The sequence below is a fragment of the Plectropomus leopardus genome, chromosome 21, assembly GCF_008729295.1.
Source record: "Plectropomus leopardus isolate mb chromosome 21, YSFRI_Pleo_2.0, whole genome shotgun sequence".
Lineage (NCBI taxonomy): Eukaryota > Metazoa > Chordata > Actinopteri > Perciformes > Serranidae > Plectropomus > Plectropomus leopardus.
The window spans coordinates 6,726,919-6,848,814 of NC_056483.1; the positions used below are offsets into that span (position 1 = coordinate 6,726,919).

The 121,896-nt window shown below is 39.1% G+C and overlaps 4 protein-coding genes and 1 long non-coding RNA gene across 6 annotated transcripts; 1 reads left to right on the forward strand and 4 right to left on the reverse strand.

Moving 5' to 3' along the window:
• Window positions 1-30,479: 30,479 nt before the first annotated feature.
• On the reverse strand, window positions 30,480-64,603 carry LOC121960356. The gene is made up of 3 exons (XR_006106971.1): window positions 64,513-64,603; window positions 32,954-33,056; window positions 30,480-30,535 (listed from the first exon to the last, which is right to left on the reverse strand). It is a non-coding gene; the product is annotated as an uncharacterized LOC121960356 (long non-coding RNA).
• A 1,157-nt stretch (window positions 64,604-65,760) lies between these two features.
• On the reverse strand, window positions 65,761-69,048 carry LOC121960607 (transcriptional regulator Myc-like). 2 transcript variants are annotated; one of them, XM_042510391.1, is made up of 3 exons: window positions 68,891-69,048; window positions 67,049-67,729; window positions 65,761-66,760 (listed from the first exon to the last, which is right to left on the reverse strand). In XM_042510391.1, exons 2-3 carry the CDS (start codon window positions 67,701-67,703, stop codon window positions 66,114-66,116), a joined length of 1,302 nt encoding a protein of 433 aa, XP_042366325.1. In that variant the 5' UTR covers window positions 67,704-67,729; window positions 68,891-69,048; the 3' UTR covers window positions 65,761-66,113. The 2 variants fall into 2 exon arrangements, with proteins under 2 accessions (XP_042366325.1, XP_042366324.1); XM_042510390.1 differs by lacking the exon at window positions 68,891-69,048 and adding an exon at window positions 68,037-68,277 and having other exon boundaries at window positions 65,762-66,760.
• A 7,922-nt stretch (window positions 69,049-76,970) lies between these two features.
• Window positions 76,971-91,390, forward strand: LOC121960759 (progressive ankylosis protein homolog). Its single transcript, XM_042510610.1, has 12 exons — window positions 76,971-77,530; window positions 79,283-79,499; window positions 79,696-79,814; window positions 80,091-80,174; window positions 80,270-80,440; window positions 81,333-81,467; window positions 82,150-82,242; window positions 82,330-82,422; window positions 88,252-88,381; window positions 88,513-88,636; window positions 88,850-88,949; window positions 90,494-91,390. Exons 1-12 carry the CDS (start codon window positions 77,435-77,437, stop codon window positions 90,620-90,622), a joined length of 1,491 nt encoding a protein of 496 aa, XP_042366544.1. The 5' UTR covers window positions 76,971-77,434; the 3' UTR covers window positions 90,623-91,390.
• Window positions 91,391-94,020: 2,630 nt separating this feature from the next.
• LOC121960537 lies at window positions 94,021-111,551 on the reverse strand. Its single transcript, XM_042510299.1, has 11 exons — window positions 111,256-111,551; window positions 108,888-109,223; window positions 106,280-106,906; window positions 104,221-104,418; window positions 103,098-103,442; window positions 100,967-101,034; window positions 100,722-100,828; window positions 100,460-100,603; window positions 98,352-98,483; window positions 96,879-97,148; window positions 94,021-96,310 (listed from the first exon to the last, which is right to left on the reverse strand). The coding sequence occupies exons 2-11, from the start codon at window positions 109,034-109,036 to the stop codon at window positions 96,101-96,103; spliced, it is 2,250 nt and encodes a 749-aa protein (XP_042366233.1). The 5' UTR covers window positions 109,037-109,223; window positions 111,256-111,551; the 3' UTR covers window positions 94,021-96,100.
• Window positions 111,552-112,814: 1,263 nt separating this feature from the next.
• On the reverse strand, window positions 112,815-116,839 carry otulina (OTU deubiquitinase with linear linkage specificity a). Its single transcript, XM_042510720.1, is given in 4 exon segments — window positions 112,815-113,374; window positions 113,376-113,490; window positions 115,460-115,581; window positions 116,624-116,839. Coding segments are annotated over 4 exon segments (660 nt in total). The 5' UTR covers window positions 116,735-116,839; the 3' UTR covers window positions 112,815-113,062.
• Window positions 116,840-121,896: the final 5,057 nt, after the last annotated feature.

Below are 121,896 nucleotides of genomic sequence, written 5' to 3' on the forward strand. Positions count from 1 at the left end.
TATTTTTACAAATTAAAAGAGATATAAGCTTTGTTTTATAATTACAAAGAATCAGAAATATGTGAAAGGTGAAATGGGGGTGAATGATAACTGATTTGTATTAAAAAAAACTTTAAAACATCATCGTGTAGTAAATTCAACACTGGTGCTTTCTCTTTCACCTGTAAAACCATCTCAATAGATTTATGGGAAGACTTTCAGAGTGATTAGACTTCTGAAGAGTTCAATGAGGTTATAAAAAAACAGAGAAGAAGAGTGGCGTTTCAGCATTGTCAGCGATGATTTAACAGCGGCATCACAGCACCTACGTGCTCTGCTTAGTCATGACTTCAACACCCATCACAGACACTTACTGGATGTTTTGAATTCAGTGAAAGTGATTGAGGTGTAATTTTGGCTGAAGATGATTGTAATAAATCAGTAGGAAATTCCTGCTGAGGTCCGTCTGTGCATCACGAAGGAACATATTTGTGATGGTATAGAAAATTACAAGGTCAGTGTGGGCTTTCTCAATAAAAGTGGGAATATTTCTGCTGCAGTTTTGAATAAAAGAGGTCTAAAGGCAATCTAAAGTTTTTTGTATTTGCTTTAGTCTTAAGTGAGAGAAGGTCATGCCCTCTTTAGTTTTAAAACTTTGTGACCTCTATTATCACTCCTTGTATGACGTCAAAAAAGCTAAAACTAAGACAGGCAGGTAAAAAAAGTCTGCTCTTTCACTGTGAGACACTTTGTCTGAAATCATCATCTCAGTCCCTTAAAAATCTGCGACTGTGCCGCCCTTTGTGCCGCCGTCAGGTCATATCGACCATTTGATCAATCGTGCTTGCGGGTGCTGTCTGGAGGATACATCGCCGTGGTAACAGAGTCGGCCATGCTGGACAGTAGAAGGGAAAGAGTGACTCATCACGCTCAATAAAACAAAGAGCAAACAACAAGTGCGTCAGGGACGGATGTACTGCAGCTATAAATGTCAAAAGCATCATTTCCCAGGGAGCGAGGCGGTCGGATCACAACAGAGCTCTCCAGGCGGGATGTTATGACAGAGAATATGTTACAGCCGGCTGACCTCATGATCATTTTCCATACCTGAAAAAAAACGTATATTGACGTGACAAGAGGGAGATGGAGAAACGATTTTATTAACCAAAAGCCTGTTTTAACTTATGACAACACATTAAGTCCCCAGTATTGTCAGGATTTATACCTAGACAATTTGTGGGATGAGACTAACTTCTCGACCCTTGAAAACAATCTCACAACACTTAGTAGCTGTTGTGGAGCTTTTTATCACATCACACCAACTTCCTCAGCAGAGGACAAAACTGTCAGCAGTTTAGTTGAACTGAGGGTAATGTAGTTTTACAGAAACAAAAGTAACTTGGAGCAGGTGCTACACCAAACATGGGTGACGAGTAAAAAGTCAAAAGATGGCTTGCACATTGCACGGCTCCAGTTATCACTTATTTTATGCAAAAAAGTGACGTTTCAAGCAAAACCTCACATCAGATGAAGACCAGAATTACACTGCGAGACGTCATCTTAAATGTGAACAGTCATGTGACCAATCACGTGAAGATGCATTACAATAAATAAACACCAATAATAATGTAGGTACCAGGAATTAACAGGAAAGAAACTTCCACTGAAGTCTAGATACATTGTTTTATACATGAATTTCTTTAGTTTACTTATCTTTATCACTCTTTTATGTGTTACCTGTCTTTTGTTGTGAAACAATTTATTGTGTTTGATCTAGAAAGGTGCTGCATAATTAAACTTTCATTTTTTACCTCTAAACCTTTAGAGGTTTAGAAAGTCAGAAATGTTAACACAAGCTCATTTTTTCAAAAACTAAATTGCGTCATTTCCTGGAAGCTGCCCACAGTCAACCTCACACTTAAGTTTCGTTATCAGGGAAATTTACAGTTTTAAGGATGCACTGAGAATTAAAATTCAGTCTTTTTGAAAACAGTGAAAGTGCCTGTGGGAGGTTGCTGCACGTGGGTGGAAAAAATCCCTTGTTTGTTTTGAAAAACAGGATGTTTTAAGAATCAAATGCTATTATAGTGTGTCAAAAGTGAGGAAAACCATAAACAATGCCTATTCCAAGAGACTGTTGTTGTTTAATTCAAAGGAAACAAGCAAAGCGCATGTGTTTGGATGTGCTGCCTGTTTGATTGTCTGTTTGTCAAACTGTTGCAACTGCTTTAAACAGACTGCACTGTATTTGGAAAAAGAGTGAAAGTACATCACTGCAGCGGCTTTTAAAACCCCAATTCATTTCATGACTGCAGCTCTATTACTTGTAGGGTTACTGTTAGTGGTAGACCTGCCCTAACTTCTTCATCTCTGATTGCTGGAATGCATAAAATATTACAATATTATCTGAATTCCTGTTCTTATTTTGATACTTAGGATGCTGATGAGCAGCATTTTAATTAAATTCAACATAACTTTATTTATTTAGAGCAACTGTATGCATCTTGAGATACACACACAGTATAGGAAAAAAACAAAGAACACAATCACAAAGCTAAACCTTTATGCATTTTATTGCTGGAAAGATGGTATTTTTAAAAAAAATTGGCTGACTGTGCAGTTGATAGATGCAGTTATTTTTAAATTGGTGCTACATGACAGTGAAACAAAGGAACGAAGGCTGTGGTATTTGCTTTTGCTTAAGAGGTAGAAAACCTACAACTACCAGAATGCACTGTGCCGCACCTGACCAATTAACGCATTCTTGGCTGTTTTTCCACAGGAAATGATATGGTGACCGACAACGTATCTTAATTCACAGTTAAACAGTAAATTGAAATATGTTTTTGAAAACATTTCTGGCGAGAAATGAAGAAATAGGCGACACAGTCACAGAATCATGTTATATTTGGTCAGAGCTGCCTAGTTGCCTCAGTATTTTCAGCCTCGGTTTTTACCACTCAGGAAACAGAAATGTGCTTTTTTTTTTTTTTTACATCAAAGTAACAGCATCCAGGAGCATGAACACGTGACGCAGAAGGATACCTAAAACGTCGTCTGACAGAGCGGCACCGCGTGATGAGTTGGGATGAGAGCATGTTTGGTATGATTGAAATTTGGTCTGAGTTTGAGAAAGCGAGAGGGGCATCTTTGTGTCTATATGGTGGCGGGCATACGAAAATGTGGAAAAACTACAATATTTAGTTCGAGCAACAGTGGAAAGCGTCATGCAGTGGATTTGAGCTGAGAGTTGAGCAGGGAGATCTGGGCTCTTTCTGATCAATAATTTCGCCCAATTATATTCTAAATATTCTACTTTTCCTGCAGGCTGATTACTTATTATTACATGTACACGATGCAAAGTTAACTACATACTTTGTCAGGAGCAGTAGTGTGAGTTATGGATGTGTCTATTTTGGGGTAAGGGTGGGAGGGGGACATTGCTGTCTGTTGTCAGGTCTCCCACTTGTTGATGACTAAAAGTACATAATGAGGACACTCATGTAAACTGCCAGCTGATGAATAATATTATGTTCTGTGTTTAAACACAAGCATGAGTGTGAGAGTTTGGTTTCTCTTTTTTTGGTTTTGGTAGATAGAGGGAGCTACTCTCCTGTAGTTACTGACTCTCAACCTCTGACAGCAGGGTGACATTTCATAAAACAGCCTCTTCTCATTGAGGGTCAGTGTGTGTCCCAGGCACAGTTTCCATCCTTTCACCGTAATATGCAGCTCTATCAGTGAAAAATATCTTTTTTTTTTAACATCATTAATTTCACACTGTATTGGTTTTAGGATGAATCATTTTATCCCGGCTCCTACGCTGACCTTCCTCCTGTTCCATTTTTAATGAGAGGAGATTGGACGGTCAGCTCTTCTGCGTCCTTTCCTGTTTCTACAAGTATTGGGCTTTATTTGATTTGAGGACAGTTCAAACGAATGCTCCGTACTCCGAATGGCCATCTGCTCTAACCTTGTTTCATCGACCATAAACAGGCCGGCTCCATCAGAGAAAAAAAAAGTCTTGGCCAAATATTTGCTGCTCTTCGACCCCATTTGGTTTAGTGTGTTCTCTGTTTGCATTTCAATGACCCACGGTCAGTGTCAGAACGATGGCACGTGTGTCCCTGACGAGCTGTCTCCTGATAAGACGCCAGCAGAAGAGAAAAGGGACCAAGGCCTTGTGGGATAAGAGCAGGGTGAAGGATGGAGCAAACGCAGGCCGGCTGCTGGTTCACACACACATATTACGCACACATACACACTCCAGCTCTGGTATCAATCTCCTCACACACATCACACACCCTGCCGCACTGCCAACAGCTCTCTGATAGCTGCTGAAGTCTTCTTGTCTTGTGTTTCCTACCTCTAACAGCTCGTGTAATATCCGCACTGAAGTGTCAGGAAAAAAGCATCGGGGAGCAATTGTTATTCATTGCTTTATTATCTGAACGGCACTTGTCAATGAAGTAACACCTCCCACCGCGCGCCTACTCCGTCAAGCATGCCTTTAATCCCCAAGCCTCCTAATTATTGCTCATGCAAATCACAGATCAGAGCTCACCAAATATTTTTCTGTGAAAGCGGGAGAAAAGAAAGAGTGTGGGTGTGAGAGGATGCAAGAGTGCGCCTGTGCATGCACGGGTGTGTAAGTGTGAGGCATCTCTTTTTTTTTTTTTTTTTTTGAATTGCAGCAGATTTGGAATTAGCTGAGGAGGACGGGATTGTGCGGATTAGGCGTAGAGATTTTACCAAATGCAGACTCCCTATGTGTAATTCATTTTGGCGTCCTTGAAATTGCTACTGTGAGAAATTCAGCAGCTGCAACAGCAGCACTCAGAGTCCTCAAATAGGCAGAATCCAGCCCCCCTACCACCACCCACAACACCCACACCGCCACCACTCCCACGTTTCTCTGAAGCGCGATTGCTTGAAAGCCGTTGGGGGTGTGAATGTAGTGGTTTGGGTTTTTGTGAATTTTTGCAGCTCCTAAAAATGTTTGAGCCCTTTGTGGAGAATGGTTGACATATCTCACAGTTTGATGCCTCTTAATATGTGCACCCCTAATCCTGTGAGAGTGTGTTAAAGGGCTGGTCTGCACAAATCACTAAAAAACATACACTCCCACTAAAATTTGGTGATAAGTAATACTTCATACCTTCCTAAAATTGCGGTATATGACGGTATAAGTCTGCGATGCTAGCCCCTCAGACTAATAAATCCACAATAGAAACCAACAAAAAAGCCATATGTGGTCCAGACAGGGACTTGAACCAGCAACCCTCCGCCTCCCAAGTCCCGACTGCCGCCCCTCACAAAGTTAAAAAAATGACAACTAAATTGCTACCACGAACCGCAACGTCCCCACTTTGCGTGCAGCTGGGGACCTTTATTGCATGTCAATCCCCACCTCTCTCTCCTCTCATTTCCTGCTCTCCACTGTCAATATCCAATAAAGAAAAGTTTTTCTTCCCAGAAACAATAACTTGGTAACCCTCAATGATCCACACACCTGCATTCATCTGGAACCATTTTCTACCAAAGACCCAGATTATCTCAAGTAACCAGGACACTGTTTTTGGTCTTTTATTATCATTTTCAAAACTTGGGAAGCACCACAAACACAGTAAAATTCACGTCTTTGCCATTAACAATCTCCACCGGCATCTGAAATTTTCAGACAAAAATACAAAGCAGATAAAGCTGACAAATCGTAGTTTTCATGTTTTTATGTGCTATGTCCATAGCTGCTGCAGCCGACGTGCACCTCCAGTCACTAATACCCTCAAAACGTTGTAACCTCTTATCACAGAAGTCTTCTTAAAGGGAATTTTGAAAAATGTGCTTATCAACTTTTTTATGGAGTTAGATGAGAAGACAATAATTCAGTGCTGTCATAAAGACATGTTTTCTAAAAATGTCAAACTATTCCTTTAAGAGGAATATTTGGGTGAACTGACCCTTTAAAGGGCTGTTGGACCCCATAAGTCTGTGTGTCTTCAGAGTGCATATAAGAGCGCCAGAAGCAGCATCTGAATTATAGAAGACAGTGTGCAACATAAAGGTTAGCAGCACAGGCAGCACTGATACACAGCGCAGGGAGTCAGGTGTTCATAAAACTCTAACACGCACTCATAAAACATCATTGCACTGCAGTTGCAAGATAAACACTGTTATGCTCCCTGCCAAAGCCACTTAGTGAAAAATTACAGCTTTTTTCTCTCTCTCCTGAAACAGCATCAGAGAACGACGCTGCCACTGTTACATCTTTAAAAACACATAGATGGATGATGAAGTGCAGCATTTCATCAAGCGTAACTCGTCGGCAACATGGCCTCCACCACCGCACCTGTGAGGGGGGATCATAAAGTTCCCAGCTGCTTCCATCTATTCAATAAAAATAAAGCTGAGAACAAAGCGTCTCCACCTGTGTGATGTGTAAATTCAGAGCTACCTGTCATGTTTCTCTCTATCCGCTGTGGCTCTGCGGGCCGGCGAGCCCTCAGAGGTCCACTCCAAGTTTACTCAACCCATTACAGCATACAGCGTACAGTAAGAGGATTATATCACCAATCCCCTGATGTCACTGTAAAGCCACAGAGGCCTTAGCTCAGGGTGAGCCCTCCTCTGCAGCCCCTCCTCACCCTCCACTGTCAGTGTGGCAATCAGTTCACAGGTTCAAACTATTTCCCCCTCAGGCCGCCGATGACAGGAGCGCCTGCACATGCTCAGATGCATTCTTTGGCTGTTTGAGTGGCAGAACAACTGATGCACAGGAAACAAAGAGCCATATGTTGTGAGCAAAGGTGCCATTTAAAGCCATCAAACCATTTGTTCTTTCAGAAGGAGGTGCTCCTGGATAAGGTCATTTTGTCACAACCACCAACCACAAGTCGAAGTTCACAAACCAAAATTTAGCCGCTATGATTGTTTTCTTCCCAAATTATGATGCAAAATCTGCTCTATGCCACAGCCTGCCATGCAGAGGAAGATACAGAAGATAGGAAATGACTGCAAGAGTTATTTTAAAGCTTGAGGGTATACTACGCCAAAATTGTTGTTTACTGTCTGTAAACACAATCACCAGCGACAGTGAAAACGAATGCCTGACAAACTTTGAACGAGCTTTGTTCAAATTTCACCTCGCTATATTTTAGGGCCGTCAGCATTAACACATTAATCGCAATGTGGTCTGTACATTATGCTTTTTTAAAAATCGCGTTAATTGGACAAATGCAAAATTAGAGAATCGAAAAGATGCGGTTAACAATACAATTAATCATAATAAACTATTAAAATTCTGCAATTTGTGTTTTTTTTCTGCATCATTTAAAGGCAAACGAAATGTCCCGAAAACTATATTTATAATAATAGTTCTTATAACTATTACTAACCTATCTATATGTTTAGCTTTTCTGTTTTTTCACTTTTTTTAAATGATCATTTTTTTAATGCTCCTGTGTCCTGTAGAGCAGGCACCTCATATACAAAGACACAGTCCTTTCTGCAGCGCTTTGCTGCATGCCACCCCCTCTCTCTTCTCCCCCTTTCCTAAAACCTAAAAAAAAATCTTAAAAAGAAAATACATGTATATATGGGGAAAAACTGATGTACCAAGAGGAAGTTTTAGCAACATGTCAACACACATAAAGCCCCAGCTGACAGAGAGCACCAGCAGCCTCACACAGTACAGTCACATTACCGATCGCTGCAGAACAGTTGTACAAAGACCCAGAGCTGCAGGACAGAGAGAAGGCTCAGTGCAAATGCTTAAACAGTACGTACATTAACAATGTGTCAGACGAGTGGCTATCTTTGCATACACAACATGAATGAATGCAAGCCACTGCCATCAGTAAGTAGAGTTCAAAGTGCAAAGCAAAATGCTTAAAGCTATTGTTTGTACCAGCCTCCATCAACCTGCTGACCTCTGATGCTAAATCCTAGAAATACACAAGCATTTTAGCACCAACCATATTGCCATTTTATTCTCACAAGTTCCCTTTTAAGCAGCTGTGTACTCAAATTTATGGTCAAATTCATCTTATGTTTAATGTGTTTTATGGTGTTTTTTTATGTTAAAGCCACAGGCTGTAGCATTGTGCCAAAGACAAATTTCCCTCTGGGACAGTAAAGTTTACTGTACGCTACTAAAAGAGCCAATAACATCCAATAATATCAAATCCAACACTGCCTAACCCTCATTACAATTATGTTACAATTCAGAACTTCCTAAAGGAAAGCACACATAACAGGCCTCAGCTCAGAGCGGAAACAAACAGTGACTTACCTGCAGCTACAGGGCCTCCACATGGTCTTCTGGGGCTGAGTTGAAGAGGTTAAGTTGTGTGACCATAATCCAAATTAGTTCTCTTTCAAATCAATATGGATGCTGTCAGGCCTGTCAATATATTCAATCCACATCCCATAAAACTGCTGCTGAATCAGGTGATCTCCTGCCTCTGCCAGTGGCTGCGACTGTGACCAGTTTTTGTTGAGTGGCTGGTTCCTCCAGGAGTGACAGATCCGATGGTGTCCGTGCACCAAAAACAGTCAAAAAACCCAGAAGTCCTCTTGTCCGCAGATTTATTGACAATGCACAGACAGGTGAAACTAAAACATACAAAAAGTATAATCAACACTGTGCGTGATTTAAACATGTAAGTTACAGACATAAACGATATTAACATCCAAGCTGAATTTTTAATATGAATTAAATCACATGGGGTGTTTTTTTTTCTGTTTATGAGTTTATGATTTATTTACCTTTCAGTCAAAAGTTTTATTTGGACTTTTACAATCCTACCACCACAGTAGTCATTATTGTGGTAGCTAATTTTGCAGATTTCCTGCATCAGAGTTCACAGATCTTATGAATGCATCAATCAATACATACCCAATGTGCAACCAAACATGTTTGCAGATGTTGCAGGATTAGCTAAGACACATTCAAACAGCAGCTGTTTGAGTCACACTCACTCACTTCCTGATTAGTGGTCACGTGACATAACTTCCTGGCACTGACGTCATGTTATTCTTAAAGTGACCACAACAAAATACAAAAAGAAGGAAACAAACAAAACAACACATAAACGTTACTTCAGAAAACAGACACTAAACTTCTGACTTTACATTACATCACATTAGTTTATTTTATTTCACAAAATGTAAACAACACATTAAAAAACAAAAAAATAAAAAAATTTGCAAGAATGAAAGAAAAAATGATGATGTTTCCAAACCTGACAATCGGGATTCACCCAAAGGGTCTCAAGATAAATCTGAGGGGTCATGCGATGACAGTCAGGATAAGAAGACAGAAAAACACAGAAAAGTAATGGAAAATATTTCCTAGTAAGGTGCTGGCTCGCAGGCAGACACCAAAGAAAGAACAGGAAAACTGCACACTCATAACTCATTTACTTCACTGACTTATGAAGATTGACGTTTCAGCAAGCGTCGGGATTCTTTAGTGAGACACAGGGGCGTGCTCAGGGTCTGGCCCTAGCCACAGGTCTTTTTAAAAATATTTAATATAATTATGAGCTCATACATCCAATGAATTCCCTTCACTTTCACGTGGCATACACACATATACAGTGTTGCCAACCTGGCAACTTTCCCACTGGATTTAGTGAGAAAGTTGCAAGTTGTGAATTATAGACCTTTATAGGAAAAGCAGGGAATGTATATAACCTCTATTAATATGTGCCCCCCATAAATGTTAAAATCAAGCCTTTGTCCATGCTACATCCTCAATTTAAATTAAATAAATAACATAACATAACAATGAAAATTCTTTGAGTGTCAACAAAAACTGAACATTATACTCTTCCTACATGCAGAATTTGTGGCAGATATGTTGTATTGGATGCATTAAAATTGGATAGTGTTAAAATGGAGGCAAGAGGGTGTTTAAATCTATCAAAAAATATTGAGAAAAAGAAAAGTCAGACTTCTTCATAGGTTTTAGAACATCTTAAAAAACAAAAGCAAACATTGACCAAAGTGCTTTACAAAAAAATTCAAATAAATCAAATAAAAACAGTCAAAAATAACAGAATATAAGTAAATTAATAAAGGCATACAATGTCTTCATAAAATCACAACACAAAAATGGCATTGTACAAACAACAAATTTAAAATAAGTCATAATAATAATAATAATAATAATAAAGAAAAGAAATGTTTCAAAAACAGGCAAACAATAATTCTGCTGAAAATATTTTTTAGACATTTTTCCAATCTTTGTTTTTTTATCATCATCCCTCTAAAAATTGTTAATAGTGTGAGAAGAAAAAATCACCTCAGTGGCTGAACTGGTCACACTTATTAAAAAAGGGTCGCAAGTAGACTATGATAATAGGGGTGACAACACAAAAAAATAAATATCATATTATGTTGTATTAAAAATAATATTTCAAGAATGAGGCTGGGGTTATTTTATGTTTGGGCATTAAAAAACTAAATCAAGGCATGTGCTTTTCCGTCAAATTGGATACTGACCTTGACCGACCCACATTAATACAGTTTCTCTATCAATGTCATTATAAAAATTCAGATTTTGTGCAGTTCCAGCCACATTCATTCACTCAAGGACGCCCACTGTTTTAGGTTTTAGTCCCTCAGCGGCCTCTGGCCTTATTTGAATGAATTATTCCACTGAGTTCCCTGCAGTGAGGGACACTGATTTTAAATTTGGGGGGATAAAGACCACTGATATTGGACTGGTATCATATATTGGCTGATATTCTGGGTTTCAGTGGTAGATCATCGTGTAAGTGAAAAAAAAAGAAAGAAGACAACAAAATTCGTAAATTTGCACTTATATTCTTTAATTGTTTGTTGATTATTATTATTCTTTGTTGGGTTGCTTTTTTGTGTAATTAGTGTTTCTCGACAGTTCTTGTTTTTGTTTGTAACACACAACATAATAATAAGCTTGCCTTGGGCGCTGAACATGTTTGGCTGGGCGCTGCTGGGACTAACCCGTGTTTGGGAAGAAAGAGTTCAATTACAGCATCTTTTACTGAAACCAACATTTATTCTTTTCCAGAGAAAACCATCATCATCCCAAAACAATTAAAAACACATTAAAAAAGTCATACTGTTGCACTTGGGTGACATGACAACGAAGACAGCGAGTACACGTCTGCACATGTATTATCTCTTCTCATGTAAATTGGTATATGTGCCATTTCTTGATTTTGGAGAGCATTTTATCAATTAATTTATATCATTTATAGCAATAACTCTGTGTTACATTTTATTTGTGTAGAAAAATTTGTTTTTCTTGCATGCTGTAGTGAAAATGATCTAAAATCCAAAATCATAATCCAGGTCAATTTATTCACACCAAACACATGCATTTCCACTAAAACACAAACTAACTAATCTATGAAATCAGTGGTAGACCAGCAGCTCCTGTGTTCAGCGAGGTAAAATTACACATCACTCATTACAGATTACTCAGTATGGTGTCAGTATTACTCACATTTTTTCTGTTTATGGCAAGACAAACACATACACCAAGCAGGAAATATGCAGGCAGAACTATTTGTGTTTTTATAAAGACACCAAAAAACAAGAAAACAAAGAAAGAAAGAAGTGTAACACTGACAACAGTGAGTAACAGCATTATACGGATCAGTAAAAGTAACCCGTATAATGCGAGAAGCATTTTTTTCACATTATCTAATCCATATATAAACTTTGGACACCTCAGTTTTAGTTCAATTCACTGACAATTTTCTCAGTTTGGCATGCAAGTAAAACAAAGCTTTCTTACAAAAGGTCACTAGTGGGGTCAAGTATTCCTTTAATGTTCCTGTTTTCACTCTTGAGTGTGTTTTGATCTTTGGGGCCACCGTAGTTTGCTACATCTGGTCGTGTTATCATTCATCTGTCAGACTGGTGGAAACAAAAGGCAAATCCAAATCCAAGTGCAGCTCTCTGTCGCTGTCAATGTCAAACCCAACAAGGATCACGGCAGTCACTCTAATTGGCTAACCTTGGCCGTGGATCGTCCTGTTCTCAGAGCAGCTGTACTTTCCCGTCCACTCCTCTCCTCTTCAGCACAGATGGCCCTCAAGAATGACGTCTGCCAGGTGACGGAGGTTTGCAACTCAGCATTTTGGCTGAGGTTAAGTGAAGGCTGCTCATTGTGCTCTGGGCCCCGGCATCTGACTCTTACCTGGGATTGAGTCTCTCCATTAGTTAATCACCCCCACACTAAACCTCCTAAGCCTGGCGCTGGAACAATAGAAAACATCTCACACACAATCAATCAGCTTTTTTACAGCGCTGCTGCTCAGTGAGATCACCGCGCCGGGCGTCGTATTATTCATATGGCCGATAAAATTGGTCGTCTCTGCTGTGACATCTGCTGAGTTTTAGCTCTTCCATCTTGCATCCACATGGCACACATTTTAAGCAAATTACTAAACACATCTCCCGCCGGCGTGATCACTTTATTGTCATTGAAGAGATTTTGTTGCTTTGATGTGTGACGCTGTGACACTTGGCAGGCAGTAAATGTTCAAACGTGGAGGGAACACTGTTACGTAGGTCTGGATAAGACTTTCCGTTCTCTTTAGATAACAGTTTGTATCACTCAACTGTGCTTGACCGATTGCTAAATGTACCTGGAGTTCAAGCAGTGGGTCACTCCGACCAGAGCTGGCGGACACACAAAGTAAGAGGAAGGACATTTGTAAAAAACCATCACAACAGCATGAGCTCATCGAATTTGGTAATGATTAATGGACGTTCTCCTGATGTCACGTCATCCTGGAGGTTCATTTGAGCCTTTTCTCACTTTTGACATAGAAAACATATAATCAGTGCTTTCAGAAATGATGATTCAGCAATTTCTGAAGAAAGAAACGATAAAAAGTGGAAAAAAAGTGCCAATTTTCTGCAGCGTTTCCTGACAGTAAGCTTCACAGTTTAACCCTTTAGAACGTGGATCGACATCAGTTTTGTTGTCCTTCAATCAGATGCATTTCACAAGCATTTAAACCTGAGGGAACTGGTGCAACTTCTTTGAGAACATGGGGACAAGGCAATGTGGGACTTGGCAAGAAATGTCCATAAAATTGCAAAAAAGACAACAAAATAAAAAACAGTAAAAGGTGACAAGATTATTATTGTTATTATTATTATTATTATTATTTTTGCTATTTCCAGAGAATTTTATCAGTCTCATAATTATATAAATACAATTATTTTATGGAAAGAAAAATATTTTATTATCATACTTTTTAAGGTAATTTTCTTGTCTCTCTTTTTATTTTCTTGAGCTTATTTTTAGGCAATTTTCTTGTAATCTTTAACTAATTTTTTGCACATTTTTCAGCTGCTTGTAAAGATTTTATTGAATTTTTTGCACTTAAGGTCATTTTCGTTTTCATTTTTTTCTTCTTTTTTTTGCTTGTTTTCTTGTAACATTTTACTAATTTCTTGCTCATTTTTGGGGCAAATTCTTGTTAAATACACTGTGTTTTTGTTGTTGAAACACTGTTTTTGAAGGAAATCATGCCAATTTGCTCAGGTTTCAAAGGGTTAATAACCCCTGCTTTATTCCTGCTGTGCTTTTTCCAAGGTGAGAGGGAAAAAAAAGCAGAGAAGGCATGGGAGAGTGTTAACTGTCTTCTGTAGGGCCATTCATAGTCTCTCTGCCACTGGAAACGCTGGTGAGGAATTCGGGGAATGTGACTTCTCGGCAGAGATCAAAAGGGTTGAACATTAACTGTTCTGAACTCTTCAGCGCTTCGGTGCTGCTCCCAGAGACTGCCTCTCAAGTTCAAGGGTCCCGCAGGAGCCCTGTTGAATGCTCAGTGTCAATAACAGGTACGTCACATGGCGCGGTTACACGTGAAGCCGCGGGCCATCCCCGTCCTCGGGCCCCCTACACACACATATATACTGGGAAATATACAAACCATTAGGGCGCTCATACAGTATGCACCTGCTGCTGCCACTATGAGGCAGAGTGAGGGTGACTTCCAGAGTGATACGGAAGGAGGCACATATGTCCGAGGAAAGTTAGGAGCCCGAAGTGATTTTCTGCGAAGGACAGAACACGACATTCCTCTGCAGCCGTTTTTCCACTTGTCTAAACTTTTGCAATAACTGCCTTTTGCAAGAGCTGCCAGGTCTTAACCTGAGGTGACAACTGTTCTCCAGATGAGCTCTGAACGCCGCTCTAACACCTGCAGTGTTTGAAGCCTGCAGGGTTTTGTCTTCGTCGGACACTTTGAATAAACCCGACTGGGTGCCCTCCGTATCGCAGAACTGTCAGAGCAGGCTGCAAATGAGTGAGCCTAAAGATAAATCATCCAGATTAGCGACCATAAATAAGTGATCTTTGCACTGAGATGCCCCCTGGTCCTCTCAGTCCACCTGCTGACGGCTGTTAAAAGCAGTCTGATTAGTTAATGAGCTAAATTCGATTCAGTTGGGTAAATTCATTTCAGGTCACATATGGAGAAAATTAAAGAAACCAGTTGATTGATCAGAGGAAAAATACACACATCCAGTGTGCACAGACACACACATAATACAGCTGGGGAGGGATTAGTGTCAAACGCTACAACTATTGTACATACAGTATCTCTTTGCGGAGGCCTTGGCAGCGTTCCCAGGTAGTAAGCAGCTACTACCGAACAGGGCTTTGGGTGGGTGCCATGTTTTGACAGTGAGGGATGGGGACGTCCATGCGGCAGCTGTGGGTCTCTGTCACAGGGCAGGAATGGGAGGTAAGAGGGTTCACTGGGTGACGCTGCAATGGAGGCGCCCTCTCTTGTAATAGTCTCAACCCGCTTCCTGCTGGGGGCCCGGACAGATTTATGATCCAGCAAATGAAATGTTAAAGCAGGATGTTCTGAGGAGCCGGAAACTTGGGCGTGGACTGATCTGCATGTGTCTGCCATTATAACAGCTTGTGCATATACTGAACTGTCACCCTGTTTTTAGTGAGAATTTTGTCAACCGCTCGCTGCGCAGATTTAAAGCAGGAATCTGGGAGAGTCGAGTGGTGTCAGCGCATGCCACATAATGTCCTGCTTCAGTTCCATCCATGGCAACCTCTGTTGTTTTCATACCCCCGTCTATCTCTCTGTCCCCGCTTTCCATTTTGTCTCGTCTGCCAGTTAAAGTTGAAAACAGCAAAATAGTCCTTTACAAAAAAAGCAGAAATCTAGTCGTCATATATTGCCGCTTTTGTAGCGAAAGAACCCGACGCAAAGAACCACTTTTCATGTCCACGTGATGCACCGCTGGACGCCGTCACGTGAGAACGCAGATGGACAGAACCATACCCAGTGTTATTATACACCGCCAGACGCAGCACGATACACGGACTGTCGGCATCAGTTGAGAACGCGGCTGGACGGAACCCGTCATGTTCCCATGATACGCCACAGGATGGTGTCAGGTTGAAACGCTGCCAGTATCAACAGCAGGGGGGGTGGTGGATGGATCCAACACCCCAAGCCTTCATGCCGGTGTTTAATTCCTGTCTGAATGTGATATTTTCTTTCCACACCTTACCAGATTTCTCTTGCCTGATCCTCATCATCCGTGCCAGCATGTGCTTTTGTTGACATCGCAGCATTGGCTGCCATGTGCTTGTGTTGTCTAAACATAACCACATGCAGCGTAATCCTACCATGACCATCAGTAAGGGTCAAAATCCACTGTTTTCTGGCAGAGAACGTCGGCCTCAGACCTGACGGTGTTGACTCTCATCACGAGCGCTCCCCGCTTGGCTGCAAACCGCCCCAGTGCAAGCTGGAGCTCACTGTTGACAAACAAAAACACATCATCTGCAAAGAGCAGCTCTTAAGTCACCAACATTTTCAATAACATATCTGTAAATTTAGGGTACACTGAGGACACGTTTGAATTACATATTAAAAACTGTTTTCTTGTGTGTACAACTAATTCAATGTCAATATCAATCAATTGATGATTGATATTGACAGATCAGAGCAGATTTTAGCCCATGTTTTGCCTTTTGGTGGAGGGGCCATGCTTGTTTGCATTTCTTTTGCAGGCTAATATTGGTAAATATTAGATTAAGGATTCAGAAAGAAATTTGTTTCAATACAATGTGATCACAGACAAGCAATGCCTTTGTTCACAGTTTTATTTTCCATTTTATATTTTTTTATGCGCAATGATGACCAGAAAGCATTTCTTTTTATATTGTAAAGCAGTTTGGAGGGGAAACTAATCGAACATGACACAATATATTGTAAGTTAATACCCAACACACTATTTATATCACTATGATTTGTATGCATTTTAACATAATATAATGTTGGATAAATAGACGATGTCAGTCAGAATCAGAGCCTGCTGCCTCACTCTGCTCACTCAGTTGGTTTCTGATCAAAAGCTCCTGACAACACCTTCAGTGGCCCATGGGGGACAGCAGTTGCACTCTCACATGAATATTTGACAACCCATCAAAGACATGTAAAGAGAGTAAAATGCAAAAGAGGCTACTCATAATTATCAGGGGCGCTTTTTGCCCCCTCATTTACTGGCTTTTTATGAACCTTCAAGGGCACTTTTGCCCTGAGCCCTTGTTAATTACTGACCCTGGTTACTGGTCGTGTGTCTGTATGTATATGTGTGAGTGTGTGTAAATGTTTTTTGTCTGATTTCTTCACTTATCATGCAGTGGAGTTATCAGATATGTATCTTAAAGCGCTGAAATCTCTCGGACAGGCGGTGGCTGTGGTTGTTTTGTGTCTCTTTCTTTTTATTTTGTGTCTCTTTGAAGTTGCTTTGCAGCTTTACAGTTTTCTCTTTGTGGTAGTTTAGGTCTCCTTCAAGATGTCCTGTGTCGCTTTGTGGTTGTTTTGTGTCTCTTTTTGCTTGTTTTGCATTTCATTGTGGAGTTGTTTTGCAGCTTTTGGGGATAATTTTGCATCTCTTTGTGGTTGTTTTGTGTTTCTTTTGCAGCTCGGCATAGCCATTTTGTATCTCTCTGTGTAACATTGTCGCTGTTAAATGTTTCTTTGTGGTCATTCATTTTGAATCTTCTTTGTTGGCATTTTGAGTATTTTTTGTAGTTGTTAGAGCAACTTTTTCAACAAGGAACAACAGTCACTTCATACAGAGCTTCTTGACTCGGGGCCCCGTCAGGCAGGCCAATTCAGTAATCCATGATACTACAATCAGCCAGCTACCTATCACCTTCTGACTTGTACTTGTACTCACAGAGGAGAGAACACGAATGACGTCGGAGGGTCAAATTTGTGGACAGTGCAGGTCAGAGCTCAGCTGAGGTGGCCTTTAGCCCAAAACCCCGAGCCGTGGAGTTATTTCAGCCCAAAGTTAGTAATGAGATGCATACTTGTGTGCACGGCAGAGACACAGAGGGCCCTTCATGTACACAGCATCCCGGAGTCTCCTCCTCTGTGAGCTAACACAGCCAGCCATTCACTGTCTGTCACACTGCAGCACATGATCCTCACACCCACAGCCGTCCTAATCAGCCTATTTATGAACGTGGTGGCACATAAAAAAGACACTTCGTCTCGCGGTTGTGACTGCGCACAAAGACGATAATTGATTTATTCAGTTTAAATAATAGAAGCTTTTTCATGAGGTCAAGGGCGTTATTCCCCCAGAGTCATCACTGTGGACGCAGACATTTACTGAGTGTTGAATCATCAAATGTTCTCTCTTGCTTGACCTTTTCCTGCTGCTGCATTCGATCACTTGATAGTAAAAGAGGTGAATTAATTTCAGACGTCGTGGAGTTGCACTCTGTGAACTCTGTCTTTTTTAGGCTGAGCTGTCATTTGTGGACGCACATGATTTTATGGTGCTTCGCCAGAACTATACTCATCTCGAACAACAGGCGCTACATTAGATGGGAGATGCCTAAACGCCACTGTGCCGAAAATTACAAGCTTTGATCCAATTGTGGTTTCTGTGTGTGAGTCGTCACATGATCTCTGCCCATCGGATCACTAACTATCACAGTGGGTGGATCGAGCAGCTGCTTTTCTGTGTTCCCGTTGTCTCCATGATGTCTGAGACTCCACACGTTGATTCCTTATTGAATAAAATGTACGGATTAATGCGGCTGTACATAGTATTAAATCAGGAAGTCATGTGATGTTATATTCATGCATCTCCAAATCTGTGATTTTGTTATCAGCATTGTCTATCTGTACATTACGTGCTGTCTGAATCAGAGCATCCTGCTCAGACAAGATGTGCCACTGACATTGCTCGAGAGGAATCTGCATGTGTGACCTGAAGCAGGCCAGGCATAAAATAAAGTCACTTGATTAATCATGCAGTAGCCTCAGAAAGTCTAAAAAACAGCCACATGTTCTGTCTGTCTGTCTGTCTCTTCCAACATCAGCACTATGCATTGTTAAGAAAAAAAAGATAAGCAAAACTGCAATACGATCTCATCCCAAGTCACATCATGTGCGGTTTAACACTAGAGCAAACATTTGTTTAGCGGTCACCATGTTAAAAAATACAACAAAAGATCAGAGGTGTATATTTACAGTGCAGCCAAACAAACTCACATTGTTTTCATAGAAATAGAGAAAAAAACTCTGCATTTTCGTGTGCTGTTTCACAATAAAAGCCTCCTTAAAATATTAGGAGAGTAAACAGTAAACAGTGAGGCTAATATCAGAAAGAAAATTTAAAACAGTTATTTTGAATTACATCCTGCATTATTTCCTGTGTATCATTTGTCCACTGACAATGAAAACTACTATATAAAGAGGTAATCAGTGAATGTAAATAGATTATATGTCTGTGGCAGAAAAAGTATGGGTCATAAAAAGTGTCAAACATGGAGTTTAATTTTATGAAAATCTTAAGGTTTATAAAGTAATATTTCACTAATAGTTAAAAAGTATGATTCATATTAAAATGCTGCTGTCATATTGTCACTCATACAGCAGTTATAGATGCTCCACGGGAAAGAAATGTTCTCATATTTACATAAAACTACTATTATTGTCATTATTTGTTTTTATTTACTGCTTATAGGTGCTGAATAGGAGGGGTTAAAACAAAGTGTTACCAGGTCTCAAGTATGTTGTCCAACCTGCCCACACGTGGCAACAAAGTCTACAAAGCTGAGTACTTTCCTGCTTGACTCTGAAGTGAATCCTCACAGAGTAAACTTCAAAAGGCTTAGTCATTAATAATTCTGATTTAGGAGCTGATCCGCTCAGTATTTGCAATTCTGATAACCGATGCTTGAACTGAAGGAGAGGACTGAACGTGGAAACAGGGAGACGGGTTTGGGGGAGGTGGGAGGTGACTACCACTGCTGCTTTTCCTAAATTATACCTCAAAATGCTGACACCCTCCAGGGCGCGGCAGCCACATGGGAGTTCATGAAATACTCCTACAAATAAATTATTCTTTAACAAATTGCTCTGTGTGTTTTGTTGATGCATATTTCATGCACCTTTCTTAATTTATTAAGGTTAATAAAGGCCCAGCTCCAGAAAAAAATGACTTGAGGTGCACTGTAAATTAGTGGGGGTGCACGAGTAGTGCTGACCAGCAACAACAAAAGAAAATACTGTAGAATATTTGACAAGACATAAGTGGGTAAGTCTATATTCTAAATAAATTCAACACAGTAGGAAAGGTAGACTCAAACATAACAGGCTAGCAATGAAGCTAACTCAGTCTTTGCTTTTTTTGGTCAAGTTAACATTAAAACATTAGCTTCACAAGCTTAAACTAAAGCAACTTGAACTATATTATTTACAAAGTATGGCTTCATCACATATACTGAACATTGGGCCAAACTTTTTGAAATAATGTTGTTGTCAGTGAGGTTACCTGTTGGCGAACCAATGCTAAAAACAAACCCAACACTATTTAATTTAATGGGCACTCTCACACTCACAAATGTCAAGGTATTAACACCATAACTTCCTGCAGAAGAAACAAGAATGATGCATAAAAATTCATCAGTGAAGTAAATTAAGTGTTTGAAGATCAAAATTTTTCTGGGGGAAAACCCTAAAACCGCAATTTTTTTTTTGCCTGACATGATGCCTGCCATGACGTAGGTACATTATAGTTTTATTACATGTTTTGATTTAGATGTTTATCATTTATTTATTTATAGTTAATTATTATTCAAATTTCAACTGAGGCTGCAAAATATAAAACTGGGGTGCAATTCATGCTTTTGCGCCTTTGTAGAAGCGCTCCTCGGCTAATCCTGTACATATATTACTGGTGCATTATATTAGCCTGTGGAATATATAAAAGCTAGAAATGCACATGCATTTGAAGCAAAGAGGAAACTGCAGTTTTATTTTAGGTCCATGCCACAAAGAGCATGCTCTACATTCTGCGAAGACGTGGCAACCATCGTTCCTAGAAGTGTCAGTGAGGTGATAAACATACAAGGACTGTGGCAAAGTCAAAACACACGCAAAACATGGCCTCCATTCAAGACACCGATTTTTTTAAAGTTGCAGAGTAAAGTAGTTTACCACATTAAATTCAGAGTATGCGCGCCAACTTCCTTTTGAAGCGTCAGTGATGCAATTTCCTATACTGTTGTGCAATGTAAATGTTAAAGTTTGAGTATCTTTAAGCAGTAAAGATAAGTAGTATGTTTAGGCCTCGTAAAGCTGCCTTTTTCTGATTTGAAATGTGTTTTCCTGCATTTCAAACTCCAATCAGCTGTAAAACTGGTGTCAGAGAGCAGCTCTGAGTGATATTAATTTGCTTAACCAACATTCACACAACCTCACCGGCTGACTCATTCCCAGGGAGAGACCCAGGAGGGGGCAAAGAGCAACTGTGACACCCCCCAACACAAACCCAGCAGGTAAACAGATGAGCGAGATGTGCCATCCTCTCACTGGCCGTAACAACACGCTCTACTATAAACATTCAGGCGAGCAAAATGATTCACTGCCTGCAACCTGATCACTCTGCCTTTCCTCTTTCTCATGGCCCTGTCTAAATGTCAGCATCTGTGTAAACGCTAAGGCAATTCACTTGTTGGTTCCCTGCTGTTAGCATGGAAAGAGCGGAGAATCACTCTCAGCGTGTCCCTTTTGGATCAGCCGCCTCTGATGTTAATTATTGTCTAAAGATAATGAGCCATATTCAAAGTTTGTAGTTTCTGAGGAGACTGCAGCTGATGTTTGAATATACATTTCTGGTATGTGCACTGCATAATTTGAAAAAAGAGTCGGATGTGACCATATTTCCCCCACAGAGCAACGCATAAGTTCATTGAGGTTAATGGAGCGATGTGTGAGTGGATCCTCACTTTGCTGAGCAGAAGTGAGAACCAAACTGACCAGGGGGAGGCCCCATCGCAGACACTATGATTTCTAAATGGCACCTTTATTTAAAGCTAGTTTTCACAAGCAGAACATATGCATAAAGAGAGCGCCAACTTCCCCTAACCATGACTCAGAGTGAAGATGCTGAACAAAATAGATTAAGCAAAGATGAATTTTTCAATACCTATATCACTGTACATTTTCCACAGACATAAACGGCAGCAGCTTACTGTTTTCTCTGGAATAAAAAAAAACCTTGTTGATTTTTATGTGGCCCTTGTGTGAGAGTGAAGTGACTGTCTTCATGTGATAGTGTGAAATGAGTTTGACATCTTGTCAGAATGCAACCAGTGTCAGTTTTTGATAAATAAAAAGATACATGCAGCTTGAGAGTCAAAACCAGGTGACCTGAACAGTCATAAATTTGTCAGAAAGTCAATGCAATGCTAAAAGTTAGTTTACTGGCTTCAGTTTACAATAACAATACAACTTACAACTGATACGACAGATGTGACGTGACGCAACGTGACGCGAGGTGACACGACGTGACGTGACGTGACGTGACGCGATGTGACGTGATGCAAAAACAACATGCAAAGACACAAATAGATTGAAAATCTTTGAATTTCAGTAGTACTTTTTACTCTGCTACATTTATGTGAGAACTTTGGTAATAAGTTACTTTTCAAATTTACATTCAGCCAAGTCACCAGAATGAAATGTTGTTTTGATGTGATATGTACTTTTCATACATATCACATCAATGTTTCTAAAGTGACGTGGTGCGTGAGCTGACTTCGTCATCCCAGGGTGGAGGGGATGGTGTGACACCCAAAAATGGGTGGTTTTTGAGCAACTGGTTTTGCTTGGTTCTGCTTGGATAGTGCCATGAATTATTTTTTTTTACCGAGACGTAAATGGTGTTGGATGGCTTGTCACCTCGGCAAGATGCCTGTCAAGTTGCAGGCGACAGTTTAACCCCCTTCTCACCAAAATTAGTTCGTGCATGCTGGTTTTTAACGGATAAACTTGCTGAATATAGGCGATTTAAATCTCTGGCGGTGGGTAGTACACTTAAACACATCATCAAAACATCACACGCCCATGGTCATGTCTTTTCGGTTTTACACAGACCTCTTTTTAGGGCTCCATTCCCGGCTCAGAGGCGAAATTTCTCTGTCCCCCTTTTTCCGCAATTGGACGTTAAATACAGAACAGCGAGGAGGCTTAAAGGCATGATATTCCTGCCTTAAACAGGCAGTGTGAATGCGGCTTTTGCCTTTTTCACCACTGATAGCCCTTTAGCTTTGCTGACATTCAGGACTACAGTACATGAGTAAACGTACTTAGTTTCCACACTAACCCTATATACAAGTACATTTTGATGCTAATACGTTTTCCCCTAAACCCTGACCCTTTGTACTAAACCCCAACCCTACTTAAGTAAGAGGATGAATGCAGGACTTTAACGCAGTATTTTTACACTGTATGAGATAAAGAGCTGAATACTTCTCCCAGCACTGAGGGTTTGGCTGCAGCGAGCTGACAGTTATTTTAATGTTATAGTTTACTCTATTATCATCTGTGTCAGCACTGATATGATCACATGCAAATCAAGCCAAATCTTCATCCTATGTGGGACTCTGCCATGTTTTCCCTCTCAGCACTAAAGCATGTGCTGATGGAAAAACACACATTACAAACGTCAGGAGTCTTGTGGAAAGTCTTATTTGAATGTTTGATAGCCAACAGAGTCACACTGTACATATAGCGCTGACTGACTGACTGACAGTGTTCTGGGAGAAATTCCAATCACGGCTCCGTCATACATCCACATTAAAATGCAAGTGAAAAGCTCAGCAGTCATGGCCGTGACAGAGCCTGTATTTCAGCGCCAGGAATGAGCAGGGCTCACTAACACAGTCTTTTGATATAGTGCGTTGGAAATGCAGAGCGGTTTAAGTCTATACAACGTGTGACAGCTCTGTATACTGTGGCCCGCTCAGCAGTATAGGGTGCTCTTGCTGCGTTAAATTCACTTTCAGTTGTATCATCGTTATTTGTGACTCCGAGCCAAGCCTTTGATTAAAGACCGCTGTTTAAATTTACGTTGGAACTTTATAGCCTTTTACTGTGCTTTACTGTACTGAATGTTATTTTAAGAAATCTTTTTAACCCAAACAAAGTGATGGGTTTAAATGAAATAAAAGTGCCTGGCTGGGTATGGAGATCGGTGGAGCGTGATTCCTGGAAAGTGCTTTCCCATGTGTGGGCGGGCAGATCAGTTGGACAGGAGCAAGTAGCAGCCTGCGCTGGTGTTTGACTTAGGAGAGGGCATACTTTTGAACACACTCCTGCCAAGTTACAGGCACTCAGAGACCTCCCACAGCTGTCTGACTATTTTTTTCACACCGAGCCTGGGAACGCAGGGTTGAACGCTCACCTGCAGCATGTCTGGACACTTTTAATCTACAGACTCTCTGCTCCGGGGAGTTATGGGAAGTATTGTACCTGTGAGATCTGAGCAAAATGGAAAAGATAAATGAGATAATCTGCAGTGAGGGCGGCAGTATAATATTACTAGATGGCGGAGATAAGGAAATGCAGTCATATACAAACATAACAGTGCACGTGTACATGCACATTAGTGTAGTCAACATGGACCAGATCCTTTAGATAAAGGGATTAAATGACTGGCCGTCTGAGCAATTATTTTAATTGAAGATTTGCTGATGAAGACATACTAAAGCTTAATGGGCCTTTGCTATTTTTATCCCACCCCACCCTTTACTGACCTTTAGTAGTAAAAATACTAGGCCACAGAGTCACAGCAAACCTCTTACTGACTTTAAAACCATAAATAAGTACGTTTTATTCTCTAAAATCTGATCTATGGAGCCACAAGTAATGGAAAATACTGGTACGTGGTTACGCTATCTTTCAACTCAGAATACGATGAATGAAAAGCTAAACTTTTGCAGCATTTTTGCATGCATTTTGACAAAAACTATGATGAAAAACTATGTTTTTAGAAAATATTTGCATGTACATGAGCTGTATTTGCATTTTTTCCAAAATTTTTCAAAAAAAAAGTGAAATATAGTGCTCTATTTTGCTTCTGTGTTCATGCATGTGCACTTTGCAGGCTGCAAGTCACCCGCAGGTCTCAGTATCGGAGGTGGCACCGGGTGTTGTCATGGGTTCACAGGGTGCAAATTTGTGAATGAAGTTCCTTCCATTTATGGTGCTGGTGGAGTGTTAAGACAAGAGGAACTTAACGTGATACTTCGATGGTTTCCTCTCCTCAGTTTCAGCTGTTGTTTCTTCATGTCAATGAATTGTAAAACCACTGAGTTCACTAGCGGTGTATTCATGATTCAGCTGCTCAGTGTGATAAAGCAAACTAATGTTTCGTAAATGTAAATATTGACATACCTGTGTTTCGGTTAAGTTGTTGCCTTGCAGTCTGGAATATTCAAACTGTGTTTATATTTCATATTTCCTGGTAGTGATTCATAAAGTTTTTGTCTTCCTCAAAATTATCCTGTTAACAAATAAACTTTTGCTTGTCTAACTCTTTAGACTGTAGAGGGATGCTGCCCTGAAAACTGTTACCACGACCGTTTTTCACCATTTCCTGCTTAATATAATAAGTGGAGGTATGTATCATCAGCGAATGAATCATGGTTCCAGTTAGCTTGTGCTTTTCATATAATCATTGTTTGACATCTGAGTCAGACAGCCAACCTTTCTTCAGTGAACACAAAACCCTGTAGGCTGTTTGACAACACAGAGTCGTCAGACATTAGGACAAGAACGGCCCTACAAAAAACGGATTTTTTTTCCCTTTGCGGTTTAAAAAAAATCTGCACTCATATGATGACGTGAAAATCCTCGGTGTAACTTTGTGATGAAACACCACAGAGGAACACTATGCGCATGTGCAACATGCAGCTGTGACATCACCGTTTTCACGGGATCCACGCGTTTCCAGTTTACATGTCGGCTGAGGGGACTGCATTTTAAGATAACACTCTGGAACTCGGTTTCAGAAATTTGCATTTTCAGGCTACCAAAATGAGGTTGTCGTGTGAACAAAAGGCCAACCACAACAAAAGTTTTACATTTAATGAAAGAACTGTTGCCATGTAAATGGCCTCTCTGTCTATCCAACTGGAACCAAAATGTTTCTAACAAATTTTGCAACCAATCTTCCACATTGTGACACTAACAAAACCATATAAAGTCATACTACGTTCACTCCTCACTCATCATTTAGAGTAAAATGTGTATAGTACATTTTACAGTCAGGTAATCTATATAAATCTTATTTTATCACACATTAAAAATCACTGGGTTAAAAAGTGAGGGGTTAACTTCACACAGTACCAATGGGGTGTTTTGACTGGATCAAAACAGGGTGGTTTTCTCCACATGGGTACAGGATCAAATTAACTCAGTATTGCATTGCTGCTGTATCAGGTCACTTTTAACCCCGTGATCTTTAGTGTGGGGGTCAAAATAACTAGTAAACAATAAACAGAAATACAAAAATAGCACTGAGGCCCTATTTGGATGGGACCAGTATTACCTGGGGACCTCATGTGATTTAGAAATTGTGTAGAAATCAGAATTTAAGAAATTTGAGCTTGCTCTCACTGCGAATGGGTCTCCTTTGTATGCCGAGATGAGCCTCCCACATTCAAATTCTCAACCAGGAAAGAGGCAGAAACAATGCGGAGAGAATACAGAAAACCTAAGTACGACCCCAAATCAAAAAGACGATTGGCACAGGACTGATATTATCACATGACCTCTGTGTTTGGTGAAATATGTTAGGCATGTGGAGTTATTTTTACTTGACAAATTACCAAAATGACAGGTTACAATCATAAACGAATGCTGCAATAATTACAAATCACTCAAGGTCACCAAGTAATACTGGTCCTGTGCAAATATGACTGGGTACACAAAATGACAATTTTTTTTGTCTAATTTATGACTATAAAGATTAAGAATACAATTGCACCGTTAAAAGTAACCACTCTTTTTAGTTAAGTTCATGACCTAACAGATATGTAAAGATGATACTTTTAATGGGCCAAATAAACACATAGTGGTATGGCTGAATAATCCAATGGAAATAATAAAAATAACACTAAAACTGGGGCAAAATAACAATATATTTTGAGTGTGATAGTAGTTTTAATGCCCACAATTACTGAGTAAAAGTTACCAGCGCTACCAAAATTGAGTCAGATTGCCCCAGTATCGTTTTTAGTGTGTATGAAATGAATTAACTTTCATGCACACTATGAAAAGTCCATTTTCAGTGTGTGTGTTCAGGTTTCAAGTTGCATAATCACACCATGATTGGCTCGTTGAGATGTCACAAATAATCCTCACATGCATTCGTGTTCAACTCAGATTAAAGGTGAGCACAAAGAAACTTTCTCCCTCCAGCAAATAAATGTCAAACTTAATTCATGTTTAAAGTTCATAATTCATAATTCTTTTTGCTCCTGCCAACTAAAGAAAACCTGAGAGTCACATACTGAGGCCAAAGGTGTCTTCTGAAGTAGTGACGACACCAGGGCCCACGCTGGATTTGAATGCAGGTGAGAAGTCACACCTGATTTGGGCTGGAGAGGCTGAAGAGGTGTGAATGAGACCGCATGTTTCTCACCTCCTGGTGTAAAACGCAAACAATGCAGCCGCCGCCCAGTCAGAGTGAGGGATTTAGCAAGTGGCAGATTGTTGAATGGGAGCGAGCAGACCGCTGGCGCTGGTGAACAAACAGAGCAGCCACATCAAAAGGCGGAGGGCGTGAACCGAGGCGGGACCACTGACGGTCAGGTCAGACAGTCGGGACATTTTCCTACACTGAAAAACTCTGGATGATGACGATACTAAAAGAACTTATTATGGCACAAATCAGCCTAAAACTTATTATTTTATGGAAAATTTATCATCCACTGGTTGGATATTTGCAGGGATCTAAACTGAGGATATAAGAAGATTAAGATAACCTCAGAAATGAATTCAGTAGAGCACATAGTTCATTTTAAATTATATATATTTTCACATTTTTGATTTATTTATAGATCTTTTGATCTACAACAGTGGATCCCAATGGATTCTAAGATATTAAACAGGAATGCAGAGTAAAAACACACACTGTACCCAAAATTACATTACTCTTTAAGACATTCCTCTAATCTTTGGGGGTTTTCTCCTATAAAATAATCTAGTTTTCTCTCTCAGAACTCTGGACAATAGTGCTAGGACAAAGCATTGTTTTTAAAGGTTTTTAAAAATGCCCTATTGGCACCAGTTGCAAAGGTCAACCAAATAAATGCTTGAATATTTTTGAGAGGCCTGAAAAATAGACTTTGTTTCAAGAGGTCAGTAGACATGGGTTTTTGTCGCCTCCAGCTCCAATTGCCATTCATTGGAACTCAACACCTTGGTGGACACGCTAATATCAGATCCTTAATTGATGCGCGATACAATTATGCATCCACAGTAATTACTCTCCTTTTCCTTCTAAGCTGCATTAACACATTATTCCAAGTTAGTCTGCACCAAGTTTGAAAGAAAGGCTGAATAAGTCAGACATAGAAAGAGAAGAAACCACTAAAGATTTCAAAGACCTCTGGTCCTACTTCTGTCTACTGTTACCTGTTCTTCTGCCTGTCCATGACGTCGCACGGGCACACCACCAAACCAAAACAAAACAACACAACACACACAAAGCTAACAGAAAGGTAAAATCGCCTGCTGCAGAGGTGTGTTCACAGAAAATGGGAACGCAGTCTATCATCTATATTTAATGGGTTTACCATTTTTTAAAAACCTGCATGCATGCACTAATTTTGGTGGGAAAGGGGTATTAGTTAGTAAGTATCAGCTTTTTCATTAAAACAAATGCGGCATTCAATAGTACTTTGCAGTGTACATTCAAGCAAGATTGAGTATCATGTTTACAAACAGTTGGTGAATATTCCTGCTTCCTATTTCCAGTTTGACATTCTGAAAACAAGGCTATGCTTATTTCTTATTGTTAGAGGATTGATACCACTCACTACACTTTGTTTTTTGTCTAAATCTGAGGTTTTCGTGATGAATACCTTTTGTAACTTTCTACTTTAAACTCCTCTGTCTTGTCTTTCACTTCACCTTGCTCCCTTTTGTGAGCCAGTAAAAACAAAGAATGACATGTGAAGCTCAGTTAAATTGACATTTAAACAGGTTTACTGGGCCGTAAAGAATTGCAGCACATTGTGAGCACAAGACAACTCCACAGGTACGCTTCATAAACTTCATTTTGTTACACAACAGAGTATTCGATTCCCTCAGATCTTACACTAAAGCCCCACAGCACTTGGTATCTCAGTTTTTTTAAAATACGGTTTTTATATCATAGTTTTCTGATGTAGTCAAATATAAAAATTCAAATTTAACTTTTCTTAAATATTTTTTTAAATATTTACATAATAGTACTACTTGTTTTATTATTACTATATTTATGTTTTATATTTTTAAATACTTTGTGCTGGTCCTCGTTTCTACTTTCTATAATTCTCTGTGCATGGCATCAGAGCGACTGTAACAAACCACAATTTTCCCCCAGTGATCGGTAAAGTAAAGTAAATTCTTTAAAATCAATGAGAAAAGACAGGACATCTTGACAATTATGAACATTTTGTCATATGAATTAGTCCCTTAACAGGCATTGTAGCGGTACGGTAGACATTTTTAGTGATCAAACTGCTTCACTTTTTCTACCCTGTATTTTTAAACAGATTTTGTTACTACATTCATTATCATGTGTATTTATTTTTATATATTTATTTTTATGTATTTGTTTTTTTTGTAGTTAATTTTATTTTCTGATTTGTATTATATAACACTGACAATTTGTTGTTTTCTCTCCATAAATTCTAAACAGATTTTTGTGTTTGTTTATTTTTTTTATTTAATTTTATATATTTATTGTATGACATCACTTCGTTAGATTTCTATTATATTACATTGACTTATGCACTTTTTTACAAAGCATTACATTAGGAAAATGTTGCTTTCTTAATAAATTGATGCATTTCATATTCTACGATCCATAATGTTGTATAATTTTTCGCAAAGGTATTTCTTAGTGTGACTGTTAAAGGTTCAAACTTTCGGTAAAAACTGTGTGTTTATGTAGGACTCCATCACTCCTAGTAAGAAGCAAAATTAGATTTTTTTTTTTTTGAAGTATCACAGTTCACCTAGTGTGTGTGATGCATAATAAAAAAAATAAAATTATGTGATAAACAGTTTCTCTTTCTAGTGTGTGCAGACAGTACACATCTTGGGTCACAGAAAAAATCCCTAAAATGAGCACCACTGTGCAAAGATGAATGATGATTGCATTAATTACGTGTACATATGCTGAGCGCGTGTTTGTGTGCATTAAACCGTTGTGTACGATGAGGTGGCGAAGTGGTGGGAAACTCAGTCATGCTTTACCAATCTGGGAGTGAGCATTTGTGTAGTTTTGCTCTGTTTCCTGGTTGCTGGGTGGGCATCCCCGGTTTATTCATTACCTGAAGTCTCGTAGTAATTTGTGTGGGACGTGAAGCACGACAGCGCAGAAAAAAAGGGAGTGGGAGTTTTATTTCAGTGAGGTTTGTTGTTTGTTTAACCCCCGCGCTTTTCTTCCAGACACAACCCCGACTTCACATGAAAGCGAGCGAAAGAGAAATTCAGACAGCCTGACCTGGTAAACGTACAACATAGTTGTCCTCTGAGTGTTTGAGTGTGAAGGAGGTTAGAGAGATAAAAAGTGACACGGCAGAAGGAGATTCAGTCCAGTGAGCATGACTAACCACTCAGCTGACCTCATCCAAAGGTTTGCGCTGGGCCGGCAGAAGTGAGAGGGATGCAGTGTGGAATCCATCACATGAACCAACACCTGCTGTGGTCAAACCCGGAGACTGAACTGGAGGTGGCAGACAGACAAATGATTAGTCAGCTGCCCTTGAGCAAGGCGCTGTAGCTGCTGCCAGAATACTGTCCTGTGTGTTTAAAGGTACAGTTACACAAATACTTTAGTTACTTTCTCTACTAAGATGGGCACATAGTGACACTGCCCTGATAGCTCACCTGGAGTGTGTGAATACTGTTAAGGCTGAGTCCAGTCTGGGCTGTTTGCTACATTTTGTCCCCTGCCTTTCCTGTCCTCACTGCACTCACTATAAAAAAGCCACAAAAGACAAACAAATAAGCAGTAAAACCATCAGACAGGTTGTAAACAAGTCAACAGTTTAGATTTCTGTCACTGTAACAGGGAGCGTACCTGTAATGTCGGTAACAATAACTCACTCGGTAAACTGTGAGGACTGTTTAAACAGTTTGTGTCCCAATTACTGTCCACTTTTGCTTTTTGGTTTTACTCTAATTGGCTGGAGAAGATGAGTATTTGTTATTTTTTTCCCACTGTTATTTGGACCATGGTAAACATTAATCCTGGGAGGTTGTTTAAAAGCTGTCCTATTTGGTTTCTTACCACCTCAGACTTCTTTTTAAAATGTCACTTCCTTTCCCAGATCCCAGAAATGACTCTGGCAAATAAAAATATTATTATAACCAAATAAAAATGAATGCCAAAACTATGAAAATAAGATCTGAGTTGTAACTGGAAATTCTGCAGGACAACACCTTATTCATAAAGAAATACCCCTGTGTTGTGGTTGAGACTTCATAGTAAGAGCACATTTTTTGTGCTTAACTGACCCTTGTGCGAAGTGTGAGGAGCTCATGTACAGATTAAACGCTTTCACTCTCTGCAGCTGTAAACAGGAGGTAACGATGCAGAAAACCCTGGACCGGCTTCAGTGTAATGAGTACGCTTCAGCCGCTTGTTGGACTCTAAGAAAAACACACGTTCAGTAAACATCTGCCAGAGTGAGAGATTTATTCAGACAAGTGTGCAGCTTTTTCAAAACATACAACAGTGTAAAGTGCCAGAAAAGACATACAGCATGCACGCTGAAAACGCAAGTAAAATTGTATGTGGTTTTATAAACTTGCGAAACAAATTCCGTTCCCGTTTCACCTCACTGTGGTCAGACTTCATTTACACATTATCACGGATTCTCAGTGTATTTTGGCACAATGTTTTCATGACCTCAGCTATTTAAAATTAGTCAAGCTGGGAAAATTTGAGCAGACTTCTCTGTTTCTTTTTAAAGAGCATGAATATGGAGATATTTAAACCTATTTAATTGATGTTTTTATTAACCCTTTGAACTCCCTTTGCAATAGAAATGGTCCACCAGTGCCTACATTGGTACTTGTGCTTTTTGTGATGTCATTTTTTGGAGTATCTTCAAATGCTTCATATCCCCAAAATCTGTACAACCTAAGCTAAAAGGCTATGTATGTTGGTAAATCACAGGTCCGTTATCAACGATTTAACATTGTGGGGGACGCAACCTTCAGGGGAAGTCTAGAGAGAAATTTTTAGAAACTCAGTAGTTAAACTGACCATTTTAGAGCACTTTTAAACAAAAATCATAGATCAGAAGTTCTCAAAGTTTTGATGACTAAGTTCTGTCTAGGGGGATTCAGCATCTGACTGTTGAGAAAAAGTGCACACATATCTTTGTGCACACAAAGATATTTTTGTGAAATACTAAGACTTTACAAAAGCTATAAAAAGCGACAGTGATATAGCCTACATAGTATTCATATTGCACTCTAGGTGTCCACTTTTTAATGCATTACAGTGTTTAAAGCTGATTAAACAGCAATGGTCAAGCAACGATAAACTGCAGTAAACCATAACACCAGAACCAGTAATGATAATTATGGTTATTTGTTGCACATGTGCATCTCACGTAAGCTAAGTTAAGCTAAGGTAATGTAATGTTAGGTCATGACATCATGACGTGGAAGACAGAAGATAAATATATATATTCATATACAGGATTTCCTGTGGCGATTATGGAAATGTGATGACAGGAAAAAGAGAAGTTTTAGCTTTCTGCTACAAAAAGAATAAATGTTCTAGTTATGTTTTTTTAAAAAAAAATTTGATTGAAACAAGACTATGCAATGATCTACTGCAGCTATTATGGCAAAATACCATGTTTGCACTGCATGTCAGGAAAGGTAACTGACACAGAAGACAGGATCCTCAGCTGCAATGCAGTGAATCTATTTTGGTTCGTATTTTAGGTTTAAATAGGATCATGCATACAACAGTCTCCCACAGAGATCCGCTAGACACGTCTATTTAAACTGTCATATTAAAAAAAAAAGGCAACATCCTTTTCCTTTGTCTCTTTCTGCATTTCAAGTGAGCCAATTTGACTTCCTGATCATGGACAAACTGTGCCATAAAAAACAGAAAAAAACCTCATTTGACTCCTGAACTTACTGCACATTAACGTGATCGGCACTGGCCCTTTAAGCAGACCAGCATGACAGTTGTAACATTAGGTACTTCCCAACCACAATGTAGATCACCACAGGGGCCCATTCAGGGTGTATCTGTGTCCTCTCAATGAAAGGGGGAAGTAGATAGTATTAAAAGCAATGCATGTGTGTTTGTGTGTGTGTATTAAGACGCAGTGAAACCGAATCCAACACTGACTGACTGCTTCCACCTTTGCATCCTTCCCATTCAGATCAGTATCTTCGGTCGTCTCTGTGCACAGCAGCTGCAAGTGAAATCTCTGGACTGCATGAGAGTCTGTAACACCACCCACCCTGCAAAACAGAGACAGGAGATGTTTAAGTACTGATATGACATGTTTGTGAGTCGACTTTCATTTCATAATGCAAGTAAAACTTTCAGCTCTGCAGATGAGCCGCTCCTTTCATTATGAGTTGTGGGGCCGTTCGTTGTAAATTTGCTGTGAAATTCAGATTTAAAAAAAAAGAAAAAAGCACTCATCCTTTCCCACGTTCAGAGTAAAAACACAAATTTACATGAAAAGTCCGTGAATCAGATCAACAAGTCAGGAGTCCGAGAGGATGCATAAAGAAACTTGAATTACCGACTCACGATCGTATGCCTCTGCAAATCAGCCAAGTTGCATTTGCATCCACATCTGTCCAGACTCATGTGTAACCATGACAACAGACAACGCTTCAAATGCTGCAAAGAAGCTACATATTCTAAAACATGGATACTTCAAACACATCTCCAACACAGCAGCATAGAAAAGCACACTTTTAAGATAAGTGAATAAGTGAAGTTGAACTTTGATCTCTCATCACTTCATCATTTTATCCTAGTAGACATTTGTGTGAATGTCTACGTCATAATTAGCACAGGAATTATTGAGTTTGAGCTAAAAACGTGTTTTGAAGCATCAGTGACCTTTGACCACCAAAATATATTCCCTCGAGCCATCCTTGAGGTATCCTGCTCACGAGAATGGGAAAACATCAAGCCTCCAGCCAATGGCTAGAAGCGAAAAAAAGGGACAAAAAAATATTAAAGCCGGCTTTCAGGCTGTGAACCATATGACGGTTCAGAGTAGCTTCTGGTTGTAAAGCCACAGGCAACATGTCAGAGAAGTGTCGCTAAGGTCGTAATGGACAGTTCTGCTTTTTACTGGAGTCTCTCTGTGACGCCTGAAATTCTCCTCTACTCCCTGTCGCTGCACCTAAAGCTGTCTGTGTGTGTGTGTGTGTGTGTGTGTGTGTGTGTGTGTGTGTGTGTGTGTGTGCAAGCGCCTGTTGGGGAAAGCCACTCTGGAATGTGTGAATGCAAAACATGTCATACACTGAATGTGTTGAGTCGCCTCACTTTCAGTCACCTTGTTTGGCTGGAAGTGGAAAAACCATAATCATGTTATTAAGTGCATGTCCTGAAATGATGCCAAAGCAAAACAAGGTATTTTTGAATGAAGGGGCCTTTAAATGCAACGCTAGAAATGTGTCACACACAAGGACACTCTTAAAAAGAGACAAATGGCTGTTACCCTTTTTTGGCCTAAAATCAGGACTAAGATTCGTCTCATTTAACAATGATGCAACATTAAAGACCAAAGTTTGGTTTGGGGTTTTTCACACATTAATATATTTGTGGCCGCCACAATATCAACCTTGTCCACATATTGCTTCTTATTCTTCCTCTCTCTCCCTCCCTCTCACACACACACACACACACACACATTGGGTGCATTCATAAATAGTCACTCCGAGCACCAGCATGCACTTTGGCACAAACTGGACCATTAATTCAGAGCACTGTAGGAATGTACCGTTCAGTTATTCTGAGCATCAAACTCTTGGAGCGACAGAGTGTACTCTGGGCCACAGAGCGCCAAGTGCAGTGAAAGTTAACCGTTAATTCATATCGTAACAGAACGCTGTACTTCTTCGATGACGGCGCGCCCTTTGACAATATGGCTGCAACTAGGAATTGTTTTCATTGTTCAGTAATCCATTAATCGTTTTTTTTTTTCGATTAACTGAATACTGTTTTAGTCTACAAAATGCCTGAAAATGGTTGAAAAAGGCAATCATTGTTTCTACGTGCCATAGTTGACGTCCTCAAATGTCTTGCGTTGCCAACAAGCCAAAGGTATTCAATTTATCTTTTAATTGTGATTATTCACATTCAAGAAAATGGAAATTCTGTTTTCTCTTTTTTTCTTCCAAAAAATTACCCAAACCAGTTCATGGATTATTAAATTATTTGGCCAATAACTGAGGTTGAACTAAACCAACATACATCTCACTAAACTCTTTGGTAAAGGTATGTTACGATGAAAATGAATACATATAGTATACCAGTATTTAAAAAGGTCATGCATTTTGCTGCTGACATATTTGGCGCTTCCGTCACTGTCCCATTATAGGAGCATTACATGACTCCCACAGAGGGTGACTTCTTGGGCAGCTGAGTGGCTTTAAAAAAAAAAAAAAAACACCACATGTCAGAGAAAATGTATTTCCAAGGGGGCTGACAGAAAATGAAAAGGAATGTGGGCGAGGTTGTAACCAACACGACCCGCCTGGCACCGTGCCCCGCTGCCTCCTCACGTGATCCCTCACTATTTGTGGAGGTTTGGTATCTGAGCGTGGCCCTGCTAAAACCGGCACTGAGATCACATGCATCTTTTCAGTGTGCAGCAGCTCTTATGGACAGACGGCCGCTGCACACTCATATCTGCTCTGCACTTTCATTTATGCACCACTGCTATTTATACATGATAAGCAGTAACCAAACTGGCTGCTGCTGAAGCACAGAGGCATGCAGGAGAGCTTTTATGACATTTCCCCTTATGACTTTGCTTCGCTGTGGGAAATCCCATTTCATCTGATGTTGATTAAACCAGGTCACTTGATAACAATGGCGCTCGAGGGATAGTCTCGTCTACAATAGGTCACTGGCTGGCTGCCATCCATAAAAACTCTAATACCATGATACCAGCAGGTTCTCAGTAATACAAGCAACACATTAGAGTGGAATCACCGCCTAACATCGAATTTAACTTTATCATCTGACGGAAGAATCAGTCAGAAGTTCAGAGGATGTGAAAAAGCAAAAGTACAAAAGATAAAGAGAGAAACAAAACCAGACGAGCGCTGTCTCACAATGCTGTGTTTCCACATGCTGGCTTCTACCCAACAACCCGTCCAAGTGAAGCAGAATTTTATGACTCTTGTGTCCGGCACACAGCCAGTCACTCTGCAGAGTGACAGCCTGTTCACACCTCCGTTCAGGCCCCTCCTGCTCTCTGTAGTCACCGCTACTGTGTTTTAAAGCAGCTGAATTTAAACACAGTTTGTCACCTTAGAACAATAAGGTTCTATGTGACATTTCTGTCAGAACTGAGTTACTCTCATTATGTGAGGTTTTTCTTTAAAGTTATGTGCATTTTTGGACTTTTTACTGAGGAAACAAAAGATTTATATGCAATATGCAAAACTTTGAAGTTCAATATCTCAAAACTGCTCAAAACTTAGATAAAACCTTTTAATTCTAAGGAGGCGAGTTGTCGGAGGATTTCGCCGAGTCCGCACGTACACCGGTATTTTTTAAAACAGGGGTTTTATCTCCTTCGTTCTCAATGAAAATCATGCACAACACATCACGAAACTGTGTGTGAAGGAGAAGATGGTCAAGAAGATGTATTCAAAAACATGTTACCAAAACGCTTCCCGACTACGATAGTGCATCCTACCGAATTATGACGCCTCAGTTCCTCAGTATTGCTGTAGAGTATCTGCACATTTTATGTGAAAATATGTTAAAAACCCTGTTATTGTGATACGGTTAACGCCAGCTCTGTTTTGGTCACATCCACACCTCATATTTGATGCCTCATGAAGGAGAAAACTGATATCTCAAACCAAAAAATGTTCTCTTGTCTATAATTCAACATTAAAAACTAAAGTTTTTGAGGCCTTTTTTTAGCTACCTAAAACACAGTTTGCACAAAAAGGTTATCTTTCCTTTTAGAGTATCAATACCCGCAAAACTTGGTAAACATGAAGGCACATATGGATGAGATGAGGCTATGTATGTATGATTTATTACTATACTCTGCACAAAGCTAAATAAAAATTTGATCACACAAAAAAGAAAACCTATTAGTGTGATTGTGGCCTTAATCGCAGCCCATTAGCAAGACATGTTTACCAGCAACAAAGCAACAAAGCTGCTGCTGATAAAATCCTTATTTTCTCGATTGTGACATCGTCTGACAAAGTCAACATCAACGTTAATTCTTTGCCTTATTTTTTAAAGATTTATCCCCCTGGAGGCCATTATGTAAAAGCAGCATTTTGGGGTGCGAAAAATGCAGTTTTAGTCTTCATTTACAATAAAACGAAGTCACAAAACCCATTAAGTACTTCTTCACCTCAATGAATCCGCTCATTGGTCACTGCGTCACGGAAGATAGGACAGGACATGCGATCTGCAACGAGCTGCTTCCAACTTGCTAAATAAAAGCCCAGTCAGCCCCTTTGAGTCACCAGTAACTAAACTCGTTGAACTCCAGCTGCTTCATATCTCCGCTGTAACGTGAACCGGCAGGAATGTGCAGCAGTGCCGATGCTAACCGCGGCTGCTCCGACGAAGATTTGCGACCCGTCTTTCATCGACAACAAGCTCGTTACCTGGGAACCTCTTGACTGGACTGACAAACATGAAGGCGACAGTCGCCAGAGACAATCCTGGAGGGTGGTTAAAGGTCTGACCTGGACTGTCCCGAGTTCAAGAGACCACCCAGAGCTTACCGATCACCAGCAGGAAATCTCAAGACCTCGTTCACTTAGAAAAGATTGCTAGAAAGAAGCAAAGCCAGACACGCGCGCACAGATTTATGGGAATATTCAGTCTGAAACTAAAGCAGGGGAGCCTCGTCACTCCACACTGCGTGATGCCGAGTTCAGGGCCAGGCCTTCCTCAAGAGCTCCAGCCTCATTAGCAATACGAATTTCAGAGATTTACCCACTGACACGCTGACCGACAGCTGCTCCAGAGGAAAGCCAGCAGGCAAAAGAGGAGCTGCTCTGTAATGGGGCACTTCCTAAAATCATCCTTTTACAAAGCGGAGATTTCTCCTCATACTGAGACTCTGTTATCCAGTGGAAGTGTGCTCATTTCTCTCTGCCAAACCAGAAATAAATTGGCTCAGACTTCTCAGCTACTCTTTGTAATGAGTCAGCATTGCTAATGTTTCTCTTTACACAGCTGCTGGCTTCATAAAAAAGTCCATTTTTTGTTGCCAAGGACCACACATATGAAAAAATGGGGGGGCATTTTAGTGGTCTCTTCCTGCCTCGCTTTCAGTCACATGAATAGATACAAATGAGACCACAAGGAGAAATGAATACACCTTTTTACTTCTTTGAATCAATCGGATAGAAACCAACAGCTGACGGGAGGCGGCGTGTCAAATCAGGCTGCTATCAGGTTCAAGGTGCAGAGAGAGCCCTCCCCATCCTCGACGTCTTTTTACACGAGGAGCCAGTGAAGTCATCACAGCTGCTGCGGCTCTCCCATAGAGGCCGAGTGAAAGGTCGTCCCTCCAGCTGAGGGCTGTAAATCCAAGACGTAAAACAGGGAAGACGTACGCTCCATTCAACAGGTGCAAATCCAGAGTGAATGCACACACGTTTTTGTTTTTTTCTTCCTCCTGAAGGAGCGAGGACAAAGAGGAGCGAGATGGGAGCATTAAGCCTGGAGGACTTACGATTAAACGGCCTTAATAAAAAACAAAGATGGTCTTTCATGAAACTGCTGCACATTAAAGCAGACGGACAGAAACTTGGCTCATTTTCAAAGTTTGTTTTGTGAATGCAACACATGAGGAATGTAAACAATCAGACACATACATCTGACACACAACTACCATGTGAAACTAGCTGAGAGATGTTTCCGCACGTCCGTTTGAGCACTTCTCAACTTCCTCTTCATAAAAGATCTGTCATAAGCTGCATCTATTGAAAGTGAAATAGTCACTGTGGTTGCATATTATACATCCGCACAAACAACAGGACATGAAAAATGGATTAATGCTTATTCTCTAACATGAATCTTTTTGCTAATACACTAAAACACACAGTATGAAGTTTGCTTTTCTGTGCTATGGAAACCCATTTTTGCAAAGTCAGAGGGGAAAAAAAATGTCATTAGTATGAAAAGCTTACCCAAAATAACTTCTTAGTACCTTTAAATAATGAATTTGTATCATTTCTCATTATTTTGAAATAACTAACTCATTATTTTGAGATCCAAACACATTATTTTGAGATCCAAACACATTATTTTAATATACAATTACATTATTTTGAGATACTTAGTCTTTTTTTGAGATACAATTTCATTATTTTGACATACTAACTCATTACTTTTGAGAAACTAACCAACTAATTTTTCTGAGATACTATTTATTTGGACAAACTCATTATTTTGTCACACTTTAAGAATTATTTTAATTAAGTATTTAAGTATTTTTTTGAGGTACTGTGACATTATTTGTGATACTGTCTCATTATTTTTTTAGTTGCTATTTAATTATCTAATATACTATGCCGTTATTATGACATACTGAGTCATTTTTAAGATATTATAACATTATTTTACGATACTCACTATTCTGAAATACTAAGTCATTATTTTGAGATATTTTTTGAGATAATATCTAAATTTTTTGTGATACTATGTCATTATTTTGAGATACTATCTAATTATTTTGAGATACTATGACATTATTTTAAGACACTACGTCATTATCTTGAAATACTAAGGTACTAAGTCATTTTGAGACACTAGGTCATTATTTCGAGAGGCTTTTTTTATTTAAAATGACTTACAAAATCATCTTTTTTTCATCACAGTGGTACAAATGGGCTTCTTTATGGTCTCTCATTAAGCGGGGCATTAAAAATCAGCAGAAATACGATTAAAACTGCAAACCTTCCCTTTAGCAGCATTCAGTTCTTAGCCTTATACTCACTATGTTTCACATACCAGTCAGCGTAACATTTGACTTTCACTGGTGTAAACCGCTCTCTCCTGGCTCACTGGAATCTCAGTCAAACTAGTTTTCCTAATAGCTTCCCGGGCATGACTCCTCTTCATATTAGTGACTTCCTCAATAATCTTTTGTTCCCATCACATGTGGAGGAAGAGAGGAAGAGATGGGAAAGATTTATGACTTCCGAGCGTTTGTGTCAAAGCAGAACTGGAGATGGCTGTGCTAATGCAGAGTTCATCATGTGAGTGTGCATTGACAGTAAAGTAGGGTCGACTAATCAATTAGTCAAGATTAACCAGTAAGCTTAAGTCATTTTTCAAGCAGAAATAGCAAATATTTGTTGGTTCCTGTTTCTCGGATGTAAGAATTTTCTGCTTATCCTCGTCTCACATGCTTTCAACTTAAAGATCTTTGCGTAAAGATAAATGGTCAAACAAAAAAGCAAAATGAAGATGTCACATAAGGCTGTGGGAAATGTTACTTTACCATTTTTTAAACCTCTAACAACTAAACAACCAACATATGTATTTTTTTTTTCAGCCCTACAGTATTAACAGTAACAGTATAAATGTGGGTTTAATTACCTCAGACAAGAGGCTTTGGATGACTTGTGATATCCATATTTGTTAGCTCTTTAACCCCCCTTGTACACAGCAAACAACACAAAGCTGGAATTGGATCAAAAACTGGCTCAAATCGTACACTGTATGCCAATTTTAAACTAGGTACATGCATATAAATGTGCTCAATGGGGTCTTCAAAAACGGTGTTCTTGTGCTACTTAAACTTATAAAGTCTCTTATTAGATTTAAATATAAATGGAGCCTACAGCACATTTTATTTTATAATTTGAACATTAATAAACAATTTGTCGAGAACCTTTCTGAATTACAGAACAGTAACACAACTAATTTGTGAAATGTTTTTGGTGAAAGTAACTTTTACTTTGGTTACACTCAAGTCAAACCAAATCACTGACCTGTCTGACTTCACAGGGTCAAAGGTCAAAACATAGACTGATAATGGTTTACAAAATCATAAATAACTGATTTTAGGTCACATCAAGGTCACATTGGGTCACAAGCTAACTTGATAAACCACCAGCAGTTTCCGCACTGTGCATTGTTTCCCTGACTTCCTCTGAAAACAGTACATTTGTGTGAAATTGGCGTACAACATGGAAACAGAGGAGAGAGCATATGATTCCTATAGACGGATCGTCACGCTGACATAAGACAGTCTGTTCCCAACGACATTCGCCGAGTTTCAACCCGTTCATTCTTCTTTCATCTTCACTTCCAGTCACTGAGGAACATCCCACACAAATCCAATAAATGAACAACCGGGCCTCACATTAGCATTCTGATGGCACTGTGTTTATTTCCTGCTGCAAGAATGACACCATTATCATTCCCAGAAAAAAAGAAAAGAAAAAAAAACGGGAAAGAAATTTAATTTGGGTCTTTCCACTTTATTAGCTCCTAATTTGCTTTATAGCAGAAGCAGCGAAATGAAGCAAAACTCCTCATTTCAAGCCAAAAAGCTGTTCCAGTGATGCAATACCAAAAAAGTACAATTACTAAAGTACAATTTTAAGGAACTTCTTCTTAACGTGAGTATTTTCATTTCACTTTACACTGCATACATTTCAGAGCCAAAACTTGTACTTTTGTTCAACTAAATTTGTCAGCTTGATTTAAATGATTAATACCACATACGATCAAATAATAAATAATGATGTATTAATAAAAATTAAGAGACCCAGTGATATATCACGTAGTTAAAATAAGCTCCAACTTTACCAGCTGCAAGATTAAAATGATGAACAAATACATGCATCAATAATTTTAATCCTGTATTATAATATTTAGGATTCTGAAATGTGCATTTAGCCTATTGGGTACTTTTACTTGTGGTATTTTATAGATATTTTGATGCTAATACTTTTACTTAATAAGATTTGAATGCAGAACCTTTACTTGTTACAGAGTATTTTTACACTGTGGTATTGTTACTTTAAGTTAAAGGGACAATTCACCCCAAAATCAAAATTGCATGTTTACCTAGTTTACCCGCTTACCTAGTGTTGTATTTTGGATTTTGAGGTGAACAGTCTCTAAGTAAAACTTCCTCCACCACTTTAAATCTTTAAACATCTTTATGTAAACGTTCTTGGTCTTTTAAGTTCATTTCTGTTTCATTGACAGCTTTGACATTTTCCATGCTGTCAGTTCATCTGGTCGACCCCACTGTGAACCATCCGACGCTGTAGATAATAAAGATATATCTGATTTATCTAAATGTCACAAGGAATTTCGTGTAGTTTTTGTGCCCAGGGGGCAGCAGCTGAAGCTCCGAATCCCGAGGAAAAAACAGAAACAGTCGAGGCATGTACTTTAAAGATACCAAAGTGACACGTGACAAATGTATTCTCTGACGATGAAAAACCTTAACTGGATGACTACAGCTCATCTGAGGTAAAAAAATGACAAAAGTTACATAAAATATGAATGAAAAAATAAATAAAATCATGTCATCATTTCACCTGAGAAGTTACTTTATAAGGAATCAAAATGAGGAAGTGTAATTACCTCACATTAACTGTTCCTCTCCCACACCTAAAAAAAAAGGTCATGACCTTTTTGACCAGTCTAGACAGTGGAAACCAGCCTATGTTTTCCAGTTACAGTGGCCAAACTCGAGCCTAAAATGACCTCTCATGCCGTGACCTTTCACCCTCATGACCCTTTCTCTCACACGTCCCAGCATGCCTGTCACTTTGAGGAATACCGAATAGCTAACCTAGCTTTACAGGACAGTGGAGTTTAAATCTGAGGCACATTAATCAACAACTGGTGGTGGGAAACTCAGGGGACAAACTGGAAGCTGTGGTGTCCTACATTAAAGACGGCTCTGTGATTAATCGCTGCCCTTTCACAATGAAACTGTAAGTTTAGCTGTGAAGTTTCTTTATGGACGTTTAAATCCAGTTTCTTTTATCTGGGTTGAAGCTGGAGCCGCCCCCCCCACTCATTCATTTCTGCCGCCGTCTTTGAACTCGCTCAAACATGGTAGGCTAAATATTTACACGTCGGCTCTTGCTTGTTTAATGTTAAAGGCGCACTCACACAGCAGAGTAAATGAATGAAAAAAAAAAGCTTTAGACAAAACACCTCCAGCGGCTGATGAGTACCAGGCCACTTCGCAGCGCCGGTCCCACAGGTTCAACCTCCTTTTCAGGGCATGGCAGGCAGGGACCCGGGGGTCTGCGCGAGGGGGCTCAGCGGAGAAGCGCAGCCCTGCTGACATTGCTGTCTCTGTGAAAAGAGACGATCTGTGCATTTAGAGTTGGCTCAGGCCCAAAGAGATTAAACGGAGGTGGGCTGGAATACCATGTGAGGGTATTACGGACAAAGAGCCGTCTGATCAGCTGCGAGCGCCATTCACGATCACAAAAGAAGGAGGTATACAAAAGGCGTGAACTCGTTTTATTCATTTTTTCTTAATTGACCGTTTTCTAATCCCTCCTCCAAAACAGTGGTTATCCAATCATAGCTTAGCAACCATAACTAGGTTCATCAAACATTGGATTTCTCTGAATTTCTCCAAAAAGCAATAACAAAAGAGTGAAAATGTAAGGAATTAATCAAACTGTGTATTGTCCACTCTGTTAACGGAGTCTGTTAGCATGTTTGTTGCTATAGCAACCTAACCAGACATTACATCCAAGGTAGGAGTATTTAATACGTGTTGAATTACAAATTACATGAAAAAAAAGCTACACTCACAAAAGCAATAGTCCTGGATGTGACAATATCAATATGCAGTTTAGAAAATAGGAAAAATAATGCCAAAATCTAGATTCTGTCTTTTTTTTTCCAAGTTTGTAAACTTAGCAGTCAAACTGGTCTATGTTTAAAATATGAAAATAAGAATCTGATTTTGTATTTTCACTGTTTCAATAATAAAACAACTAACAAGATCTACACTGCAAAATAAAAATTGCAGTTTTTCAACTGGTGATGATGTTGACTTTTAGCCTTCCACATGTCAGCTTTAAAGGAATACTACAAAGCTTAATTTTTTGGGCATGCCTCAGTGGTTATTGAAAAATGCAAAATTGGGGAAAATTCTTGATTGATTTAAGAAAACAACATCCGTTTAAAAACTTTCAATACAACTCATGCAGTGTAATGAAAGTGTCATTTATCCGGTTGTGTGCTCCATATTTCCTAAACACACACTCTATCTGACAGGGAACTGAACGGAAAGTAAAACTTATCTGTGCTCTCCTTCAAAGCCAGACTCCATTGACAAAAAACAGAATTTTAGCTCGCTGAACACTGGAGCTGCTGTCTTCCACTGCCTCAATATTATTATTTTTATTATGTTATTGTGCTGTTGTGTGACTTTGATGAACTAACCCTCAAAAACACCAAAGTCACACAATAATCTAAACAAACTGGTTGAGGCAGGGGTAGACCAGCAGCTCCAGTGTTCAGTGAGGTAAAATGACTGTTTTTTTAAGTGGACGCTGGCTCTGAAGTGCATATAAGTTTCACATTCTTGGTCAATATTTTGCACATTCCTAAAAGAACTGTACAGCTACTTCAATTTAAAAACAAACATATTGTACATTTGACATGTTTTTAAAATATATTGTCATATTTTTGTTGTGGATTTTTCTATCTTAAATGTATGTTTGATGACTTTTGCAGTATTTGTTTTCATGCACCAAACTAAATACCAAGGCAAACTCCTTGTATATAAAAGTCTACTGCATCAAGGGCCTGTTTAAGACTCCTTGTTTCAAAACAAGTCAGCAGGAGATGCTGAAAAGTAAACAACAGTAGTTGAACTAAGTCATGAAGGTATTATCTTTATTGGTTGACTAGTAAAAGCTAATCAATATCAAATTAACATTTACCAACTAGAGATGTGAAGTCAGCTTCTGTCTCCGTCTGTGAAAACAAGGAGGTACTTTTTTTTTAATTACTCAGAAATTCAAGTGGTAAATCTTCCTCTGTTATCTGTGTAAACTGCCCATGTGCTGCAAGAACAAAGCACTAAGAACAGCAACAACAATTAACCCTTTCACCTGTATTTAGTGCTTGCCAAATGGTGTCAGAGGTGTTAAAATCTCTTGGATTTTAAGCTTTAAGCTTCTCTCTGAAGCACTGCAATCAAAACTGCCCCTATGACATTTTTTTCCAGCCAGTTTAAAGCTTCGCTGAGCCAAAAATGGGGTGCAAAGAGATTTTTTAGTGATACTTAAGATGTGAAAAAAGTGAGACAGGACTGAAAGAGTGAGGATTGACTCCACTCTCTTACTCCTAATCCTTAATCAGTTTACATTAAGAGACCTGGCTAATTCTCACAAATGAAGCATCTGTTTTACTCCACACTGAGTAGAAAAAAAGGGTTCAACTTGCAGGGAAAATAATGAGGGGAAGGAAGCTGGTAGTAAGTTCAATCGGCTAAATTTGTCACAAATGCTTTGGACACAGCCTTGAATCAATGTAAGGACACTTTATAAGACATAAAATAGCCTTTTATGTAAATTCTGCAGTCAAAACACTCATGTATAAAGTCTTTACGATAAACGGCTCATGTAATGTAAGAGAGTGAAACTGAGCAATCTCACGCTTGCGGACAGCAATCTAATCTGTGGTGAATCAGCAGCAACTGAAAAAGTCCCGTCCTGCTTCTCCCTGATAGTGAAAAGAAACAACAGCCATCAGCAGGAAGTCGGAAACAATGTCCAATGTCACCACAGAGGAGAGCGGGGGATAAGACATGTTCAATTCTCAAAAAAAAAAAAAAAAAATCTGAGGGTTAAAACAAAAGGATTCCTACATTTGTAACAATTAACAGGCAGTTTCAAAACTGTCTCCTCGGTCCAAGATGTAGAATTCATCATGAATCTGAGACAAACAAAGACAATCTGCTGTGTGAATGAAAGGCTCAGGAGACTCGGCGGAGCACAGACGCTTCTAGGACGGAGCTTTTTTTTTCAGTCTGGTGCTGCAGTTGTCTCATTTGGCAGAAGCCGGTGATTAGATTTACAAGTACAAGTGCATAATGTTATGCAGACATGGAAAAAAAAACCATTCTGGCACAAAAACACCAGAAAATGTTTAATTGGCTGTTTTACCTCTACTTTAACATGCTAGTCATATCCAAAAGAGAGTTTCTTGACCCTAAGCTGTGACTGTCTGAGACGCTCTTCAATCTTAATCCTCTTGAGAGGCGTCAATTAAATGTATCATATCTACATATGGTGGAGAGGACTGGGAGGTTTGCAGAATAGCAGAACAGAAACTGTTTCGCTTATCAATTTATCGTTTGAGTCATTTTTTTTAAAACGAAAAAAAAATCAAAAACTTGCTGATTTCAGTTTCTTAGATATGAATATTTACTGGCTTTCTCAATTTTCTGTGATATATAAATGGATGTCTTCGGGAAATTCTAACAGACGTTTTAATAACAATTTCCAGATGTTTCACGGTCTAAATGATTCATCAATCAGCTGAGAAAAATTGAAAAAATAAAAATAATTCATGATTGCAGCCCTGGTTTTCTTGATCAATTTTTTAAGGATGCAGCTTAAAGGTACTGGGTACTGATAAAATATCCTTTTTTCCGAAATGAATACGGTGTATATACCTCTGAGTGGGGCCCTGACACACAAAGCTTGTTTCTACGTCAGTTCAGCGACACTGAAAGTGTCGGAGATGTCTGTGAGTGAAATCACTCTTATTCGCGGTTCAGCTCAGTGCACGAGAAGAAATGGAAATGAAGAAAGCAAACAAACGACTTAAGTGAAGACTGAAACAAATTTTTAATATCAAGTTGGCTGTAGTCTTTGGGGTGTGTTCATCATGTGCAACTTTTTGGCTGAGACACAGGTAACATGAGGCACCATACCAGTTGGCCTTGGTCGCCGCTCGTTCTCTGATGTCGGTTTGGTGTGTCTGGGCCCGAAGGCAACATTTCTGTGGCATTTCAAATTGAGTTAACTGATTTCAGTATGACCTTCATGACAAATTTGTATTCAATGTGGATCAGTCACATCAAGGTCAAAACCAGTGCAGCATATCAGATCTGTGTTTACCAGTACAATTGAATCGGACTCATCATTTAGTCCATATAATGTAAAAAATAGCAAAAGTGCACATGACCAATTCCCAGAGACCAAATGACACTTTTAAACAATTCCTTGCCAACTGTCAAAAGCCAAAACTAGCCAAGGAGGTGACCTCAGTTTGGTTTTATTTTCAAAAATGCACGCATGCTTTCTATTTCCCGCACCAGTTTTATAAATTGCACATGCGTTTAATAACTTCCACATGAGTCTTTATTTAAAAAGCATGTGTGGTTTAGTGATCACAAGTGCGTGAAACAGAAGCGTTTTAAAGAATAAAAACCATATTAATGTCACCTCCCAGGCTCCGAACAAAAGATAATCAGGTCACAATTAAAAGAAAAAGACAAGATAAATCACTTGACTCCTCACAAGACACAGTCCCTAAATATGTCCATGTTGCTCTTTAGGGTGAACATGAATTGGGATTGTAACACTACAGAGAAGTGCTGCTTATTATATGGAAGACAAACTGTATGTATGACAGCAGAATAAATATAACTTCTGCACAAACAAACATGTGACTAACATCTGAATGCCTGAGCATCACACTACAGTCGGATCCTGCAGGACGGCAGCATTAGATCTGTCATTGTGCCGGTGTGTCGTCCTCCTGCACAGCGAGGACACAAAAGGAAGAGAGACAATAAACCCTAGGATAGCGAAGTAATGAGCTGTTGTGTTTGAGAGTAACTTTGTGAAGGTGGACGAGCCGCAGAGGTCACCTGTAGGTCAGGTGGCTCCTGCTCAAGAACCTGTTCACTGATTAAGATGAAGGATGCTGAGCCCATGAGGTGCAAACGAGCCAGGGGCCCCAGGGGGCCCATCTGTTGTGGGCAAATAAACGGGGGCTTCAGTGAATGGGAACCAGCCCTGCTCTTCCCCTGCGAGGCCCCCGCAGACAGCTCCATTAATCAGGAGCAGGATGAGCCTGCTGGGCTCGCAGTGACAAGTCAGCAGTGCCACAAACTCTCCTTCTCCTCCTCCTCCTCCTCCTCCTCCTCACACTGTATCTCCATTAGAGGCTGGAGGTGTCAGCTGGCTGCAGCTTCTGTTCCCCTGTTGTCGCTATCGATGTTTTCACAACTGTCATCCAAGAATAACTTTAAAAAAGTGACACAGGAGGAGCAGGGGAATAATTTACAGGCTGTCATTAATCCCACCAATAAACAAACATTTGTTTTAAAGCTGCTTTAGTACCGAGTGACCAAAACACCGCAGCTTGAATCAGCTTTCTGAAACAGCTAACCCTTAACTAAGATTTGAGTTTGACTGTAAGAATTATTCAGCGCTGACTGACTGAAAACTAAAAATCAGTCACACTTCACTGACAATAACTTTCCTGAGACGGTTTCGCAATGATCATTAGAAATCATTCGAAAATATCCAAAGCTACGGGTACAGACCCCTAAAAGAGACTGAGAGATAAATCTGAGGGGTCACGATATACTTAAAAGGAGAGGAACCGTTTCATATACCTGTTACACAGAATAACATCTAGACTTTCCTCTAATATTTCATCATTTTTCTAGTGAATCAAAGGATAATTTGGTCTATTTTGCCTGAATGATGAGGATTCTCCCCATTTTAATGTTAAATTGGTCAAAAGCCAGCAAGGGCAAACTGTCATGAGTGGCAAACCAGGCAAGTGTTTGGAGCCCCCAAAAAACTGTAAAAAAGGGGCACCTGTTGTCTCGGGTAGGGCTGTACCTGACTCAGACTTGTCGAAGAGGATTTGTCAGTTTAATGTGAATATTCAACGATTTTTCAGTACAAGTGGTGGTTGTTTTGTTGTTTTGACAGCGTGCTAATGCTCTGTAACTTACTCATTTTATGTCACGTTGGACAAAGTGTTGCGTGACCATCCATCATTTGCCCAATGCAAGGACGTGTTAAATTCTGCTGACAGCGAAACCTCCAGCTGTACTGACACAACCACTAACGTGATTAGCAAGCATGCTACACAGCAGCCAGCAAAAGTGTGGACGTAATAACTGTGCGCGGGGCAGTAACGACATCTGAACACAAGCTGGAGAAGCACGATAGGCACAGGTGTGAACAATGATGGGCGTCGGCTGTCCTCATGCATTCAGATCACTGAAACACATACTAATACTAAGTCTGAACAGGCTCACATTGACACATTTTGAATGATAACTATAAACCCCCTTAAAGGCATTACACAGAGCACCGGTGCTGCCCCTAAACCTCTGAAGTGAAGCACCTTCTGGCTTTCATTTGACAGCTGGATAACATTTGTGGGACAGTTAGCTAGCTACCTGTAACTGTCATACATACACCATTAGGTGTAACCGTCAGTGCAACCGTCAGAGCCGAGAAGGGCCTCTTTGCCTGGGGCCCCGAGGGGCTGGGGTTGCCACTGGAAACCAGTCAGTTTACTGCCTAAAAGGACAAAGGGTCTGACAAAAATAATCTACTAACATATTAGAGATTTTTGGGTTTGGGCTTCTTGTCTTGATTAATCCTTTTAAACCTGATCAAATTGGCTTGATTTCTTTCGAAAACATGGTGAAAAGGCAATAGGCAACTTAACAAGAAATGGCCCAAAAACTAGCAGGAAATTAGACTAGTTACAAGAAGAAATACCTGAATATAAGCCAAAAAGGCAAGAAAATGACCTGAAGGAAGCCCAAAAATAAAGTAAAATAATTTTGATTTTTTTTTGTAACATAATTTTCCATTTACAAACATCATAAATGTAGTTCTCTGGCGATTTGCCCCCTTTTTGGAATAATATCTATTAATCTCCTCACAGCTAATTTTCAAGTCATTTCCTTGTCACCTTTCATTTTTTGGCCATTTCTTGCCAAGTTGCTCATCCCCTTTTTCCCATGTTTCAAGAAATCGGCTTGGTTGGTTTGATTTCCAAAGAAATCAAACCATTTGATTTCTTTCCCGAGAAATCAAACCCACTTTCTCAGGCTTCAGAGGTTTAAACGCATGTGAAAGATAAATGCAGCACAGAAAAACCGATGTCTATCCTGGTTCTTAAGGGTTAATTTGTCTATAAAATTACTTAAAACTATGAAAACTGCCAGTATCATTTCCCACAGCCCAAGGTAAAATCCTAAAATTTCTCATTTTGTCCAAAACACAAAAATATTTAGTTTACTATCATATGTGACTAGACAAATCACATGTGAGATACTGTAATTTTCTTTTGAGAAATGACCACAAAAAAAATTGATAAATGAAATAATTGCGACAGTTTCTTTTTAAAATTGATTAAGTGACTCATTTTTTCAGCCCTACAGTTTGGGCACGCTAGAAAAACCTTTGCAACTCATCATACTGTTGAGGTATATTTATATGAAGATATATGATTTGCCTCAGGATTAACTTCCCAGCGTCGTACTATCCTGCCTCACAGCACTCTAACCTCTGTGGCATGTGTGATCTAATAAGCATTAAAACGCATGTGTGCATAATTAAAAATGGACTATGACGTTCGTATCTCATCTTCTCACCGGCATCGAAAACTTTTTTGTAATGCGGTGGTCTATTTTCAGTCTGAACGCGGCCTTAGCCCCAATTGGCAGACGCATCTCCTGCATAGCAGTAAGATAAGACATGTCCCCTCAGAAAGAGAGAGACGAGGGAGGGAGGAGAGAGAGGGGTGAGAGGGTGCGGGCAGAAACAGTGGAAAGGAAGATGGAGGAGCACTTTAATAGTATGATTCAGCAGAGGTATCAATTCCCACAGATGGCAAGCTGGCTCCTATTGACTTACATAGGAGGGGAGTAAAGAGGCAATCAAAACCACCCCGGGGACAGACAGTCAGCACATCAAAAGGGAGCGGGATCAGTGTGTTCAAGGCTCCCCATCAGATCCGAGTGGGGAAAAAACGAAGGCTGATCTCTGTGAAGTGTGACGTGAATGCACTTTAAAATAATCCCAAACCGAGTCAATTCATTTGAAGGCATCGCACAAAACCTTTAAATGTCACCGTAAACACAAACCTGTATATCTTTATCTTTCCTGCAGACTCACTATTGCCTCAAACTCTCTGCCGCCTGCCTATATTCATCCAAACAGACAACTGAGTGACAACCCGAGGCTGTCTGAACGAACACCGGGCTGAAGTCCATGTGTCAAAGGATGTCCCGTGACACCTATACACACCGTACGACAGCCGCAGACGTCGCCGGCCGGTGGTTTCTGTTGTAGGCCGGCGGCTTTCACACTTTCTCACCACCAGCACACTTTGAATAACACAACAAGACAGAGGAAAGGTGAGAAAGTCCCCACTTCCAGCTCAAAACGGGACAACCTACAACCCGAGGATTTCACCTTTGCACTTAAACGGTTCCTCATTTGGCAAATATGAAGTGGAAGCTACATTGAACCTTTTTGCAGAGACTTTTAATCAGACTGATGAATTCTGCCAGACAGACAGCAGCCTGACCTCCAACCCCTGATGAGTGACGGAGAGAGTTGGCACTGACAAGACACCATTAATGATTCATTAACGGTGCTTTAATGATCATTAAACTGCACTGTGAACTCTGCTGGTAACATGTGATACTATGTGTCGTTGTCTGCTTGTCTTTGTAATAAATAAGGATGATTGGCCTGTAATTATAGACAAAAAAACTGGTATTGACACCAAAAATACTGCAAATAAAGCTCAATAAATACAAGTGAGACTGCAATCTTACAAAGTTATGGCTCTGTAACATTTCCAGCAAAGCTCAGGTCTGATTTGAATGCATTACATTCATGTAAAAGGCTGCAGCAACATGATATAATGAAAAAAAAGTGACCAACACAAAATGTCTGTAATTGATGACTTGGGAATGAGACTAAATAATCAACTAAAAGCTGCACAATGATGTTTTAATAAACCAATTAATTCTGTGGATGAGCTTTCAGTTAATTTGGACATTCCTGTCGTGTTGGGTCAGTCAATAAAAATGTGTTCTCATTATTTTTTCCACATGCAACATGTGGTAAAAGAGGGAAATAAAACTAATTTTCAGCTTCATGCCAACAGTTTATAGTGGGAATATAGCAAACAGAACTTTCAACGATTCATTGATTAATTGATTAGTCCACTGAAGGAAATTTAATTGCCAACTATACTGACAATTGATTAATCCATTTCAGCAAAAAATGTCAAACATTTGCTGATTGTAGCATCATAAAAGTGAAAATCTGCTGCTTTCCTTTGATGTAGTAAATTAATGACAGACTTTAGGTTTTGGAGTTTTTTGGACCAAAAAATGCTATTTGAAGACATTTCTTTGGCCTCTGGGAAAGTGTGACCAGAATTTTTACATCGACATTTTATAGAATAAATGATTCATAATGAAAATAATTGCTAGTTGGAGCACTAGTTGCAAAAATGCTCTACATAATGAAGACAATTCATTGATTAGTTTTTAACTATTTAATTCATCGACAACTTATTTGATAGTCAATTAATTGGTTTGATTCTTTTTTTGTTTTTTTTAAAGTAGAAAATTCTCAGATTCCAGCTTCTTAAATGTGAATATGTTCTGGTTTATTTCCTCCTCTATGACAGCAAATTGGATATCTTTGGGTTGTGGAAAAAAAACAGACATTTGAGGACTTCAACTTGGGTTTTGGGAATCAGTGATCAACCTTTCTGACAATTTTATAGACCAAACAAACAAGTAAGCTATTGAGAAAATAAGCAACAAGGAATGAAATCGCTGGTTGCTGCCCTAATAAGAATGCTTGGACACTGTTGGGTTTGTAGGCTAATAAGCAGCTGAAATCTCTGTTGAATAAATCACGCTCAGACTGTATCGCCACTTTGTTTTGCTTCATTCATTAGTCTTAGCACTGTCATAAGTTTCATTCATTTGTTTTGTTTTGCCCTCAAAAACAAGTACAATATTTGTCTCGCTGCCCTCATTTTTAGTCGGCGTGAAAGCTAAAAAGGAGCTGCAGGTGATATTTTTTATGTTGGTACAAAAATGTGCAGATTTAAGAGTTATTATCTCCTCAAGTCGACTCACACCAACCTGTACTGCTGCATCTGTCTTTATTTGTTGCCGTTTTTCATGGTGATTTATCTGTTGCCTTTTTTGGGGGCCCTGGCACACGAAGATAACGTCCCTAATCTTAATACCACCTACTGTACAAAGCCCTGATTGGCTTGGTTGTTTGACAATGGCACTGCGTCAGAACATGCAGCTTCCACATTCATGTCAGGGCTGCGGATGCAAAAGTCTTATGTAAGTAGATACAAGATCATCCAGCAAAACAGTGAACCTGGCTCATCTTATGCAATGCAGTTAAATTTAGGAATAGACCAATCAAATACTTATGTGGAGGAGCACACGTTCTAAGTAAACATTAATTTAAACACTGCATTGGTACCAGGTTTTAAATAGCATTGAGACAGAGGGGATACTAACAAGATAAACAACAGTCAATGAGGGGCAGCAACACAGAAGTCTACATTTAGACTAATAAATGACATTATTGGAGAAATTTATTAGGGGATCTCTGTGTTGGTTGGACTCGTGATGCGCAGGGCTCAAGCATCCCTTTTGCCTCATGATGAATTAAGCCACAGAGGTTCACAGGCTTTTAACTGAAAACTAAAATCCATCACTAATACGTGAGTACTCACATCAACAGGTAAAAAAAAACCTCAAAGAATCACAAAAGGGGCAAAAGAACCTCAAAGTGGCATCAAATTGGCAAAACAACCACAAAGAGACAAAAAAGACTAAATACAAAATTACCCCAAAGAGACATATAACAACCACAAGGAGATACAAAATGACTATGAAGTGTCACAAAACATCAAATGAACAAAATTACCTAAAAGACACATAAAATGGGGAAAGCAACTATAAAGAGAATCAAAATGACTACAAAAAGACACAAAACAACCACAAGGAGTAACAAAATGACAAAAAAAACTACCAAAAAAAGACACAACAACTGCAAAGAGACAAAAAAAAAATCACAAGGAGACACGAATTGATTACAAAGCAACACAAAATGACCAGAAAAGACACTGAAGTACCTTGATAAGCCACAAAATTACCTAAATAAGACAGAGACTAACCTCAAACAGACCACAACAAAAACAGAAAGGCTAAAAACAACCTCAAGAAGACACAAAATGTTAATTCAGCCCGTAAGCGTACTCGGGGGGACAATTTTATTACCACATGTCAATATTGTCCAACTCATCGCTGTTTCCACTAGTGCCATCGCTACCTGTACCTCATCAGGTGCCAAATACTGTGCATGTACTGCAGCTCTTTCCATAACAGTTCTGTAATGTTTGAATAATGTTAATAATGTTTAGCAACCCAGTTGCCAAATGAAAATGTTGCATTGCACATCTCTGGAAACTCCAAATATGTTACCTCTGAACATATGTCAACGTCTCCAAAGTGACAGTATAAAAGCTGACTTTGTTTTCTGGACGTGGAGGTCATGGTGGATGTCGTGACACAGACATGCCTGCCGAGCTGCAGACCACTGTTTGAGACCAACAAATATCAAAACCAGCTGTGATTTAATGAGTTATTGCTGTGTTTTCAGCAACTTTTTAGGCACAAAACACACGTGTTGTGTTTCGGCTGTGGAGACGTTGCTGCTTTTCCAGCAGTTTCTAACCATAACTAAGTCGTTTTTGTGCCTAAAACTAACCACACATTAAACACTGTTTATCTTAATATCAAAAATGAACAATTTGTTCATGTTTCAGATGAACTATCCTTATTCACAACACATTGTATAGTCGATATGTTTCTATGTATGTATACGTGTGTGTGTGTGTGTGTGTGTGTGTGTGTGTGTGTGTGTGTGTGTGTAACTACTCTACTATATTTTGCTGGTCAAATATTTGATCATGGCCTCTTTGTGTCCCTAAAGGAGTTGTGTACATTTATTTTTATCTCCGATGATTTTGTGTTGACATTGTTCTGTGTTGGTTAAAATGTTGATTTTTGTTGTGTTTTGTCTTTTCATTTCCGTAAAGTCTTTGTTTTCTTGTTATTCATTTTGTTTGTATGCATAATAGGACCCCTTGGACTTAAACTAACATAATTACAGAAATGTTTTTTAGAGGCCTGAAGAGGTACATGATATTTCACAAAGCACGCAGAGATGACTGTATAGAATACAGAAAATGTAATTTGTGTAGCAAATTGTGTTTCTTTCTTATTTTCTGCCCCGGTAACCATTTCATGACCCTTCAGATTCATCCCATATTGGGAAGCACTGATAAGAGTCATTACAAAACCTTTGTGGTATTGCCAAAAAGCTGGCAGCATTACAGATATGTGTGAAAAGGGTTTAAGTGGTAATTCTGGTAAAATGTTAGATTATTCTTTGTCTTTGCAAAGAGTTGGCACGCATCAGCATCATCTCAACGTATGTGGGCTTTACCTTTCACTGCCACGGACTAACAAAAGGTGTCTATCCATCTCCTCCTCTGCTCTGTCAGCTCAACAATGATTATTAAATTGTGTGGGCATGTTTCCTTTCAAACTCAAAGTCCTTCCACTTGCACAGCGGCAGGACACATAAACACAGTATGTAGGTCAGTCAAACAGTTTGTGTCTGTTCTCTCCTCTCTCTCCATGGCTGAGGTAAACTGACAGCAAAATCAAACACATTGTTTGCCGAGTGTGACTCATCTCACCCGGAGAACCTGGGAAGTGGGGCAGAGTTTGATGTTGCCCTCCACGCCGCTGTTTGTTTGGAGCGAGCGACCAAACAACTACCTGCCGGGCTGCACAGGCTGACTGTCAGACAGCAGCTGAGGATCACGTTTCCTCGCTCTCTTATGATTGATTGTTAACTCAGACCTCCTGTGTGTTTATAGCAGTGTGTCACTCGGTGGCATAAACTGCGCCGGGCTACTTGAAGTGAGCAGAGGAAGCAAGAAGCTGTCATGCGATGAATTACATTAGATCCTTTCACTGAATTACACGGATAAAACGCATGGTATGTACAATTTTCCATTAGATATAACAGTACAGCCATAAATGTGGCACCATCGGTTTGTGCATTACGCCTGATGTAAGTGTGACAAAACTTCAGTGAAACAGAATATGAAGGATCATTCACATTTTCTAACTTTGAAGTGACTTAAAATGGAAACTGGGGGAATTCACATGAGATTCCAGAGGTTAAATATGAAGTGATTCTTAGCGGGAAGATGTTATTCAAATCAATGCTGACCAAGAGGAGACTCAAAATGACCACAGAGAGATCCAAAGGAACAGCAAAAAGTAACAAAATAACTATACAGATGAGCAAAGAACAACAAAAATGACTAAAGAGATACAAAATGACTAGAAAGCAACACAAAATGAAAAAGAAAAACACAAAATTACTTCAAGGAGACACGAAAACAGGTAAAACAACCTCAAAGAACCACAAAATCTGCAAAACAACCTCAAAGAGACACAAAACAACAACAGAGAGACAAAGAAGACCACAAAATTACTACAAAATGTCACAAAACGGTAAAGAAACAAACAAGACATAAAACAACCAAAAACCAACACAAAATCTCCTTAAAGAGACACAAAATTACCTAAATAAGACACAAATGGCCTCAAAGAGACACAAACGACTACAAACAGACACAAAACAACCAAAAAAAGACATAAAATAACTATAAAAATGCAAAAAAATGGCCATAAGGGGACACAAAATGACTACAAAGCAACACAAACTGCCCAAAAAAGACAAAAAATACCTAAACAGATTAAAAAGACCCAAAGAAAAACAGAGAGACACAAAACAACCTCAAGAAGACACAAAAGTCTGTGTGTCTGACTCCTATGTGGGAGACGTTATGGGGCCCTTTGCATATCTGTTCCCAGGGGCCCATTTTATCATAATATTCCCATGAACTACTTGTCCCTGCAGGCAGCGTAGAGGGCTAAAGCTAATAGAAATTAAAAGTTTTTAAAGACACATATGATGCAGACTAATTACTGCGAGCCAACTAATTCTTTCACAGCGAAGAAAAGTATTTTTATTTGACAATAATTCTTTTTTTTTAAAAAAAGCACACGCCAGACTGCACTTTCTTAGTAAAAACAGATGCGGACAAGTTTATTTAAACCACAAAAAAAACAATAAATCCTAACAAGGTTTTACTAGAAATGTTGGTGCTTGTTGTAGTTCTGTGAGGGACGTCTCAGATGTCGAGAGGTGGAAAGCAGCGTTGGTTGATGGAAACAAGTTTTTCTTTTCCATGACATGCTTAAGCTTAACATCTTTCCTGCCCCAAATGAGGGAGAGGCAGCTCTTTTATGCTTCCAGATAAGTTGTTTTTTTGAGGAACAGTGAAGCTTTGTTTAGCGGTGATGTTCATCATGTTCACCAGCTTATTTTAGCATGTGCATGCTTCCATAACACTAAAGGCAGAGTGCAACTGAGACTGAAGTTCATTAGTTTTGCAGGTATTTAACTTTCATATTTGGCAAATTGTAATTAAAATGGTGATCCCTTAAGTTAGTTCAGCGGGGATACTGTTTAAGCGAATTCATCCACTAGCTGTGGAAACATTTCCCCCCCAAAAAAATGTCAATCTGCTGGTGTTGCCAGAGGAAAATCTTGGGGATCATTAAACTCTCAATCATCTGTGCACTCTAGGCACCATAAATGTCTATAAATAGCAACCAATCCAGTAGTTGTTGACATATTTCAGTCTGGACCGAAACAAATCTCAGATCCCATTGTATAACATCTGATGTCAACAACGCCTCTGGGGGGTAAGGATCGATACATCAAGCCAACACTTTCTCTTCCATGCAACAGCCATTTCGGCTAATCACTGTACACAGATACCTGCAGATTTTTTTGAAAAAAGCTCATATAAAGCTAAATCATCATCAAACAAGAGCTAATGGGTTCCAAAATTGCATTTCGGCCAGTGCGTTCTGCCGCAGGTCAGGCGGGAAATAAATGAAATCAAGATACAAAGAGCAGAGCCAGTGGAATGAAAATACAAATCAGATGGATAAAGGAGCTAAAAAACAAAAAGGGGGAGCAGACAATAAGAGAAAGCACTCCAGACGCAGGCTGATACCAGCGGAGTAACATTAAGCCAGAGGCAGGAAGAGGAGGGCGCTGCACACTGCTGAGGACGAGTGACATCGCAGCTTTTCGGCAGGTGATAGCACTCGTGCAGGGCTCATGTAGTGACAGTTAACGGAGGTAGCCAGTTATCAGCAAACTGCCAGTGATAACGCTGTACCACTTATGTCTTATTTGGCTATAACTGAGTGACTCTGCGCTGTAAATCCTGATTTTAATATGGTCTGTTGTCTGGGAGTACAGGACCATTGCTATGAACGCAGATCTGATCATAGAGGCTGGTAGCATCTCAGAGCGGGGGCTGGTCCCGAGGAAAACTGCCCGGGCCAACCCGCTACCAGTCTGACCCTGCTTCTTGGACTACAAGTGAACTACAAACAGAAACCATAACGCTTCTGATACCAAAATCTTCTCTCTGCATACATCTGCAGATATCTGTTTATAGACAGTGGGACCAAAGTGGTGGACTGACTCACAGCTGGTGTGTCTGGAGAGGCAGGAAAGCATGATAAGTCCCTCAACTAACTGCTTTTGTAGATGCAACTTGAAAATTTCTAACAGAAAAAAGTGATCTGACAATATCAGTATATTTCATATATTCAATTTTAAAATTGCCAGAACATTGAGCTCTGTCTGGATCACATGACATCAATTTTATTCACTCGTATGGAGCGACTCAAAGCTGGACATCAGTGTGACTGATTGAAATAAAGTAATTTCCTTTTCTGAATGGTTTTAACGTGATTAAACACTGACACTACTGCTCTGTATGACTTGTAAACATAAGAAAAAGACATATATGTTTAGTCCCAAATTGCAAACCTGGTATTCATGGTATTTTCAAAATGCAAAATGCAAGTCACCTGACTGAAGCTAGAGCAATTAATCGAAACTATGACGCCAAACGAGGGTATCTTCAGGAATGCATTAACACAAGAGATAACATTGTTTGACAGTAGTGAGTACAGCTGCAGCTAATGATTATTCTCTCTCTTATTTATTGATTATTTAGTGTATAAAATGTCCAATTATAGTGAAAAATTCCCATCAAAAACTTTACCAAAGCACAAGGTGGCATCTTCAGATTGCTGGCAACAGTCAGTAAACAGAAGATTTTCTCTATACAAGAGAAAAGCAGGAAATCTCATCTTTGTCCTACAGTTGGACATTATTATTATGTACAAATCTAACATTTGCCACATGTCACAGATTCCTTGCTTTATATACATATACGCCAATCTGTCATGTGACATGAATAAGCAACAGGAATAAAATCAGCCACAGCTAAATACCACAGATAATTACGTCAACATTTGAACTTCCTTCAATAAACAACTGTATCTTCTGTATACTGCAGCATTCCTCTCCCTCACCACGACTTGGCATCCAAACCCTGCCCTCCTCCTGGCCTCCGGTGTGGAGGTCTGCACACACCACGCTGACGGGAAACTCCTGTGGGAGAATGAACTCTAATTCATCTGGAGCGTCCTGCTTTGATGAGGATCGTTGGTACAATATAGCACTTGACAATGCACTCTGCTATGCACCAACGTCCTCTGCATGCAAATTAAAAAAAAGGGCTTACCAGCTACACTATTCAGCATCTTTTTTCCATCAGTGCTGCATCTAAAAGCTGATATGTGATTTTAAAAAGGCTTGTCAAAAAGACTTTCTGCGAGGTTACGCTGGTTCAATGTGAACACTACACCTTAAGAGGGGAGGGAATAGAGTGGTGTGACAGCATGCTGCTAATCTGGAAGAAACATCAAGCCAAAAAAAGTTTTAAATTAGTTTTTAAAGTGGAGTTTAGAATTTATACATTTTTTCATATATTGGTTTTCTTTATCAAACTGTATTTAAAAAGCATGAGGTTAGCCGATGACATCATTTACCAGAGGGACCAATACTGTTACATAACAGCCAGACACGGCTGTGAGCGCCCCACACTACTGCTCCAAACGCTCTCCGAGGCTCCATACAGTACAACGATCTACAACACATGAGACAAATTCTAATCTCAAGCACATTTTTTGTAAATAACAGTGAAGTTATGAAAAAGACAACAACTTAGGCCTATCTGTGAAGGGTAGAAATGTGACGATTTGTAGCCTTAACCCTTTGAAACCTCAATCTACATTCAGACCCCTTTAACGAGTTTAAACCTTTAAAATCGGGCAAATTGGTTTGATCTCTTTCAGAAATATGGAAAAAAAGGCAATGTGCATGTTGGCAAGAAATGGCACAAAATTAGCAAGAAATAAGTAAAAGTTACAGGAAAAACATCCTAAAAAATATAAAGAGAAAATTTTGGAAACTGTTAAAAATAAAAATATAAAATAGGGAAAATGTAAAGAAAACTGCATAAATAATTATCATAATTATATATTTAATAATATGTTACAGAAATAAATTTAAATATTATTTTAGCACTTTTTTTTGGGGTAATTCCCTTGATTTTTTTTAACTTTTCTTTTTTGCCAATTTTCAGCAAATTTTCTTTTTTTCCTCAAACTTTTGCATTTTTTTTTTTTAATCATTTCTTGCAAAGCTGCTTATTGCCTTCTTATGTTCTTGATATAAATCACACCAATTTGTTGAAGTCTTAAAAAGGTTAACTTGTATGACAAAAAATTAGGGGGTATAGAATGAATTTCAGAGGTCAAACTGAAGGTAATTTTTGCAAGGAATGATTATCAGATGGACAGAATCAATAATGTTGCACTAACATTTCACATTTAAAGACACATGGTTAAACATGGTGGTTAATGTTTAGCAGGGAATTAGTGCTAATGATAGCAAGCGAGGCTAACCAACTTCCACTTTCCAAGCAGAAGCTAGTTAGCTTAGCCCGCTAGCCTCCACTTTCTTCACTTTTTTTACGCCAGCCCGCACGGAGCTTCTGCAGTTGCTAGGGAACCACAGAACTTGACATTGTGTCTCCTAGCAACACCGGAACACAAATGTCAACAGTTTGAAGCTACACGCTAATTCCAAACATATGTTCAAGAAAGGTTTGAAAAATGGCTGCATTATCATCATAGTTTAGATTTACTGGCACCGAAAAACGAGAATTCAAACTTCAGTTCCACTTTAAGTATGAGGTGGCATTGCATTCAACAGCACACGTGTCACATTCCTGAGCAGCATATTCCTAGATACTCTTGCGTGGTTAAATGAAAACACTGTGCAGCCGAGACATTGGCAGTCAAACACAGGTCGTCACCGCCAATAAAAACACACTGACAACTCAGAGACAGAAACAGAGCATGCAAATGAGGCAGCGTACTCCCAAAGAGGAAAGTGATGTCATGTGATAATAATGATGCTGTAAAATGAGACGCAGCCAGACAGAAAAGTCTAGCTGGCGAGTGGCTGCAGTTCTGACTTCAGGAGTATGAACTGCTTTAATCTATTCCAGCTCTGGAAAAGATTACATAACAGCAGACCTCCATGTATTCCTGGGCCTCTAAAGTATCTGAAAAGTATGTGTGCAGTCGTTGTGGCGAGGCAGTGAAGTTTGGCTCGGTCGAAGTCTGACTGGAAAACACACAGATCTCTAAGATACGACGTACACAACATTTACTGCAAAGCCACTGCAGTGAGGAGTACAAGGTCGAGAGCTGATGTAATCACAGCAATGCAGAAAGTGAAAATTCCCTCCTTACTCTAGTAATAAGAAATAACTGTGGATGTGACTCAACTGTGTTCGTCAATATCTTTCTCAAAATACTGTCATTTTCAACTGTGTATGTTTTTATGTTGTTGTTTTTTTTACATGAAATAAGTGAATTCAGAGCCCTAAACAATTTGAATTTTTAGAAAATGCCAAATATTTGCTGTTTTCAGCATCTCAGATGTGCAGATCTGCTTTTCTTCTCAGTTTTACATCACTGTAACTTCAATGTCTTTGTGTTTTGTACTGTTGGTCAAACAAAACAAGACATTTGTGATAGTGTTGATCTTTGTTACAGACCAAATGATAAGTTGGATTCATGTTCAGATTAATGAATAATGAAAACAATTGTTAGCAGTGGTTATATGTTGTTAAACCACTGTCTGGGTTTGCATCTATGCCTATTTATTTAACTCCTTCAACTGCAGAAGATGTAGCAGGATCAAGAATGTGATATTTTTAAACTATGTATCATGAGGAAAATGTACATTAAAGGGTATACTATGCAGGATTTTAGGGGGAAAAATATAGACAGAAGTAATCCCTCTCAGTCGTCACTTATGACCCACTGTGTTCTGGACATTTATGGGCGTGTACCCCCACAGTGCTCAGGTGAGGTCGGTGCTTTATAAAAAGGTAGCACCCAGGTATCAGACCGTAAGCAGAAGGCATCCATTACCACTTTATCACCAAAATTAGTATGTGTGTGCAGGTGTTTTAAACATTGCAAAAAATCACTAAAAACAGCTGGGTTTCATTTTCCATTGCCAGTAGACCAAAGATATGTACACTGGTTAGTAAAAACAGGAAAGCAGCATGGAGGCCAGTGAAAATGTTACGGTGGTTACTTCTTTGACTATATCTCTTACTTATTTAGTCTCTCTTTGAAACTGGGTGCTGACTAATTTGGAGCAGTGTTCAGGTGCTGCTTGGGCCAAGACATATGCATTTTCTGCCATTGCCATTGCATTGCGCTGACAAATGGGCTAAAAGTCACGCATCCATAAAATAAAAAAGCTAGATCTTATTAGGAGTTACTAGGTAATTTGTGCAGTGGTACAGGTGCTCAAGAGACACAGAGCCACCACTCCACCACCCCCCAAAAAACAAAGCCAAACACCAAAAGAGAGTGAACCTGGGGTTGCATTTTAATTTTACTTTCCCTGGTAAGTGTCTTTACAAACAACAAACTAGCTAGTATACCTATAAAGAGATAAAAAAAACTCCCATTTGTAAAACTGGAAACATAATTGGATGAAAAACGACTCAAACAATTATCCAAATAGTTAAACTAATTTATTAATCAACTTACTGTTCCAGCTGTACTAGTATACACTGTCTTTATATGTAGAAGCTCTTTGTGCATTTTGTTTGCAGAAATCCTAATTTGTAAAGTAACTAAAGCTGTCAGATAAATGTAGAGAAGTAAAAAATACAGTATATCCCTCTGAAAGTAGTAGAGTATAAGTAGAAAGCGGTGTGAAAAGAAAATAATCAAGTAGCCTAATACAAGTGCGCCAAATTTGCATTTAAGTTAATGTAATTTTTCACATCCAAACACTGATCAAGGGCCAAATTGGGGTTAGTTTTAGCATCAGTTTCAGGTACACTAGTTATTTTGCATGATGCTGAGCCAGTTTGGATTTTAAATGTTGAACTCAATTCATAAAGCCTAACTAAGTGGAAAATATTAACAAGACGTTGACAATAGATCTAGGCAAGCATTTTAAATACTTTGGGTCATTTTGTAAAAATAGAAAGGCACTCCAGTTGCTTTCGGGACAGGAAGCAAGGTTTCTGTCAGGGTTTTGCAGGTGTAAAGACATTTAAATGACTGAGTAAAAATTGGGGTAACCTCAAATGTACTGTATCCACAAAAATGTGGTTTAAAAGCAGCTGTTATCTGTAACCAAGACACGTACAAAGCATTCACTTTTCACCCAAATGGAGCCCAGTTTTAGTATAAAATGCTTCTCTGTGGACGTCTCTTTTCTTTTGCCAAAATTACATCATCTCCTCACAGGGATTCAGTGCTTTCCTGGACAAAAACTCCAGCAGGGTGGATGTACGTTGTCATGGAGGCTTGAACCCAGGTCAGCCACTTACAGCACACTTTCTCCCTGCTCACAATACACCGTCCTGCCCACCCAGAAAGTGCACACAAAGAATCCACACTAATCCCATCTTTTGTGGTCCTCCCATGTCTCGGCGTGGCTGTACCTCACCATCAACTGCTTTTACATGCACTTACAGGTCAAGAAAATAAAAATATATAGTTTAGAAATCTCCCTTTGTTGCACGCAAACAACCTCCACATAAAATCACTCATAAATGCAGGATAAGAGAGCCTTCAGGAGAACCTGATGCTATCACTGATGCCTTTTATCATCTTTTGTTATGATCTGTACTATCACACTGACAGCAGAGATAAAACAATGCTTCAAGCAGCTCTAGACTTTGTGCTCCAAGGAGAATAAAGGCTTAGAAAGTATACAGTAATAAATAAAGTAAGCATCCACAATAGGCTGAACAGAGCATGCATAAACATCTCCAGCAGTATTAACAGGAGTTGGACAGACAATAGAGAAGCCAGACGAAAATAACACTTGTCCTGAGAACAATAGTTTCACATCCCATTAAACCTCTGCAAAGTCGTTCACATCCCTACAATCACATTTACTCCTCTAAATGAAGTTTACGTAAGGCACATTTCAAGATAAAGAGCATTTACTTTGTCACATTATCACGTGTATTAATCAGTTTAATTAAACAATTAGTTTAAAAATGATTAAGGCAGCCGATAGAAGACACATAAAGAGCTCTTACCGCTTGAATATTAGTGTTTCTTGTCGCTTTATCGCATTTATATTCCCTTTTTCCTGATGATCACTCGCGCGTCTCACAGACACAAATCTCGACCTCACTTCCATGTGCTCGCGACCAGGACCACGCGCTCAGGGGAGCGCTCGGGATACGGCGCGTGACGTCACGACGAGGCTGGAAAGCCGGTCGAAAAGTCGGCTCTTTATAAACAGTAATACAGGTAAGTTTTAATTATATACGACAAAATATACAATGTGGAGACATCAATACACGTGGTACTCAACTGGGGTATTAACAAAGAGTTTTTATCGGCTAATATTGATTATTTTCTTGTAACATTCACACTAAAATTTGTTTTTTATGTCTAATATCTTAATTTAAAAAAGCAAAGATAGTTTCTTGTTGAAAAACACACTTCCAGACTATGTGAATAGTCTGCAGAGGCATGAATGTAAGAGTTTGCAACTGTAAACCAATTTGTTTTGTTTTCAGACATCAATAATTTGACTGAAATCTGATCTGAGACATGAAATTAAGTGATTATTTGATCATAATAAAAATCAGCTTCATTCCAAGTATGTTTAAGCAACCAAGGACTTTGAAGTAGCTTTTAATGTGCTTAAATCAAGCAGAAAACCATGTAGGAAATAAAGTCTGTGTGCATCAATTGATGTTTATTTTAAGTGTTTCTGGTGCAAATTAGAATCAAAATAGGTCAAATTCAAATACTGGATCCCCATATTTGCCCGCAGAATAGATATAGGAGTGATTGTGACACTTTTTGTGTCATTTGTCAGTTTGATAGCATCAGTGCTGTTAGAATATTGTCAATAACAAACTCTCACTTTGGTTCAAGTGTGCCATTTCACCCTAAAAGATGCTGCAATGTGTAATTAGGTACCAAAGTCTGAGCTTACCTGGTCGTCTTTATGGTCAAGCACAAGAAAAGCGTTGATAATTGCATCTTCAAGTGAAGATATTTGTCATCTTTACCCTTGATATACTTCATATTCTACCTATAGTAGCCTGAGGGAGAGGAGTGACTTTGAGCCTTATTACATCTCAACATGCGCATCTTATGTCCCTTTATTCAAATCATGCAATCATCTGTGGTTTATCTCCCTCTGTTGAACCCACTCAGTATGTACCTCCAGCGCATGTTAATGTGTCTGTGATGAAATATGTGATGTGTGTTTTTGCAAGAACAAGGACACAAATTCAAGAAGAAACATTTTTTTATATTTCAAAAAGAATCTAGGAACATAATGGAAAAAACCAAACACTGGGTCTGAACATCCAGACAATTGAGATCCAAAAATACATTTTCTTAGGAAATATTAATTATATACAAAACATAAAAATTTATATTTTAGTTTGGGCCCTCAACAGGGTAGCCCCATTTTTTAATATTTTATTAATAAAAATAAACTTTTAAATATTTAATCCACCCATAACTTCAATTGAGGCAGTTTTAACATTGAAATCAAACAAGATTCCAAACAACTTAATCCGCTTTGCATTTGCATGCAACAACAACTGTACACCCCAAGTCTTGAACTTGCATAAAAAACAAAAGGCCAAAAAGTCTATTTTGATTCAAACTTTTAAGCGCGAACGCTCTGCAGCTGTGCGAGTCTCTGCTTTAGAAGTTCACTTTTCCTCCTCAGCTGTTCTTTGAGCAAGAGGAGTCTCTGTTCGTCTGTCTGCATGCTGTAAATGCACTCTGTGGCCTTCTTCAGGATCACCACTTTGGCCGCCTTCTCGTTGTTGGCCACCTCTGGGATCTCATCCCGCAGGGCGAAGAAGCTCAACTTGAGCTCGTTCCTCCTCTGGCGCTCCAGTACATTATGAGTCCTTCTCTTGTCATAGTCCTCTGTGTCGGACGTCCGCGGGCTTGAGCACTTGCGGTTGCTGCTGATCTGTTTGAGGACCCTGCTGTGGCCACCGCTGCCTCCATGAGTACTGCTGCTGCTGCTGCTGCTGCTGCTGCTCTCCAGCTTCAGCCTCTTGACAGCCGGCTGCTCGTGCCTCATGGATGGATGGGCGGCGTAATTGTGCTGGTGGGTGGAGACGTGGCACCTCTTCAGCACGAGAGGGCTCGGGTGCCTGGTTTCTGCCGGGCTGGGGTCGCACCGCTTCACCGCTTGCCTCTTCTCCACTGTCACCACATCGATCTCTTCCTCTTCCTCCTGGTCCTCCTCCTCCTCCTCCTCCTCCTCCTCTTCGTCATCATCATCTCCATCCTCATCTTCTGCAACAGAAAAAATCAAAACACTCAGCATCAGCAGTCCATTCACACCACATGCCAAACAGAGAAGGAGGGGTACAATCTCTCCTTCCAGTTGGCTGCTTAACATTACAGCCTCCAGCTAATCTCACAGCAGTCTACAACATGACATGCAGCATGTCTCTGCCTCCTGCCTACAAACCTGACTGCAAATCACATTCATTAAAGCCTCCTTTTAGACAAAATAGTGGATGCACACTCAGCAGAAGGAAATTCCTAATTGCACAGAGGGGCGTGACTGCATCATCTTACCTGAGTCACTACAACTGCTGCTGCTGCTCCCGCTGTTTGGCGGTGTGTCCAGCCCCAAATCCTTACTAGGCAGCGTCCCAGCGCTCTGCTTGGGCGTCTCTGCAATCGGGTAAGGGAAAACCACGGATGGATCAATGCACTCAGACGCGGACGTGTTCAGGTCTTGCAGGTAGCTGCTGTTCAGCCTCCACGCGGCTGCACCGGCGGGCTCCGCGCACTCGCCGGCTGCCGCGGACTCCTTCCTGGCGGCGTGCAGGGAGGCGAGCCGCTCCGAGACCACCTTCTCCAGCTTGGCGGCGGCGGAGAAGCCGCTCCACATGCAGTCCTGGATGATGATGGACTTGAGGAAGGTCTGGGAGTAGTCCGCGTCGCAGATGATGCTCTGGTTGACCACGTCGTCGCCCAGGAACTCGGTCACCATCTCCAGCTGATCCGCCGTGGAGGGGAAGAGACTTGACAGAGACGGCCGGCGGCTCGGGGAGAGGGGAGGGGTCGGTAGCAGTTCAAATTTCTTCCAGATGTCTTCGCTCGGTGCCGGAGGCTGAAGCTGCTGAGGGTAGAAATCCTCCTCCTCGTTGTCATAGTAGAAATACGGTTGAAGGGAGTCGTAGTCGTAGTCATAGTTTTTACTCCCCAAACTTGAATTCAGCGGCATTTTGTCTCTTTTTCCTTATCGTGACGCTGTGTAAAAGAAAGAAAAAATGTTTGATTAGATGATTGTGCAGGTTCAAAGCTTGGCACTGATCCTGCTCTGCAACACCAAGTGTAAGCAACATCACATGGTCACTCCAAAACATCGACCCTCTTTTGCACGCCTTGCATGCATGCACCAGTGCTGCAGCAGCAGGTGCTCAAGTAAGAAACTGATCAATTCAGTGCATGAAGGGGAAACCCCAGTTACACCTTAACTGCTGCTGACGACAAACGAACACATTTTTTGACTAAAGTGGTGGAAAGGTGACGTGCAACCTCCCACTCCCTCTCTTACCTTTTAGATTTCAAACTCTTGGCGGAAGACGACGGGGCGAAATCGACCCAAAAGGCGCAAAAAAGGGCAGGAGAGTTATTCCAGTGCGAAAGTAACATTAAATCCTTTCCACGGAGGTGTTGCAGGCGGTTTCAGTGTGCGAAGCATGCATTGGGATCTGAAAGGCTGCACTAGCGACCCGGTGAAGACGATGCACAGTCTGTCATCGGCAGCGTGAGAATCACAGCTGAGAGCTTCGCCGGCTGCAATAAACCAGCCGCAGCACTGCCCCCTCTCCTCCGCTGTGTCCTTCCGCTCCGTTTCCCGCGAAACAGTCGTCGGCCTTGAAAATCTCACACAAGTCAAATTAAATTCGCCTTTTTATCGCGGAAAAAAAATCCACACACGACATAAAGGTCGATTTAAACTCAAAACACGCGCTTTTGTCGGTCTATTTAGTCTAAATGATGTAGTTTTTCTGCAGAGGGCCTATTTCGGGGAAAGAGAAGTGGGAGGGGTCATAGTAGAGTAGAGCTTCCATTGACGGGAGACATGCAAAAAATACTAATGCATGTAGTAGTAGGAGATAATTAGGATGAGTTGTGTTACTACTGTCCCGCCCTAATCATCACCAAACATCTCAAACTGCCTCGTAAAATCTGCTGCACGTTTTGATCTCATCGCAGTTCATCAATAAATTCAGATTTGCATATTTAAAAAGTAGATTAATTCACTTGATTTTGCACACCCAACAACTTTGCGTGTAAAGCGACTTTCTGCAGGAATTATATTCATAAAAGGTGATGTCTGGTTTGCACAATTTCTGCAGCAACATCTCGATATTGCACACAGAGCTCACAGGTGCAGCAGCTTACCTCGATCTGTCTGCAGCCACTGACAGCTCCCAATTGGCTGAAACAGGTGAATCCAACAAACACAGTAATTTCACTTTGTGGGATAATGTGTAAATTAGCATGCACCAACAACAACTAGAGTGTGCGTGTCTGAGATCTTGACAATATAATGCAGCTCGGGTTTTGAGGCTGGACAGATTGGCACCAATTAACTACAGGAAGGAAGCAATTAAAGAAATCAGATGGGTACCGCAGTTGGATGGAGGTGTCCTCCTCTTGCTGTGGTGGGGAGGAACGGTTTGGACGGGCTCGGAGCGCCCTCTGCTGGTCACAGTGATCCGGGACTGGATAGCAGCCAGTTAGGTGCAAGGTCAAACCATGGAGGTGAATATAAAATCCACAAAGCAACCATGAACTGGGGATTATTGATTGAAAGTAGATTAAACTAAGATTGCCTTGTGTAAAACTATGGATGGTTTAGTAACATATTAACGGTGTGTAGTGGGTTAGTAGAGCTTTTTATTGGGGTTATTGGGTCACTTCATTAAAAATTAGAGTTCTGGAGAAGCAATGAATAAATGTTACCAAAAATACACCTTTTTGAAGTAGTAGACTGGGCTATTAATAGATCGTTAAAAATATCACAATGATGCTGATCTATAATTTTGAGAAAGTTAATTTGTAAAATGACAATAAAATGACAAGTTTCTTTTTTGTTTTTGTTTTAGAAGGCACTTTAGGGCTACTACCTCTGTAAAGCAGTTTGAATTGCCCTGTTGTATGAAATGTGCTACACAAATAAAGCTGCCTTGACTTGCCTAACTCTGCCTGAATAACTAAAACAATAATTTTGAAGCATAGGATTATTTTATTTTATTTGTATTATTTTTTTGCTACTCTGTCTTAAATAAAAAAAGACTAACTATTATAATTAATAATAACAACCATAAATATTTATATAGCACCTTGAAAGACAGAGTTTACACAGTGCTTTGACAAATAAGGCAAAGCTGAAGCAACAAGAGTTTCTTGCAGAGGCAACATAACAATAAAAGGCAAACAGTGATGTCGAACTGCAACCAGACAAAATTTAAAATAGAACAATAGAGAAACAATTAAAAAACAAAAACAACAATAACAGCCCATACCAATAAGAATAAATACAAAGCAAATTGGCAGTAAATACAGAAATAATAGTACTTATAACAGAGTTAAACACTACTGAGACAGAATGAAATAATAAATTGAAGGCAAACTAATGACAAAACACTACCAGTAGTAATGGTAGCAGCAACAGTAGTAGCAATAGTAGAAGTAGTAGTAGTAGTATTAGTAGTAGTAGTAGTAGTAGTAGTAGTAGTAGTAGTAGTAGTAGGAGTTCCCCCCTGCTCACTGATGGCGTGGATGGATCACTGGGCCCACCGACACAGGCCCAGGGGCCCAAAGCCCCCCAGGCCTTCACCTGCAAAATGTCTCTCAATTTAACACATACCAACAAGGAAGAGACCCCAAATTACCCAAAATGACACAAAACAATCCCAAAGAGATGCAAACAGCAACAAAAGTGGCAAAACCAGCACAAAGTTTATGTGTCTTGCCCCCATGTACAAGGTGGTGGGGCCTTTTACAAAAATGTGCCCTGGGGCCCGTTGTCTATTATTTCGCCCATGACTGAAGGATATGGTTCACTAATGCTTGTGGGCACATAAATGTTCACTTCTCGAGGCGTCAGAGGAAAAAATAAATCAATAGTTGAGTGGGTAAATGGAGGAGAGCAGAAAGGAGACAAGAGGTTAGAAAAGGAGAGAGGAAAACGTTTCTGTTGTTATCGGACGTGAAAAAAAAACCCCAAAGTGAAATAACACCCTCTCTCCTCTCCTCTGTGCTCATTCCTTCCTCCTTTCCCTCCGTTCTCTCCTTTCCTCACTTTAGGATGCTGTGTGGAGGATAGCGATCATAACCACCAGACTCCTGTGCGGTGGTCATTGTGTTTATCGGCTCCGGATGTTTCTTGTGTTACTGTGTTTTCCGAGCGTCTGGAGACACAGAGGGAAGCTTTGAGACCGGCTGGCATCATTTCCTCTGATAAGTGGAGACTGAAGGTGCCTGGGAGAAGTTTGATTTTTTTCTCTCTCTCAGTAAAACTGGTGCTACCACTTTTGATTGACACAATCTAGAGGTTACATTCACAAAAATATTCACTATTTTCTATCAAGGGCAGATTTTTCCACAGGAATAAAGTGCTCAGTAATATGTGCTGTAAAAACATCTATATTATCAGGTCAACCATTAAGGTGGATTTACAGTGTTAATCCTTAAACACATGGATCAACATCATTTCTCATCTGCTGCATTCAGACACCTTCCACAATCATTTTAACAAACCTAAGAAAATTTGTTTGGTCAAAACACAAAAAACAAAAACACAGAAAAAAACATAATAAGCAACTTCGCAAGAAATGTCCTGCAAACTGCAATTTGCAATCCCCACCACTGGATGTCACTATTTCTCCTGAAATCTTACACACTGTTCTTTTAACTGCTTGAAACCTGAGCAAATATTATTATCACTTTTAATCTACCAATATCCTGCCATTTGCAGGACATTTCTTGTCAAGTTGCTCATTGACTTTTTTCCATGTTTTGTATCGAAAATTAATCCAATTGGTTGAGAGTTCAAAGGTTTAACTACTTGTGAAAGGTGTCTTAATGCAGCACAAGAAAAGTGATGTTGATCCTGGTTTCAAATTGTTGTTTGTCTCAAAAGCCTGGAAAAAAAGGCAAGACAGATTTTTAATATAGTATCTATGCTGATATTTCCAAAACTACATGTATCAGTTAGATATAAAATTGTTAAATGATTCATGGGGGAGATTTACACAACTGCTACTCTTCCTTTTGACTCCTTTCTGCACTTCCCTAATTTCTGACCACAAAATCCAACGTCCTGTGTCCTGTGTCCTGTGTCCTATTTTATACATACAGCATATTCAGCACACTACGAGTTCTGCTATATCAGTCATTTCCTCTGCTGTGTGTGTTACCATGCAACAGATGAAGTGATGCTGCTGTTGCATCAGTCAGTTACATGCACTTAAATTCATTTATACATTGAAACCTAACACATCGGCAGGCACATATGGATGGACAGACGACGTGCTGTCAGGACCCGGTTCAGCACAATGCCTCCACATGAGGCAGGAAATCAATAACTGCTCAGCTTAGTCGCTGGAGAGGAGGTTGCCAACTAAGCAGTCAACAATGAGGGCATGGCAGATCTGTCAGACTACTCAAGAGCTAATTGTGTCATTAATTATTGACAGTGACAACGGACAGTTATCGACAAACCCTGTATCATCTACACAACCTAACCTGCGGGGCACTGATAGAAACACACTCACAGTCTTGTTTAGTTGTTAATATTTGATTTGTCTCTTCATGTGCACAAGTGATCACATTAAAAGACACTACAGATAAATATGAAATGTATTCTGCTCCCTCTACTAGTAGGAATTCAGCCAACTGTCCTCTTTATGATCAATTTTTTATTGCTTTTATTATCTTTACACTGTGCAGGTGCAGCAAGACAAGAGCCCAGTCCTGCCCTGGTGATCTTTATCTCACCTGTCATGGAAAATTATTCAATATGAAAGTATTTGAATGGCATCATGTATAACTGTATAAATGCATGATTCATACATGGTCATGGTTTAGGTACTTTTCCTCAGAGTCGCTCACTATCTTAACCTTCAGACACCCTGCAGCCTCCTCACAAGTCTGCATGAAGACAGTGAAAGACCCCCCAAAAGTACCTAAACCATGTACAAATCATACATTCATTCAGTTACTATCATACATGATGACATTCAAATACTTTCATACTGAATAATTTTCCATGACATCACCCCACCCTATAACATCAAAGTGAAATAAAGAATACCTGGAGAAGTTAAATCACAATCTAAATAGAAAAATAGATAACATAAAGTGGAAATAAAATAACTGTTATATATTTTATAACAGCACTGAAGTTAAAAATAAAAAAGATAAGATAGATAGTATGCCGCTGCTGGTGTATCAATAGGAACAGTGACTAACGTGGCATTTATATCTATATGGGAAGACATCAGTAAATAAGGTCAGAAATTGGGGTCAACAACGTACATTTGATGACCGTGATGTTTGTGCAGTGGTGTGATATGTAAGGAAAAGCAGAACTCTTTCTCAGGTGACTAAGAAGTTCACTGTATATTAAAATGTTTCGGCCAAAGAAGATAAATAAATGCAGAGGAGCTGGTGTCTCAGGTGGTTGTCAGGGCTGTATGCATCGTGACAAAAACACCTGTGGACACGACTCAGCACAACAAGACGAAACAAGAAGAGTTTCAGGAGCACCTATCATGAGCTCTGCAGCCGCACATGTGATGCAACATAAATCACTGTGAGGAAAGTGAAGAGGTGATTGATATACTGCAAAAGCAGAGACAACATCCAGATTGTTTACCAAGCTCTCTGCGTTGTTTGACATCTAGTTCCTCTCCGGAGTTTATGACTAACATGCAATGATACACTCCTTCAGTGCCAACTCAGAATCAGCTGCTTTTTTGTGCTAGAGTTGAATATTTCTGCTGAAGTTGGAAAATTTTGTCTAAAGATGGAGTTCAAGTGGAGCTTTCTACTCTCTGACATGCAGCTCTTCTGTTTAAAGCACGCTCACAAATGACCACCAGAGGGCAGATTGTATCACCCAAAACAAAAAAGCTTCAATATCTAATATATAAACTGTGCTGTTCTTATGTGCACTTGATTTGCAGGTTTTTCATTGCTGCACTTTTAATTCCTTAGTTGAATTTGAGGCAACTCATCACTGCACTGTAAATGCATTTCTGGTAGGTTCGATTGTTAAAATTTAATTTAATTTAATTTTATTTTATTTTTAAAGCTATATCTTATTCTGTCTTTATTTATTTTATCCTGTTTTTTGTTGTTTATTGTGTTCAAATTTAATTCTAATGCTGTCCTTCATCTGATTAAAGCACTTTAAATTGTCTCAGTGTTTAAAAGAGGCTCCCTTGCCTACATTTGTCATTCATTAACAGTTTGTGATTATAAATCCTAATTGTACATCACAACAGTACACTGCACAGTTACCTGAAAATCCAACTAATGTGTACTACCATGTTTTTATTTGAAAAGCTTAATAATAATAATCTCAATGGCCGATATTGCAAACACTTGGCAACTCAGACCAAAAAAATCTAGGCTGATAAATAGCACTAAAAGGAAAAATATCTGATTTGTGGGTGAACTGTCCCTTTAACAACTCCCTGCATCTAGATTTTTTTAATACGATCACTGGAATGTATCTTATGCCTGTTTAATGTTTGGCAGCCAGATGTGTTCAGACTTCCTGGAGTCAGAGAACCGAAAAATCACAAAATGTCTTCATTATTGTAAATGTTAAACGCAAATAGGTGTTTAGATTAGTGTGATAAGAGACATCTACTACCCTGCAAACCCATGAAAAGAGTTTCCTACTCCTTAAAAGACACACATACAACAGAATAAATGTTGCGGGGGGGTTTATAATCTGGGGAACTTGGATTTCCAAGTCATGAAAAATGAATGCTAAAATAAAAATGCATGCCAATATCAATAATATCCAAAGTCGCCACCTCCTACAGCAAAAAACAAAAACAACACTGCTAAGCTATGACATTATTATTGATACACACAGATATGCATTAACTGACGAGGAGTCCTGACTGTTGCAACCACTCAGACACATTTATACAAGAATACCTGGGCACAACTCATACTATGTTATCCAAAATCAAACCCACAAAGCAAGTAGTAGTGCACGCAGTTGCACAAAACACACTTCTGGACATAAAACTCAACTTGTAAAAGTCAATGGTTTATTTTCAAAAGAAAATCACAAAGTCCTGCGGTGTTATCAGTAAACAGTTATCAGTAAACGTAATAAAAAAGCTGACATTATGAAGGAATTATACTGTAGCTTTTGGATTTAACACACAACTCGCAGGTACGAGCTCTTTAGTAAACATCTGACTTTGGTTACAGCTGCAGGGGAAAGGCATGTCTGCTAGTAAAAGGCGGTCTGTGTCAACTGGTAAAATTGCTACAGAAGCTGAGTTTCCCTCAGGCAGCCAGCAGACGCACAAACAACTGTGTGTTTTGACTGAAAATTAGGTTGCAGACTTTACTCACAGCACTCAACAGTAGCATTCTTCCATATCACATTAACTCTAAACAGACGATGATAGCATATCTCTGTGTGTGAAAGGGAAACTGTAGGACATTGTGCATTAGTTTGACATTGAGCATCATTTAGCATTTCTGCAGACTGAAAACTTCAGCTAGTAAGTATAGCTGAAAAATTTGTATTTTTTAGTCAAATGACTGTTTCCAATGTAAAAAAAAAAGAACATTTGTACTTGATATGCATATGCAATTTGATATTCAAATAGCCTATATCTTTCAGAATAACATCCATTTCTGAAAAGTTTACAGAATTTTCTTTTTCTACTGAGCATCAGAATCAGGTTTATTGCCAAGTAGGTTTTCACATATGAGGAATTTGCCTTGGTTTACTGCGTTTATCGCAGAACAAGAAACATAACAGGAGAGAAGAAACCCCCTCCCAACTGAAAAATTACCAACAGTCCTTAAATAAGGTAGAAATATAAACTGATGAGAATCAAATAGGCTCAACCATTTCGCTCATGTACACACACTTACTTGATATGAGACATTTTACAACAAAGGGAATGTTACAGATAAGCTCACACATCAATATATACAGTGCAAGATACTGAAGTGAAATAACAAAACAACTTTCAGTCTATTTAAGAGATTTTAGGGTTTTTCTTGTTTGTCTACTTGACTCTAATCTCCAAAATACTCTCAGTCCAGTGTAAAAAAACATCATATCACAGAATTTGGTCAAATGCATCTGTGACAGAAAGATACTTTTGTGTCAGGGGACATTTCATTTTACTGTGTGCAGATGTTTATGCTTTTCTACATGTTTGGCTGCTTTCTGTCAAATTTGGTGCTCTATCCACCAGGGGTCAGCATTTCACTAGCTATTGCTACCAGGGCTTATTTGTTTCAAAGAAGAGGTACAGTGTAAACATTAAAAAATAAAAAAAAGTTAAAACTTACATGTGCCCAAGCTATCCTTCTTATGTGATTGTATTATAACATTTAGGTATAAGGGGGTTTGCCACCATCTAAATCCAGTTAAGATAAAAGCACACTTAAAGCACACTTGCTTTTTCCCCCAAATTCTGATGACTTGTGCATATAGAAATTATAAATCCCCTAAAAATAAATGTGCTGTAAACACATATTATAAGCTGTTGACAAAGTATTCAGTTCTTTTACTTAAGTAAAAGTAGTAATACCACACTCTGAAAAAACTGTTACAAGTAAAAGTCGTGCATTGAAAATGTTACTAAGTAAATGTAAGTATGATACCCCCCAAAACACAAAATGATTAAAAAAAAAACCTTACAATTATTTTTTTTAAAAAGATAATAAAAATACAATGTATTTAAATTAAAAAAAATATATATATAGAAAAATGCCCCAAAAAACACATTATTTTTTTTAAAATAGGAAAAAAAATCTTTAAAATTCAAAAAATATATAAAAAAAACCTTATATTAAAAAAACAACCTAAAAATTAATTAATAAATAAAATAAATTTTCTGTGAATTGACTGACTGATCAACTAACAATTGCAGCTGTACTTGTATAAACAGTTTGGTAATTTAATTAATAAACTCTTCATATGTTTTTCATCCAAAAATCTTAATTTTCAAAGTAATTAAAGCTGCAGATAAATATAGTGAAGTAAAAACTACATAGTTTCCCTCTGAGATGTAGTGGAGTGCGAGTATAAAGTGGCATGAAAAGTACAAGTACCTCAAATTCCCTCTTAATTACACTACTTGAGTATATATAGTAGTTATATTCCATCACTGCATGATATGCGGTGCAGTGCGTTCAGGCAGTAATAATAAAAGCCAGGTTTAGACTTGCTGATGATGTCACGGCCGGGATGCCTGGCCCACGTGCGGGCAGCAGTGTGTTCCAGCCTCGCGGAGGGAGGGTCGACAACAACCGGACTGCGCAGCACAGGCGCAGTCAAACGCGGAGCCAGAGAAACTAATCCAACCAGTGTCGGATTATCGTTTTCATCCAAATCGCCGCTGTGAGAAGCCTCCTCGCTCAAATTCGGCGCTGTTTTTGATGTCACCTTGCGTCTCCCCCCACCCCCTTGATGATGATTTGCGAGGAAGATGCGCCGGTCTGAAATTTCCGTTGACCTTCGCCTCCGCTCAGCAGCATCGGATCATTGTGAAGCGCCGCCGCCACAGGAGCGCCCCGGCTCCTGCCGCTGCCCCACTTAACCTCCCTTTTCTCTAGAAATACAGGTGCTCTGACTTCCCCCCCAAGCCAGCTCAGCTTTGATTTTCTTTTTAATCAATCAAGACCGAGGCAGATGCCCCTCGCTGTCTCCTCCCGGCTTGTACTATGGTGGAGTTTCCATCTCTCAGTCCTTACTGGCCTCTCATCCGCTTTCTGGTGCCTTTGGCGATCACCAATGTTGCCATCGACCTCGGGGAACAGGTAACGTTTCTGTTTTGCTAACCTAAAAATAAGCTATAGCGTTGCGTTTTTGCTAGCAGCTAACGGGTTTTAACGCTTTCCTCTCCCTCGCTGTGGGTGTTTCAGTGTGTCCCCCGCTGCTGTTTCACAGCATTAATTTTTTAACACACACACCGTTTGTCCAACACTGACACCGGATATTTTGACAGTTTCTCCCGTTAAACGCGGCTGCTTGTGTTGTAGCTCGAGCTAGCTTAGCTTTGAGGCACTGTGAAGATATCCGTTAGGTTTTTTTTATATACATTATTTAGGAGGAGGGAAGACAGAGGGAGGCCCTTGTTTATTCTGAGATGTTTTTGTCGCTAAATTGTGTCAGCAAAAAAAATGCGGATTTTGTATTGTTCACCCAGCCTGTGCTGGATAAGCAACGCACCACAAACCTCAACCACCTGACTGTGATTTGTTTGACATTTGATTAATCAGTAAATCAGGGCCTGTTTGTGGATCATGGCGGATCATGTGCACACATTAAACCGGCGTTTTTCTTTTAATTGTCATATATTCCTGCTTGGTCATTTCCTGTCCTATCTCAGCCATAAACAGCACTGTGCAGTCTTAAGCCACCATGGATTTGGTATTTTAGCAAGTTTATAATGATCATACATATTTATTTCTCAGTAGTGTCTTTAGTAAAATACATCTATAACATACAGGACATATGTATACAGTATTAAAACAGCAAATATTTCAGAATAAAACAACTTCAACAGGCCAAAGTTGCAATTAGTGTGCCTTAAACTATCTTGGACAGACAATGTGAGATTCATAATGCTAATTTTACATAAGCCATGTCTAAAGCTCAGTCTTGATTGATTACATACACACATTACATGACATATTTCCTGTATGTTCTGGTTGTATATTAGTAAAGAGACTACTTAGAAATAAATTATTATAAATTAAACTATTATTAGTATATTTATTTCTCAGTCTCTTTATTAAGATACATAGAATACATGGGACATGTACAATGCATTAAAATACAAAAAAGGGTCAGATCAAAATGACTTCGACAGACTGAAGTCAGTATTTAGTGTAAAACATTGAATCGCACAACCATAACAAAAAAAGGTAGCTCACACAATCTATACTGAGCTTTGGACATGTCTTGTAAAAACACCAGACGATTGGTTTTGTAAATCTTATATTGCAACTTTAGCCTGTTGAAGTTGTTTTATTCTGAAATATTTGTGTGTTTCCTGTATGTTCTGGTTGTATTTTAGTAAAGAGACTATTGGGAAGTAAACATGCATGATCATTATATCATCTCAAAAATAACAAAGTTTAAGACTTTTGCACAGAACGGTATGATCTGCCCTCTCCCAAGGGGAGCAGATAGTGTGAGGAAAAAAACGCATTGTAGCCAGGAGATGTGAGGATTAAGCTTATGTAATGTCTCTGTTAGCTGGTATAAATAGCACGCAGTTCTGCAAAGGGAAAAGGGCAGCTGTAGTAGTAGTTGTGAATGGAAATAATTCTTGGATGAGGAGTTGTGGGTGTTTCCTGTCCAGACATTTTGATGCACTCGTTGCACTAGTCAAAGGTCTTTTTTTTATTGTCATTGTAAAGCGGGTATTCATTTTTAATGCAGGGCAGTGGTGGAGCACCATCTGGTCAGAGATAAAGTTAGGCTAAGTCATGGTCATGTGGGCTAGTCATGCTGCCATACTGAACTTCTCCCTGTCACCTCTCCCCCTGTAATGTCTTTTCCAGGCCCTCAACAGGGGCATAGCCACCGTTAAAGAGGATGCAATTGAAATGCTGGCCAGCTACGGCTTGGCCTACTCCCTGATGAAGTTCTTCACCGGACCCATGAGCGACTTCAAGAATGTGGGTTTGGTGTTTGTCAACAGCAAGAGGGACCGGAGGAAGGCTGTGTTCTGCATGGTGACGGCCGGGGCCATCGCGTTCATCCTTCACATCTTGATAGGTGTGTGTTTAAAGGTTGTTTGTGCATCCGTGATGAGACGCTGCGCTTAAACCACGTCCTGTAAAAGTGAAGTTTTGGGTATTTGTGGCAAACCCTAAGTTTTATTGTTGTGTAGCGCCTTATTCTGCAGCTCAAAACAACGTGTAGAGATGAGCTCCTTAACCTCTATACACACGTTTTCTCTTCTTCTCTCTAGCTTACACAGATTTAGGATACTACATCATTAATAAGCTCCACCATGTGGATGAATCTGTGGGGCATAAGACAAGAAAGGCCTTCTTATACCTGGCTGCGTTCCCCTTGTTGGATGCGATGGTGAGTGTGCAGCATCGCAGGATTATTCTACATGAGAAGTTATATCGTGCAAGCATGGATTTAAACACACCTGACCTAGAAATAGCTGGTTTTTAATCCTCTGTCCATGCTGGCGTCAAAGTGATAGTATATTCCCTGCTTTTGAGGCTCATGTCCTTTTGTATAAAGCCAGTCATCCAGCTTGTGGTTGAGGAAATTGCCAAAATAGAGCTTTTGTTTTGAGTTTAAAGCGTGGTGTCTCGGGATAACATCTCTGTCCATTGTTTTCCTCTGAAGGCGTGGATTCATGCAGGGATTCTTCTCAAGCACAAGTACAGCGTCATAGTAGGCTCAGCCTCAATCTCTGATGTTGTGGCCCAGGTAATGAGATCCATTCCTGTCTTTCCAATTTACTCCTGAAAGCTACATTTGAAGAGTTGGGAGAAAGTTTTGTGGATTTCTGGTCTTTGTTGCAGATTGTGTTCGTGGCCATCCTCCTCCACAGTAACTTAGAGTGTGTGGAGCCTTTACTCATCCCGATCCTTTCCCTGTATATGGGTGCCTTGGTCCGTTTCAGCATAGTCGGTTTGGGTTACTACTGTAACATTCACGACAACATCCCAGACTCCAGTGGGCTTGATGTGGGCGTAAGTGCTGCCTTTTTAACGTTAAACCTTAAAAGTTTGAGTCAGAGTCTTTGGTAATGACAAAAAGAAAAATATGACAGAAATAAATGACGGATATGGACTTTCTATCAAAACTAAAAAAGACAAAGCAGTTAGTTAAATTTTGTAATAATAAAATAAGGACAATTTTGTCTTAAACAAGGTGTTTGATCATTTAATTTAAATTTTACTTTTTGTTTGATGGATTTTTATTTTTTGCTTTTTGGCTTTTATTGAACAGCCTTTCTACATGGGACGCCTGCTCTACCAACTGAAACATTTCTGAAAATACACATTAACATCAATCCAAAATATTATTTGCAAAAATAAATTAGCATATTCATTAAAAAAAAACATTTAGCTTACAGTACACAACATTGATGATAGGTGTTAGCAGTGAATCCTTGTTCAAATATGTGCGCTTGCTAACGCTAAATCACTGCGCTCACTTATCCATAATGACGAGCAGAACTAGTCATCTAACATGTAGGTACAATGTAAACACATTGGCCAGTTTGCTGTATCATTATTCCAAGTGTACTGACATTTTTCTCAGTAACAATGGATCGTTTTGCAACTTTTCGAGCAAAAGACCAACACACCTCAGAAGCCTCTGGCAAAGGGTGAGGCTAACGCACCTAGCCATGCTGCTGCTGACTTAGCAGCTACAGCCAAGCGCAAACAGGAAAAGACCAGAAAATATTCAGAGAATTCTCTTAAATGCAACTGTTTTTTTTTACAATACATACAGTAGGGAGTCCCTGTTCTGTCTCTCTTTGAGCTAAGGGGTTCTTGGCCTGAAAAATGCAGAAGACTGAAATGAGGAATTAAGCAAACCAACAGTGACTTATTGGATATGTCTCAATCCCTGCAGGGCGATGCCACAATCAAAAAGATGCTGAGTTTCTGGTGGCCTCTGGCCCTCATCCTGGCCACTCAGCGCATCAGCCGACCCATCGTCAACCTCTTTGTGTCTCGCGACCTCAAGGGGACCTCTGATGCCACAGAGGTGGGTGTATCAGGAATTTAAATCCACCACAACTGTTTATTCTAGAAACCATTTCTCTGTCATGGCTCATAGTGACTAACAGTCATGCATGATTAAAAAGAGCTAACGTTTTTGTTTTTGTCACATTTCTTCTGGATGTTATTAATAAAGCTGCCAGAAATTACTTTAAGAGGGACTTTACAGCTTTGTGAAGCCACTGGACTAATTTTTCCCTCAAGTTGTTGCAGATGAAAAGCCAGATGCTAGCAAACTCCCGCTGGAGCTTTCTGGCTTACAGAGACCCTAACTACTAGAGACAATACAAAGCTGTTTACCAGAATGAACTGGAAATCATTGACAACACTGGCTGCCAGTGGTTTGGGTGATTCACCATGTACATGTGGAACTCAGGGCATGATTACACTGAGTGAAAACATTCCTACATGGCCCTACTGTCCCCGCGTAAAGCCTGACACTGTCGTTGTTGTTTGGGACACAATGGCAAGCTCAAGGCTGTTATCCAATCATAAACTTGTGAAAAACCACACGCTGCTGGGAAAGTGAGAGACACGCGTGTTGCCTTCGTGTCTGCTATTGTTAGACACCTGCCATTAATTTAGCTGTGTGTGCCACGTGTGGTATTTTTGACATTAAAGCGGTAGCGTGCTGATGACTTATAGCTGCCGTGTCTTTGTCATTCCAGGCTGTGGCTGTCCTCACGGCCACATACCCTGTGGGTCATATGCCCTACGGTTGGTTAACCGAGCTGAGGGCAGTGTACCCTGCCTTTGACAAGGTAATTGAGACTCTCTCTGCTAATTTTTGCTGCAGTTTATTGTAGACAGGTTTGTTTATGCCACTGATATTCCTCTCTTACCAACAGAACAATCCCAGCAACAAGCTGAACGCTGGCACCCCTGTCACCAAGTCCCATATTAAAAAGTTTACATTCTGCTGTCTGGCTCTATCACTCACGGTAAGATGATCGTGAATCTTTCTTTTTCTTCCTTTTCATGCGCTGTTTTTACTCTCACAATACGGCACGAATTAACCTCGGAAAGAGGGTGTGGTGAACTGTTTGTTTTTATGGTCGATGTGGAAACAATCCTGAATATCTGGCTGGAATGTGTGATGCCAAATCTATGAGGTTTGGTGCTGGAAGAAAAATAATCGGCAACAAGTTTGATAATCAATTCATTGTTCTAGCGTAGTGGTTCTCAGCCTGGGGTCGGCGGACCTTCAGTGGTCCGGTCTGGGTTGGCAGCACTTCTCTTGTGATGCCTTTAAAAATATTTAAACCTTCAAACCGTGAGTAAATGGGTTTGCCTTATTTTGAAAACATGGGGAAAAAAGTCAATGGGCAACAAAAAAATGTCATGCTATATACAAGAAATGTGTAGATTTGTAAAATTATTACATATTTTGAAGTATTTTTACAGAAAAAATAGCATTTTTGGCACTTTTTCAGGTCATTTCCTCATTTGTTTGTTTCTTTCGTTTTGATTTATTTTGTAATTTTTAGGCAATTTTCTTGTACTTTTAGAAACGGGAGCCATTTCTTATTAAGTTTCTCATTGCCTTCATGCTTTTGTTTTTTTTTTTTTGTTAAGAAATCAAGCCAATTTGCTTAGGATTCAAAGGGTTAGGGGAGTTCCAGAGGGGCCATGGAAAATTTGAAATAGACTATTTTTACTATTTATTATTTCACAATAGAAATGAGCCAAATGTGTCGTAAGAGTCGTAAGAGTCATAAGAGTGACTCCTTTGATCAGAGGTTTCACTTCCTCTTCACGTCTTATTCATATCTAATGATCAAACTCTTTTCAGATGAAACAAAATCAAACGGGGGTCTGTGATCTAATGTGTATCAATTTAGCGGTCCTTTACACGAAACAAGTTGAGAACCACTATTCTAGTCAATTATTAAACAAAAATAATAAACGTTTTTTGACTCTGGCTTCTCAGATGTGAAAATTTGCAGCTTTTCGCAGCGCCTTTGGCGAAATTCTGACAGGCATATTCTGACATTTTATTGGCTTAACAATTCACTAAGCCTATAGCTGCTATGCACTGATTTAAGTACTCAATGTCATGCAATGACTGTAGCCAAAATGCACTTTAAAACCTGCTGCTGCCATTTATTGATATGTAGGACACACTTTGTATCATCAATAATATTATCATTTATGCTTATATGTGTTTGTCACAGTTTTATGTTGTCATTATCTGCAGTTTTACCTTGTTTTTATCCTGTCTTAATGTTTAATTTAGCTGTCATGTAATGGATTATTTTGATTGTGTACAGCTGTAAGCCTGAGAGTAACCAAATGTAATTTTGTTGTACATCTACAATGACAAAGTGTCCTACATGTCTTACATTAAAAGCACTTACGAGGTTTACTAAAATCATCCACTTTCTTTTTAGACATTGTTTGCATTTAGAGGATATTTAAACATCTAGAACGATTCGTGTAGTTGATACAGCAAGCCTGAAGTTTCAGGATTCATTTTCGTAATAGGCTTCCCTACTCTTTCTGTGTATGTGTTTACAGTCTAAGGTGTCCTTCGCTGAGACTTGACCTTCTTTACAGTAGGTGTTAGGTGTCAGTTGTCCCTCTGCGGTGTCCTACGGCAACCTCATATCCATAGAAAGCCTTTTCTTTAAAAAAATGCATGAAATAGCTTATCCTGTAAACAGCAAATGTATTATGGCTTGTTTTTTTAAAATCTATTTCTGTACATGCTCCATCTCCAACAGGCAGAACATTTTTCGCAAAACACAACACCCATGCCATGTTTACCTTTTCGTAATCCTACTGTACCACAGATTGAAATATAACAGAGGAGGTCAGGGTTCAGCTCCGAAACCGACACAACCAGTCTGGTGTTGTGCAGAAACATGTCTGACACAGTTTTTGCAGAGCTTGCCAAAGGCAGTGCATTCAAAAGGTTTTCCACTGAATGAGCCCTGAACTTGAGGGCTTCCTCAGAAACTAAGGCAAAACGCGTGACTTCTAAATAAAGGTCTCACGTTCATTTAATTATGCCGGTACAGCTGTACACTAATGAACAAAGTGATGGGGGCTCGCAGCTTAGTCGCAGGCGTACTCAATGTACTTTTCCTTTGCCATCCTGTCGTGGTTTCAGGTTGCAAAGAGAGGGAGACACATTAGAGTGGAATTTGTGAAGAGGCTAAGGGGCTTTTGTTTCCCCCTAAACACACCCACCCAAGCTTTAAGAGCTTATTAAAATAGGCATTCACGTAAAATATATCAGTTAACACATTCCAAAAGCTCCTCGCAGGTGTACTTTTTCTGCTAAGTAATGAGTGCTGCAGTCACACTGTGTACACTGCTGCCCAGTGTTTATGTTTTTCAGCAAAATGTTTGGATAACTGTGCCAGCAGATCTGCACCAAAACTGTGATCCAGGCTCTCTCATCATATTTGCAAAGAGAATTTGTGTTAAGTAAAAAAGAGCCTTTGACCCAGATAGTTGTAACAGCCCGAATAAGAAAAACAGGAAGTTTTGTGGCCAAGGTTGGGTCTTATAGGAGGAGGAGGAGGAGGAGGAGGAGGAGGAGGAGGAGGAGGAGGAGGGTGGCAAACCAGATGTGGAATACCAGAGCTGTAAACATATATGTGCGGGTGTGTGTGTGTGTGTGGTGTGTGTGGTGTGTGCTCAATGCAGCACAACAGGCAGAAAGGTATGTTCTGTAATGGTGTTGAAAACACAAGCTGACAGCCCTCAAGCCAGGGCTTGTTCTGATTACACACGAAAGCAGAAATCCAACAGAATGAAAAACAGCCGAGGAGGCAGATGAAGTGCATATAAAAAAAAAAAAAGGAGCTGAGTAATGTTCTGTCACGAAATAATTTCATCTTATGAAAGCAGACTGTGTTTAGGATGTCGAGGCAGTGAGTGTGGATGTCTCACCTTGTTTGGAGAAACCGCAGCTGAGTCAGGGGAGATGGCGGTTTCGCTTGAGCCAAACAAATTAGTTATTATGTGCCTCCATCTTACTAAAATAATGATAGCTTGTAAGGCGATACCAAATGAAATCATCAGTTACAAGTAATCTATTCCTATATTTTGGTTTAGGGGATCAAAAACCACAAAACCACATCAAAGGCACATCATTTCCTACTACAAGTGTAGTTTTGTAAGAAGAGTGAGATGCTGAGATGTTGGAATTACTCACGGCCATTTTTCTGTCAGAGGACTCAAAATATTGTAGTGCTTTCATCTCGTGCTGTGTTATCCCTTCTTCTTTTCTCTTACTGAAAAGCATGACTCTGTCAGCAACATAAAATAATTTTACATTTATTCATTTGGCAGACGCTTTTGTCTAAAGGGACTCACAAATGAGGTAAAATCTAAGCTACATTAGATCAAGGAAAAGCCTCTGAGAGTAAATAATGCAATACTCAATGTCTTAAAGCGGTTGGACTTCAGCTGAGCAGCATAATCAGATGGGACTGAAAGTTCATTAAAGTTGGTTGGGAATTAGTCAGATGTCTAAATGTTCTTGCAGACTTTGTTGGACAGACTGAGGTTGAGCTGAGCAGAAAGGCCTGCTGGGAGCACTGGGAGTTCACCCGAAGAGTGATTGAGTTAAAAGTAGCAGTGATGCATGTCAATACAGTTGGTCATCTGGTGTGAAGGACAGATAGCGCTCCGTGTCATCAGCATAGCAATGGTAGGAAAAACCATGTTGAAGAGGAAAAATGGACCAAAGGAAGTGGTGTATAGTAGGAAGACAAGGGGACCAAGCACTGATCCTTGCTGTACCCCAGTGGAGAAGAAACTTATCACCAATCGTTCTGGACCTTTGGCCTTGAATAGAAATCAGATTTGAACCTTTGAATATTAAGTTTGAGAACCCCAGATATAGATTGTACAAGTTTGAAGGGGTTCAGGGTGACAGCGACATTCGTAAAGTAACAAGTCAAGTTCATCCTCCAAACTAAGGCTCGCTAACTACGCAAATAACTGATGGGAAATGCACATCAACATTTTTTGCTGGCACTAGATAAACAAAAGCCAGAGACTTTATCGTACTATGTTGCTGTGAGCTATAAATACACCACTTAAACGCAGAAGATGTTATCTCAGAGCCCGACTGGGCAAAGCCTCTCTACCTCCATGCAGCTTCCTCAGTCTTACTCAGACACACCTTGGGTCTGGGTCTGCAGCTGCCCTTACCAGAGAGCAGCATGACTGCAAGGAGCGCTCACTCTGCGGCTAAATCGAGGAACCACAATGTCCCAGAAGCACACTGCAAACTGAAAAACACTGAAAGAAAACAGCTGCTCAACTCAGTCAACTGAGGTGTCTCTAACTGATGATTTAAATCTTCAACTTTAAATGGAAAGCCTCATCGAGCGGGGCTGATTAGGTGGTTCACAGTGCCAAAGGCTGCTGGCAGATCCAGCAAAATGAGATTTCAGGGTTTTTACCACCGACAACAGTGCAGATTGAGTGGAAACCAGATTGGTTTAAAGAAGTAGATTATTTTGACAGGAAATCTGAGACAGGTAAAACTAATGAAAGGGAGTAGCGAGATCGGCCTGAAGTTTTTAACATTAGATTTTTTAACAAGATAACCTGAACCTGTCGACAAAGCCGAGGTGCAAGGTACAAAGTTATTTTTTTTTTCAATTGCCTGGTCTGACAGCTGGGTCAGAAATGTACTTTCCCCTATACAATTTGTTTTATTTATTAGCAGTTATGCAATAATGGAAATGTGACTCTTAAAAATGACCCAATTTTATTGGCCTTGCGCTCAAACTTGTGGCAAACTGTGCAATACATAGAGATTTGCCCACATCCTCTAACGGCACCCAACTAAACTCCTGCTTCTAGGATAATTGAAATATCCTCTTGCCCTTCAGCTCACAGACTTTGTCTTGCTATTTTCACCAAAGTGCCCGATGGGTGCTGCTCATTTGCAGCTCTCAACAGACTCACTCCTATAGCAACTTCCACCATCAGCTTCTAAAAAATGATGTGCTTAATTCTTTTTAGCCGCTTGCATGATAGTGAACAAAAAATAAAGTAGATTTTGAGCACAGCTGATTGGTATTCATGTGAGGGATTGTTTCATAGAGGAGATAATTTGGGTGAATGTCAATTTGGTGGAAAAAGCAAAACCCGTCTTACCTTCTTGCCGAGATGCTCAAGCAGAAAGCATGATTGGTGGAAGAGGCAGCTGGAGTGGCAGTATTTCTTTTGGATGTATCCAGTTGTCGGTGGGCTGGGGACAGCAAAGACAGGGATTAAATCAGCTTTATTGACAGCAGACAAGTGAACACGTACTGCTGTAAAGTTGAGTTTTTTATAGTATGTTGCATTTTTGCATAGGGACGAGTTATATGTTTGAATGATGGGAATGTTGTGGAAAAACACCTTTCATGGCTCTCCAGGCCTGCTGGTGCTCGCTCTTCAGTCCAGATCGCACAGAAACTATCTTTATACAATTTTAAACAAACTGATGTAATATTCATGCTGAGATCAGTCGGGTTTATACTTCTGTTTAACACTCTCTAACGTGCTTTTAATTCAGTAATAGCTTGAGGCGCTTTGGTACCGCTGCACGTGCCTCGGCAACTGCTTCTAGAAACAATAACATTGTCTGTCATGTGTTTGCTCGCATGCTTGTTTTATGTGAACTTCAAAGGCCCACATTCAGTCCGAAACCCCTTGAGTTAATGAACTAATGAAATCTAATGAGGCGTGCGTGGCGACTCTATTGTGGTGCAGCGAACGCAAAAAAATTAATTTGCTTTTGTTCATTTTGTGTCCAGCTTTGCTTTGTGGTGTTTTGGACTCCTCATATATCAGAGAGGATCCTGGTTGATGTCATTGGAGTGGAGTACGCTTTCGCTGAGCTGTGTGTGGTCCCGCTCCGAATTTTCTCCTTTTTTCCTCTGCCAGGTAAGACACTCGATTTCAGATGTTTTTTTCAGCATCAAAGTCCAGCTGCATTTTCCTTCCTGCTGCGGCTTCAGCCGGGGCGCAGCTAGGACCAGTGGGGTGATGTTTCCACTTTGTGTGTGTGTTTGCAGTGACTGTTCGGGCTCATTTGACTGGATGGCTCATGACCCTGAAAAAGACCTTTGTGCTGGCCCCCAGCTCGGTTCTACGCATCATTGTCCTCATCACCAGTCTAGTTGTGCTGCCTTATATGGGGTAAGTCAACACTTCAGAGAACAGTGTCAGGGTCACAAAGGTCAGCACCGTGACTCAGGCTCAGTGTGGTATTTCACGCAGTATTGTGTTTAATCTGGTAACATGTTTACATTTTTTATATTCTTCTTTTTTTTTATTCCTAAATAGAGCAAACAGGAGGATGCACTTCCACACTTTCAAAATAATCCTTCAATGTAATCCTTTGTGCTTCAGGGTTCACGGGGCCACACTCGGGGTTGGATCCCTCCTGGCCGGCTTCATAGGAGAGTCGACAATGGTTGCCATAGCAGCTTGCTATGTTTATCGACAACAGGTGAGAACACCTGGGCTGAGGTTGTTGCAAACACAAGAGTACACACCTTATGCTGTGCTTCCTGCAGATCCCATCAGCAACCATTTTTAAGCAGGCGTACCTGCCACTTATTACAATCATCCTGTTTAGTCTCAATAGAGGTATAACTGATACTAATCCACCATAAATACATGCAAGAAAAAAAGCAGATTTAGCACAGCTCCTCACATATTAAATTACTCATGTATATTGTATTTGACACATATTACTCTCTTATTGAAGAGAGATTTGCACATGAAGAACAATCCCACGTTTCTATCCCTGCAGTCTACGGCAAGACCGAAGTCAATAATTACGACTCGGTATTTCCAACCTCCCACATAAATGCGTCACAGTGCTTCTGCTCAGGAAAACATAGACGCCTGCTGCAAACTGATTTCTTTGACAAGTTTATGAGTTTCGCAAGCGTCGACAGGGGACCAACATCAGTTATCACAGCACCTTCGGCAAAGACAAGAGGCGTGGTAAACAAACTTTTATGATAGGGGTTGACAGAGATTATCTGTATCAGTGTTTTATTTTAATGATTGCCTGTAAAATTAATTGATGAAAAAGTGTGCATATTATTCTCAACCAACACCAGGGAAGGCAGCGTTAGCATGGGAGGAACTTTTACTGTGTAAAACCTTGGGAACTATTTTTATTCATTTTTTTCATTTAAATTTTCACTTGATTTTATAAAAAAAATTGCTGGGAACTTGCTCTACATGATGAATTTAAGTCTGGATTAAATACTTGCTAAAGGCAAGTTATTGTAGGTGCATATTGCTTCCAAATATCGGTTATCGGTCTCATTAAGTACTAATGAACAGTATCGGCCCTGAAAATCCAATATCGGTCAACCCCTAGTTTATGATACTTCACATTCTCTTCAGTCAGATAATCTTCACAAATAAACACCACTTTGAGCATTTTAGAAGCCTAAATGCAGTCACCAGAGGTAAAAAGTGAATGCCAGGCTAAACAAACTACACATTTGTTGTGCCGCCACCGCTACGAGGCTGTAAAGTGTTCAGTGAGTTTTGGCTCAATGACGTTCTGTAGTCTCGTTTAGCCACTTGTTAGCAACCGTCTATTTTAAACACGTAAAAGCTTCAAAGGTCACTATGGGGTTTCTCACTGAGGTATTTCGTTTCATATGGCTTGGCTTAAAGTTGTCCTTAAAGTTGTTAGTTGTTGCGTGGTGTCAGTGATTACATCTTCCACATTTGAAAAAGCCCCGTGGTCTGCGAACACGCCAAAGGTCCTTTTGTTTCCCGGCAGATAATGTTTCCAGTCTGTAATTAGTTAGTGCTGATAACCAGAGGCATAACCTAATGAGGTCATTGGAGACAGAAGGCTCTGCATACTTCCATCTTCACATGAGGATTACTCAACCAGATATCGTGTTCGTCAGTCATTAGATTAGCACGATCATGGTCTCAGCTGCAGTTTTTGGCAGTGATACTTCTCCTTTGATCGAATTTTAAGGATTTTAAAGACTTCGTTGTTGTCCGTCTCCGCAGAAAAACAGTGAGATGTCCAATGAGCTGGTGGTGGAGGGCGAGGACTCTGCCCCGATGAGCGAGGTGTGCTCCCGGACTCAGATGGACGCCATAGAGGAGCTCCAGGAGGAGGAGGAGGAGCAGGAGTGAACTCTGACTGCAGGGGAAGGTAAACCTCCATGTGGAACTTTTGCTGAAGAGGAGAGCGCCGAGTGTTACAGTGCTGGAGAGGAGAGAGGACCCGAGTATGGTTTTGGTTTCAGAGGTTCTCCCGACAGACTAAACTTTGACTAAGAGTGACGAGGTCTTCCCCGCGTCGACCTCACACACCATTAAAACGCACACTGTAAAGAAAGCCATGCACCCTCAAGTGTTCATCCATCAGTGTAAATACCGTAACGTCTTCCGATTTTTTTTTTCATCATCGGCCGGTGTATTAACCACTATCATGTGTTTACTGGTAAACAAGGGAAAAACGACACAGGAGAACTTTTCCTCCTCAGCAGCGAGAATGAAACGTCTGTCGAGTGCTAGTGGAGTTGCCAAAATTACAGAGTTCATTATTTTATGTTATTTTATCAAGATTAAGCGGCAAGGCCTTGCTTGAATTCAAATATAGACATGTTGTGGGACTTGTTGGGTTGTGCAATCGTATTTTACATACAACGGTGTACAGATTATTGTTGTTTTATATAGGTAATGCAATGTGTATATTTAATTGCCCAGAGGGGTCAGGAATCCCTCGTTATATCACTGCGTGTTACGGAATACAGTTATGATTGTTCACTTTCCATGCAGTCTGAGAGTCCATCTACTTTTGTTTTGCCAAGCATTTTCCTGGTAGTATTCAGACTGTCGTACGTACTGTATATACTGTATAGGCATTCTTATTTGGCAAATAAATTGCTTTATTATTAACCCTTTTGTTTTGTTGACATTGGGTTTAGGTCTTTCACCCATACACAGGGACTTGAGAAAATTGATGCAATTTCTTTTGAGAACATGGGGGAAAAGGAGAGGGCAAGTTGGCCAAAAATGTCAGGAAAATTGCAAAAAATTTAAAATGGTAAAACGTGACAAGAAAATTACTTTAAAATTAGCTGTGAGGAGATTATTTATTATCCCAAAAAAGAAGAATTTACATTAGAAATTTTAAATTATGTAACACAAAAGTATATATTATTTTATAGTCATTTTCTTGTCTCTTTTTGGTTTTTTACTTACTAACTTTTTACTAATTTCTTGCTCATTTTTGGGGTCATTGCCGCCTTCCCCAAATAGGAAATTTGAGGATGACATTTAGGGCTTTGGAAAATTTTACTTCTGAATCATTTTATAGACAAATTAACCCTTAAGAACCTGGATCAACATCAATTTTGCTGTCATCAATCAGGTGCCGATCAGAAGCATTTAAACCTGAGACTGTAGAGGAAATTGGTGCAACTGTCTGGAAAATGCAAAAAATAAAAGGAATAGTAAAAGGTGACAAGAAAATAACTTAATTTAGACATGGGGAGATTATTAGATCTTTTTTTTATTTTAAAGGAAAAAAATCTCCAGACAACTATATTTGTATTTGTTCTTATATTTTTATATTTAACATTACGTTATTTGATATTTATTTTTCAGTTTTAAGTTCATTTTCTTGTCTCTTTTATATTTTTTCCTTTTGATAATTTTCAGGTAATTTTTTTGTAACTTCTTACTAATTTCTGGCTCAAGTTTAGTTGCTTATTGCCTTCTTTTCATGTTTTTGGAAGAAATCATGCCAATTTGCTCGAGTTTCAAAGGGTCAAAGGCCCTGTGTGGAGGAGTTACAGGCATCTAGCGATGAGATTGCAGAACTGAAACGTCTCTCATGCGCCGAGCATGTAGGAGAAGTAACAGGGGCCAATGTGAAAGCACAAACGGCCCTATCTAGAGCCGGTGTTTGATTTGTCCGTTCTGGGCTACTGTACATAGATACCCTTTGGAAGAGGAACCGCTCTGAGTTGTCACAGCAAACACAACCCTGATACAAACACTTGATTCTGTCATTTAGGGCAAACACGTGCTTGGACCTGTACATATATTACCACAGCGTCAGTGTTTGGCTGCCAGACTAAAGGTAAAGAATTTGGGCCTACCTGTTGTCTTGCTGTCCCAGTCCTGATGCAAAGGCCGTCACTCGGTCAGCTCGCTCTCTGTGGTCCATTACAGCGAGCTGTACTCCGTTGACAGTTTAACACACACGAAAACATCTGAAAAATACCTTGAAAAAAACTTCATCTGGAAGAGAGAAAACAGTCCATCCTGCTTGTAGCATTCAAAAACCTGATCGTCTGGGGTCACCCACCTGGTCCCAATTGTCTGTTAATCACTTTGACATGCCCCCCTTCAAAACTACACCTGAGTAAGCCCAGCCCACCAAGCATGACAGCCAATAAACAAAAACATCAATTCTTAGTTTCAGGTGAATATACACTAATGAAAACATAGTTATGCATGAAATATATCATTTCTGACAATATATACCCCCAAATCTTATACGCTCGACCTTCAAATAACCCAATATGTAGAAAAGCACCTTAACTTTTTTTGACACAAACTCGTTTTGCACGTTTGATAAAGGTAACAAAATAAGGAAATTAACTTAAAGCATGTTATTGCACCAAATATTTCCTGTTTTGCATGAACACATTAAACAGACAAAACAAATGTGCAGTGTGTTATGCTGCTAAAGCCCTACAGTGACACTACTGGAGATGTTCCAACACCATTGTTGCTTAACCAGTTCCTGAACTTGCTTTCGGCTGATGAAGAGTACCTATCCGATAACATCATGTTAAAAAAATTTGCTAAATGATTGCTATCACTGTTGCATGCTCAGGTTTAACCCTTTGTAAAACTTGAACAAATATATAAAGAGAACAAACACCAGAGAACTTTCATTATTATCTACGTTGACATTTGGTTAATAGCTATCATTACACATTTTAACAAGAAATTAATTCTTCTTCTCCACTCTTAACCCTTTGAAACCTGAACTGACATCAGTTTTCTTGTGTTGCGTCAGTTGTATTTCCCAAGCATGTAAATCATTTTAACCTGAGCAAACTGGTTTGACTATTTTAAAAAAAAGGGAAAAAGGCAGCTTGGCAAGAAAATTACCTGAGAATTTGGTTTTAAAATATAATAAAGGGAGAGAGAAAAATAAATTATTTAATTAAAACTGTTTAAAAAAGAAGAAAAAAATCCAGAAAACTATAATTATTACGTTAGTTTTATAATTATGTTACAGATTTTAAAAATGATTTCATAGCATTTTCTTTAAGGTCATGTCTTTGTTTTTGAACTCTTTTTGATTTTTTTCTTTCTTTATTATTATTATCATATTATTATATTTTTGAAGAGATCAAGCCAATTTGCCCAGGTTTCAAAGTGTTAAGTTTCAAGTCACTTTAGACCCAAACAGGTTTAACACCCTTTTCGACCCTCGTTCTAAACTGTGAAACAGAATCAAAGGGGTTTGGGAGGGGGAAAAAAGTACAGTCAACACCAATCACAGATTTAGAGGATAGGAAAATCAGCTGTATTCAACCATGTTTTACAGATGGAGTCTGACACCCCAAACATTTGTAATGCGTCATTTTCTGTAGCTTACTTCTGAAACTTCATCGGTTCAAATTCATGTTTATAGTTCTCATAAAATTAGGCCGTAACAGGCTAAACTCAATCATAAAGAAACAACTTTTACAAAAATTGTACTTTCGTTTTTTTATCTAAACGCCATCCAAAAGATCTGACAGAGAAAGAGCATCCCTGCATCATCAATGTTTTACTGTCAACAGATCACCTTCGCCTGCTCTGGAATTAGGGCAAGAAAATGTCCTCTCAATCACTAAAATCCAACATTCATTCTTATTGTGCATTATTTCTAAGGCAACATGGAGGACCAAGCGAGCGTTTTCTACTGAATCCAGTGGCTGGTGGTCGGGACTGTTGCCAGTATTTGCAGCAACATTGGCACATTTTCCCCCTCAGAACAGCTTGGTTAAAGGCAACATGTTACACATTGAGTTTGACACACAAACACTCACAGTTGCAGACACACACGCACACACACACACACAGACCGTCACAAAATCACGCCTCTGACACAGAGGCTGCGACCATCCAAGTCCTCCGATCAGCTGTGAGCTGTTGTTGAACCTGATAAATCATCACACCCTTCATTTGACTAAATTCAGTCGCTTCACTTAATTTAAAACACTTTTTTTTTTGACACACTGAAAAACAATAAATTAATACACAAATCAAAGTGCCCAAATTCCAGTGTAAACACAAACCATCTGATTATGTTGGCAGCTTCACTTTTTCTTTTTACAGAGAAAAATGTACAAAAGGTTTCTTATAAGATTTGGGCTTTTCTTTTTCTCCCCACACTCACCTGAAAGTCAAAATGACACCCTGCAAACTAATTTTAACTGAGATGATCCCAAAATATCAGATGCACATATATGTACACATACCCAAATAGAAAAACTCTGTATACAGTACAGTGTGTACAAAAGTGTGTAAACCACGTCTTGTACAGGGTCTCGAATCAGCATGTTTTTTTGTTTTTGTTTTTAACGGAATAGAGCGACATTTTGGGAAATATTAGTTGCTTTCTTGTTGTGAGTTAGATATAAAGATCGATACCACTCTAAAGTCACCAGTTTGGCGTAGTTTAAAACAAAGACTGGTAACAGGGACGCAGCTCGCCTGGCTCTGTCCGAAGCATAAAATAAAAATAATAGATGTAGCCACTGTGGTGACGCACATTTGATTGTGGATTCCTGTTTTAAAGCAGAGTTTGGCATTTTGGCTGTTGGATTCTTGGATATTTTTGGGATGGAAGTGACCGTATTTGGATGAGAGGGTGAAGCTGACAGACTGTGGTGACACCGAAACTATCTCTCAAAATGTCTATTAAATATGTGTAACTTTAAATCTATAAAATGTAAACAGGGGATTTGTATAAAAATTTGCCCCAAGTGCAGTTTGAATGTTGTAATTAACTCTAGAAAGCAAAAGTCTTTTTTGCACCGGGCTATAAACATGCTCAGAGGAACTGCAGTTTTTGGCACCATGTTTCAGCCATGGATGTATTAAGAAAACCTGGATACTGTGTTCATTCCTACAGTATGAAAGTACAAAGATCTTCTGCATGAGTCAGCGGCTGAGTGCGCCAAATTAACTATATTTACATTTTTTCCTCATCTCCTACAGTCACGTCTCGTTTGAATTACGCTACACCGTCCGTATCTGTAAGCTTTCAAAAAACGTGAAAAAAATCAAATGATATGAACGCAGAGTACAGACAGAAGGCTCCATCTGTGTCCGTATACGTATTGTACGCCCGTAAGTTACATTAAAACCTGTTCAGCCATTGGGAATAAAAAATAATAATAAATGTCAAAATTTCCGTACAGAACCTTTAAACAAACAAGACTTAACAGACGTGCGGTATTGACCTTCTCGTCTAACTCTCAACAAGAAAGCAAAAATGTCGAGCTATTCCTTTAAGTGGCGTAAATCTGTTCATCTTGATCGACCTGAGGAGTGTTTTGTTTGTATGGCAGGAGATTTTATCTGCAGCGGCAATCAGCTCGACTCGACCTGCTTGTGCAGTTCTGCAACTTCCACAACTGGCACATTGTAGTGGCGATCATCCTCTGTGACGAGGAACACAGACGGCCAGTCGTCCTTATGGTCGTCTGGGTAGTAGGTGACAAACTCCTCTGTGTCAGCCTTGTACAGTCTGTAAACTTGAATGGTGCACTGCAAGGCGTAGCCCAGCAGGAACATCTCCACCTGCACAGAAGCCAAGAGATAATAGCACGGTCACAGGAGAGCCAAGATTAAAATATTTAATCACCTGCTCAAGCACATATTTACAGGCAGGGATTCTTTACGGAGACTGTGCCTGTAAAAACTTTCATCAAAAGAGTGAAAATAACAATTAAGTCAGTCAGCAGTTTGTTCTTTATGAAGCCTTCTCGCCCCTGCGGCTGAGGAGGAAAACATACTGCGGCCCGAAAACAAAAAACAGCACAAGCTCGGGCATGTTTTACAGTTCAGATCTCAGATTAGAAGAATGTTACACGCCCTGATCTCATGACCTCAGACATTAGATGTTTTATTCGTTATCGAGGGTGCCAAGAGTTTATTCATCAGAAATTTGTTGCTGGATCAATAACAAAAAGAAAACCCTGCAGCTAGTCTGCAGTAAGTGTTGTTTACCATAAAAAGGTTCATGTAAATGCTCCCTAACTGCCAGGAAACTACTGTATGCAGCCAGTAAACCCTCTTTAAATGCCTGTTAAAGTGTGTCTGCGGTCGGCTGGTTGACACATAAAAAGAGGCCCGGGGTTTCTCCTACCTGCTCCAGCCCGGCGCTGAGGCCCACGTGGCTGAGGTGGTTGGAGAGGAAGGAGCGCGGGCAGTCAGACGAGTCCCGAGCAAACAGCAGCCAGCAGAAGAGCGGGACGTCTCCGCCGCTCTGCATGCAGCCGTGCAGCTCCACCGCTCTGCCCAGCATCAGCAGCTTGATCGCCTCCAGCAGCCCCAGCTCCTCTTCTCCTCCCTGAAACACGTGCTCGCACAGCTGCTGCCGCTCCACAGCGGAGGAGCAGTCCACCGCCGCCTGCCACTGGAAACAGATCGATGAAATTAAATCAATGACTATTTCGATGAGCATTTAATTATTGAATACATTTAGCATGTGCAAATGCCAACACTTAGCTGCTTATAGGTTTACAAACGTGAAGACTTGCTGCAGTTTTCTGTTTAGTTTCACTTCAAACTGTTATTGTCAGACAAAATCTAGTCTGACATAGCCAGACTTATCTCCACTGTGCTGTGTCTCACTAAACAAAGGTCTGAAAGCACACATACCGCATCGTACTTCTTTAAATAAATGAATTACAATCATATTGGGCGGCGCTAATACTACCTTTATGTGCTCCGTGGAAATATCATATTTACGAGTTACGAGCACATGAATGGCCTTCCAAAGTTGTATCGCGAGTGGGAAATTGAGAAATTTCCATGAAATTCCCTCAAGGCAATCATAAGATATCATGTTCACAAAAAAGAAACGGACAGGGTCACACTGACCTTGATCTTTGACCACCGAACTCTAATCAGCTCATCCTTGCATCAAAGCGGACGTTTGTGCTAAAACATAATGCCTCTAAAAACAGCTTTCACCAGTGCAGAGGTATAAAAAATCCGTTTTGCCAAACTTAAACTCACTGAAGGGCTACGAGAAGATGTGTTTTCCCCATTTTCCCAGTTCCCTGAATACACATTAGTGCACATAAAAAGTAATACTTGTGGGACCAGCACAGACCAGAATAACAACAGGGTCTATTCTGAGAGCAACTGTATGGAATCCATAATGTCGGGCACAAATCCAGCAACCAAACTAACGCTCTTAACGCAGAAGAGGTCTGACTTTTAGAAAACCTGGGTGCTTGTAAACACTACAATTCCTCACAAGCAAGCAGCAGCAGTGAGCCACTATAAATTCAGCTCAGGGGCTCATACTGTTACAGTAAAGAGGAGCTGCGGCTTTTACAGTTAAAACTGTTTCTTTGAGGCTTAGGGTCCATCTATCCCTCCGAATCCTTCACAGGATTACTCGGCTGTGTGTTAATGACTCAGAGGCGGAGCGGTGCAGCGTTCAGAGGACCACCTCCCTTTAACATATGGAAGCAATCACAACTAAAAGCTCTGTGGATGAGTATCAATACCCTCAGTGTCCACGGATGGCCCAAAAATAGTGCTGCGGTTTACTCGCTCCGTGCCTTTAAAATACTTTCTCACTGTGTGCATGTTTCTGAGCCAGAACCTTATTACGGAGAAGCTCCATGTAGCCTTTTAGCTGCAGGGTGGCATCTCCTGTCCCGTCTCCCTGCAGGCACTCTCCAGGAAATGTCCACTGACTTATCAAACCCTCCTGGGCCTCCAGTTGCTTCGGCAGCTGAAATTAAAATAATGAGATTTCGGCTGTGTTTAAATGAGCTGCAGCAGTGGCATGGTAAAAACTCAAACTAGACTGAAAAAAAACACAGTATGAAACTGTTCTATCACGATTATAGTCATCAAAGTTATCACAGTTATCAGTATTATCATTGCATTGTTGAAATGTGCAGGAAAAGTGCAACATCACTTTTCTTGTACTTCTTTGTAAACACCTTTCATCAGTATTTAAACCTTTGAATCTGAGCAAAATGGTGTGATGTCTTCTTAAAACATAAAAAAAAGGCAAAGAGCAACTTGGTAAGTAAAGTCCCACAACTTGAAAGACATTAGTAGATTTAGAAAATTATTTTTAAAAAGCTAAGGAAAATGCAGGGGAGAAATTTTTTTAATAATTACATATTTAAAATGTTAGAGATTTTTTTTTGCATTTTTTCCAGATTATTATTTTTTTTTTTTTAATTGATTTTCAGGTCATTTTCTTGTACTTTTTTTTTTTTTTTTTTTTTTTACTAATTTCTTTCTACTTTTTGGGGGTCATTTCTTGCTTATTGCCTTCTTCCCATATTTTTGAAAGAAATCAATCCAACTTTCTCAGGTTTCACAGGGTTAATGTAATAAATAACACCCAGTGTTAACATATGAAAACAATATCAAATGTGCATTAACATTGAAGCCTGTCTTTGAAACGCTTGTTCGAGTGTCTGTCGCTGTGAAGTGGAACAATAGACCAGTAGCATCACTGTGTTTGTCTGCTGCACGCCCACTCTGTAAACAAGGGAACAGCAAAACAAACGTTGCATGCTACGTCTGCAGCTGGGAGACTGTGGCTAACTTTTATTGATGCTGGACAGCATTGAGTTTTTTCAGAGCACAGATTTAAAAATAATTTAACTTTGAAATGCTAGTACTAACAGTCTAGAAATTTACTGCAGTTTAACATGATGCTGGTAATTGTTTAATCCTTATTACAAAAACTCATATATAATGTACACCTAAAGTGATATTTTTGGTGGCTTAAATAAGTTTTGCTCCGCCACCATCCACTGCGGTACATTGCTAAGCTTCTGAGCCGTGAGTTGTGGTTTATCAAAGATGTTTGCAAAGCAACACAGTTCATAAAATAGGCAAGACAGACCAAAGTTTATATGAAACAGTTATGACTGAAAATGACAACAATAATAAACAAGTTTGCCCCCCCCTTCCCCCAATTAATAAATAAATACTTTTATTAATCTATTATTCTATATTCTTTCTTTTTACTTTTTATTTGGTGGTGCAAGAGAAGGACATAACAAAGACGATACAGTGTAGGAGAAAAGATAGGTGTAAAAAAAAACAAAGGCGTAATGGCGTATTGGTACAATGTATATTGAGTGTTAAGTGGCTTTGGCTGTGTGTGTGTGTGTGTGTGTATGTGTGCGCACGCGCGCATGCACAAGCATGCAAGTGTGTTGGTGAGGCAGTAAGGAAGATGGGATTAGATCAAGTGGAGAGGGCAAAAGGGAAAGAGTCGAGGGTATGAATAGACTGAGCAGAATAAGGGAAAAGAAAAAGAGAAAAATAAATAAATAAATGATTTTTTTCTCTCCCCCGTCTCCCTGCCTCCCCCCTTAATTCAGTTAAACAAATTTAAAGTTTAATCAAATTGCAGGGATTGCAGTTCTTTCAGTTTTCTACTCAGAGGGGATTTTTTTGTCGTGATTTGGTCTATTATCTAATTAGCGAGCTGCAGATAACGAAATCTGGCAGCTGGAAAAAGGATGGGCAACGGCTATAAATGAATCCTTTCTTGTCTAGTTGTAATTGTCTGAAATCAAAAACCCATAATTTAAAAAATTATGAATTTCGAAGGGATATCTTCATCTCTGTCAGTGTAAACTGACTGAGAATGGAATGCTTCCATAGCAACAGTAACCATGGCGCATGGGGCTTAACCAAGGACAACTGACAGCGTCTCGTTTCGTGGATATTTACCATATTAACGTCCTCCTCCTGCAGCCATGCGGGCAGCTGGGTGCTGTGGGACAGCACCTGGAACAGCGTGGCTCTGAGGGCGCAGTAGTTGTCCCCTCTCACTCTCCTCAAGCTGCCAAACCTCTGGGACATCTCCTTATAACCCTGCGGCAACAGCAGCACACCACAACGCCACAGGAAATCTCTTAACCATTAACGTGCAAAAAAACAACACAACAACTTTTATCTGAAACTCTTCCTCCCAGGAGCTGCAGACACCGACCTTTTTAATGAGAGCACTTTTGGCAGTATTCCCTTTCCACTCTCTCTCGCTGTAAGACAGAATATCCACGGCCGGGGACAAACTGCATCTGTCCTCCACCTTTAAATCTGAGAGCCACAGAGAGGAGAGTGAGCAGAGGTGACGGGCAAAACAAAAAGACTCTGTGTTTTCTGTAACAAAAGCAGAGTTGTTTGAAATCTCTGTTGCCATTTCAGTACATAGATGTGTGATTTGGTCGTACTGACGTGTAATTTCTGGTTTATTTGTTTGTGACGCAGACAGCTCCTCGGCTCCTCTGTACAGATCTTCTTCACTAAAAAGGAAAAAAAAACACTTGAGCAACTCTTAATTCTTCAGACTTGGAGATAATTTACGACAATTCTTATAAAAAGATCAAAACCAACATTACTTGATCCAACTATTAAATATTTTTGTGTACAAAACCTGAAATATTTTATTCCTCTGTGCCGTACAGCTCCATTTTCGTCTCAACGCTATTAAAAAGACATCAGTGATCCACACTGCTGCACTGGACGACATGTTCGTTCATTTCAATGAACACTTGGACGTGCAGTTTATTTTGAGATAATCCCACATACTCCATCCTGCTGCTGTAAATACTCATTAGCGTACCAAATTGGTATTAATCCGATACTGAAAATAGTCTCTAAAGAATGCACTATTTACCCGTTTACGTAATGTTTTCTAAAAACCACGGTGCTCAGCTATTTAAGAAATAACTTGTCCTTTTTTAGAAATGAAAATATGCTACATGTTTGTAACACATGTTTAAAGAGTTATGTCTGACCGGATGCCGCTGACAGGATAGAGGAGCCAGACAGTGTGGAGCGATGAGCTGCCACATCACTGGTTCTGGTCATTTTATGAAATTTGTTGACACTAAAAAACAGCCTTTGAACTCACAATACACTGAAAATTATTCTTAAATTTCTTAAAGAAATATTTCCCCTGCAAAGTGAGCATGTGTGTATAAATTAATCCCTGTGTGTTACATGACATTTGTGAATAAAAGCTTGTTTTTGTGAATAAAAGCTTGTTTTCAGTGATTAACAACAGCAAAACTATATCACAACATCTGTTTACAAACTCTCACGCGGCTCATACGGCATAATCCACGTCTCATTTATTCAGTTTTAAGCTCAGAGCTTCCCAAACACATACATTTTCGCTGAAACATTACAATTTTGCACGTTCTCATGCACAGCCGAGAAGCGTGCGACTGAACTCTGCTCATGCGGCGCACAAAGGGAAGCTATTTGAAGGCAAAAATGCTTTACATTGTAACATTTTAGTGAAAGTGTTTAGGAAGCACTGAGCTGGATAAAGGAGAGTTGCTGCATGAGTTATGAGTAAGTATGTAAGTGGGTGTTTTGATATAGCTTTGCTGTTATGTGCGGTAACCTTAGAGCTCACGAAGGATGTTTGCCTTTTTTGGATTCCCTGTATGTGAGAAAATACGTTGTTTTTTTTTGTAAAAATATAAAACCTGGTGAGTTACTGATACACAAACGATCACTTTTTGGGTAAAGTATCGTTTAATCTTCCAAACTATGACAATGAACATCAGATTATCTACACTATCGAGTATTTTTTTATTACTAACTACAATAAATTTCACATCCACTTTTTCAATGAGGTTTCGTCTGTAAGCTGAAGATTAAAAACACGGTACTGAGTCTACACTGCCAGACAGTCGCTTCCTGTGTTGTTTCCCACCCTAACCAGGGTTCCCACTGCTGAGTTTAAGTGCCATTTAAGACTTTTTTTAACATTTTAATACCAATTGGAATAAAATTTAAGACCAATTTTACAGTGGCCAATTCTGAAGGTAAAAAAAGACCATGAACTGTCATTAATTACTTAAGGTTAGAGAGAATTTTATTGTATTTTTACAATAAAAATCAAACCTGACTTTTTGACGATGTTAATGAGACATTTTGCGAAATATTATTATTTCTTTAAAAGGTTATCCATTATTTTGCAATGCAATGACAGAAGAGAAATGATTCATTAAAAAAATACTACTTCCCATGTCTGAGCATTTTTAGGGGAAGATTGATTTAAGATATTTTAATGACAAATAAGGTCTTATATTTGGATCAATGAAATTAATGCACTATAAGTGGAAGTGTTGGAAATTTCTCCACTGTGGGACTAATAAAGGATTATCTTATCTTATCTTATCTTATCTTATCTTATCTTATCGTATAAGGCTTTTTAAGGATCTGCGGGAACCCTGTCGCACATCCTGTTTCAGAATTAAAGAGGCATTATTGCACTTTGACACGATCTTTCAACAGAAAAAATAGATGTGTTGGTCACTCTACAAAGCAACCAAAAACGCGCGTTACCAACCTGTTGCTAAGGCCGTCTTCAGCAGACTCTTCCTTCACTGTGGCTGGTGTCTCTTCAGCCTTTACATCAGCTGATTTGCTCCCAGCCAGCTGCTCCTCTTCTCCGGTTACCTCCTGAACTTCCGCATCTTTCCCAGCGTGAGTCTCGACCTCTGCGGGAGCGTTTTCCACCTCCTTCTTCCGCTCATCGACCTCCGTCACTTCGGGAACATCTTCATCTTTGTCCTGTCCTTTTAGCATCATTTCCGCCCCAACATCCTGTCTGATGTTCTCCAAGGAAGTGACCTCATTCGAGCTCGCAGTTTTACGCTCAAGATCTGGCTGTGCATCCTGATCGGACTTTGAGCTGCAGAGAAAATACATCTTTGAATCTCTTTTCTGCTCCATAAATAAGTAAGAAGTACATGTCTTAACCCTTTGAAACCTGAACAAACTGATTTAACTTATTTCAAAAACATGCAAAGAAGGCCAGGGGCAACTTAAGACTAAATTACCAACAAAGAAAATTATCTGAAAAAAAAGCTTTAAAATGTCAATAATTTTCTGTAACATTATTTAAAATAAGTTATTATGGTAATGATAAATGTAATTTTTATATTATAATTTTCCCTAGCTTTTTTCTTCTTTTTTTTTAACTTAGACATTTTTTTCCTGGCTTTTCTTCTTTCTTTTTATGTTTCTCTAAATTTACCAACATCTTGCAATTTGTGGAACATTTCTTACCAAGTTTCTCAATCACATTTTTACTGTGTTTTTGAAAGAAACTGAACCAATCTGATCACGTTTCAAAGTGATAAATACTAGCGAAAGGTGTCTGAAAGCAGCACAAGAAAAGTAATGTTGTTTTAGGTTTAAAAGGGTTAAACTCCTATAATAAAAGCATTAGATGTGTGACTTAAATTACATTTTACATCATGAAATATTACAAAAAAAGGAATATAAGGAGGTCTGAAGAACATTGGCGTGCACTGCAAAACAAGCGTCTGACAATCCTTTTGCTGAATAAACGAGCTGTGGTGTCTACACGCCCCCTACTGGTCACAGGGAGGCTCTCAAAAACACAAGTGCTCAGTTTATGTAAACAAGCGTCTTGTTTTGATATCACTAACTCTGAACTCACTGACCTGTCGCTGGCGTCTGCCGGAGCTGCGGTCTCTGGCTCCCTGACACAGCTGGCGGAGTCTCGTTCCTCACCACTGTGGTTGAGTCCCGTGGGGTCTGATCCAGGAAGAGACTCACAGACCTCGCGGCTTTGTTCGACTTCAGGGCCGCCCTCCTTGCACAATGAAGGACTCCCATTCTCTGAATCCTCTGTCGCAGCACTAGAAGAAGGATGATAAGAGGCAGAGATTACTTTATAGCAGGGCTCAGTCTGCCAGTGCACGCCACTGGTCTTCCTCCAGAGAGGTCAGGTGATATGAATCTTTTCTCAGAGTATATGTTTGTAAAATCACTGTACTGATAAGATGGAAATACTGTAAAACTTCAATTAATAGACCGGGGCTATTATTTGCTTCAATCGTGGACCTCAACAGGTTTATATTTGGGACAGGAGTCTATATGGGACAGACTTTTGATTCCTTTTCTTATAAAAGATAGAAATACAATCAAATGATTTTTCAAATTGCCTTTATTTTGTTCAAAAACATGGAAAGAAGGTGATGAGCAACAAAAGAAATGACCCAGAGGTTAGCAAAAAATGTGTGAAAATCACCTCAAAATTTGCAAAAAAAGACAGAAAGTATAACAAAAAATACAAAGCAAGAAATGACCTGAAAAAAGCAAAAAAAAAAAAAAAAATTCCCTGGCTTTTTAAAAATAGTTTTCTTGTCTCTTTTTTGCATCTCTCTTATTTACTATGCCGACAATAACATCTTCGTTGGAGCTCACGATTTCAGTAAAAAAATTGAATGATTGAATTTTAGAGAATCTAACCGTGTGTGTAGCATGTCCATAGTTAAAAAATATAAATATTGTATGTGTGATGTAAGCAGATAAGTAATGTTAACTCCAGCAGGTAGCCACCAACCTGGTTTTATTCATCCAAAAAAGCAACCAGACTGGGCGTCTCACTGGGACAGGCCTTTATTGGTCAAAGTGTGCAGACACTGGGCTAGTAAAAGAGACTGGGCGTTTAATTGGGACTAGGTTTTTATTTGAAGTTTGACGGTAATCAGATTGTAATTTTTCTTTTTGCCGCAGTGTATTTAAAGCAAATCAAAGTACCTCAGCACACTGCTGACTGATTTTGCGACACCGCTGCCCTCACTGGCAGTTCCTGACTGCAGAAATGAAAGGTATAATAAAGTAGAAACAGACATTTTTTTGCTCTAACTATCATTATGATGTAAATACCGACCGCACAGTGTAATAGCTATAGAATAATAACATCATCAGTGTTTAGACTGCTTCCTCATAAGCCTTGATTTCACGTCTAAATTCTCTCTGCCACCGGCTACACTCTCCCGGCCTTGATTTACGGCAAAAAGGAAGTGCATCGAGTCATGAAACCATAACAGGAAGAGGACAGAGCTTTGTTTCCCCCTGTATCTATCTGTGTCTATCCTGAGTTACCAGATCTGATGAGAGACATGCTGCAGGAAGAAAACGCTGGAAACTTGAGTGAGAGTTGGAGAGAAGAGGTGGTTTGTCGTGTTGGAGAACAGAAAGCTCGGCTTTTTCTTATCTAAAAGATTTTCAGTATCAAAGCTCGATATTTAGCTGATTTTGTGAAAAAGCAAGAAAAAGCAAGCAAGAAAAGAAGAAGATCTGAGGCTTCTCCTTCAGTGAGTCTAAACGAAACGAAACAAGTGAAAGGTACTAAAAAAATAAAATAATAATAATAATAATAATTCTCTGCAGGGTCCTTTTCAACAGTTGGAGACAAAACAAACAACCTGTTGGGGGCCTCATGTACAAAGACTATGTTCTTGACGCAGCGGCTGCGGCTGCAGGTCCGATTTTTGTTTTTTAACTCTTTTTATTTAAATTTATTTTCAGATAATTTTCTTTTTACTTTTTCCAAATTTCTTGCTGATCTTTGGGTGTCGCTTGTTAAGTTGCTCGTTGCCTTCTAAACATGGTTTTGAAAGAATTCAAACTAATTAGCTCAGGTTTTAAAGGGTTAACCTGCATCAAAAACAGCAGCAGAGACAGTATTTTTTGTCTTGACAGTTGACTCACCGGCTCGGAGACTCTTTGTCCCTCTCCAGACTGACCGCAGAGATGGACGCCACCTGACAAGCCGCTGCAGTGAGCCGAGTGTTTGGCACAGATAACACTTCATCGTTTTCGTTAAACTCCCTCAACGGCTCGGCCGCAGCGTTCGCAACAGTGACTTTGCAGCTTGTGTCTTCATCATTATCACGAGTGGTGTCCAGTGTAATGTCCTCTCTCGTTGTGTTTGTCTCAGTGTGGTTTTCGGGGCAAACTGCCTCAGCTGTTAATGAGCTGCTGTCAGGGATTTTCTCCCTCGCTGAGGCTTTATTTTCTTCTTCTGGCGCCGCATTTGTTGCTGTAAAAACCTCCCAATCAGCCGTGGCGTGTGTCTGCGGGGAGTTTAAAGTGCATTGAAGAAGTTCAGCTTGTCCGCTGTCTGCAGGACGGTCCTTCGTGTTTTTGCCTTGTGCTCCGGTAGAGTTTTCTTTGAGTTTGGATCGTTTGCTCGGAGACGGTGTTGCCGTGTCGATGACCTCCTTCTGCAAGCCTCCGTTCTCCTGAGTGCTGTTGGGCTCCATCTCTGTGACCTCAGGACTCTGCTTCACCTGCACCACCTCCTCCACCTTTATGTGGGCCTCATCAGGCATTTTCCTGAGTGACACAACACAGAGAGGACGAGCAATGTCACATCACACAACAACAACGTCCTTCAAACCCTAAAAACAAGCCTCAACTGCGCTGATACCTTTAGAAATAACCATTTAATGCCGTCACAGATAAGAATTTGCAAGATGTTTCGGTTATGTAGATGAAGAGGAAGTGGAATCAAAAACAGCCATCTTTATTTAAAACATCTGCACTAACCATTAGTGCATGAAATGACAAAAAAAAAGACCTCTGGAAGTTCCCAAACCATGTTCATGACTTCAAAACTCTGATTTGGTCATAATACACACTCTGCTCAAATCTTAGGGGGAAACACCTAAATGTTATTTTTTTGCTCTTTGTCCAGTTGTGAGTCACATTTTTAAAGGAAATTTCATGACTTCATATGTGACTGAGTCAAAAGCAGCGTTTAAATGCAGACAGCACTTCCTTTGACTACTTCCTACTTTTAGTGTTGACAAGTCTGTAGAAAATGTAGACTTCATTTATTGATTAAGCTCTAACTCTTACTATGTTCCCAGTCTGAGACTAGAATTACCGACTCGTGCATTTATGCCTCCGCAAAACAGTCACGTTGTAGTTTGCATCCATGTCTGTCCAGACTCATATGTTGCCATGACAGCAGAAAATGTTTTAAACATCGATGTTGCTGCAAAGAAGATGCAAATACTTAAACGCGGATGTTTAGCTCTAATCCCGTTAGCACAGATCTGTTCAATCAGCAAAGTTTGAGATCAGTGTCACCGACTCAGCCTCTGACCAAATGTCCCCCCTTTGTTTCTAAATAATGTCACTGTGACGTTGACCTTGAACGAGAAAAAAAATTCATCCTGTCTTGTTTTGTCTTATTAGACATTAATGAGAAATGTTGTAATTAACGTATAAAGTCTTGAGTTTTGCTCAAAAACATGAGTTCATCACTTAGTGTCGGTGACATTTGTGACAAATTTGAAGAACTTTGCTGAAGGTGTTCATGAGATATTGTGCTCAAGGGAATGGGACGGACAACGAAAACGATATGCGTCTGCTGTCATCAGCGAGAAGGCATCAAAAGTCACTGTGAAAATTTGTGAAAATGCGCAATACATTCATTGATTTTAAATTTGTATCAAGTCAGAATCGCACAAAAAGCTCAGGTCGGGACCTTTAACACAGCTGGTTTATCTGCGCTCGTCAGTACAGGACATCACCACTATAGAAGTATTTTATTCCATCACTTTTTTCCTCTTTACTGTGCAGGACATTCACAGGATCCCTCTCAACCATCATTAATGTCCCACTGGAAGCAGCGTGGAGTCAGACTCTGCTTCTGCCTGTTTTCTTTTTTTATTTTGCTGTGTTAAAGACATCCTGGGCACAGCGCTCAGGTAAGGACGGGATTTCATTAAAAAAACCAGGTGCCAGACGGTTAGTAGATGACACACGAGGAAGCTACAGACGTCTCGGACAAAGCGCCAGAAAAAACACAAATATAGCGAGGCAAAATATCAAGGGTACAAAGCTCGTTCAAAATCACGAGTTAATCGGGGGGTCGGCTTTCACTTTCACTGCTGATACTGTTTACGAACAGTAACTGATGAGTCCTTCATAGTTTTCCTCTGAACAAAATGTGATCGAGCTGGTTGGCAGCTGTGGATGCGGAAAAGTGTCTTCCTGGTTTCTGGCGTCTTTTTTTGGAGCAGGTTTAGCGAGAAGTGACAATGCCGGCAGTGACTGTGTAACTTGTTGGGTTTTTTTTTATTTTGATCGATTATTTTCATTGAACGCTGTGTATTTCTGTATTTGGCTGCTGTCTGTGAGACACATTGGCCCTCTGGGACATTAAAAGTTTACTCTCTGTTCTACATCTGTGGCATCATGAAAATAATTATTTTTTCCACTTAAATTTGCACAAGGAAACAATTCATACAGGCTGGAGGTCTCTAAACATGAAAAAAGGGAACTATTACAGCAATGGTCATCTAACCTGATGTCATCATCTCCGTCGGGACCACAGGTGCCCACTACAGCTGTTTCACCAGTGGGCGCCGTGGCCTTCGAGTCATCTTTCAGCAAAACGCTTCTTTCCTCCGCACTGCCACAGGGACTCTCAGCGTGACAGCAACTGTTCCCCATCTGCTCGCTCCCTCTGCTGGGAGGTCAGACAGGTCGCAACTGAACAGTGACCTCCGCTCCAAATCAACCGTGAGCGACCGGACGAGCCGCTGAAGCCCGAAGACTTCAGGAGTCCATGATGACGAGGGTCAAGCTGCTGCTAAAGCCGGGAAGCGACCATGTTCACGTGTTGTAATAGAGTTGGTACCTAAAATCAGAATGTGTAACATCAAAAACACTGTGTGATATAACAGGCAGACATTTAATCACTGTACTAAAATACAAATTTAAGATGCTTTACTTGAGTATTTCTATTTTACAGCAGTAATATTAATCCAAAAATATCAGAAATATAGAAGTAAAACACTGACAAAGAACATTTTACAGCACAGCTGCCTACTGACACTTTAAGTATATTTTGCTGACAATAACTGCATACTTTGTAAAGTTTTAAATGCAGGACTTTTATTCATATGAAGTATTTCCACAGTGTAAAAGTATTAGGACACACATTTGCACATTTGTGAAGTCCACACACACACAAACACATCCCAATAATGGCAGCTAATGACTGATCCTTTAGGGCATCTGTGACCAAAAAATGCATTTCTGTAGTGCTAGTAATATGAAATTCTAATTTTGTTTTTCAAGATTAAACAGCAAATGTTAAAGTGCTCTTTAACTGTGACAATGTCACGGCACAGCTGTGTGGTAATGATGCTGTTTATTCAGCATCTTGATGTAAAGGAGAAGTGCTCCCTAACAACAATTTTAACAGGTTTGTGACAAAAAAAAAAAAAAGTAATATATCTTTTGAGAGAATTCCAACATTTATCTGTCAGTTTATATTATGCTTTTTAACTGTTTACCTTTTAGTTGTTTTTTTTTGTTTTTTTTACTATTTACATATTGTACTGTTCAGCTTGTTTTTACTGTTGACTTATGTAAATTGCTCTTTGCTTTACAGGTTTACTTATTAGACTGATCTGTGTGTTTGTTTGTTTTTTACCGATGCTTCTTGTGTGCATTATTTCATTTGCTGCTGTAATGACACAATTTTCCTCCGCTGTCTGACTAATAAAAGATTATCTAATCCCATGATTTTTTAACATGATGATTGCGGTGAATAATGACACTCTCTCTGTATCTACATATTTTGTGGTCATAATATTTTAATATTACATAATATTTGGCATCAGCTAACCCATGTAAATACTAAGAGGGCACAGTTTTGGTTCCTTATTTATGAGAGGAAACGGGTGGTGTGAATCAGCAGGACACACCTCAGATCATTTTTAAGCATTGGGCAGAGTGACTTTTTTTATTGGTTTAGGGGAGGATCATTAAGCTTTAAATTGCTGTATTTTATATTTATTTTAAAAACCCTCAGAGTACCAACAACCTCTTTAAAAACTGGGCAAATTGGTTTGATTTCTTTAAAAATAAAAAAAAAGTGAAAAGAGGGCAATAAGCAAATTAAGAAGAAATTACACAGAAAATGGTGTAAAAAAAAAAAAGTAGGCTACAAGAAAATTACTTGAAAGAAATATTTTTAAAGTAATTAAAGCATTTTAAAAACAAGATAATGATGTGGAACTGCTTTAATAACTACTTTTTATTTTTAAAAATACACAGTTATGATCATTTTAAATACAGTTGTCTAGAAGTTTTCCCCTAGCTTTTTATTTAATCTTTTAAATTAACTAATTTGCAACTTGCAATTTGTGGGACATTTATTTATTTATCATTATTATGACAGTTACAGGAACTTTATTGCACACAAATGCGAAAATCTACCTTTATTTTCACCATAAAATACATAAGAGACATGCCCTAAGAGCACAGAAACACAAATAAAACAACAGCAATACCTTCCATGTAAAAAATATAAAAACAGTATAAAAATATCCTGATTCCTAAGTCTTGGCATTTTTCAGACTTTTTACAGATTGATTTAAGACATTTCAATACCAATTAAAGCCTTATTTTAAATGTATAAATTTCTTGCCTTTTTTGACTTTTTGAGGATCCGTGGGAACTCTGGATTCGGGTGACAGGATTTGTTACAACACCTGCTGTTGTGTGTTATTACAGTACCGTTACATTTAGTGCAACATTAGCTCAAATCACAGCTACACCCCCACTGTTAATGTAAATATAATGCAAAGAAGCAACGACAATGACAGCACATTTCACACTGCCGCTGTCACTCTCATATTAACAACGACACAGAAACATACCTCGAGATAAACTCCGCAGGTTTGCAAAACCATGAAGCTCCGGTTCCTCTTTCACTTTTGGTTAGCTGGAAAACAAGCTCAAGTTAGCTAGCGAGCTAGCCGACGTAAACTTAAAATATAAACACGCGCTACTAAATACTGATCGCCGCTCGTGAGAATCGCTGCCGCCACGCTGGTTACCTCCTCTAATCACTACACGGTTGCCGTTTAATGCGTTACATTTCATAAAAAAGCGGGTATTTACTGCGTTTTTTGGCGGAACATCTGTTGGTACGGACCCCTAGCTTAGCCGGAGCAGCAGGTCACGGCTCGGTCCGAGCGCATGACGTCATACTCATGAGCGCCGAGAGTTTTGCTGCGTTCACGCGCTCCTCGGAAACTTAAGCGCTGCCGTGTTTTGACACATTAAGACAATATTTATATTGATGATAATCAGTGGGTTGATCAAGTAGTCGAATTGATAATTTATTGTGCCTATTATATGAATATAAAAAGCTAATTTATTGTCAAATTTGATGAATTTATGCTTTTCTTTGTTTTGCATGACTTTTAAATTAGATATATTTGGGCTGCTGCTGTTTGTCCGACAAAAAAACGAAGATGAAGGTATCACCTCTGAGAATTTCACAATTTTCTATCTTTTAGACTACACACTTAATTTTTATTAAATTAGTTAACCCTTTGAAACCTAGGAAAATCGGCTTGATGAATTAGCAATCCTCCTTTTTTTTATTTATTGTGTGTGTGTGTGTGTGTTTTTTTGTCTCTTATACATGAATGTAAGATAATAACAATAATAATAATAATAACAATTATTATTATTATTATTATTTACTATTATTATCATTATTATCCACAACCGTCAAAAAGTGTGCATAACTGATTAACTGTCATCTATTTCTGTTAAATCAAGACCAAAAAAGAAAAGAAAAAGAAATAAAGAAATACACAATAAAGTCGTTTTTAAAAAGTGCATGAAAATTAGCAGAAACAAAAAACAAAAACATAAACACCAACCAAGCACACAAACAAAAATTGGGACTTAAAAAAAAGAAAGAGAAAATGCCAAAAAATGATAATATTTCTATAATAGGGATTTTAAATGAACAGTAATGATAGTTTTAAATATAGTTCAGCAGAAATGTTTCCCTAGCTTAAAAAAAGATCAATAATCCAAATCTACTCATGTCTGCAATTTGTGGAACATCTCTTTTCAAGTTGTTCATCGTTCTCTCTCGCCATGTTTCCAAAAATTTCAAATGTATGTGAAAGGCCTCTGAGTGCAGCACAAGAAAAACAGTCTTCCAGGTTTCAAAGAGTTAATTTAAAAAACGTAAATAGCAGATGAATTTATAATAATAGTCAGTTGCAGACCTATTACATAAAAAATAAGAAGAATAAAGTAGTATTAATTATATAATTTATTCATTTCCATTACTTTTAAGACAAATGCATGCTTTGCAAAGGTCCGACTCATTTCCTAGATATGAGCACAAATAATTGCCAGTTTCTTTTTTTACAAAATATATCTAACAACATTAAATTAGAGGTGATAGAAATGTTTTTCTTTTCATTCTTTTATTTGGGAAACAAGGGTTGTGAGAACAGAAATGCAGTGAAATATTGCAAATCAATGTTTATTTTCACACACTCTTCATCCATTTTTATAAAAAATAAAATTGCAAAATTATTTTAAATTAAATACATCAAAAGCACTTCACTGCCGTGTAAGAAATGTACAATAAAACCGGTTTAAATTCATAGTTCATGTGCTTTTCCAAGTATTGTCGGATGTGATCGTGAGTCACTACATGTCCTTCAGCTCCTGTATGTGACTGACGAGCTCCTGCGGCAGTCCGAGCTCCGACACCAGATCCACGCAGCGCTGCACGAGCTCGTTCAGGCTTTCACTTGAGCCTGAGGAGCCGTCAGTGGATCCAGAAGAGAACTTTTGTTGCTGGTGAGGAACGTCCAGGTCCATTTTGTCTCCGTTCCTGCAGCAGTCCGTGTCTTTACATCCCTCTCCTCCACAGCAGCCGGAGTCCGCCGGCTGCACCTGCAGATCCTCCATGCTCTCTGAGACGGAGCTCACACTGGGAGGAGGACTCTCCAAAGCCTTTTCTGATGCCCTCCCGGATCGCGTCCTCATGCTGTGAAACTCGCTGCAGGAGGTCGGTCACAGAGGCTGGGAGGGGGACTCCCGGACGCTGGATCTGGCACCAGCACAGTATAGCGCTGTGACGTGAGACACAAAGAGGCGACAGTGTGAGAAACAATGGCTCAGAGAAGTGACTGGGACGGGAATCAGCTGGACAGAAAAGAGTCTCCAATAAAGAGCAGGACAATAGAGGCTCATGATGTTTCTGTGCAGAAAGAGACTGAAAGAGTTTTTTTTAAAAGAGCGTTTTTTCAAAGAGTGAATAAAGAATTGAAAGGCAGGAGGAAAAAAAAGAAAAGATCTGCATAATACTCTTTTCCAATATTAGAAAAAATAACACAATAAGCTTTTGATATTAACTGACTGGAAAACTACCGCAGCAAAAGCAGCAGGATTTTTAATATTTTTAACATGATACAATTATTCAACAAGCAACGCATAAACTCATCATTTTCAGTTTTCATCTTGTCCAATTTGAAGGGTTTTAAGGATTAAAAAACACAAAAACAGCAGCCATGAAGCACATGTTTAATACAGTTTCATGTTTCTGGCCCAGGTGGTAAATGCAGGACTCAATTAAACATTTTTCGATTCAGCTGACAATATCAATATTGTCATGTGAGATATTGTTTGGGATTTAGCTCACTGAAATATTGTGACATTGCCTAAAGAAATGACCTTCCAGCACAGTTTCAGCTGAATGTGGCTGAGTTTCAAACCTCAATAATTATGGCACCAACTGAAAAAGAAAAAATATAAAAAAACATTCACTTGAGAAAAAAAAACATATTTGCCCTGTTTTTCCTTAGTTAATGACTTTATTAGCTCAGAATTATGACAAGTTTGGTTTTTAATCTTCTCTGGTTTTTCTAAATTAACAAAAATGATTTTTTCAAATTCAAAATAACAGGAGCAGATTTCTTATTCTAATAAATTCGGAAATATTTTTTTATAAGTGAATGTATTCTGATTCTGTAGATAAGAGCGCAGAGGATTAAAACTGTCCATTAACAACAGCTGACATATAAAGCAAGCTTAAATCCATATTTTTTACTATTTTATTAAATTGGCAATTAATTCTGATTTATATGCTAATTTTGAGGTCATTAAATCTGACAACATTTAACTTGAAAGATATTTAACTTCCTCGATTAAATCAAAAGAGGCACTCTGGTTTGTATTCCTCAAAATAGGGCTCTGCAGCAGAAAAAAAATAAACATTTTGGTGCTGACTTAAAAACCCAGGCATCGTATTGGTATTGAAAATTTTCAAACGATATTTGCATTTCTGCTCAACACTGAAATTAACAGTCAATATTTGCACATGCTTGATGCCTAACGCAAATGCAACAGCATAAACAAAATATTGTCTGCATTACTTGAGTTTTCACTGAAAATTAAGATTTACTGTCACTACTGCTTGGCATACATAAATCAGAATAATTAACAAAAAATTATAATATAAATATCCAGGTTCCTGCAGCTTAAGACCAGTGTGATTTAAGACTTTTTTGTACTGCCACTGGAATAAAATTTAAACAAAAATTAAATATATATCTATATATATATATATATATATATATATATATATTACTTTTATGAAAATATCGTTTATAAATTTATATTTTCATAAAAGTATTTATTTGGTTTTCTTTGAAAAGAGATTGTTAATTTGTCATTTAACTGGCTGTGTTTTATTATATCACGTTAAATATATATATGAGTGTTGCTGGTTCCTCTGGGTGACATTAATGTGAGAAGCATTTTATAAAATTATTTAGCAAACGTTACTAAATTTTTTATTTTATTTTAAAATGCATGTCAGAAAACATACTATTCATGATATATTTCTTCCCATTCTTTAACAGTTTTAAGCGTTTTGAAAGACTGATTTAAGACATTTTGATAACCATCACGGCCTTAGGTTTAAACTGATTGTATAAAAGGCTTATAAAACTTTTAAGGCTACACAGGTTTATCCGCTGTCCTAAAATAACTTTAACATGAAGATATAAAACACACAGAATAAATAATAAATAAACGTACCTTACGATTCCTTTGAGTCGCCCCACAGCTGCAGTCTGAGCTGCTCCTTCCCTGAAGCCCAGGTTGAACCCGACCTGAAGAGAGACCTCCTCCCCGGCATCCGCTCCGTCCACAAACCCATCCTGTCAGTCAGGAGGAAAAAGACTCGCATTAACCCTTCAAAACCAGGGAATAATGGTTTGACTTCTTTCAAAAACATGGGGAAGAAGAAATTAGTAAAAAAGTTAAAAAGAATTCCCTGAAAATGAAAAAAAAACAACTAAATATGAAAATGACCTAAAAAAAAAAATGCTTAATTTTTTAAAAACAATTTCTTTATTTTACGATATTCATTTTTTGTAATGTATTTATAAATAAAAAAATGAATATAATTTACAAATATTGTTCTCCGGACCTTTTTTTCCTTATCTCCTTGGATAATTAGACTATTTTTTAAAGTATTTTTTGTCACATTTTTTTTTTGCAAAAAAAAATGTGTTTTGCCAAGTTGGTCATTGCATATATATAATATATATATATATAAATATATAGTATTTTTTGTGTTTGTATGTCATATTATGTGTATATATATATATTATATATACACATACATATATACATACATATATATACATATATATATTATATTATATATATATATATATATATATATATATATATGTATATAAAATCAATTAGCTCGGGCTCTAAAGGGTCAAATAGCTAAAATAGGGTGAAAAAAACTGATCAAAATATATATATTACTGTGAAAAGAACATACACTCCACTTTATGCAGATTAATAATGGCGATCATAAGTTAAACATAAAATAATATACATCTATTGCTTCATCATACTTGATAAATACAGCATGGACACAAATTACCAATGTAGCCTATACTTTTTTCACAAGATAATAAATAAGTTAAATAGTCCATAGCCAGTTATGCACAGCTATATAAATCACTGAAAAACAGCTAAAAAAAAGTAAATATTCAACCATCAGCAGTGATGTATATACCTATACACATCTGTTACGCAACATTAGTAATAGTACCACAAACACGAGCTGACAGAGTGAGAGTAACAACCGCAATACACACACAAAGTGAAGTATTTAGGTGAAAACAGAGCGAATAAAGCAGATTAAAACGCGGCGGCGTGCTCACGCTGCGGCGGCTTTACCCGGAGTCTCTTCCTCATGTTGGAGGTCCACTCTCGGCTCTGTAAACTCAGCTCGTCTCCGTCCTCGTCAAACACATCGACGCTATTCGAAACAGCCTTAACCCAAGACATGTTGACCCTAAAACAAATCTTATTTCTAAAAACACGCTAATATTTCAGTCGCATCTGAGCGGCTCTGAGGGACGGCAGCAACTTTGTTGCCTCGGCAGCAATTTCTAGCTGAAGTGCGTCATCATCCGGCGCCTGACTGGAAATCCACCTCAAAACGGAATTTGTTGGATTACAGAATTTATCTTTGACGAAACAAAATTTATTTTTTTTTTATTTACATTGTTATTTTAACTTTTTATCAAGTTTGATGTTTTTGTTTTTTTTCTTTTATTCAAATTATTAATTTTTCTATTATGTCTATTTTTTTCCCCAAATTATTTCTCTTTCAGTAGATTCTCTAATGCCCATTATAATGTCACTGGGTGCCTCCAGGTGTAATGATGAGGGGGAGTTTTTTTTTAAAGTAAAAATAAATATATAATAATAAATATAAAAAAATAAATAATAATAATAATAATAATAATAATAATAATAAATAATAATAATAATAATAATAATAATAATAATAATTAATAATAATTATTATTATTATTATTATTATTATTATTATTATTATCATTGTTGTTGTTGTTGTTGTTGTTTGAAATTTATGTTTTATTTATATGTTTTATGGCTCTTGCAGTAAAATCTCTGGAATAGGCCTACTTTATATTCCAGTTCCAAAATTTTTTTTATTTATTATCGATTAAAGAATATTAGGACAAAAACGGCACAAACATGACCAAAAGTGCTCTATCTAAAACGAAATCGCTTAATCTATATACTTAAAAGTGTACATTTATTATATAAATGGTGTTATTTCTTTTTTTAGTGTGATTTGTTTTTGTCTTTGATTTCTCATGAAGCCTTTTTTAGTGAAGCAAGACATAACTTTAATTTGTTTTAGTTTGACATAAGCAAAATTATTTCATTAAAACATGAAATGTATTTTCAGCTATATCTGACATAACCAATTCAGTTGATCTCATTTTTTTAGTACACCCATTGCTATAAATGGGAGGGATTTCTTTCATTGTTTTTGTTTAAAAACTAAGTAAAAACACACATTAAAATCATTTTATTTTATTTTAATTTATTTATTTTGCATTTTAAAGTCTTGCCTATTTTTTTCGTTTAAAGCTTGCAAAAAATGTTTCGTTTTGTGTGTATTTCTCCTCTCTACCTCTGTGGTGTTTAGGGCCAAACACTGAAGCCGCCGTGCACGCTGCCATCTAGCGACGTTACCCATCCGATAATAACATATAATAATATATAATAATGTAATATTATGCATCTATTGATCCTGCAGGGGGCGCTACTTGCTCGCTGTAAAAGTGAATGAGGGCTACACAAACAGCCAAAAGGTTTCATAAACATCAAACATCCTCAGGCATCAACTGTGTGATGGGGGGACACTTTAACCCCTAAATATGCACCACTCATCATCATCATCATCATCATCATCATCATCATCATCATCATCATCATCATCATTGTCAAACTGTTCTCTGCATGTAATCACCTTCCTGATTTGCTCTCCAGAGTTTATATTGATCATCAGCGTTACTGTTTCATATTGTTTGTTGTTTTTTTTTAAAATAAGAAACAATGCACAAATAATCCATGCAATAAAACACACAACCCACACACAATTTCTTTTATTGTAGTTATAGATAAAAGTTCATTTGTTTATTTATTTAAATTATTTTCTGTGCCAAAAACTCTAAAGTATTTATGCAAGGTAAAGTTAAAATAAGGTTTAGATTACAGGGGAAAAAAATATCATTGTTGTTTACTTAAAACAATGAACTGTACATATATTTATAATAATAAATAATAATAAAAATAATAATAATAATAATAATAATAATAATAATATGATGATGATGATGATGATGATAATGATTATGATGATGATGATGATGATGATGATGATGATCATGATTATTATTATTATTAATAATAATCTGTTTATTTTATGGCTTTCAGATAATTTGAAAGATTAAATCTGGACCAAGGCAACTCTCCTAAAAAAGGTTTGAAATTAACTATATAAAATAAATTATTAAATAAATAAATAAATAAATAAATAAAAGCATTGTCTTAAAGCTCATCATAAATAGTTATCATTAGAAGTGGACAATTTGCACCCAAAACAATGGAAAATAAAGTGTCACATGTGTGGCATGTCTCTGTATTATAACAACTACATATGTGTGTGTTTTTAGATTAATTCAGTTTGATAAATTGTTGTCAATGGAAGTAATTTACGTAGCATTAAGACAGATCAAATCAAATCACAAATTAATTTCAGGCTGTTGTTCTTCATGACTTCACAATGTAATTAAATGTTTTCTGTGGAATAAAACATTACAATAAGGAGACACATTTGCATTCACATTATGAGGTCTCATCTGTGTTTTTAGACATGAAATCAAATAAAAATTAGCTCCACATGAGGAAAAAGATGCATTTAAATTAATATTTTGTACACAATTTCACATTACTGACAAACAAATGCATATTCTGTGTTTAGGTCAGAAATGTGTTTTCAGGGTGTCAGAAATCATGTCTGCTGTTATTGTATTTTTTTCTTTTTCCATGAAACACTTAGTGCAGCCTGAACGCTCCGGCTGTTCAAATCACTGTCCGGTGCAGCTTCCTGTTTAAGTTTTCAAACAAGAAAATGTCATCCGTCATGACAAACACATTATTCACTCATCAATAATGCACCTCGCCTCCCCTTTTTCTCCCTCACTTTTTCTTTATGCTTTATGGAAGACACAGGAGAGAGTGGACACGTGTCTCTCAGCTTTGGTGGAAGACATTTGCAGCCGCCGGACAACAATGGCCTTGAGAATACTCGGAGGCCACGGCGGAGTTGTCTCCTGCTCTGGAAATGGAGGCCTACTCATTCACGGCAGCCACACCTTCAGTCCCCCCTCGCTCAAAGAGTCGAAACAACAAACCGGGGCAATCACCTGACACATTTCCATCCAATTTCCACTGCAGAATGTGTTCATTTTCAGGCTAATGGCATGTCATTTTGCTGGAGCCTTTGGTCAAGAATTAATCCTGGAATCAAAACAGATTTTCCGGGGAGCAATCTTCCATCAAGTATTGATTTTTTTACACTCACGGAGCCTGTACTCCCTAATTTAACCTGACAGCCAGCAGCACAATGGACTGGGAGCACCTTGGCATCTCACAGAGGGAGCTCTCCTCCTCCTCCTCCTCCTCCTCTCCTCCATGAAGTGAAAGAGAGATTGAGACAGAGAGAAAAAAAAGGGACTCCCTGATGTATAAAACAAAGAGCGTTGCTTACAGAAAACACAGAGATAAAGCTTCCGTCTCTCTGTTTTACCTCTAATTATGTTTTCTAGTATAGTGCAACTTGGGCAGGTGAGGCTGAGAGGGAAAGGGGAGAGTGTTCTGGGGCCATCAGCTATCATTATGTGCCTGTTGACATCTCCCTGTCTTTGAGTGATTCTCATCTGTGATTTCCCCTGGCCATTTTCTGCAGATGCACGGAGAGGGGTTTCATCACGGCCCCCATAAAAAGGGCCCAAAGTGTCCGCGCAGACCCCCACTAATAAGAAAGCAAAGATGTGTCCGACCATGTCACTCCTCTCCCATCCATATCTGCTCTCTCGATGCCTTCAGATATGCAATCATTCTCTTTCCTGCCCCCCCTCCTCTCGCTCTCTCTTTCCTCTGTAAGTATACTACACCGTACGTATAGAGGTCAGCGGGATGAGAGGATGATGGAGGGCAGGCCCGGTTATTTTCCTCGAGCTCTTAAAGCTGCGATGACCCATGAGCAGGAGAGTTGCACTTTGCCAAAGGGTTTTCCATGTGCTGCTTACAAACTACCTGACAGGAGGGGAAACAATTTCACTTTTCATCTGCTGCTTTTAACTCATAATCGTCCATTTCAGGCAGAATGGAGGTGTGATGTTTCTGTTTGTGGCGCATTATTATACATTGCCAGGGGCGTAACCATGGAGAGATTTAGAGAGGGTTGACCCCCCACCCGAGGATCTACAACCTCCATCACCAGCCCTCTGCATCATTTTGTATCTTTTTCTGTTGATTTTTGCAAGTTTACTACAAGTGGTGACCTCAGGGCTGAAAAATAAAGTCAATCCAAGTGCCAAAATTTGCAGTTCTTCTAATGGCCACTAGAGGCTGGCTCCAAAAAAATTCCCACAGACCCCCATGTTAACCCTTTGATGTCTTATGCAACTTATGAAGAAAAGACCCAAAAATTGGCAAAAACACTGTAAAAGTGGCAGAAAATTACCTAAAAAATAGAAGAAATTAAAGTTTTTTTTTTAAAGAAGAAAAAAAAACGACACCAAAATAAAATAAAATAATACATATTTATGATAATTACAAATACGTATTTTTGGACATTCTTCCCTTGCATCTTTTAAAATTATTTCCAAAATCTACTAATTTCTCACAATTTGCTGAGCAACTCTTGTAAAGTTGCTTGATGCCCTTTTTTCATTCTTTCTTTTAAATTGAAATCAAACCAATTAACTCAGTTTGCCATGCAGTGATAAAGCAGCAAAGTGCAAACAAGCTAAAAGTTTAGGGTATTTTAACTTTACGCAGTAAAGTACAGCCATGTTTATTAAAAAAAAAAGTTAGTTTTGAGAATAAAGTCATAATATTACGAATAAAGTTGCCATATTATGAGAAACACAAGAAAAAAGAAAAAAGAAAAAAGTTGTAATTTTACAAGAAAAAAAGTTGTAATTTTACAAGAATGAGGTCACATTTTTTTGAGAATAAAGTTGTATTTTTTTGAGAAAGAGGATATTGGAAATAAACATACTGTGACTGTGTGTGGCGTGACACATTGACTCATTGTAATATTACAACTTTATTCTGATAAAATGCAGACATTTTTTTCTTCTAAAAATACATCTTTTTTTCTTGTAAAATTATGACTTTTATTATTCTTGTAATGTTACAAGCTTATTCTCATGAAGTTATGTTTTTTTTCCTCATAAAAACTACGACTTTATTCTCATAATATTAGGACTTTTTTCCTATAATATTACAACTTTATTCTTGGAAAAAGTTGTCCTCAATGTGACTCTAAAACACTGTCATAGAAAAGACATGACCAAAGTTCAAAAATATGAATGTTTATTTATATGACGCAGGTAATC

What these genes read in the sequence shown, in the direction of transcription:
- LOC121960607 (XM_042510391.1), bottom strand. Translation starts at nt 67,703, where the DNA reads ATGCCGCTGAATTCAAGTTTGGGGAGTAAAAACTATGACTACGACTAC. An exon ending in CAGCAGTTGTAGTGACTCAG is followed by an intron (nt 66,761 to 67,048) that starts GTAAGATGATGC and finishes TTTCTGTTGCAG; the next exon opens with AAGATGAGGATGGAGATGAT.
- LOC121960759 (XM_042510610.1), top strand. Translation starts at nt 77,435, where the DNA reads ATGGTGGAGTTTCCATCTCTCAGTCCTTACTGGCCTCTCATCCGCTTT. An exon ending in TGTACCCTGCCTTTGACAAG is followed by an intron (nt 82,243 to 82,329) that starts GTAATTGAGACT and finishes TCTTACCAACAG; the next exon opens with AACAATCCCAGCAACAAGCT. An exon ending in CTCCTTTTTTCCTCTGCCAG is followed by an intron (nt 88,382 to 88,512) that starts GTAAGACACTCG and finishes GTGTGTTTGCAG; the next exon opens with TGACTGTTCGGGCTCATTTG.
- LOC121960537 (XM_042510299.1), bottom strand. Translation starts at nt 109,036, where the DNA reads ATGGGGAACAGTTGCTGTCACGCTGAGAGTCCCTGTGGCAGTGCGGAG. An exon ending in CCGGCAGACGCCAGCGACAG is followed by an intron (nt 103,443 to 104,220) that starts GTCAGTGAGTTC and finishes TTTTCTCTGCAG; the next exon opens with CTCAAAGTCCGATCAGGATG. An exon ending in AGGAGGAGGACGTTAATATG is followed by an intron (nt 98,484 to 100,459) that starts GTAAATATCCAC and finishes TTTTAATTTCAG; the next exon opens with CTGCCGAAGCAACTGGAGGC.